Genomic DNA, 144,179 nt, shown 5'->3' on the forward strand with positions numbered 1-144,179 from the left:
CGCATTTTTTTTATTAGTTCTCTTGATATTCAGGACATTTTGTTCTTCTAGATGAATTTTGTTATTTTCTCTAGCTCTATAAAATATTTTTTGTTAGTTTTATTGTTATGGAATGGAATAAATAAAGTAATTTAGATAGATTTGCCATTTTCATTATATTATCTTGACCTATCCATGAGCAATTGATATTTTTTCAGTTGTTTAGATCTGAATTTATTTGTGTGAGAAGTGTTTTGTAGGGGGCAGCTAGATGGTTGAATAGAGCATCAGCCCTGGAGTCAGGAGGATCTGAGTTCAAACTGGCCACAGACACATGATACTCAATATCTGTGTGACCCTGGGCAAATCACTTAACCCTAATTTCCTCACACAAAAAAGAAAAGAAATCTAAATAAAGGATAGAAAGAAATTTAAAAAAAATAAAAGTATTTTGTAATTGTGTTTATATAGTTTCTGGGTTTTTCTTGGCAAGTAGACTCCCAAATATTTTATGTTGTCTAAATTCATTTTAAATAGAATTTATCTATCTCTTCCTGTTGGTCCAGTGATTTATGTGATTTCATTTTATATCCTGAAACTTTACAAAAGTTGTTAATTTAGGTTTTTTTAGTTGATTTTCTAGGATTCTCTAGATATAGCATGACATCATATGCAACCAGTGACAGTTCTGTTTTCTCATTGCTTATTCTAATTTCTTCAATTTCTTTTTTCTTCTTTTATTGTTAAACCTAGCATTAGTAATACAATATTGACTTATAGTTGTGATAATGGGCATCTTTGTTTCACCCCTGATCTTACTGGGAATGCTTCTAACTCATCCCCATTACATATAAAGCTTGCTGATGGTTTTTAGATAGCTACTGCTTATTCTTTTAAGGAACATGCCATTTCTTCTTATTCTCTCTAATGTTTCTAATGGGAATTGGTATTGCATTTTATCAAAGTTTTTTCCCCCCTGAATCTATTAAGACAATAATATGTTTTTTGTTAGTTTTGTCATTGATATAGTCAATTATGCTGATTATTTTCCTGATAAAAAAAAACAACTTTGCATTCCTAGTATTGATCCCACCTGGTCATAATGTATTATCCTGGCAATAAACTGTTCTCATCTGTTTGCTAATATTTTACTTAAAATTCTTACATCAATATTCCTTAAATAAATTGTTCTATAATTTTCTTTCTCTATTTTGGCTGTTCCTTGCTTAGGTATCAGTGCCATATTTGTGCCATAAATGTAATTGGCTAGGGCTACTTTACCTATTTTCCAAATAGTTTTATAGTATTGGGATTAATTATTTTTTAAATGTTTGATAGAATTAAGTTGTAAATCCATCTAGCCCTAGAGATCTTTTCCTGGGAATTCAGTTGATGTCTTGATCAATTTCCTTTTCTGAAATGAGATTATGTAAATATTATATTTCCTTTTCTGTTAATCTGGGCAATTTATATTGTTTTGTAAATATTCATCCATTCCACTAAGATTGTCAGACTTATTGGCATACAGTTTGGTAAAACAGCATAGAATTTTTGCTTTAATTTCCTCTTAGTGATGAATTCACCCTTTTTATGTTTGATATGGGTAATTTGATTTTCTTCTTTTTTAAATCAAATTAGCCAAAGATTTACATTTTTTTTTCATAAAAACAGTTGCTGAATTTATTAGTTGAATGATTTTCTTACTTTCAATTTTATTAATCTCTCCTTTGATTTTCAGAATTTTTAATTTGGCATTTAATTGGAGATTTCCAAGTTCTTCTTTTCTAGCCTTTTTAGTTGTATGCTCAATTCATTGATGTATTTTTTCTATTTGTTTCATGTAAACATTTAGAGACATAAAATTTCCCTTAAGAATTGCTTTGGTGGCAGCTAGGTGGTGCAGTGGATAGAGCAGTGGACCTGAAGTAGGGAGGATCTGAGTTAAAATCCGGCCTCAGACCAAACACTTGACACTAGCTGTTGTGATCCTGGGGCAAGTCACTTAACCCAAATGGCCAAAAAACAAAAACAAAAACAAAAAAAAAGCCAGAATCGCTTTGGCTGTGTCCCATAAGTTTTTCCATGTTGTCTCATAATTGTCATTTGTCTATTGAAATTACTGATTGTTTGTACCATTCATTAGTTTACTAATTCATTCTTTAGGATTAGATTATTTATTTTCCAATTAATTTTTAGTCTATCTTTCCATGGCCCTTTATACCACACAATTTTTTTTACTGCATCATGATCTGAAAATGATGCGTTCAGTACTGCCTTTCTGCAATGGATTGTGATGTGGTTTTGCCCTAATATATGGTCAATTTTTGTGTAGATGTCATGCACTGCTGAGAAGAATGTATATTCCTTTCTATTCCCATGCAATTTTCTCCAAAAGTCTATCATATCTAACTTTTTCTAAAATTCTATTCACCTCTTTAACTTCTCTTATTTTATGATTAAATTTATCTAGTTTTGAAAAGGGTAGGTTTAGGTCCTCCACTAGAATAGTTTTGCTTTCCATTTCTTCCTATAATTCATTTAACTTGTCTAAGATCTAAGAATGCTGTAATACTTTGTGCATAAATGCTTAGCATTGATTTTACTTCATTGTCTATACTACCTTTTAGCAAGGTGTATTTTCCTTCCTTATCTCTATTTTTTTAATATAAATTTATTTATTTTTAGTTTTCAATATTCGCTTCCACAAGTTTTTGAGTTCCAAATATCTCACCCCTCCACCCACCCCAAGATGGCATGCATTCTGATTACCCCTTCCCCTGGTCTGTCTTCTCTTCTATCTCTCCCCCCTCCATTCTCTTATCCCCTTCCACTTCTATTTTCCGGTAGAGCAGGATAGATTTCTGTATCCCATTTCCTGTATTTCTTATTTCCCAGGTGCATGTGAAAACATTTTTTTTAAAACATGTGTTTTTAAAACTTTGAGATCCAAATTTTCTCCCTTCCTCCCTCCCCACCCACCCTCATTGAAAAGGCAAGCAACTCAATATAGGTTGTACATGTGCAGTTATGCAAAGCACTTCCATAGTAGACATGTTGTGAAAAACTAACTCTATTTCCCTTAATTCTATCCTGCCCTCCCATTTATTCTATTCTTTCTTTTGACCCTGTCTGTCCTCAGAAGTATTTGCTTCTGATTACCCTCTTTCCCAATCTGCCCTCCTCTCTATCACCCCCTGCTCTCTTGTCCCCTTCTCCCCCTATTTTCCTGTAGGGTAAGACAGATTTCCATACCCAATTGAATGTGTATGTTATTCTCTCCTTAAGCCAAATCCTATGAGAATAAGATTCCCTCATTCCCTCTCACCTTCCCCTGTTTCCCCTCCACTGTGAGAGACTTTTCTTTTCTGTTTTTTTTGTGAGATAATTTACCCCATTCTACCTCTCCCTTTCTTCTCCGAGTATCATCCTCTCTCATCCCTTAATTTTATTCTCCAGATATGACCCCTTAATCTTCAACTCACCCTGTGCCCTCTATCTATCTATCTATCTATACATACACATTTTTTTTCCTTCAACTACCCTAATACTGACAAAGTTCTCATGAGTTATAAATATCATCTTTCCATGCAGGAATGTAAACAGTTCAATCTTAATAAGTCTCTTATGATTTCTCTTTCCTGTTTACCTCTTCATGTTCCACTGGAGTCCTGTATTTGAAAGTCAAATTTTCTGTTCAGCTCTGGTCTTTTCATCAGGAATGCTTGAAAGTCCTCTATTTCACTGAATGACCATTTTTTCCCCTGAAGGATTATACTCAGTTTTGCTGGGTAGGTGATTCTTGGTTGTAATCCTATCTCCTTTGCCCTCCGGAATATTATATTCCATGCCCTGTGGTCCTTTAATGTAGAAGCTGCTAAATCTTGTGTTATCCTGATTGTGTTTCCACAGTACTTGAATTGTTTCCTTCTGGCAGCTTGTAATATTTTCTCCTTGACCTGGGAACTCTGGAATTTGGCTACAATATTCCTAGGAGTTTTCCTTTGGGGATCTCTTTCAGGAGGAGATCTGTGGATTCTTTCAATTTCTATTTTGCCCTCTGGTTCTAATATATCAGGGCAGTTTTCCTTGATAATTTCTTGAAAGATGATGTCTAGGCTCTTTTTTTGATCATGGCTTTCAGATAGTCCAATAATTTTTAAATTCTCTCTCCTGGATCTATTTTCCAGGTCAGTTGTTTTTCCAATGAGATATTTCACATTGTTTTCTAATTTTTCATTCTTTTGGATTTGTTTTACAGTGTCTTGATTTCTCATAAAGTCACTATCTTCCAATTGCTCTATTCTAATTTTTAAGGAAGTATTTTCTTCAGTAATCTTTTGGACTTCCTTTTCCATTTGGCCAATTTTTCTTTTTAGGGCATTTTTCTCCTCATTGGCTTTTTGGACCTCTTTTGCCATTTGGGTTAGGCTGTTTTTTAAGGTGTTATTTTCTTCAGTATTTTTTGGGTCTCCTTTAGCAAGCTGTTGACTTGTTTTTCATGATTTTCTTGCATCACTCTCATTTCTCTTCCCAGTTTTTCCTCTACTTCCCTTACTTGCTTCTCAAAATCCCTTTTGAGCTCTTCCAAGACCTGGGACTGATTCATATTTTTCTTGGAGGCTTTGGATGTAGGAGCTTTGATTTTGTTGTCTTCTTCTGGTTGTATATTTTGATCTTCTTTCACCAAAGTAAGATAATATAGTCTGACTCTTTTTGTGCTGCTTGCTCATGATCCGCCAATTACTTGAGTTTTAAACTCTTTGTTAAGGTAAGAGTCTGCTTCCAATGTGGAGAGTTACTGTCCCAAGCTTCAGGGGTTTGTGTAGCTGTTTTCAGAGATACATGTAGGGAGCTGTAAATTTTCAGTTCTACCAAGGTGGTATGATAAGGGGTGAGGTGTTTACTCCTTTCCTGGCCCGTGACCACAAGTATTCCTTTCTGTCCCGTAACTGTGAGGAAGGGTTCCTTTCCACATCCACTACAAGCTCCACCATGCCAGTGCTCCTCCTTACCTCAGCACTGCCCCAGAACTGTGACCCAGATCCACACGGCAAAGCAAGAGATTCCTGCCTCAGCACTGGCAAAGAGATCCCTGCAGTCCCTCTCTGATCAGCTACTGAATTCCCCCTCAGTCTGTGGTCTGGAAGCTCGGGAAGCAGCTTCCCCCCACCCAGGGCCACACTCTTGGGGAATGAAGCTGAAACCCCGCCTTCCTCTCTGACCACCAACAGAAACAGACTTTTCCCACTGACCTTCTAAGTTGTCTTTGGTATTTGTGGATTGAGGAGTCTGGAAACCTCCACAGCTGCCCATGATTCAGTCCTCTGAGGCCTGCTCCAGGTTTGCTGTGGCCTGCGTGCCCACACTGTGCTGCGCTGTGCTCCCAGCCCAGCGTGGTACACCTTTCTGATCAATCATCCAGGTTGTCTTGGGCTGGAAATTTGTTTCACTCTGTCTTTTTGTGGGTTCTGCTGTTTCAGAATTTGTTTAGAGCCATTTTTTATGAGTATTTGGAGGGGTTTGGGGGAGAGCTCAAGCAAGTCACTGCTTTCACTCCACCATCTTGGCTCTGCCCCCCCTTCCTTATCTCTTATAATTAGATCCATTTTTTCTTTTCCTTTGTCAGAGATCAGGATTGCTACCCCTGTTTTTTTTTTTGGGGGGGGTTTGTTACTTCAGTTGAACTATAATAGACTTTACTCCAGCCTTTTACCTTTACTCATTGTGTATCTCTCTGTTTCAAATGTGTTTCTTGTAAATACCATATTGTAGAATTCTGCTTTTTAATCCATTCTGCTATTCCTTTTTATGAGAGACTTCATCCCATTCACTTTCACAGTTAGGATTACTAACTGTATATTTCCCTCCATTCTATTTCCCCTCTTTTTTGACTTTTCTCTCCCTTTTCACTCTGTCCCTCCTCACAGGTGTTTTGTTTCTGACCACCAATTCCCTCAATCTGCCCACCCTTCTATCAGCCCCCTCCCTTTTCTTTCTCCTTTCCCTTCCTACTTCTGTATAGGGTTAGATAAATTTCTGTACCGGACTGAGTATGTGCATTATTCTCTCGTATAGCCAAATCTGATAAAAGTAAGGTTCAAACAATGTTCAACTCCCTCCCTTCTTTCCATCTCCTGTAATAGGGCTTTTGTATCTCTTCATGTACTGTAATTTACCCTATTGTCCCCCCTTTTTCCTCTTCTCACAGTACAATCCTTTTTTAACCCTTTAGTTTTTTTAATATCATCACATCAAAGTCCACTTACAGCCATACCCTCTCTGTGTATACTCCTTCTAACTGCCCTAATAGAGATACAAGTTTCAAGACTTACAAGAATCATCTTTTTATATAGGGATGTAAATATTTTAATCTTACTGAATAACATGTCTTTTTTTTTCCTTTACTGTTTACCCAGGGAGTATTGTATTGTGGATAGTGTTCTCAAACTTAGAATTACCTGCTTCAGACATGCATGGGCTAGGAATCTCTCAGAAAGTCAATTTAAGTCTCAATGACTCCAGTAATCCTTTAATACTATAAGTTTGAAAATAATCACCAATATGCAATTATAGAAATATTTTCATCAAGAGGATTTCCCTACTTCTTGGAATTCACATGTTGGGCCTCCCCCTCCCTTGTCCTTTGTCAAAAACAAACAAAAAACAAGAGTGTAAAAAATGCATTGCCTATGAGTACAATGTAATTTCCTCCTTACTATTTTTCAAAAATGACTTTTTTATTTTATTTTATTTTATTTTATGAAATGACTTTATTGAAAGCATAGTGAAGATTGTCTTTGGTTCCATTTGTTTGTGCAAGGAAAATATATCTGGAGTCTCCTCTTGATTCAGTGGTTTCTGTCATGGTAGCAGAGAGCAATTAGAGGAATTTATGAAAATAACCTTCCAATTCATACTCCCCCACCAGGAAATTATTTACTTCAATTGTTAAAATTATAAAAGAAAATTGAATATGTATTCATTATGACACCATTCACAGGATATGGCATTTTCTGTATGTATGAGATCTTATTCTAGATGTTTGAAATAAGAATAATATTAACTTGGCCCTTTTTTCAGAATATCTTAAGAAGAATATCAAAAGAAGGGCTTCTGTAACTAAGGTTAGACAAGTGACAGAAACTTTGTCAAACACTGTCCATTTCCCTTCCTATAAAAATTCCTTAGTAAGGGGGAAGGTATAACCTAAGCATAAACCCTTATGTAGAAGATAGTAGAACATAGATTTAATTATTCTCAAAGGCATATTATCATTTTTTTAATTCTAAGTTCTTTCAGTGTCTCCACAGCTCTTCCAGGACATTAAGAATGCTGCCTGTAATCAGGTCATTCTATCCCCCCAAACTCTTTCTTCTCACACCACATCCTGGACCCTGACTCGGGATTCTGGTCTGTGACAGGTGAACTCACTGCCTTATCTTACTTCCATGTCACCTCCTCACCATGTGTTATTATTATTATTATTATTATTATTATTATTATTACTATTAATTTAGTTTTCAACATTCACTTCCACAAGATTTTGCATTCCAAATTTTCTCCCAATCTTGTCCCTCCCCCACCCCAACAGGGCATGCATTCTGCATACCCCTTCCCCTAATATGTCCTCCCTTCTATCCCCTCTTCTCTTATCCCCTTCCCATTCTATTTTCCTGTAGTGAAGGATAGATTTCTATACCCCATTGCTGGTATATCTTATTTCCCAGTTACGCATGAAGACAATTTTTAATATTTGTTTTATTAAAACTTTGGGTTCCAAATTTTCACCTTTCCTTCCTCCCCACCCATCCACCATCATTGAGAAGGCAAGTAACTCAATACAGTTTATACATGTATAGTCATGCAAAGCACTTCCATGGTAGTCATATTGTAAAAAACTAACTATATTTCTCTTCATCCTATCCCACTGCCCATTTATTCTACTCTTTCTATTGATCCTGTTCCTCCTCAGAAGTTTGTTTCTGATAAACCCCTCCACAAACTTGCTCTCCCTTCTATCATCCCCTAGCTCTTATCACCATCCCCTCTATTTTCATGTAGGGTAAGATAGAATTCCAAACCCAATTGACTGTAAGCCAAATCCAAAGTGAATAAGATTCACTCATTCCCTCTCACCTTGCTCACTTCCCCTCCACTGTAAAAGACTTTTCTTGCCTGTTTTATGTGAGATAATTTACCCCATTTTACCTCTCCCTTTCTCTTTCTCCCAGTATAATCCTCTCTCACTCCTTCATTTTATCCTCCAGATATCCCCCTTCATCTTCAACTCACCCTGTGCCATCCATTTTTCTATCTATCTATCTATCTATCTATCTATCTATCTATCTATCTATCTACCTATCCATATAATTTTCCCCTCCAACTACCCTAATTTTAAAAAAAGTCTCATGAGTTACAAATTTCATCTTTCCATGCAGGAATGTAAACAGTTCAACCTTAGTACATCCCTTATGATTTTTCTTTCCTGTTTACCTCCTCATGTTTCTCTTGAGTGTTATAATTGAAAGTCAACTTTTCTATTCAGCTCTGGTATTTTCATCAGGAATGCTTGAAAATCCTCTATTTTGAGGGGCAGAGGCAAGATGGCAGAGTAAAAGCAGTGACTTGCTTGAACTCTCCCCAAAATCCCTCCAAATATTTGTAAAAAAAATGGCTCTAAACAAATTCTAAAGCAGCAGAACCCAGAAAAAGACAGAGTGAAACAAATTTTCAGTGCAAGACAACCTGGATGGTTGAACAGAAAGGTATATTGCCTGGCTGGGAGAGGAGTGTAGTTCCAAGTAGTTGTGAAGGCCTTAGTGAACCTGCAGCAGGCCTCAGACGACTGAATTGGGGGCAGTGGTGGCAGATTCCAGACTTCTCAACCCATGAATGCCAAAGACAACTGAGAAGGTCCTTAGGAAAAGTCTGAGTCTATGGTGAGAGAGAAGTTCAAGGTCCCAGACCTATTCCCAGAGCATGGTCCCAGGGTAGCAGCTGCCTCTTGAGCTCAGGCCCACAGACTGAGGGGGAATCAAGTGGCTGATCAGAGGGGGATTGCAGGGATCTCTTTGCTAGTGCAGGATTCTCTTGCTTTGCCCGTGGTTGGATCTGGGTCACATTTCTGAGTGGTGGTCCTGGGGCAAGGAGGAGTGCTGGTGTGGTGGAGCTTGTGGTGGCAGTGCAGGAAGAATCCTTCTCACAGTTCCAAGGCAGAAAAGAGTGCTTGTGGTCACTCACAGAACAGAGCACAGGCCAGGAAGGAGTAAACACCTCACCCTTCTTCATAGTACCTTGGAAGAACTAAAAATTTTCAGGTCCCTAGAAATATCTTTGAAAATAGCTGCACAAAACCCCCAAAGCTTGGAAGCTCCACACTCAAGCAGACCCCTACCTTAATAAAGCATTTATAACTCAAGTAATTGGCTGGAATCATGAGCAAGAAGCACAAAGAGAATCAGACCATAGAATATTTATTTGGTAACAAAGAAGGCCAAAACATACAACCAGAAGAAGACAACATAGTCAAAGCTCCTACATCTAAAGCCTCCAAGAAAAATACGAATTGGTCTCAGGCCATGGAAGAGCTCAAAAAGGATTTTAAGAAGCAAGTAAGAGAAGTAGAGGAAAAACTGAGTGACGTAAGAAAAGCATGGAAAACAAGTCAACAGGTTGTTAAAGGAGACTCAAAAAATACTGAAGAAAATAACACCTTAAAAAAATAGCCTAACCCAAATGGCAAAAGAGGTCCAAAAAGCCAATGAGGAGAAGAATGCCCTAAAAAGAAAAATTGGCCAAATGGAAAAGGAAGTCCAAAAGCTTACTGAAGAAAATGCTTACTTAAAAATTAGAATGGAGCAATTGGAAGCTAATGACTTTATGAGAAATCAAGACACTGTAAAACAAATTCAAAAAAATGAAAAAATAGAAAACAATGTGGAGTATCTCATTGGAAAAACAACTGACCTGGAAAATAGATGCAGGAGAGATAACTTAAAAAATTATTGGACTATCTGAAAGCCATGATCAAAAAAAAGAGCCTAGACATCAATCAAGGAAAACTGTCCTGACATTTTAGAACCAGAGGGCAAAATAGAAATGGTAAGAATCCACCAATCACCTCCTGAAAGAGATCCCCAAAGGACAACTCCTAGGAATATTCGAGAATTCCTAGGTCAAGGAGAAAAATATTGCAACCAGCCAGAAAGAAACAAACAAGTATTGTGGAAACACAATCAAGATAACACAAGATTTAGCAGCTTTTACATTAAGGAATCTCAGGGCTTGGAATATGACATTTTGGAAGGCAAAGGAGATAGAATTACCTTCCTAGCAAAACTGAGCATAATCCTTCTGGGAAAAAATGGACATTCAGTGAAATAGAGGACTTTCAAGCACTCTCACAGAAAAGAGCAGAGCTGAAGAGAAAATTTGGCTTTCAGATACAAGACTCAAGAGCAACATGAAAAGGTAAACAGGAAAGAGACTTATTAAGGTTGAAGTGTTTACACTCTGCATGGAAAGATATTTGTAACTCATGAGTCCTTTGTCAGTATTAGCATAGTTGGAGGGAAAAAATTATATGTGTGTAGATAGATAGGTAGATAGAAAGATATAGACAGACAGAAAAATATAGAGCACAGGGTGAGTTGAAGATGAAAGGGTGATATCTGGAGAATAAAATTAATGGATGAGAGAGGATTATGATGGGAAAAGGAGAAAGGGAGAGGTAAGAATGGGGCATATTATCTCACATAAAACACACAAAAAAAGACTTGCAGTGGAGGAGTAATGGGAGGGAGGTGAGAGGGAATAAGTGAATCTTATTCTCATCAGATTTGGCTTAAGGAGAGAATAACATAAACACTCATTTGGGTGTGGATATCTATCTTACCCTGCAAAAAAATAGGGGAAGAAGGAGACAAGAGATCAATAGGATGATTGAGGGGAGGCAGATTGGGGGAGGGGGTAATCAGAAGCAAACACTTCTAGAGAGGGACAGGGTCAAAAGAGACAATAGAATAAATGTGGAGCAGGGTAGGATGAAGGGAAATATACTTAGTTTTTCACAACGTGAGTACTATGGAAGTGTTTTGCAGGACTACACATGTATAACCTATATCAAGTTGCTTCCCTTCTCAATGAGGGTGGATGGGAAGGGAGGAAGAGAGAAAATTTGTAACCCAAAATTTTTAAAAACAAAAGATTAAAAAAAATTTGTTCTCATATGCAACTGGGAAATAAGATATACAGGAAATGGCATATAGAAATCTATCCTGCCCTACAGAAAAAAAAAAATTGTAGGGGGAGGGATAAGAGAAGGGAGGGAGAGATAGAAAAGTGGTCATATTTGGGGTATTCAGAATGCATGCCATTTTGGGGTGGGAGGAGGGACAAGATGAGGAGAAAATCTACAACTCAAAATCTTGTGGAATTGAATGCTGAAAACTAAAAATAAATAAATCAGTTTTTAAAAAGTCCTCTATTTCACCGAATATCCATTTTTTATCCTGAAGGATTATACTCAGTTTTGCGGGGTAGGTGATTCTTGTTTGTAATCCTATCTCCTTTGACCTCTGGAATGTTATATTCCAAGTCCTCAAGAGTGAGGTGTTTTCTCCTTTCCTGGCCTGTGCTCTGGTCTATGAGTGACCACAAGCACTCTTTTGTGCCTTAGAACACTGAGGAGGATTCACTCTTTATCTCCACTAGAAGCTCCACCACCCAACACTCCTGCTCACCCCAGGACCACCACCCAGAACTGTAACCCAGATCCAAGCATAGGCTAAGCAAGAGATTCCTTCCTCAGCACCAGCAAAGAGATCCCTGGAATCCCACTCTGATCAGCTGCTTGATCCCCCCCTCCATCTATGGTTTGAGAGTCCCAGAGGTAGTCACTGCCCCAGGGCTGTGCTGAAACTGGGACTGAGAACAAGCTTCTCCCTCACCATGGTCACAGACCTTTCCTACTGACTTTCTAAGTTGTCTTTCTTGGGTGTTTTTGGGTTAAGAAGTCTGGAAATCGCCACAGCTGCCAGTGATTCCATCCCCTGTGGTCTGCTCTAGCTTTGCTGAAGCCTGGTATTTGTCTGCAGGGCCCATGCTGTACCACACTCCTCTCCCAGTCTGGCACAATAGATCCTTCCAATCAACCATCCAAGTTGTCTTGGGCTGGAAATTTTTTCCCTCTGTTTTTTTTTTTGGGGGGGTGTTGTGGGTTCTGCTGCTCTAGAATTTATTTGGAGCCATTTTTACAGGTATTTGGAGGCTTTTGGGTGAGAGTTCAAGCAAGTCACTGCTTTTGCTCTGTCGTCGTGGCTCTGCTCCTCCCTCCTCACCATTTCTAAACTATGTTCACACACCTAACACACACACACACACACACACACACACACACACCCCTTCCTAGCTCTTTTTTGTGAATTATCTCTTCCCTTTAGAAAACAACCTCCTCCTAAAACATAGGAATTTTCTTTGGTGCTTAAATTTGTATACTGTAAACGGTGAAAGGATATGAACAGGCAGTTCTCTGATGAAAAAATTAAAGCTATCTATAATAATATGAAAAAATGCTCTAAATCACTATTGATTAGAGAAATGCAAATCAAAACAACTCTGAGGTACCACATCACACTATCAGATTGGTCAACATGACAAAACAGGAAAATGATAAATGTTGGAGATGATGTGGGAAAATTGGAACACTAATGCATTGTTGGTGGAGTTATGAAATGATCCAACAATTTGGAGCGCAATTTTGAACTGTGTCCAAAGGACTATAAAAATGTGCATACCCTTTGACCCAGCACTTCTAGGGCTATATCCCAGAGAGATCATACAAATGGCAAAAGGACTCACATGTACAAAAATATTTATAGTAGCTCTTTTTGTGGTGGCAAAGAATTGGAAATTGATAGGATGCCCATCAATTGAGGGATGGCTGAAGAAATTGTGGCATATGAATGTAATGGAATACTATTGTGCTATAAGAAATGATGAATAGGATGACTTCAGAAAAACCTGGAAAAAAACTTGTATGGACTGAAGCTGAGTGAAGTGAGCAGAACCAGAAGAACATTGTACACAGTAACAGTCACATTGTGTAATGACTAATGTTGATAGACTTAACCCTTCTTAGCAATATAAAGATTTAAGACATCTCCAAAGACCCCATGGTGGAAAATGCTATCCACATCCAAGGAAAGAACTATGGAGTTTGAACGCAGATCGAAGCATACCATTTGCTATTTTTTTTCTTCTGTTGTATTTTGTTTCTTCTTTCTGGTGGTTCTTCCTACTGGTTCTAATTCTTATTACAACATCATTAATGTGAAAATATGTTTAATAGGAATGTATACATATAGCCTATATCAGATTGCATGCTGTCTTGGGGAGGGTGGTAAGAAGGTAGGGGAGAAAAATTTGAAATTCAAAAGCTTACAGATGTGATTTTTGATAATTCAAGATAAATACATTTTAAAAAATAAATAAATTTGTAGCCTGAAACCAGATTGGCACATAAATGATTAATGAATGCATCTTTGTCTATTTATTTAAGTGCTCAACTCATTTTCATAACTACAATCTCCCATGAGCTACCTATGAATATTAATACCTTGTGGATGATACATACACTATAAAGCCACAGACAGCCACATCATATTCACAGAAAAGATGAAGGAGTAAAAGATCTATATTAAAGGAGTAGAAATTCTATTGTGTCTTAGCCATATTATGGGATGACAGAAGACTATATGTAGAAAACTCAGTTTTTGTTTCTGTTTGATTTTGTTTTTTAATGGTTACCAACAAATACAAGAAGAAATATAGCTGTAGAATGAATCAGTTATACAAATGGAAGAATTAGTCAATATCAGAGAATAATAATGGCAGGGTCATGTTGGTGCATTTAAGGGTGAGTGAAAAGCAGAATTAGCTACAGTCTTTAGATCCTAAAACTTTGTTGTTATTAAAGAGTTGGGGTTTATCAAATAAAGCAAGTTTTTAGCAGCCAGCAGTATATGAATTCTTCTAATTTTCCATTTAGCTTCTCAGTTTAAGTATTTGTCTTTTTAAAAGACCTGGCTCTTTGAATTGGGTTACCTACCAGCTCCACTAGGGCATTTTCTGGTAACAGTAATAGTTTATGTCTCTGTTTTCTGTGAGTCATGTTGCTGATGGGTGGCCAATTTTCCATTTATTTTTATGGTATGTCTTTTGTCCTCTTTTTTTTTTGCCCCAATTTATTGGCTTGCATTTTCTAGTTATTTACAATTAACCCTGACTTTTATGGGAAATTGAATATACCATTGTTTTGATTTTGATTTATAGTACTCAGCCTTTTGTATCTGAAATTTAACCCCAGAAGAAGGAATGTTTGGCAAATGTCTTAACTATTAAACAATAAAGTCATGTGTGCTTAACAGGAAGGCTAAGGGACAGTAATTTATATGAGTACAAACAAATCCTATAATTTTAAAATACATGTATATCTAACTATTCAAATTAAATATCATTTTTTTTCTTATAAATCAAGCTATTGTGTATCTCGTAAGGACTTTATTTCCTCATAAAACTATAATATTGTAATTTGAAGTGTTGTTAAAATCAAATAGTATGTCATCAGTTTAAAATAGAGATTTGTAACTTATGCTTGTCACGAACACTCATTAAGTTGTTTGGTGAATTCTAAAGACCCTCTCTCAAAATAACATTTTAAATGTGTAAAATAAAATGCACATCATTACAAATGAAAATAGTTACCATGAAGTACAATTTTCAATTTTTTAAAAATATTGACAAATGATAACAAGCAAATAATGACAAATTAATCAACCTTAGGTTAAGAAACCTGTATAATAAATGAATAGAGCACAAAATATAATTTATAATTCAAACACCAAACTGGATTTCAAGTCCTGTATAATCAACATACAATATGTATGTTATGACAAACAGTATACAAGAATGCTAATTTTTTCTAATTGTAAGAAAATGAGATAATCTTCTTGGGGTGGAAAGTCGTTCTTACTACACTTTGAGGTAGAATTTTTTATGTTAGGAGATGAGTTTTGTTACATTTTAAATGAAATTATGAAATCCTTGGTCAATGATAAATGGGAATTCATTCTAAGGATAAATGTCAGGTAATTAAAAGCATTCACCAACTGTCAAAACTCCATAACCAAGGGAATTATGAAGAAGATTAAATAAGAGAGAAGCCAACTAGTAGAAGAATGGACAATAGAGAAGTATAGGCTGGCAAAAATGCTGTGGTTAGGAGCAATTTGTTGACAATATGATCAGAAATTGAGGCATTTGATTTTTCCCTTAAATAAAAATATTGCATAAAATTGGGCTAAATTATTTGGCATTGTAACATAGAGTCACAGGATTTTCAAGTTGAAAGGGACTTTAAAGATCATCTAGTCTGCTCCTTGTATTTTTTAGATGACAACATTTTGCCTGAGACTTGTTATTTTTCCAAGGTGACAGAAGTAGCAGGAAACAGACGTAAGATTTTGTTTTCTTTTATTTTCTTTTATTTTTTAATATAAATTTATTTACTTTCAGTTTTCAATATTTACTTACACAAGATTTTGAGTTCCAAATTTTTACCCCATATCACCCCTCCCCCCACCCCAAGATGGCATGCATTCTGAATATACCTTCCCCTAGTCTGTCCTCTCTTCTATCTCTTATCCCCTTTCCCTTCTATTTTATTGTAGGGAAGAAACGATTTCTGTACCCCATTTCCTCTATTTCTTATTTGGAAGTAGCATATGAAAACTTTTCTTTAACATATGTTTTTAAAACTTTAGGTTTAAAATTTTCTCCCTTCCTCCCTCCCCACCCATCCTCATTGAAAAGGCAAGCATCTCAATATAGGTTATACATGTGCAGTTATGCAAAACACTTCCATAGTAGACATGTTGCGAAAAACTAACTCTGTTTCCCTTAATCCTATCCTGCTCTCCAATTTATTCTCTTCTTTCTTTTGACCCTGTCTGTCCTCAGAAGTATTTACTTCTGATTACCCCCCTTTCCCAATCTGCCCTTCTCTCTATCATCCCCTGCTCTCTTTTCCCCTTCTCCCCCTATTTTCCCATAGGATAAGATAGATTTCCTTACCCAATTGAATGTGTATGTTATTCCCTCCTTAAGCCAAATCCTATGAGAATAAGATTCACTCATTCCCTCTCACCTTCCCCCATTTCCCCTCCACTGTAAGAGCATTTTCTTTTCTGTTTTTTTTTGTGAGATAATTCACTCCATCCTACCTCTGCCTTTCTCCTTCTCCAAATATAATCCTCTCTCATCCCTTAATTTTATTCTCCAGATATGACCCATTAATCTTCAACTCATCCTGTGCCCCCTATCTCTCTATCTATCTATACATAAACACATATAATTTTTTTTCCTCCAACTACCCTAATACTGACAATGGTCTCATGAGTTATAAATATCATCTTTACATGCAGGAATGTGAACAGTTCAACCTTAATAAGTCTCTTATATTTTCTCTTTCCTGTTTACCTCTTCATGTTCCACTTGAGTCTCATACTTGAAAGTCAAATTTTCTATCCATCTCTGGTCTTTTCATCAGGAATGCTTGAAAGTCCTCTATTTCACTGAATGACCATTTTTCCCCCTGAAGGATTATACTCAGTTTTTCTGGGTAGGTGATTCTTGGATGTAATCCTATATCCTTTGCCCTCTGGAACATTATATTCTGTGCCCTGTGGTCCTTTAATATAGAAGCTGCTAAATCTTGTGTTATCCTGATTGTGTTTCCACAGTACTTGAATTGTTTCCTTCTGGCAGCTTGTAATATTTTCTCCTTGACCTGGGAACCCTGGAACTCCTAGGAGTTTTCATTTGGGGATCTCTTTCAGGACAAGATTGATGGAGTCTTTCAAGTTCTAGTTTTCTCTCTGGTTCCAAAATATCAAGGCAGTTTTCCTTGATAATTTCTTGAAAGATGATGTCTAGGCTTGTTTTTTGATCATGGCTTTCAGATAGTCCAATAATTTTTAAATTCTCTCTCCTGGATCTATTTTCCAGGTCAGTTGTTTTTCCAATGAGATATTTCACATCTGTTTTCTAATTTTCAATTCTTTTGGATTTGTTTTACAATGTCTTGATTTCTCATAAAGTCATTAGCTTACAATTGCTCTATTCTAATTTTTAAGGAAGTATTTTCTTCAGTAATTTTTTGGACTTCCTTTTCCATTTGGCCAATTTTTCTTTTTAGGGCATTTTTCTCCTCATTGGCTTTTTGGACCTCTTTTGCCATTTCAGTTAGGCTATTTTTTAAGGTGTTATTTTCTTCAGTATTTTTTGAGTCTCCTTTAGCAAGCTGTTGACTTGTCTTTCATGATTTTCTTGCATCACTCTCATTTATTTTCCAAGTTTTTCCTCTACTTCCCTTACTTGCTTATCTAAATCACTTTTGAGCTCTTCCAAGGCCTGGGACTGATTCCTATTTTTCTTGGAGGTTTTAGGTGTAGGAGCTTTGACTTTGTTGTCTTCTTCTGGTTGTATATTTTGATCTTCTTTGTCACCAAAGTAAGATAATATAGTCTGACTCTTTTTGTGGTGCTTACTCATGATCCTGGCCAGTTACTTGAGTTTTCATATCTTTGTTAAAATTTACAGCTCCCTACATGTATCTCTGAAAACAGCTACACAAACCCCTGAAGCTTGGGACAGTATATTTTCCACATTGGAAGCAGACTCTCACCTTCAGTTCTACTAAGGTGGTATGATAAGGGGTGAGGTGTTTATTCCTTTCCTGGCCTGTGCTGTTGTCTGTTAGTGATCACAAGCACTCCTTTCTGTCCTGGAACTGTGAGGAAGGTTTCCTTTAAACAGCCACTACAAGCTCCACCATTCCAGCACTCTTCCTCACCCCAGGACCTCCGTCCAGAACTGTGACCCACATCCAAGCACGGGCAAAGCAAGAGATTGCTGTCTCAGCACCAGCAGAGAGATCCCTGCAATCTCCCTCTGATCAGCCACTTGATTCCCTCTCAGTCTGTGGGATAAAAGCTCAGGAAGCAGCTGCCACACCCAGGGCCATGCTGTTGGGGAATGCAGCTGAGACCCCGCCTTCCTGTCTCAGCACTGCAGAAACAGACATTTCCCACCGACCTTCTAAATTGTCTTTGGCTCTCCTGGATTGAGGACTCTGGAAACCTCCACAGCTGCCCACGATTCAGTCCTCTGAGGCCTGCTCCAGGTTCCCTGCGGCATGGGCACCCATGCTGCACTGCGCTCCTCTGTCAGCCTGTCATGAAAGACCTTTCTGATCAGTCATCCAAGTTGTCTTGGGCTGGAAATTTGTTTCACTCTGTCTTTTTATGGGTTCTGCTGCCTTAGAATTTGTATAAAGCCATTTTTATAGGTTTAAAGTTGCTGCTTTCACTCTGTCATCTTGGCGCCACCCCACCCAATTTAGGATTTTCACTCAGAGTTCATAATCCTAATTTATCATTTTTTTCATAGCCAAGCTAAATGTTAGGTTAATGTTCAATTACTTCTATTATGTTTGTTTATCATCCTGTAGAAAATAACTATAAATTTGTTGGTGTCCTGATTCTAAAATATAAGTAATTTTGTCTATATGGTGTCATTAACAAAAAAAATGATTTTCAACATTACACACACGTAAAGTCCATGCCACACACAAGACACTGCACTAAATGCTGCTAATAAAAATAAATTTTAAAAATGGCAATGTACCTGCTTATGCAACTCATCATCTGTTAGTTTTCAACCAAAATGGGTTTTGAAAGTCTATTAAAGTTATTAAAATTCCAACATATTCATAGATTAGAAAATAGTTTGTGATGTATGCCATCTATACAGATAAAAAAAAATAATGGTGAGTGGTGATATCTTGTTTGTTTCTATTATGAAATGTAAAAGAGGGGAAGGAAAGAAGAAAAATGGTGGTTGTAAACAACAGATGGTAGAACTAAAGAGAGAAGCTGACAGATTGATTAATCCCTTGGATCTTCCAAAGGATAGGTGATGACAGAAGATCAGACTAGAATGAGAAATGTTTCCTAGTGTTTGTATGTGCAAGAGGTTGTTGTTGTTGTTGCTGCTGTTAACATAGTTTAGGAAGGCACGAATAAAGAAAACAGAAGGAAATAAATATTTACCAAGGACCTACTATGTATCAGGCACAATACTAAGCATTTTACAGATAGTATATCCTTTGATACTCAAAACAATTCTGGGAGGTAGGTGCTATTGGTATATTTATTTTACAGTTCAGGGGAAAAGCAGACAGATTAAATTACCTGACCAGAGTCATACAGTAAGTATCTATTTGAGACTGGATTTAAACTCAGTACTTCTTGCCTCTATACCTAGTACTCTGACAACTTTGTCGGGGGTGTGTTGCTTAGCTTGTTATTTCTTTGTTACAGAGGAATATTTACTCAATGAGGAAATTCTCTGTATTTGTGTAGACAGTCACATTTTCTGAAAGCTGAAGACATATCAGAAAACAATAAGAACTAGAATTTGGTTGTACTGGAGTTGATAGATCTGAGTTAGATTCATAGATCTAAACCCCACCAGACATGATTTTGTATATTGGTGAATATGTTTCTCAGCTGTCAAATGGGGAAATTAGTATTTGTGACTTAGTTCAATGGGTTGTTGTGAAGAAAGGACTCTCTGAACTTTAAAGCACCATGCAGTTACATGTCTCTTTTTTATAGCACACACATTCTACCACAGCAATTTGAGTATATGTGTGTTTGTGCATTTCTGTGAAAAACACTATGGTACAATAAAATATTATGCTATATAATATAAAAATTACACTATGCTCTCTAACTAAACATAATTGCATATAATATAAATAAATAATACATTGTATGAATATATCATACAAGCTCTTATGTTATATACATCATCTAAATAATTGCATGCATAGACATACAAATAGCATGTGTGTGCATAGGCATGCATATATGATGTTTATTTAAAGGAGAATCGACATATACTGTATAGGGAGTCACTCTAAAGAGCAAAGAGAGGAGGGAGGGAATAAGCATTTATTAACACCTACCATGTGCTAGGCACTGTGCTGAGCATTTTACAAATGTTTCTTGTTTGAGAACTTAGTTACAGGAGGCACCTCTGAAAGTAGTTTCATGACCCTCGAAAAATACTTCAACTTTTCAGTAAGACAGTTAAATTGAAAGTCCATTGGCTAAATCATTATTGTGAAAATATGTATTTATTTTCTTACAGAAATATCATACGTGATGATACTCATAATAGTCAATAACCATCTATTATACTCCTACTGTGTGATAGGCACTGTGTTAAGCCCTAGGGATATGAAGAAGAGCAAAGAAAAGAAAAACAGGCTGTTGCCAAGTTCACTGCCCACAAATCCTGCACCATCCATAATATATCTTAAGTGATGTCTTGCATAAACAGTGCTATAAAACCCAACCAAATTGTTTAGCAATATTTCATTGAGGAAAAACTCATTCTGAGTTCCAGCTTTGATTGACTGGAATACATTTTTCACTGATATGGGAAATTCTGTAATGTTATTACCCAGGACAAGCTGAACCACCCCCAAAGACAAAGAGAAAATGCTTTTTTAAAACACCAGTATTCTCCCAGTAAGAATATATTGCTCAAATTATGGAGCATATCAATCACCAAAGAGTAAAAAGGGAACGAAGATTGTACATTCTACTCTGTCATTTCCTTCAGTCACCACTCCTACCCTTCCTGTCCTCTCGATCTTTTCTGTTTGCCATGCATTGAATGCAGGACTCTCCTAGCTATGAGAAACTCATTTTTGTTCAATGACATGGGGTGGGGATTTCAGTACAATGAGAACAGGCAAGGAACAAAATGGGATGATTAATAATGACGAAGGGAACACTAGAGAATTCCACTGAATAACTATAGAGGCTGTCAATACATAGCTTCCCTTTTGGGTATTTCTCTAAATATACAGCCCATGAGAAACAAAAAAGTTTTCCCAATCCAGACTTTTTAAAAATGGAGTCATAGTACAGTTATTGCTACACTGGGAATCACTTTTTCCAAAATTATGTCAGCTAATGGATGTTTTCAGTATGTAATGCTTAGAAAACTATCTTGCTGATGTGAAAACTAGAGTTATACATGTGTGTTTTTTTCAAGTACACACATGTGCACACATCTATACACACAGAAGCATACATATATACATGCATAAATGTATATATACATAAACTGATTCATGAAATTGATCACACTAGGAAATTTCATCAAGGCTTGGAAAAATTGAGGGGATATATTATTCAGGTAAATTTAAACATTTCTTTGAATTATTTTATTTCAGAATAATTAAACATATCTACAATTTCATCAATGTTGATACTTAACTGTAGTGAAAAAAATCATGATTTATTCAAATCTTCTCAGCCTATGAGATTCTTGGCCATATTCTTCCAACTACCACAGAGTATCTGCCCAATAAGTGAAGGAATTCCTCTAAGTCCTTTAACATTATCCATGCCTACCAGTGCCAAACTTTTACAAACCATCTTTTAGATTCCCAAATTGATATAAACTCAAGCTAAAATTAAATAAATAACAGTTTATAATAACATTATATAACCATATAATACTATTGAGCATCCATTTGAAAAAATTGTTTTCTACATCTACCTTTCCACTAATTTTACCACCAACTGAATGCGTTGATTTATCACTACAAAAGCCTGCCCAGTGGAGCTGTCTGACTCCAGTCTATTTTATTGTGTGTCTGTTGTCAGACTGATATGCTATCTGTTTTCAGTCAATAGTCTTCAAAATTTCCTAATGTAATCCCAAATACTTTCAACACTATTTCAGTACCATGTTTAATCTGACTCTAACATGTATACATGTATGTGTGTATGTATATGTGTGTGTATATGTGTATATATATATATATATATATATACATATACACATAAACACACATAGCTTTTCTCTAGTATGCAACCTTCACTCACATCATATGTGAGCCTTGAGAAATGTATACTGTTGCTAATTTTATTTTCCCCCTTCTAACTGTAAGACTCCTACTTCTCTTCAGCCTATTTAAATATTATATATTTTAAAGTTGAAGTCCTACTTCCTCTTTAAAACCTTCTTTCCCTACCCCAATCCAACTTGTTCTCTTCCTTCTATTATAATTTAAGAGTATGTACAGCACAAAAGGGCTCTTATTTACTCTTTTATATTCATTTAAGTAGGTTAGCTTTTTTTGAACTTCAACTAGTAAATTATAGATTCTTTAAGCCAGAAATATTAGATACCATCTCCAATGTTTACTATCATTTTGCATTTCAGTGTATCTACTCTGGCCATCCTACATGCTTGGAATTTCCCCCATGCATAACTTTGCTTCATAGTGGCCTTAATTTTATTTAATACGAAAGTCAAGCACCATATTCTGACTTATGTCTTTGCTAGTCTCAGCTGTGAATGCCCTGCCTACCTCCCAAATTATGTCTTGTTTAATTTGAATATATACAATATATATTATATATAAATATATTATATTACATATTGTTAATATATAATCATTATAAAATAAATATATAACATTTATTTACTTTAAATTTATGCAATTTGTATGTTTGAACTTGTTTTTTTCCAAAATATATAGCAGGCTGTTTGAGAATAGTGATAGTTTTATGAGCACAATTGGTAGATTGCTGATTACTCAATACTTGTTGGTTGATTGGTTGACCTTAATGACCTTGGGCAATGGATCCTTGAGACCTAGAATCACAAAAGGATTTAGGACTTCCTGGAGGACAGAGAATAGTTGCCTGAATTTGTAACTGCCATACTGAGGAAAGCTAATGTGTTAGGATCATAAATATAGAGTAGGAAGCAATCTCAAATGCCAACTAGTCCAGCTTCCTCATTTTAAAGATGTGGAAGCAATTAATTACAACAACTCTAAATAACAACTGAATTCTTCCTTTGATGATCTATTTCATCATGACATGAAGACTGACCCTAGGTATTTGAAAACTATATCAGTGGAGGTCAATCTGTGCTAAACCCTAACCAATCTAGAGGAACATTAAAAAAGAATAATTCATTAATGTCTCTGAAATGGGGACCAGTTGGACTAAGTTTAAGAGGATCATAACCAAGTTGTCCAGAGGGTAATGGATTTAACCAAAACAACTATAAGGGGTTTCCCATGCTTCTGTCACAGATTCTGAAAATGTAACAGTATGAATATATCACAGAAATTAAATGAAACATTATGATGCAATGGAAAGAGTACTCTCTTTGGTGTCAAAGGATATGGTTCTCTGTGACCTTGGCCAAAGTGTTCACGTTTCCTAAGTCTCAGGTTTCTCATCTCTAAAACCAGAAGGTTCATGCTAAATGACTCAGAAGTTCCCTTGTAGCTCCAAAAATATGATTCTAAGTGCCATCACCTATAATTATTACTATCTATCTGCTCATCTTAGTCATTTTCTCTCAATAGGAAACAGAGAAATGGAGAAATAACTCGTGATTGATATTTTATACACAACTTCAAGATACCCAAAGGAAAAGTGTTCACATTAATAATAAATGTGTCAAAATCAATAAGCAAGCATGCACTTCCTATGATCAAGGATGTGGATTTTGAAATCCACACGTTGTGTGGACATAGTATGCATGCCAAAGCATTAATTGACAGATTTACGTAAGAGGCTAGACAAAAAATTAATAACCTTACTGAAATACTGAATGACTTTATGTTATAAATGCCAATGTCCATTTCAAACACATATATATCAATAAGTAATGTATTTTTGTTTGTAAATATAACTGAATTTACTTTCCTGAGAATTCTAATTTAACTAATAAATTCAGTTTGTTATATAACTCTGACTATACTTCAAGGAACTTTCAGTTTAATAGGAGCAAAAATAGAAAAGGATTAAAAATAACTATTATATAAATTAAAATATGAGCAGTGTAAAAATTGCCTTAAATACTTCTAGAATAGAGCAATCACTTCAAGTTGGGAGGAAAAGAGAAGACTTCATGGAGGCTGTGGCTTTTGAAACTTGACAAGAATGGGAAGGATTTCAGCAGTGGAAGTGAACGTGGGAATAAAGGAGGGAAAGTGCTGTGTTTCAAACACTGAAGATGAACAGAAAATGAGGAAAATGTTATCATTATAAATTTTTTTTTTTGCTGAAATGGAAAACATGAAGTGGAATGAAGATAAATACTTGTCAAAAGGAATATTTGTCAAAATCAACGCATGCTTAATGTTAATAACAGTTAAATTTTGTATGACATATTTAAGTCTTATGTAGTGGATTATGTATAGCATTTCACTTATTCTTTACAAAATGTCTTTGAGGAAAATCCTAAAAATATTATTTCTATTAAATTTTTAAAGAAACAGACTGAGAGAATTTGACAATTGTGAATGATCAGAGACCTAGACAGTGCCAGGGGAAAGATTCAAAATCTGTGTTTGTATGATTCTTATTTTAACACTTTTCCCACTGCACCATTATGTTGGACTAGTCCGTGCTTATGTACGTATGAGGATTGTAGAGCTCATAAAGCATGTGATTTCATTAATCTGATGTGAGATGATATATTTAGAAGATAAAATCATGTAAAAACTGAAAGAACTTGAAGTATCAATCTTCCATCATACTGCAACATGAAAATTTTATTGTGAATTTTTATTCTTAGTCAGTGATGTCCTCTGTTGACATCTCTTTCTGCTTGGTAAAGTAACCAAGTATTTGCCAAGTGAGTCTGTCTCTGAGCTATTTTTGCTTCTTTGTTGTGGTAATTATTTAAATATCTTACACTTCTCTAGGATATTATTAGTGTCCATATTGGTATCTTTCCCTTGAATGATTTTTCAGCATCAATAGCGTGTTTGAATAAGTCAAGTTGGGGCTATTACAAATACACACACAAACATACACACACACACAATCTTAATACCTTCTCCTAATTTTGGTTCATTTTTTAAAAGACAATGGTCAGATTACACTCGACTGATTTTCAACCATTCACATTTCTAATCAAATAATTATTCAAGTTACAATCAATTTCAATTGTTACCATGTTTATATTTTTCATACGTAGCACATATTCCCTTATTGAAAGCATTTGTGATATATAGGCAAGATGCTTCAGTTCACAGTGGCCATTTAGCTATACATACACTTACGTGAACATACACATATTTGCATATTGCAAATATGTGTGTGTTGTATGTGTGTATGTGTGGTTAAAAGGCCACTGTGAACAGAATATATATGCATGTATTGTGTATGCATGTATACATATACATGCACATATGTATACATACATGTATGTATATATTACATGTACATATATGTATATACAAAATATGTGTATATGTTATATAGATACAACACAGTGTATATATCTGTGTGGCACAAAATATATGCGAACGTGTATGTATGGGTACAATGATAAACATGCTAATTTTAAAATGTCTGTGTATACGTATATGTGCACATATTTCAGGATTAAGGAACAAATGTGACCAAAGACAGTACTTTTTCTATTGTATGATAATGTTTCATTTAATTTATGTGATATATTTATATTGACTTCAATGTTTTCAGAATCTGTGGAAGAAGAACAGCAAAACCCTTCATAGTTGTTATTGTTAAATCCATTATACATGTGGTAATTGCTGAGGGCAATATTCAAAATCAAGTCTTGTCTGACTCTTAAATTTAGCACTTTTCCCATATCCCATAACATTGAATTAGTCTGTGTTTAAGGGTAAAATTCATGTAAATCTCATAAATTCTGTGATAAAATGGTAAAATGGGTCTGACTTTATAGTATATTAACAAGATACACTCATAGAGAAATAGAGGCACTAAAAGTTAGGAACAACTCGCAATTAAATATAAAAAATATTTCAGAGACTCTACTTGGAGTGGATATTGAAGGTGCCAGCAGACTGGTTTCATCATAAACTATTAATTTAATTAAAGCCACCAAATATTAAGATTTTTAATTTAGTTCAGAGGGTGATTTGGGGTACTTTGCAAATCATGGCCATGAATTTCACATGCAAGGTGCTAACAGTTAAATTAATGTTTGGCAATTTTCTTAAACGTGTTATTCCTACCACCTTCTCTATTTTCTTCAATTCCGTTAATGTAGAAGCCATTTTTAAAATGCATTTATCTTATAGGTTACATTCCAGCCTTCTGTTGATGAGTTGTTCATATTTAGCTAGATATAATCTCAGAAAGCAGACATAATCCTTAACTCAGACCCTACTCAAATCCTTTTCAACAGAATAGAAATTCTGGCAACTGTGTGCCCAGTAAAGTCTTAGAGACTGGTATATGTTTTTACTATGATGAAGAATTAGAATGTAAATTTTTTGTATTAGTGCAGATTGAATAATTGAAGAAAAAAGTGAAATAGGCCAACTCAAAGTTAAATGGGCTGCACTATATTGCAGGCTTCTTTCAAAAGGAGGCAGCATGACCACACAGAAATGATGAAGGTGTAACAGGGTTTTGACAATGTAATGGCCTGCTGAGATTTGTAGCTCAGAGGACACCCATTTCCTCTAGGCTTAGGGAGCATTTTGAACTCTCATAATCTTTGAATTTGGGAGTTCTTAAAGAGATTCAATTCATGAGAGAGACAAAGGAAAGATTGTGTATATCCAGAATATAACAGCAGCAATAGTAGCGAACCCCAATAGAGTAAAATGAGCCTGTTGTTGCTGCTTAATTCTTGTAATGAATGTCCCTTCTTTTAGTCTCTCTCTCACAGACTGCCAATGTCTCTTTAAGACTTCTTAAGCTAAAATTGGCCTTCTCCTTTAAATATCCTCATACTCTAAAATTGCTCTAAGAGTTGGGTAAGAATCCTTCTAAACTATAATTCCCACAGTGCCAGGACACTGTCAAATCTCTATTACACTCTAAAGGATTCCTTAGAGGTTTGATTTTACTAGATGATGCCTGAGGCTTCTTCTAACTTTAAAATTCTGTGATTTTTCTGCACCTATGTTCTTTTATTGATAACAAGAAATTGTTAGCTTTGATGGTGTAAAGGTGATGCTCAGGTTTGACATTCTTTGATTCAATTCTTTAAATGTATTGTTTTTTATTCATTTGTGAATTTTCTGAGCTTAAAAATATTTTCAAAACTTTATTAGTAGCTATTTACTTTCCATACGAATATAGAATTGAAGTAACATGGCGGAGTGCATAGAATGCTGGCTCTGAAATGAGAACAGTCTAGAATCATTTCTTATTTTTCATACAAGCTAGCTATGTGACCACGGGAAGTCACAGTGCTGTATAACACTCTAAAAGTGCTAACGGAAGGCAAATCTTTGACCTACCCAAGTACATACAGTTTCAGTTTTCATACTGTCACAGATCTCTTCTTGCCAAAATGAAATAATGAAGAAATTTGTCAGAGAGAAAAAAGTGATTTCAATGGCAGTCTTTTCAAAACTAGAAAATAGCATTGTCAAAAGTATGATCTTCAAACAGAAAAAATAATTTTGTCAGTGAAGAATACAATATGAAAATGAAATAAACATAAATAAGCATTTGGTTTGGGGTATAATTTATATTTTATGACTTCTTGTTAAACTATACTTATGCAACCTGAAACCTATCAGATTAGTTGAGAGAAACAGTAAATAAGGGCTTGTGGAAAAAATTGGGACACTAATGAAGTATTGATCAAGTTCTGAAATGATACAATCATTCTGGACAGCAATTTGGAACTATGTCCAAAAAGCTATAAAACTGTGCATATCATTTGACCTCACAAAACCACTGCTACTAGTTCTGTATCCCAAAGAGATCAAAGAAATAGGAAAAGGACGTATATATATATATACATATATATATATATATATATATATATATGATTATTTATAGCAGCTCTTTTTGTGATGGTAAAGAATTAGACCTTGAGGGGATGCCCATCAATTGGGGAATGGCTGAACAAGTTGTGGTTTGTGATTTTGATGGAATACTATTGTGCTGTAAGAAATGAGCAGAAGGATATTTTAAGAAAAAATAACTTGGGAAGACTTACATGAATGTAAACTGGTGCAAAGTGAAGTGGGAAGAACAGTAGAACAATGTAGACAGTAACAATATTGTACAATGTTCAACTCTAACTTGGCTATTCTGATAAAAGAAATCATACAAGGCAATTCTCAAAAACTTTTAATCAAAAATTCTGTCCCTCTCCAGAAAGAACTGATGGAGTCTGAATACATACAGCAATATACTTTTTATTTTACTGTTTTATTTCTTTAATTTTTGTTTTGCTTTGTTTTTCTTTTTTGGGCATCTGTGTCTTCTTTTAAAACATGGTTAATAGGGAAATATGTTTTACATGATTTCTCATGTATAATCTGGATCAAATTGCTTTCCTTCTGAAGGAAGGGTGATGGGAAGAAGGGAAGGAAACAATTTGGAACTCATTTTTTAAATGAATGTTAAAATTTTAACATGTAGTTGAGAAAAATAAAATAAGTGAGAGATATATGCTTTTGTTAATTATTTGTGATTTCTCATGTGAAGGTATTCTTTCCATTTTTACATATTCTGTGTTCTGTATGAATATTTGTAGACAGTTTTATAGGTCTTGGTAGTAAAAAAAAAAGCTCATCATTTGATGCCTAAATAAATAAATATGTAAATAAAATATTTGCTGGTATAGAATAGTTTATTGTATTTTCACTATAAACATTTTCACCTCAGAAATCAACAAACTCTGCCAATCAGGCTTTAATTTATTGGGTTTTTTTGTGTTGTTGTTTATGCTTAAAGTGATGGAGGATATCTTAATTAAGTGTCATCACATAGCAAGCAGGTTGTATATTGAAAGTTGGATTTGGCAGAATTTGCCAGTTTCTGATCTGTTAGCAGAGTCTTTAAGAATTCAGGGTCACTTTAATACCATGATGAGACATTTTAGTAAGGTTTATTGTTTTGGTTGTTGAATCATTTCAGATATCTAACTCTTCATGACTCCATTCGGGATTTTTTTTTTTTGTTGTTAAAGATATTGGAGCAGTTTGCCATTTCCTTCTCCAGCTTATTTCACAGATGAGACAATTGAGGCTAATAGAATTAAGTGACATGGCCAGGGTCACATAGCAAGTGAGTAACTGCCTGAGGCCAGATTTGAACTAGGGAAATCTTACTGATTCCAGGCCAGGCACTCTATCCACTGTGCCAACTAGATTCTCATATAATCATCTGCAATCATTTGGATCAATTTGGAAGAAGGGAATATTAAAATATCATTCTACATTTTGGATGTTGGGATTTAAATATCATTCTACTTATATGTATATACGTATGCATTGCTATGCCTATGTCATCTATATGTAAATGTGACTCATGTATATGAGGTCTGTTTATTCGTAATGATTCTGTACTTGGAAGGATAGTTATAAAATAGCTCATTCTTTAATGATGGCTTGGGATGTTACCAGTCTTTTGCCATTAAAGTCCCTATCTCTTTCATCTCTCCCATTGCACTTTCATGCCACAAAGATACCCAGGAACATAAAGACCATCACAGTCCACAACATCAGAGTCCACCAAAGCAAATATTTATGAGAATAATATTAAATCTGCAAAATGCATTATATAATAAAATACATCTAAGAAAACTCAAACAGAAGTATGGTTGGGACAGGTCAGGACCCATTCTTTGCACACAGTTACATGTGCCTCCTATCTTGTCTATTAGGCAGAGGTCATCTCTCATGGTCTTACAAGAAGTATTTGCAGATTTGACAGACATCAGCTTCTGCCCAGACACTGCTGCCATAGGATGACCAATACCTCTCCCTTTCCTCTAAGTCATCCTGAAGAGACTCCTTGCATGGAAAATAGCAGCAACAACAACAATAACAAAAAACAATAACAACTATTCTTATTCCCACCTTCACCTCTATCTGATAACTCATTTCATTTTAGTTTCTTCTTTTCCCAAACTGGAAAATTTAAAAATGCTAGAGGGTTTTGTGGTCAGTCAGGCCTGAAGTGAGGGTTATTATATATGTCTGTATCTATATCTATTTATATACATTTCTTCCTTTGTAGGATAGTTACTCATATCATGGTTTTATAAGGTTTTATATTTGCTTCACAGAATAATGAAAGGAAGCTCATTTATTATATCTAAAGGTATGAAATTATATAACTCATAGTAAGTCTATAGAAACATTACAGAAACAGTTGGTGACCAAGAAAGAAAAGAGGCACTTTTGACCATAAATAACATGAATTAATATGTATGTATATGTATAGTGTGTGTGTTGTGTATGTTTTAAATGGATAGCTTAGTTTAAAAAAAATAAAACAACATCATTTCAAATTTGCTTTTTCTTATTTTATATGCTTTTTTAACCGAAATTCAGCAAAACTTTCAATAGGGACAAGATTCATAATTTACATTTTTCCTAGGATGTGATGTTTCCCAAACATCTCTTTTTGATGAGTCATGAGTATTTAGAATGTAATTAGTGACTGGCAATCATCCACAACCTCATGGTACAATTATTTTCTTTTAAACCACCTGTTATTTTAGTAATTACAAAGATACCTCTGAGACTGCAAGTGAGATTTTATTTTATTTATGTGGTGAATGAGAGAAATAGTATGTTCACTTGGCTTCCTAGGAGAGTTAATTTACCTCACATGGCAAATTGGCTTGCTGGAGAGTGGCACCACCCTGAGATTACCTTCTCCACTTTTTCCTTTCACCCACCCCAGGCATCATCCTGGGATTTATTTATATAGTGACTTTACTTCAATTTGTTCAAGACACTTTTTTGAACAAAATTTTATTTAACCCTCTACATCTCACTGCCACAGGGAAACAGATGTAAGAATAATTTGCTTACTTTTAAAAGTTTTCAAAATATATTTGTAAAAGTTCTGATGAATAATAGCAGCTATTTCACACCAAAAGTTCAACCAGTGGTAAATGGCCAGAGTTTTTCAATAAGACCATAAACTGTAAATTATACATTTTTAGTCCATTTAAAACCAATGGTAAAACCCCCAAACCTTTAAGACAATTAAAGATACTTTCTCTTGCAAAGTAATAACTGGGAATATGTTGGGTAGAGGAACCTGAAGAAATAATTGCTGCTTCTGCTCCCAGTCGTCCAAAGCCCCGTAACATTCATCAGTATGTAAAAAGTTTTTCATTACACCTCTATGTATTTTTAAACTTTTCCTTGTATTCAGTGTTTATCAAAAAACAGCATGGCTTGGGACAGCTAGGTGGTGCAGTGAATAGAGCTCTTGTCTTGAAATCAGAAGGACCTGAATTCAAATCCAGCCTCAGACACTTGATACAAACTTTGTGACCCTGGGCAAGTCACTTAACCCCCCCCAAACAAACAAACAAACAAACAAACAAACAAACAAACAAACAAACATGGTGAGGAAGATAGTGGTGGACTTAGAGTCTAGAAGACCTATTTTGACCTATTTTGAACTCCCCTCCCCCCAATGCTGTCAGAGCAGTTTCTGGTGTCAATATTGTCTTTGGGTTCAGTGTTGGAGCAAAATAAAGCACTTGTAACTCATTGAACATTTGAGGCAAAATAACACTTTTGTTTGTGCTTGGCAGATAATGCAGCACTTTCCGGTTGACTTGCTTGATTTTCCAACTTCTTCAAATTGGGAATATTCAGGAAAATTCAGCAGAGTAGGTAGAAAACTAATGTGTCAGGAACAACTGGGGATCAAATTGTGTATTTGTAGGATTTCAGATTAACTGTATAATTCTGGGTGAGAATTTAACTTTTCTGTGGCATGGTAGCTCCCTAAGACTATCATTGATAGAGGGAAGTTCCTCAATGTTGGTCTTCCCTATAGCTATGAAATTACAGGACCTGATATCAAGGAAATTATAATAAGTACAACCTATGATATATGAAGTTATGATTATATATGCATAATATATATTATGTTATGTAAAACATATGCCACATACTCAGGTACATTGAAAACAATGTTAGAGTCTTAACACATTGAAGTTTATAGCATGTGCAAAATATTTTAGATGATATAACATAATGTTCAGACCAGAGTCCTCATTTATGACATTAACTTCAATTGTAATGATTCAAATGATCTTGCTTATTAAAAGTTATTTCAAAGAAACATGACAAATATTCAGTCCATAACATTTTTTTGCTGGAAGGTCTTATAAACATTGTTTGGGGGAAGTGCCTACAGCTGCCAGGGGCATTATTATGTGAAATGAAAGTTGAGGAAAGTCATTAAAGTGTGCACTTTTATGGATACCATACATAATAGTGACAACTAATCTGTGACTAAAATTATATATTCAGTTCTGGTATTATAAAGATGAAGCTCTGTAATTGTATTTATGCAGATGTTCATGGCTGTGCATTTTTCTGAAGAAAAAGAGTTCCAGCAAAGAGACTTGTAAGACTGAGAATAAAATGGGGACACAGAAGGCTCATTGCTGTCTTCCTGGAGCTGTGTGCATAATTAAGGTTACATTTAACTCCCAGCTGGAAGCCCTTACGCACAGGTAGTCTATCTGTTGTGTGTTGTCAGGGCTGTCAGGGGTCACGACTACTTCCACTCTTTTACCCTGCCCCGCTGTTTCTTGGCTATTCAAAAGTAAGAAAAGAAAAATGTCCTGGTAAGAAGTTTCTCCCCATGACCTCAATTACTCATACTTTTTCTCCATTCATTCTAAAAAGGTGACTAAGACCAAAACAATATACACAAAGAATACACTGTCACCAAAAACATTTCTTACTAGTCAGCTCTGAAAACATAATAAGAGTACACAGTCAAGAGTTGGTGACATAAATTATTTTAGTAATCAGAAAACAGTGTTCAAAATGTGCAGAAGTGGAAGTAGACTTGAGAGTATGAATTATTTTGTTTCTATCCCTGTAACTCCAGCACCTCATGCAATGCTTTTCACTGAGTAGTTGTTTGATAAATAATTACATTTCCCTAACACAGTAAGGATATGCAACAAGCATACAGTGGCATTTAGTTTTTTCCAACATACCCCCCATATGAAAATGTATCTTTTCAGTGCAGTAGGATATGACAAAATCAATAAAAGTCCACTGGTCTTCAGAAAGCCACAGTGGTAGTAATAGTAGTAGTAGTAGTAGTAGTAGTAGTAGTAGTAGTAGTAGTAGTAGTAGTAGTAGTAGTAGTGGTGGTGGTGGTGGTGGTGATGGTGGTGGTGGTAGTGGTAGTGGTGGTAGTGGTGGTAGCAGCAGCAGCAGCAGCAGCAGTAGTAGCAGTAGTAGTAGTAGTAGTAATGGCAGTGGTGGCAGTGACAGCAGCAGTGGTGGTCATGATAGTATAATAAGGAGGAGGAGGAAGAGGCCATTAAGACATTGATGCCATTATTACCTAGGCATCTGGGTGGCACAGTGGATAGAGCATTGAGCTTAGAATCAGGAAGACTCAGCTTCTGGGAGCCAAGACGGCAGAATGAAAAGGCAGTCACTCTCTCTCTCTCCTATCAACCTCTGAAAATCCAGAAACTATCACCCTAGAAAAAAACCCTAGAACAGCTGAACTAGATAAAACCTGGAGCAGCAGTGCAGCAGCCCAGCAAATGGGTCTCCCAGTGCCTCAGTAAAAATAAGGGAGGCAGAACTACAAGGGGCCCCAGGCTGATAAGTATCCTGTGGCATTCATATGAAAGGCAGTGAAGAAAGCAACCTAAAGGCTTCCTAAAGCCCTGGCTTTGCTGGTTCCAACCCAGCACCAGGTGAGCTGTCAGAGTCCTGCAGCCTCCAGTTGTAAAGAAATCCTGAATCCCAGGTGGGAGATGGGCAAAGACCAATACATGGACCTCTGAGTGCTTCAGTGAGTGCGGGGTGAACCAGTGGAAACCAGCTCAGAAAACCACCAGGTGCCTAGGCACTCTACTGCAAAGGAATCTCCCAGTACATTAGCAGAACTGAGGGAGACAACACTGCAGGGGGCCCCAGGCAGATAAACACCCTGCAGCACCCATCTAAAAGGAGCTGAAGAAAGCTAAAGGAAAGGAAAAGCAGGCAACCTAGAATTGCCTGAAAGTTCCAGCCTTGCTGATTCCAGTCCAACACGAGGTAAGCTGCCAGAAACCTACAGGCTCCAATTGCCAATGTAAGAGGCCCCAGCACACAAAGCCAGTGACCAAGACCTAGGCTCCCAACACAAAAAGCTTGGGTCAGTGCTCTCTGTTACCCAGCAGGAGAGCTCAATCTCTTTAAAGGCCAGGGAATAAAGAAACACCATGAGCAAAAAGAAACATACCATAGATTCATATTATGAGAAGAGTGAAGATCAAGACAGAAATTCTGAAGAGGACAACATTGTCAACAAACCCACATCTGCAACAACAAAAGGGAATATGAACTGGTCTGAAGCCCAAAAAGCCTTCTTAGAAGAGCTCAAGAAGGATTTTAATAGTCAAATGAGAGAGGTAGAAGAGTCCTTCAAAAATACAATTGGCCAATTGGAAAAAAAATACACTGAAGAAAACAAGTCCCTAAAAAACACAATTGGCCAATTGAAGAAGGAAGTACAAAAACTAACAGAAGAAAACAATCTGTTAAAAACTAGAATTGGACAAATGGAAACTAATGTCTCTATGAGAGAGCAAGAATCAGTCAAACAGAAACAAAAAAATGAAAAAATAGATGAAAATAAAATACCTCATCGGTAAAACAACCGACCTGGAAAATCGATTCAGGAGAGACAATTTAAAAATTATTGGACTACCTGAAAATCATGATGAAAAAAAGAGCCTGGACAGTATCTTTCAGGAAATCATAAAGGAAAACTGCCTGAAGTCCTAGAACCAGAAGGGAAAATAACCATAGAAAGAATCCACCATCACCACCTGAAAGAGATCCCAAATGTGACAACGCCAAGGAATATAATAGCAAAATTCCAAAATTACCAGATGAAAGAGAAGGTGCTGCAAGCAGCCAGAAAGAAACAATTTAAATATCATGGAACCACAGTCAGGATTACACAGGACCTTGCAGCTTCTACATTAAAAGACCAGGGCATGGAACATGATATTCCATAAGGCAAAGGAGCTTGGAATGCAGCCAAGGATCAATTACCCAGCAAAAATGAGCATCATTTTTCAAGGGAGGAGATGGATATTCAATGAAATAGGAGACTTCCAAACTTTCCTGATAAAAAGACCAGAGCTCAACAAAAAATTTGATCTTCAAGTACAGGACTCAAGAAGGACTAAAAAGGTAAATGGGACAGAAAGATACAATATGTTGTTAATAAGGGGGGGTGTTTAAACCCCTACAAGGGAATATGACACTTGCAACCCTTGAGAACTGTATTGTTATTACACCATGTTAAAGGAGTATACATAAAGAGGGTGGATATTAGTTGACTTTGATGTAATGATAAAAAAAATCTAATCAAGTGGGTTAAATGGATCCAAATAAGTGGATCAATCTGATCTTAGAAAATGTACTGAGAAAGGAGGAGGCAGACAAGGGTAAATTACATTACAGGAAAAGACACAAAATCCTATTACAGCAGAGGGAAAGAAGGGAGGGGGGAGCATTGTTTGAACCTTACTCTCATCAGATTTGGCTCAAGAAGGGCATAACATAATCAGTTAGGTATAGAAATCTAACTTGCCCTATAGGCAGCAGGAGGGAAAAGGGAACAGAAAAGGAGGGGGGAAATAAAAGGGAGGGGGAGAGAGAAGGGAAGGAAGAAGCAGTAAGAGTGAAGAGGAAGAAAAGGGAAAGGGATAATAAAAGGGTGGAAGGACTGAAGGAGGCCATGGTCAAAAGCAAAACACCAGTGAAGAGGGGAAAGGAAAAAGGAGAAAGACAGGCATAAATAGGGGGGGAAAAGGATGGAGAAAAAGACACAGATAGTAATCATAACTATGAATGTGAATGGGATGAACTGTCCCATAAAACAGAAACGGATTGCAGAATGGATTAAAAAACAGAATCCTGCAATATGTTGTTTACAGGAAACACATTTGAAAAAGAGTGACACATACAGGGTAAATGTAAAAGGCTGGAGCAGAATATATTGTTTGTCAGCTGAAGTTAAAAAAAAGCAGGGGTAGCAATCCTGATCTCAAAGAAAGCAAAAGCAAAAATAGATCTAATCAAAAGAGATAAGGAAGGAAACTACATCCTGCTAAAAGGCACAATAGACAATGAAATAATATCATTACTAAACATATACGCACCAAATGGTATAGCATCCAAATTCTTAGAGGAGAAGTTCAGGGAGTTAGAGGAAGAAACAGACAGCAAAACTATACTAGTGGGGGACCTGAACCACCCCCTCTCAGCACTAGATAAGTCTAACCACAAAATAAACAAGAAAGAAGTTAAGGAGGTGAATAGAACATTAGAAAAGTTAGGTATGATAGACCTCTGGAGAAAACTGAATGGGGATAGAAAGGAATATGCTTTTTTTTCTCCAGGGTATATGGCACATACACAAAAAATTGACCATGCACTAGGGCATAAGAACCTCACAATCCAATGAAGAAAGGCAGAAATATTAAATGCATCCTTTTCAGATCATGATGCAATAAAAATTATATGTAATAAAGGGCCATGGAAAGATAGACTAAAAAATAATTAGAAACTAAATAATCTAATCCTAAAAAATGATTGGGTCAAACAACAAATCATGGAAACAATCAATAATTTCATTCAAGAGAATGACAATAATGAGACAACATACCAAAACCTATGGGATGCAGGGAAAGCAGTTCTTAGGGTATAAATGGAGTGTTCCTTAAAATAATAAATACCATATATATAAAACCTTCAGCAAGCATCGTATGTAATGGGGACAGGCCAGAAGTATTTCCAATAAGATCAGGGGTAAAACAAGGATGTCCATTATCACCACTGTTATTCAATATTGTACTGGAAATGTTAGCTTTAGGAATAAGAGGAGAAAAAGAAATTGAAGGCATTAGAGTAGGCAAAGAAGAAACTAAACTATCACTCTTTGCAGATGACATGATGATATACTCAGAGAATCCTAGAGAATCAAGTAAAAAACTACTTGAAATAATAAACAACTTTAGCAAAGTTGCAGGCCATAAAATAAACCACATAAACCATTAGGATTTCTGTATATTCCCAACAAAGCCCAACATCAAGAGATAGAAAGAGAAATCCCATTTAAACTTACTGTAGACATTATAAAATATTTAGGAGTCTACCTCCTGAAACAAACCCAGGAACTCTATGAACACAATTACAAAACACTTTTCACACAAATAAAATCAGATCTAAATAATTGGAAAAACATCAGTTGCTCATGGGTAGGCCGAGCTAATATAATAAAAATGACAATCCTACCTAAGCTAATTTACTTATTCAGTGCCATACCAAACTACCAAAAAAAATTATTTTATAGAGTTAGAAAAAATAATAACAAGATTCATTTGGAAAAACAAAAGGTCCAGAATATCAAAGGAACTAATGAAAAGAAATGCAGGGGAAGGTGGCCTAGCAATTCCAGATCTTAAATTGTATTATAAAGCAGCAATCATCAAAACTGCTTGGTACTGGCTAAGAAATAGGGAGGTGGATCAGTGGAATAGGTTAAATATGCAAGACACAGTAGTCAATGACTATAGTAATCTATTATTTGATAAACCCAAAGACCCCAGCTTCTGGATAAGAACCCACTCTTTGAAAAAAACTGCTGGGAAAACTGGAAAAGAGTATGGCAGAAACTAGGCATAGACCCAAATCTCACACCATATACCAAAATAAAGTCAAAATGGGTTCATGACTTAGATATAAAGGCTGATACCATAAGTAAACTGGGAGAACAAGGAATAGTTTACCTATCAGATCTATGGAGAACAGAAGAATTCATGACCAAACAGGAGATAGAGAACATTATGAAAAGCAAAATGGATAATTTTGATTACATTAAATTGAAAAGTTTTTGCACAAACAAAGCCAATGCAACTAAGATTAGAAGGAAGGTAGAAAATTGGGAAAGAATTTTTACAACCAGTCTCTCTGATAAAGGCCTCATTTCTAAAATATATAGAGAATTAAGACAAATTTATAAGAACACAAGCCATTCCCCAATTGATAAATGGTCAAAGGATATGAACAGACAGTTCTCAGATGAAGAAATTAAAGCCATCTAGTCATATGAAAAAATGCTCTAAATCATTGATTAGAGAAATGCAAATCAAAACAACTCTGAGGTACCACATCACACATATCAGATTGGCCAACATGACAAAACAGGAAAATGATAAATGTTGGAGAAAATGTGGGAAAATTGGAACACTAATACATTGTTGGTGGAGTTGTGAAATGATCCAACCATTTTGGAGAACAATTTGGAAGTATGCCGAAAGGGCTACAAAAATGTGCATACCCTTTGATGCAGCAGTAGCACTTCTAGGGCTATATCCCAAAGAGATCAAACAAATGGGAAAAGGACCCACATGTACAAAAATATTCATAGCAGCTCTTTTTGTGGTGGCAAAGAACTGGAAATTGAGAGCACTGGGGAATAGCTGAGCAAGTTGTGGTATATGAATGTAATGGAATACTATTGTGCTATAAGAAATGATGAACAGGCTGACTTCAGATAAACCTGGAAAGACTTATATGGTCTGATGCTGAGTGAAGTGAGCAGAACCAAGAGGACTCTTTAAACAATAACAGCCATGTTATGGGATGACTAATACTGTTAAACTGAACCCTTCTTGGCATTACAAGAATCTAAGACATCTCCAGAGGCCTCAGGATGAAAAATGCTGTTCAAATCCAAAGAAAGAACTATGGAAGTCAAATTGCTATCACTTATTTTTACCTTCTGTTGAGCTCTGTTTCATCTTTCTGATGGTTCCTCCTATTGGTTTTAATCTTTACTTACAATTTTACTAATGTGAAAATGTGTTTAATAGGAATATAAATATAGAGCCTATATCAGATTGTGCACCATCTTGGTGAGGGGGGGAGGAAGGGGGAGAAAAATTTTCAACTCAAAAGCATATGGAAGTGATTGTTGATAAATCAAAATAAATTAATAAAATTTAAAAAAGAAAAAAAGAAAAAAAGAAAAAGGAAGATATTATCTAAAAAAAGAATCAAGAAGACTCATCTTCATGAGTTCAAATCTGACTTCAGACACTCACTAGCACAGTTACCCTGGGCAAGTTACTTAACTCTGTTTGCCTCAATTCCTCATTAGTAAAATGAATTGTAAAAGAAAATGGAACACTTTAGTATGTTTGCTAAGAAAACACTAAAATGGGGTCACTAAGAGTTGACCATGACTGAAATGACTGAACAATCTTTAGAAAGAGCAGTTTCATTGGAATAATGAGGTCATAAGACAGATGACAGATGAAGAAGTAAAGACACTATGTCAACTTTTTCAAAGAATATGGCTGCAAAGGGGAGGAGAAATATAGGATGATAGTTGGGATCATGGGACATAGTAAAGGTTGTTTTTCTTTTTTAAAAATGGAGGACAGTTAAACGTATTTGTAGGCAACATGGAAGGAACCAATAGATAGGGGAAAAATTCAAAGTTAGGAGAGAACAGTCATAAATTAACAGTTGGAAACTTCAGAGCCTATCTAGCTTAAACCATGATGAAACTATACCCATAGTGTGTGGACCTGATTAATGACTGTCCAGTCTGTGCCTAAAGATTTACAAGTAGGGAAGCCCTTCACCTTTCAATACAAGACATTCTTAATTTGGACAGCTCTAATTGTTAAGAAGTTTAGTTTTGTTTTAATAGTTTTCTTGACATTGAGTCTATATTTCCTTCTTTATGATTTTTCTCATTGTTCCTTGTTGTCCTCCTTATGGGGCCAAACAGCACAAGGCTAATCCTTCATTTAGATGATTGCCTTGTCAAGAAGAAAATATCCTCGAACATAGGAAGGAATGGGAATGAAGTTACATATAAAAGAATTTTCCTTGGTCAAAAGAAACATTACCTCTTTATTGTTAAAGTCCAGAATCCATAGTATAACATACCTGAAAAATGGTATCCTGAATTAAATTCAATTGAATGTATAGGTAAATCTTCTCTGGCATTCAGTTTCCTCATATGTACAATGAGGGACTTTGGTTAGTTGATTTCTAAGGTGCTTTTTATTTATAATATTACATTGTTCTATTTGTTAGGTATTCTGTCAGACAAAGGAATAAGGGAAACATCATAAAGAGTATTATGTATTATACCACAGGGGCTGCTGAGGGAATATAGTAAAAATAAATTAATAAACCAGAAAGACACAGACTTTCCCTACACTATTTAAGGCATAGCCAGTCTTACTTAAAATGTAGAGATATTGTGGAAGATACATGGCCTCAGCCTGAAAACTTACTGATTAGACCAGAATGTTGGGTAAGAAAGCAGTAAATCAGCTACATTTTAGTAAAAGTTTAAGTTTTACCAGAGCCCTAACTAGGACAGAGTGATTGGAGGTTTATTTTAGAGTACTGAAATTTATGGAATGTTACCTGCATTCCGTGAGGTACATTGTGTATACCCTGAATTATGTTACCTTCTCCCAGCACGTTCATACTTTCCCAGAAGCAACTAGCTGTTCAGTAGCTTAAAAGACTTGGCATGTTCCAGGGTGTGCTTCCAGGACAGCTCCTGACCCATCATTAAGTTTTGGCCTTTCAGACACTCCTACCCTCCTTTCCTTTCCATGCAAATTTCAAATGTGCCTATTCATAGCTCAAATTTTAATGTCAGAGAAGAAAACAAGCAATATTTTTTTTCTTCAATTCCAGAGAAGATATAGATAGCTTTATTTGCAGAGTATGTCCTTAATGCCAAGTCTATGTTTCAGTCTAGGAATCCCTAAGCAATACTTTAAATGAAAGACTGGAAGCAAATAGAACAAATATGAAGGAGGAAACATTGTACACCTATGGTGGATTAGATTTTTTGACATTAAAATAGTAACTAAGAAATCTAGGAAACATGACTCTAGTGTGTGTGTATATATGTAATATATACGTGTATATATTATGTATGTATACATATGTATATATACACACATGCATACACATACATGCATACATGCATGCATACATACATACATGTATAGCAGCAGATTGGTGAAACATAATTTTGGACCCTAGGATAAAGGATATATTTATTGCTGAATCAAATAGATTATTCTCCGATGTCATTCTCATTAATATTTTCCTAGACTTTGGCACTTGGAACCAGTCTTTCCTTCTAACTAAACCTCCTTGCTGGCTTATTTTGACACAGCCCTATAATATTTCTCCTCCTGCTTTTCTCAATTATCTTTCCCAGTATATTTTACATGATTATCATCCTTGCTCTGTCCTCTATGCATGAGTATACTGAAGAACAATATCTCAGGCTCTCTTCTTTCCTCTAGTCTGATTTCATCTCTTTTCCTCTCCTCTTTTCTCTTCTCCTGTCCTCTTCTCCCTTCTTTTCTCTTTCAGTGACGGCATCAAATCTCAGGGATTCAGAGACAATTTTCTCAGTCAATCACTAATCATATATTAAGGGCTTGCTATCTGTTAGGCATTGTGGCAACTGCTACGGTTATAAAGAAAGACAAAAGACAGCCCCTGCCTTTGATGAGCTCACACTCTAGTGGGCATATAACAAACAAACAAATATGCACAAACAAGGTATATGAAGGTTAAGTAGGTAATAGCTAACAGAAGGAAGGCCCTGGAATTCCCTCTAGGTTCCCTCTAGAAGTTGGGATTTTATTTGGAACTGGAAATTGGTCTTAGATTTCTGAGAAGACTGGCAGAATATAAAATCTGTCAGCTCTATGCATCTCCAATGATCTTCTAGAAATCTTTATTTTAAGGCATAGCATAGGTATCTCAAATTCAACATGTGCAAAATGACTTTCTATCTTTTCCTCTAAACTCACCATTCCTATTTTTTATGCCACTCAATGACACTATCTTTCTTCTAGTAGCCCTAGTTCTCAAACTAAGAGTCATCCTTAACTATTTTCACCTGAGTTTCCTCCCCCATATTCATTTGGTTGCAAGTCGCTTTTATTCTACCTTGCAACAAGTCGAGAATCCACTCCCTTTTCTCCACTAATGGGCCTCTCCTCACCTCTGGCCTGCATTATTATACATCCTAATTATGCTTCTCTGCATCTACCTTCTCTCTTAATCCATCCATCTTCCATACAATTGCCAAATTGATATTCCAAAGATACAGGTCTGACCATGGCTCTCAAGAAGATTCATTATTATTAAGATCAAACATAAGATCTTTCATTTTCCATTTTAAACCTTTCCACAATCTGCACCCAACTTATCTTTCCAAGCTAATTATTTCCCTTTACGATTCCCTTCATTCTTTCCCTCAACACATAAAACTTGCTTACTTGTATTTGCATGATGACATTTGAGCTCTTCTGCCTTTCCTTAGGCTGTTGCCAGTGCCTGAAATTTTCTCCCTCCTCACCTGAGAAATTACCAAGGCTCAATCCAACAGCAGCTTGCTTCAAAAGAAACTTTTGTGTTCAAAGCATATCTAAATAATTTACTGACCATCTGGGCTTAAAAGAATATGAGAACAAAAAGTCAATTTTTCAAAAAGTTTATTATGAGACAGGCACTGTGCTAAGTGGTCAGGGTACAAAAAAGGCAAAGACATGATTTCTGTCCTCAAGGAAATCCCATTCTAATGGGAAACAACATGTAAGAAACTAAGAAACTATGAACAAAGAAGACAATGCAGTAGGAATGGAAGGCAATCTCAGAAGGAAGAAACTAGCCCAGGGAATGAGGAAAAGTTCTTTTGGAAATACAGTATTTAAGCTGGAGTGTAATGTTTAAAATAAAAGCAGAAAACCAGTGTAGCTAGAAAGTAGAGAATATGATGGGGAGAGAAGTGAAAGATAAGTGGAAAAATAAGAAGAGTCCAGATTCTAAAGCGATTTTAATTCCAAACAGTGAACTTTATATTTGTTCCTATAAGTAATAGGGAGCTAAAAGACTTTATTGAATAGGGAAGCGTAATGATTAGACCACACTTTGGGAAAATCACTTGGGCAGCTGAGTCAAAGATGAATCACAGTAGGGGGTGGCTTGAGGCAAGTAGATCAACCAGCCTGCCTAGTAGTTGCTTTAATGTAAATATTTTATTAATTTAATTTTTAAAAATTTTTCTTCTAAAATTATGGGTAAAGGCTGATTGGAGTTAACTACACTTGTGTGAACAATGCTACTACCTTGTTTCCATAATTAGGTCCGCTGAAGCTCCACACAAAGGGAGGTAGATAGTATTCTTAATGAATAGGGAGTAAGTAACAAGACTAGTAGGATCAATCCACAAAAATGACATTTCTAAGCCAATGGGGCAAACTGTGCCACCTACAAAAGGAAAGGGTTAAAGATCAAAGGTGGTCTGCTCTCTGAAAAACACACGGAATTTATTCATCACCTAACTTCAAGGCTGAGCATGAAACTATCAGAACCTGGCTCTTATTATGGAACAGGCTGAAAGAGGTGGTCATCAGTGCCCCTTGGTAGATAAACATAAAGGACGTTTAATATGATCACTTGTAATTGCCTTTCATGTGATTTTGTGAAAATGTTTCAAATTAATAATAGATTTTTAATATAGTAGAGGCATATATCTTCAAACTTCTCTAAACTCTCACTTAGAAAAGCTAGATAATAAACTTACCTTAGATAACAAACTACCAAAACTCACCATCCAGTGTCAAGATAAATAAATTATATATATTTTTTTATTTCTTGAAGCTTGCCAAGAAATAGAATATGTTTTTGACACATCACAGAATTCATGGCAGTTTATAGTATTCTCTTCACAGTAGCGCTTTGCCCTTGGGTAGAAAATGCTGAGTTTGACACATGGTAAGATGGATAGGGGGCAGGAAAAACAAAAACAAATATTAGGGTTATGGAAGCAGGAATCATCTAAGGAAAGGGGAGGGGAGAAGATGCCTATAAGAAGTTACAGTTCATTTAGAAAAGATACTTTGCATTGAAATGAAAAAGAATCCCAAGTATTTTTTTAGTCTCATTATTAATGACTTATACCTGATTGCTTTTAGTAAGGAGATGGTGATCTAAAAAACATATTAATATCCTTTTAACTTTGTGTTTGTTTGTTTGCCTTTGTTGTTATATTGCAATGCCTTGAGTCATTTAGCAAATAATGTATTTTTAAAAAATTTTCCTGTTGTCTTAATAGATCTACTTTCATTGGAGGTTATTTTGTGAAATTCTCTAATGCCTCCTACTGTTTGATGTGGCAACAAAGCAAGTGCAAGCATTTACTTAAAGTAAATTCATGTATTCTTGGTGAGGTTCTAAGAATATGAATTTAAGGAATATTGGTTTCTACTAGAGTTCAAAAATAACTCCGAGGCCATTTAGTTTAGATCTCTCAAACTAAGGATCGCCAAAGAAGCTAATTCACTTGCCCAAAGTTGTACAAGTAGTTAACTGTCAGAAAGAGGAATTGAACCTATTTATTTTGTTTACTCCAGATCCAGTGTTCTTTATGTTGCACAATGATAACTAAGGGGAAATAATGCTTCTAGAGCATGATCTTTTCTTACCTATCATTTATTTATACTGAACTTATTTCATGAAGTCTATAAGTGGGAGGACAACGATTAATTTCATGGCCTTGTTTTCCAATAGGCATTTAGTCAATGTTTTAATATACTGAATTTCTACCTTGTTAGGATACTAAAGCATGCCAAAGCCATTTTAGTCCCTTTTCTTATTTTATTTTCAGCATGGTGGAGAGAATCAGGTGAGTTATAGCAAAAGGATGAGAAATTGAATTTCCTTTTATATGGAATAATTATGAAGCAAAGCAATAAAACCACCAACCATTCATTTTTAAAATAAAATTATTTCAAAAATGTTAGTTCATTTAGCTTCTTAAAAATACAAGCTATGCAATCCTATAAGAAGCAAATAAAAGAAAAAAAATTCTAAAATCATGCTGTCACTGGATACACATGCTATATGTAAAGCACTGTGGTTACAAACAGAAAAGAACATTCTGTGATTCAAAGGATTTCACATTCCAAAAAAAAAAGAAAGAAAAAAAGAAAAGGAGACCAGAGAAGTAGGAAGAACCAGCTACAAGCCTAATGGAAAGATCTCATTGTCCTTAGAGTGCAGCGGCTGGGTAGATTCTAAAGTATCTTCTTTGGGATCATTTTCATTGATAAAACTACATTAATTTCTCATATTGAATTATGAAAATATCAAGTCTTCTGGGGCTAAGGACTTTCTTTTTCTGTTTTTAGTATTGTTGGCTGTTGAGCTTGATTCCATTGCAAAGAGTTGTTATCCAGGATTATGGGGACATGTTGGGAGCAGCACTGAGTTGGGGAAGTAGCTTTGCTGACTCCACTAGGGCCAGAGAGGGAGTTTGAATGTCTTGCTGCTTCATCTAGGCTGACTTACCCATTATTACTTTGGCAGTTGAATGAAGGTCGTAAAGGAGGGATATAACAGTCCTTTTCTTCACAAGGATTGCTCCCAGTGACTAAATCTTTATCTTAGAGACAGAGAAGGAAGATGTGGTATGTGATGTAATTGCAGTTTATGTGGAATCAAAATGAAAAAAAAATACACCATTAGTAAAGTAAATTAGTAAAGTAAACTTGTTACTCTTTTTGTTTAATGAAATAGCCATAGAATGTAAAAAGAACCATATGAATTATGTATTTAGAAGTAGAATGGAAATTTGAGATCATCTAATTTGAATCCATCATGTTTGTTTTTGTTTTCAGTGACAAAATTTCTTCCTAGAGAAATAAAATGACTTGGTCAAGGTCACATAGCTTTTAGGTGGCAGAACTTGCCGGTGAATTCAGATCTCTTGATTCCCATGTTAATTCTCACTTCCTTACACTATAAATTTAAAAAGTCATTAACATCAATGGCAACTTAACAGTTTATATTCTATAAATGGTAACTTTATATTGTATATATACACCCTATATCAATATTTCTATTTTATTCCAGTAAGGTTTTTTTTATTTCAAATAAAATTTTCCAAATTTAATAATTCCTAATAGATACTTAAAATAGAGAAATCACTTAAAACAAGAAATCTGGCAAAAAGACATCACTTAAAACAAGAATGCATGGAAATAAGTATAAAGATCTACGTTCAAAACAACATGCTTTTCTCACTAAACCTCTGGTATACTTGCAGCCTTATTAAAAAGTCACCCAAAAAGTCACCCTGCACACTATTCTTTCAGAGTCAGAAACATATGGTATATGAAATATGCCAAAATGGAAGAAAAAAAAGGATATTGTGGTTTGAAGAGGCCCCTCACTTCCTCAAAGCTTTATTGGCCTTAAGTTCTTTTAGCTCTGTAGCCTTGGATGTTTTGGTACTTCTGTGTTCTGGGATTGCTGCAACTGTCTCTCCAGATGGATTTTTTTTAAGTTAGACGCTTACATCATTGGTTGGCAAACACTGTTATCTATGACTGCCTTCTACTACTCACAGCAGTCTATTACTTACTGTGTCTATATTACTTGTAGCATCATCCTTACAATTATTTCTCTTCTTTCCTTCATTTAAGTCAGAACAGAAAAGAGATACAAAATCTCCTCACCCAATGCCAATAGTTTATTTGAGCCTGGACCCACACACCTCCTATATTTCCATCTCTGTTGAGACTGGAATATTTTTGTAATAACACAAAACCATTTTTTCAATAAAATTATGTCTTTAATTTAAAAAAAAGTTTTGTCAATCATAAAGCACTAAGTAAATGTGAAGAATGATCATTTTATTATTTATCAAATCCAAAGTTTAACATCTATCTTGCTATATTTAGATGTTTGCTTTTCATTTTTTATATTTTATATTTTATATTCCCCAATGATATTTTATTTTTTTTTAACTTTTAAAAAATTGAGTTCCTAAATTCTATCCCTTCTTTCCTCCCTTCCCTTCCCCCAAAGACAATAAGCAATCCAATATAGGGTATAGGTTATACATGTGCAATCACGTAAAACATTTCCATATTAGTCATTTTGTACAAGAAGACTCAAATAAAAAAGGATGTAAGAAAGTGGAAAAAAGCATGTTTCAGTTTGTATTCAGACAGTACCAGTTCATTTTCTGGATATGGATAGCATGCTTCATCATAAGTCCTTTGGCATTGTCTCAAATCATTGTATGCTGAACATAGCTATGTCATTCACAGTTCATCATACAATGTTACTGCCACTGTGTACAATTTTTCTCCTGATTTTGCTCACTTCACTTTACATCAGTTCGTGTGAGTCTTTCCAGGTTATTTTTTTTTCTGAAATATGTTTCCTTATAATTTCTTATAGCACAATAATATCCTATCACAATCACACCATAGCTTTTTAGCCATTCTCCAATTCAAGGACATCCTCTTGATTTCCAGTTCTTAGTCATCACAAAAAGGGTTGGTATACATATTTTTGTATGAATGGGTCCTTTTTGTTTGTTTGTTTGTTTTTTCTTTGGGATAGAGACCTAGCAGTAGTATTGCTAGATCACAGAGTATGCATAGTTTGATCGCCCTTTGGGTGTAGTTCCAAATTGTTCTCTGGAATAGTTGGATCAGTTCACAACTCCATCAACAATTCATCCCAGCATCCCAGTATTCCCACATCCACTCAAACATTATGTGTGTGTGTGTGTGTGTGTATATAAGTAATTTTATGAACTTACCTTTACATGACAAAGGCATATTGTTTATTGCACTTGAGTGAACATACACTCAAATTACTTCAAAAACACCAATATTAATATCACCTTATCAATAATGTTCTCTAAATCCTCCTTGAACTTTTTAAAATTTTAAGTCATATTTGAGTTATATAAGTTCTACCATTGCATATTTCTCACCAATGTGAATATTCTTTTATTTCTGTTTTTTTTTACTTTGAATTATTTTATATTTGTGTACATTTCTTCAGAGTATTCATCATTACCATCTTAATGGCAATATATTTCTTTTTATTGGTTTGCTACAGTTTTTAAGCTTCTTCAAAAATATTGAATATATGTTCTTTTTTTTCTCCCCCAACTACAGGTAACAATTCTATAGACATCTTTGGGCAAAGAGTATTTTTTTTTTAAATTTAAACTAATTTCCTAGGGATGTAATAATTGGAGTACTGTTCCTGGCACATAGTAAATCCTTAATAAATACTTATTTATTGATTGCTGAGTTAAAATAGATGATCAATATTATGTAGTTTATTGTACACTGCCAGATTTCTTCCAGAGACTGCATTAATTTTCCATGACACAAGGAATGTATCAGTGTATCCAGTTATCATTGAATTTTGCTCAGTGTAAATGTTTCTAGAACATGTCTAGTTAATGTCAACATGTCTAGAACAACTAAATCTCACTTGGAAAATTTTAATTTGAACAAGTAAATAACTAATTTTAAAACATTTTTTAAAATTTATTTATTTTTAATTTTCAACATTTACTTCCACAAGATTTTGAGTTCCAAATTCTCAACCCATCTCGCCCATCCCCACACCCCAAGATGACATGCATTCTAAATACCCTTTCCTCTAGTCCACCCTCCCTTCTATCTCTTTACCCCATCTCTTATCCCCTTCCCCTTCTATTTTCCTATTGGTCAGGATAGATTTCTGTACCCCATTCCCTGTATTTCTTATTTCCCAGTTGCAAGTGAGAACAATTTTTTTTTATCTTTTGTTTTTAAAATTTTGGGTTCCAAATTTTATCCCTTCCTCCCTCCCCACCCATCTTCATTGAAAAGGCAAGCAGCTCAATACAGGTGAAGTTATGCAAAACACTTCCATAGTAGGCATGTTATGAAAAATTAACTCTAATTCCCTTAATCTTATTCTGCCCCCTATTTATTCTATTCTTTCTTTTGACCCTGTCCCTCCTCAAAAGTGTTTGCTTCTGATTACCCCCTCTCCCAGTCTGCCCTCTCCTCTTTCATCCCCTTGCTTTCTTTTTCCCTTCCTGCCCCCCCCCCATTCTCCTGTAGGTTAAGATAGATTTCCATACCCAATTGAGTGTATATGTTATTCCTTCCTTAAGCCAAATCCTATGAGAATAAGATTCACTCATTCCCTCTCACTTTCCCCCATAACCCCTACTCTAAGAGCCTTTTCTTTTCTGTTTTTTTTGTGAGATAATTTACATGTTCTACCTCTCCCTTTTTCTTTCTCCCAGTATAATCCTCTCTAGACCCTTAATTTTATTCTCCAGATATGACTATTTCATCTTAAACTCACCCTGTGCCATCATCCATCTATCTATCTATCTATCTATCTATCTATCTATCTATCTATCTATCTATCTATTTATCTATGTATCTATCTATTCTATCGACCTATTTATCTATCTACCTGTCTATTTACACACGCACACACACATACACACACACACACACACACACACACACACATAATTTTTTTTTTCCCTCCAACCTTCTTAATACTGACAAAGGTCTCATGAGTTACAAATATCATCCTTCCATGCAGGACTGTAAACAGTTCAATATCAATAAGTCTCTTTAGGATTTCTCTTTCCTATTTACCTCTTCATGTTCCACTTGAGTCTGGTATTTGAAAGTCAAATTTTCTATTCAGCTCTGGTCTTTTCATCAAGAATGCATGAAAGTCCTCTATTTCACTGAATGACAATTCTTTACCCTGAAGGATTATATTCAGTTTTGCTGGGTAGGTGATTCTTGGTTGTAATCTTATCTTCTTTGTCTCCAGAATATTATATTCCATGCCTTCCAGTCCCTTAATGTAGAAGCTGCTAAACCTTGTGTTATCGTGAATGTGTTTCCACAATACTTGAATTGTTTCTTTCTGGGTGCTTGTAATATTTTCTCCTTCACCTGGGAATTCTGGAATTTGGCTACCATATTCCTAGAAGTTTTGCTTTGGGAATCTCTTTCAGGAGGTGATAGGTGCATTCTTTCCACTTCTATTTTGCCCTCTGGTTCTAAACATTGGCCAGTTTCCTTGATAATTTCTTGAAAGATGATGTTTAGGCTCTTTTTGTGATCATGGCTTTCAGATAGTTCAATAATTTTTAAATTCTCTCTCCTGGATCTATTTTCCAGGTCAGTTGTTTTCCCAATTGAGATATTTCACATTGTTTTCTAATTTTTCATTTTTTTGCATTTGTTTTACGGTGTCTTGATTTCTCATAAAGTCTTTAGCTTCCAATTGCTCCATTCTAAGTTTTAAGGAAGTATTTTCTTCAGTAATCTTTTGGACTTCCTTTTCCATTTGGCCAATTTTTCTTTTTGGGACATTCTTCTCCTCATTGACTTTTTTGGACCTCTTTTGCCATTTGGGTTAGGCTATTTTTTAAGGTGTTATTTTCTTCAGTATTTTTTGGGCCTTCTTTAGCTAGCTATTGACTTGTTTTTCATGATTTTCTTGTATCACTCTCAGTTTTTCCTCTACTTCTCTTACTTGCTTCTCAAAATCTTTTTTGAGCTCTTCCAAGCCCAGAGACTGATTCATATTTTTCTTGGAGTCTTTGGATGTAGGAGCTTTGACTTTGTTGTCTTCTTCTGGTTGTATTTTTTGATCTTCTTTGTTACCAAAAAGAGATTCTATGGTCTGACTCTTTTTTAAGTTTTGCTCATGATCCCAGCCAATTCCTTGAGTTTTAAACTCTTTGTTAAGGTAGAGGTCTGCTTCCAACGTGCAGAATGTATTGTCCCAAGCTTTGGGGTTTTGTAAAGCTGTTTTCAGAGATACTTCTATGGACATGCAAATTTTCATTTCTTCCAAGGTGGCATGATCAAGGGGTAGGTGTTTATTCCTTTGCTGGCCTGTGCTCTGGTCTATGAGTGACCACAAGCACTCTTTTCTGTCTTGGAACTGTGAGGAGGATTTTATCTACACTACCACTGCAAGTTCACCATGCCAGCACTCCTCCTTGCCCCAGGACTGCCACTCAGAACTGTGACCCCGATCCATGCACAGGCAAAGCAAGACATTCCTGCCTCAGCACCAGCAAAGAGATCTCTGCAATCCCCCCCAATCAACCACTTAATTCCCCCTCAGTCTGTGGGCCAGAATCTCAGGAAGTAACCACCACCTCGGGGCCTGCTTGGGAACCATGGCTGGGACCCCACCATTCTCCTCCCTCTCACTGCAGAAACAGATGTTTCCCACTGACCTTCTAAGTTGTCATGGGTTGAGAGGTCTGGAAACTGCCACAGCTGCCTGTGATTCAGTACTCTGACACCTGATCCAGGTTTGCTGAGGCCTGCCTTGCCTCTGTGTCTATGCCAAATTGTGCGCTTCTCCCTGCCCAGCACAATATACCTTTCTGATCAACCATCCAGGTTGTTTTGGGCTGGAAATTTGTTTCACTCTGTCTTTTTGTGCATTCTGCTGCTTTAGAATTTGTTTAGACTCATCTTTTTACAGGTATTTGGAGGGGTTTGGGGGAGAGCTCAAGCAAGTCACTCCTTTCACTCCATGATCTTAGCTCTGACCCCAGTTTTAAAGCATTTTAAAAAATCGAGTTGAATAGCACAGTTATCTGCTTAAGAATAAATGTGGGAGTTTTTCCATGCATGTTGCACTGGGGCAAAGCTAAATTTTGAATGATTTGTTGCATTTATCCTCTTCCTATTTACTGGATCCTGTACACCCTTTCACTGCTTTAATTTAACTTCATTTGTCCTCAATAATAGATTAGTATTAAGTTTTTTTCTCACATATTCTAGAAACACATACACTTTGCCCATTTCTCTCTGCCTTTCTTTCACTGCCATTCACATGCTCTTCTTACCAGAGTGATCCTAAGTATTGGATACATGTAACATCTCCACCATCTTTCTACTACTTATATATTTTTTTTCCATAGGCACACACTTTCTGAGTGAAAAACATATATTAAATTAACATTTTCATAACTAACTTCTTAAAATAATTAAACCATTAAGAAACAAGAATATGTTAAATAAATACTTGAGTGGTGATAATTATGGTGGTAACAGTGAAGGTAACTATTATGATGGTGAACAGAAAAGAAAATTTAAGAAATAAAACATCAGAGTATGAGGGTGGAATTATTATTATTATTAAAGAATATCCTTATTAAAGAATATTTTTTCTATACATACCTATCAAATAAATGAGCTTTTGAAAAATTGCATCACTTCAAAAATAATCATACAATTATTAATAAAAAAGATTGAAAGCTCAATCTTCTTTAAACACTGATGTAAAATAATCAAAGATGGCATTTGCAGGAGTAGGGGGGTTGAACTTTCTCATATGTGGGGAAGGGATAGTTTTCTACTTCTAACTTCTACCCTTTGCAATTTCAGCACTTGTCAATAGATTTACAGACAGAATCTTAGCATCTTGCTTTGGCTGTAATGAAAAATGTCACCATTGTGCTATACCCCAAATCAGCTTTAAAACAGTTGCTTTATTAATTTTGTTTTTTTCTTTGTTTGCCTATCTATCCATTCATTTATTTGTCTATAATTATTTCTTTTGTCAGAAAGTATTTTATCTGGGATTATTTAGAGAGTAGGAAATGATTATATGTGTCACTTCTATTAAGACCTTTCTATTGACAAAAAATGCTGACTGTGTGATATATTTTCAGTACTGGCTTTGGAGTTAAAGGATCAGGATTCAAATTTCTTTTTCAACATTTACCCAAATTGCTCATCATTTCTGGGTCTTTATTTCTGCATTTGTTAAATAATGAATTTGGACTAGATGACCTCCAAGGTTCCTTCCAACTCTAAATTTATTATTCTATGATGCTAATTGCTAAGTGTCAAACTTTCTTTGTTGTTATATGGATAAAAAATTGTGAGGAAGGAAAGACAAAAATAGCAAAATTTAGGTGGTGACCACACCTTTGGGATATTATACTTCATTCTTTGAATATAAAGAACTGGAACTGATTCACATGCTACAATTAATAGCAAGAGATGGTGGCAGAATAAAGCAAACATTTCATATTTCCATTTCAAATCTTCTTTCTCTCTTGCTAAAGGTTCTCTTCTAAACCAAACTAGATTTAGTAATCATATGCTGATGAAACATAAGACAAATAGGTTCATGAAACCAATTTTAAAAGCTAAGAAGTAAAACTTGTGCTGGTTATTTTTGTGGGGTTTTTTTGGTTTGTTTTTGCTTTTTTTGTTTAATAGAAAGTAGTTAGGTTCATATCTTTTCAGACCCACAAAATAACATTTTAAAAAATGGAGCTGCTTGAGCTATAGAACCAAAATAAAAGCAGTAAAGCTGTAATGTGTTTGCATTTATGAAACACCCAAAACCAATGTTTATAATGGAAATACTGACAGACTATAAACTATGGCACAGCTAGTGCGATATAGCAAGGGAGGCCTTTAAAAAAATGGAACCTGAAAAACTGGTTGGTGAAATTTATTGTTATCTAACAAAGTTTGGTAAACAATAAGTTTTAACTGAATCCTATAGCTTTTGTTTCTGGATAAACATCAACAGGGAAAAACTTTACTACTTCTGTTTGTCATAAACCCCCAAACTTCAAAAGAGTTGCTGTATTCATTTTTATTTCATTTATTTCTTTTTCTGTGAACATTTGTACCTTTGCTCATTTGAAGAAAAGGCAAATATAAAGACCTCTATGTGTAGCATTGCCTAATTTATCTGACTTTCCTAGGGAATTAGGCATAAAAATGGACAAATTCTCCAATATATAAATTCTCCAAATTACTGAAACATCCCATCAAACACCAAAACTTTTAAAATAGTCATTTACACCATTTTTATTGGAATCTAAAATGAATTAAATAATTTCCTCCTTTTTTCTTTTTGTTGTTGTTTAGGTTTTTGTTGTTGTTGTTGTTGTTCTTTACAGAAGGTACTGATAATAGTGGTGATCATTGGTGGTGATTGTTGATGGTGATTTACAGTTCTTTAGCTTATTCCTTCATTTCTTCTGCTCTTTAGTTTCAATGTATATATACTAGATTTTCATAAAAATCAAAAGTTCATTACTCATGACTCATTATCCCTTCTTCTAGGTGGCACAGTGGATAGAGCACGGCATCAGGAGTCAAGAAAATCTGAGTTCACATCTGACCTCACATCCTTTTTAGCTTTGTGATATGACAAGTCACTTTAGTTCTGTTTGCTTCAATTTTCTGTACTGTAAATGTGAGTTATAATAATACCTATTTCCCAGGTTGGTTGTGAGGATTAAATAAGATGGAATTTGTAAACCACCTGCTTATTCCTTTCCTTTACCCCCTCCCATATTTCCCTTCTGAAATACAATGCCCAGATCTAAACAATGTTCTCCAAAAGGAATTAATTGTCTGATATATTCCCCTGATCTATAATTTTAGGAGCCATCTTTTTTTTTTAAATAAATTATATTTATATTGTATGACATTCTTGAAGCCTTTCTTCCTCTTTTCCTTTCAATATATTCACAAATCATCCCTTTACTCACGTTTCAGGATTTTGCCAAAAATCAGAGAAAAGCCATCCAGCCTGTTGGTTCCTACTATACTCTTCTTATTTTATTTTTTTTCTAGTCATAGGATTAGAAACAAATACATTAAAAAAAAACACACACACTTTGAAATTTAGCTAGCCCAATCATTTTATTTTACAGACAAATAAAATAAGGCCTAAGAGAGATATTATTCAAATCCAGAGAGGAATGAGTATCCAAGAGTAATAAGTGGTACACAGAATCAAGTGTTATAGTAAGGTCAAAAAATGGATTGTTTTTGTTTGTTTGTTTTAAAGATCATTGGATCACATTAAGTGTCCATTTGATAATTCAGGGAATTACTTTTAATCCCTTTTGACCTCCACTGGGACCTAACTGTTATATTGCTAAGGTTAGGGACCTGCAGGTCAGATTGCCCATCTATGCTCTGGGAATATGAAATAATTTAAAAACTAAAAGACACAAAGCCAGAAACTCTTGTAGAGCAATGCATGTGTTTTATGTACTATACGCATGCAGTAGCCAGTGGTAGTCATATTTATCAAGCACTAGGAGAGTGCCTAGAACCTGTGTTCTTGATTTTTGTCTTGCTGTTGGACTTTGATGACTCTGGAGGAGAGAGTGAGGGTGATGACTTTGCATAGCTCTGCCTCACTTAAATCCAATCCACTTGAAGCACCCTCATGATGTCATTGTGCTCTTTGAGAATGAAGGATGAACAAAAGCAAAAGATGCACCACTAGAAGCACTGAGGCCACTCAGGATTCTTCATTTTATTGTCTATCTCCCCTTATTTCTTAAAGTTCTTAAAATCATTTTTACTATACTCAAGTTTAACGATCTGGACTTAACTCAGGTTAAGTCTCCTGGTAGTTCAGGTCTGACACTGATTGAAATGAGATAGTGATAATCCATCTGACAAAATTTTAACTTTTTTGGGGTGGGGCAAGGCAAACAGGGTTAAGTGACTTGCCCAGGGCACACAGCTGGTAAGTGTCAAGTGTCTGAGGCTGATTTGAACTCAGGTCCTTCTGACTTCAGGACCAGTGCTCTATCCACTGTGCCACCTAGCTTCCCTTAAATTTTTTTTAAATGTTTATTTAATTATATTACTTAAAGGATATTGAGAGAAGGGAATGGCTTCTCATTCAGGAGAAAGCATGAATGCAGCTTCCAAGTGTGTTCCCATGGCTGGTTTACAGTATAAAGCACAAGAAGTGGTTCCAATCCCTTCTTTCTTAAATGTTTTATACTCAAATGACCAGGAATTTTACATTAATGGTCTGAGATTCAGTCTTCTAAGAAAATCAGATCTCAAGGACTGTTACTATGTCTTCCAGAAAAAAAAAGTAGTAAACTTCCAGGAGTGTGGGAATAGGGTAGAAAGTTATACTGTTATTCCCATCTCAAAACCAAAGGATTTCAATGAGAAGGTGATTGTTTTTGGTCACGCCTTTAGTGTTGTTTAAACAGTTTAACAAAATGGAGCGTGAAAGCAGAACAAAGTGGAGAGAGCTGTCAATAGTAAGTAGCTCTACTTCTCTTCTCACTCTCCCCTTAATTCTCTACAGTCTGGCGGCTAACCTCATGATCCAACTGTTCTCTCCAAAGTTACTAACAGTCTTTTTACTGACAACATTAAATTTTTCTCATTACTTGTTCTTCTTGACCTCAATGTATCCTTTAAAACTGAAAATCATCTTCTTTACCTTAATTCTCTCTTTTTTCTAGGTTTTCATTCTCCCCTGGTTATCCTATATATGAGAGTAATTTGTCTTAGGCTCATTTGCCTGATCTTCATCCAGGTCACAATTTCAAATCCTGGTATTCAACTGGTTACTTCCCAGGTCTTCTTCCATTCTCCCTCTATAGCATTTCACTAGGTAATCTTATCAGCTTTCTTCCTCTGGAATTCTACATTGGTTGGGGTATATTTTTTCCTTTCTCCTTTACCTTTTACTTCAGTTCTTTCCTTACATATTTGCAAAAGCTCATCAGACAGCCATTTTGCTTTTTGCTCTTCTGTTCCTTTAGGGTGTGTTTTGTTGCTGCTTCCTGTATAATATTTTTGAACACTTGTAGTTTTTCAGGCATTCTACCAAATCCAATGTTTTAAATCTATTCATCAGTTCTATTTCATATTCCTAAGTTATGTTATTTAGGTCATATCTACACGGTCTGATGGTTTTCCCTACTTTCTCCAAAATGGATCACCTGAATTAAATTCACCCATTCCCAAACATTTAAATTCACTGACAGGCAAGTTGTTAATGTTTAATCTTTCCATCTCCTGTTTGAATACATCCAGTTTTCCTTGGTTCATAGATCTTACATGCAGAGTTCCTATGCAATACCAGTCTTCACAACATCAGATTTTGCTTTCATCACCATACATATCCACACTCAGCTTCCCTTTGCCTTTGGCATGGTTGCTTCATCAGCTATTTGTTGTCCTCCACTCTTCCCCCTTAGTTTGTTATATACCTTTATACACCTTCAGATGTCTTATCTTTTGTCATTTTAATACTATTAATGTGGTTTTCTTGGCAAAGATACTGGAGTGGTTTGCCATTTCCTTCTCTAGTGGATAACATTTTGTCATAACTCTCTACTACGACCAATCTATCTTGGGTTACCCTGAACAGCATAGTTCATAGTTTCATTGAGTTATGCAAGCCCTTGCCACAGCAAGGCAATTATTCAGAAAAGAAAATATTAAATAATTACACCTATTTTAAAAAATGTTTTACATTTTCATTGCTTATTCTCCCTTGACACTTTGTTTTATTAGTTTCAATAGTAATACATTCTGAGCACATGCATATATGCACACATACACATACCAGATATAACTGTTATTTTTCTACTATAAAGATGATTTTTCCCCCTTTTTTTCCTTGTAAATTTTTCTTATGTGCCATCCTAATTGGGATTCTGTAGATTCACAAGAAACATTACCAACATGAGAGATCAAAGGAATATGATTACCTGTCTTAACAGATGATTACATACTTAAACTTTTCTTATCCAACTGTTTCTATTATATATTAAAATATCACATCATACATTATATATACATACATGTTATCCATGATTATATTTTACATATGAAAAATAATGTGGTACATGAAACTCTCAACAAAAGGAGGAATTCATACAACATGCCATATTGATAGTTTTATATTTATTGCACTAATGCTGTATATGAGATGATAAGACTTACTTCTTCTAAGACCTAGCTTAGAGAGCAAACATGAGTATAGTAACTATTTTTGTCTAAATAATGGACTTTCATGATTTTGTTCAGAAATGTTATTCCTATCACCCTTGTTCACTTTTGGAAACTCTAGTTTTTCTTTCATATTATAGGATTCATTGTTTAGAGCAATTTAAAAACTTTGAAAAGAGAAAATAATTTAGCTTCTTTCAAACATTTACTTTTCAAGTTATTTCCAAAAGCCTGCCCCCTGCCAAGAAATTTTATATTATCTTTCTCTGGGTATTATCACTTTGAAATTATATTTAGTATAAACACTTACAGAACATTATTGAGTACTTTACAAAGTTAATTCCTCAAATAATGTATACACAGGTGGAACAGAGATCCCCACCCCCACTATTTTACAATAAAATGACAAAATCCTAATATTTGAGGGGAAGCAGCATTCATATCAAATCCACATCAGAGCAGCAATATTTCAAATGACCTTCCTGGCTGGTCATCTAGCTTTAATTTTGCATCTCCAGCATGATAACTAATTCATTTTTTAACACCTTAAATCTTTAGGAAAAGCTTCTTTTTATTGAACTAACAATTTCCTCTTTATTTTTTTTTTTTACCAATTGATACTTATTCTACAATTTATGGCCCTGAAGGATAAATTAAATTCCTCTTTGACACGATTAATTTCTAAATATTAAAGACAACTATGTTTCCACCAAGTTTTTATTTGTGAAATCAAAAGACTTTTTCTCAATCCTCATCGTTTGTTATCTTGCTGCAGTTTTTGATATTGTCAATCACCCTCTTCTCCTCAATACTATCTTTTCTCTAGTTATTTTGTGATTTTTTTCACTGCTTCTCCCACTACCTATCTGATGGCTTCATTTTGATTTTTTTTTTTACTGGATCTTCACTGAGATCATACCTATTAACCATAGATGACCTCTAAGGATATGCTATAATCTCTTCTCTCCTATATCTTTATAATTTTACTTGGTAATCTTACCAGCTCCCATGGATTAAATTACCTTTATACAGGTTATTTTCAGATCTACTTATCCAGCCATAACCATTCAGCTAACTTCAAGTCTCATATCTCCAACTGCCTATTGGACATATTGAACTTGATATCCTATAGACCCAAGTCAACATGTCTGAAACTGAAGTTATTATCTTCCTCCCAAAACCCTTCCTTATTCCTATCTTCTCGATTCCTGGAGAAGACACCATCATCCTTATATTCACTCAGGCTCTCAACAGAAATTTCATTCATAACTACTCTTTCTGTCTTACCACTCATATATCCAATCACTTGCCAAATATTTTTGTCTCTAGCTTTGCAATTTATGTCACATATGCCCCCTTCATTCCACTGACACTCTGACTTTCCTGGCACTGACTCTTATTACCTACAACTAGAATACTGCAAGGCCTTTTTTATTTTTTGTCAGTGTGCCTGCCTTAAGTCTATACCTACTCAAGCCCATGCTTCATCCAATTATCAGAGTGATTTTCCTAAAATTCAGGCCTGACTCTGTCACCTCATTACTCTTTAAACTCCAATGGCTCCTTATTTCCAGAATGAAATACAATAGACTCTGGCCTCTATAGGTCTTCATAACCCAACCCCTTTTATTTACAGCATCTCCCCACTATATCCTCTGTAATCCAGTGACACTAGCTTTTTTAGTGTACCTCACACATAACATGAATTTATAGAAGCCACTCTCCTTCCTTTTTTGAACATGCATGACTTTTACTCTTCATATGGCACTTCTCTCATTCTCCACAATTTTTCAAATATGCCTGAAGGTGCCTCATCCACCATACGTATTATGTCATCTAGGTTGTATTTGCTTAAACCTTATGTTTTGTATGGGCCAAAAACACCTAAGCTCTCTAGCTGCTCATACTGAGCTTCAATTCCTTATTCGAAATTTTTGTTTTGCTTTTTTATAGTCCAAAGATCATTCTCCTTGGCAAAGAAAGTGGAAGCAAATTATTTCCTTCTTCTCTCTACCATCTGTTAGAATACTTTTATCCACCACCAACCAGTAATCTTATCCTCTATTTTATCTTTTTTTTTTTTTTTTATGGCAAAATAAAATCACCTTTTGAAGCTTTCTTTGACAGACATTGCTCATAATATGGTTTTGTGCTTCTGGTATTGTAATGAAAGAAAACTGCCAAAATCTTGCATTCAATCCCTGTTACCTCCCTTTGCTTCTAGTTTAAAAAAATACACACATATAATCACATTTATTTCTCTATATATATATCTCTCCTACAAAGAGAACAATACTCTGTTACAAAGAATAAAGATTAATTTTACTGGTTATTATGATGATCAAGTGATACAATGTATATCAATGAACTTAATAAAGGGTAATACATTAAATGAATGTTACTATAATTTCCTCTAGGTGAAATAGGATGAAAAGAATTCTTTAAAATTGTGACAAAATTTTCATAATTAAAATATTTTATTTATCTAAACTATGCAGTTATAAATTAATTTTTAATTTGTTTATCCACCAAAAATTCTACCAGTCAGAAGAATATTTTTCAGCACAGATTTTAATAGCATGTATTTCTAGCACACATAACTATAATAGAGATGTAACATTTTATATTACAGAACAATAGACATATGTAAAACTTTAATTTTTTTATTTTTAAACTATTCACCTATTTTTAGTTTACAACATTATCTTCCATAAGATTTTGAGTTTTAATTTTTTTATACTCCTTTACTCCCCCTCCCAAAGATGCTGTGCAATCAGATATAGGCTCTACAAATACATTCATATTAAGCATATTTTCACATTAGTCGTGATGTAAAGAATTAGAATCAATAAGAGGAACCACAAGAAAGAAGAAATATAACAAAACCACAAAAGAAAAGGTGAGTAAATAGTATACTTCCATCTGCATTAAGACTCCATAGTTCTTTCTATGGAAGTAGATACCTTTTTCCATCATGGGTCTTTTGGAGTTGCATTAGACCCTTGGATTACTGAGAAGAGCTAAGTCTACCGAAATTAGTCATCACGCAACTTGGCTGTTACTATGTACAATTTTCTCCTGATTCTGCTCACTTCACTCATCATCAATCCATATAAGTCTTTCCAGGTTTTTCTAAAGTCTGCCTGCTCATCATTTCTTATAGCACAATAGTATTCAATTACATTCATGTACCAATTGGTGTGCATCCCCTTAATTTCCAATTCTTTGCCACCACAGAAAGAGCTGCTGTAAATATTTTTGTACATGTGGGTCATTTTCCTATTTTTGTGATCTTTTTGGTATACAAATCTAGAAGTGATATTGCTGGATCAAAGGGTATGCCCAATTTTATGACCCCGGGGCATCATTCTAAATCTCTCTCCAAAATGTTTGAATAAGTTCTCAACTCCACCAACAATGCATTAGTGTCCCGATTTTCCCACAGCCTCTCCAATATTTATCATTGTCCTGTTTTGTTATTTTAACCAACTTGACAGGAGTGATGTGGTACCTCAGAGTCATATTGATTTGCATTTCTGTGATCAATAGTGATTTAGAACACATTTTTTCATATGACTAAAGATAGCCTTAATATCTTCCTCTGAAAACTGCATATTCATATCTTTTCACCATTTACCAATTGAGGAATGACTTGTGTTCTTATAAATTTGACTCAGTTCTCTACATATTTTAGAAATGAGCCCTTTATCAGAGATAAGGGCTGTAAAATTGTATCCCAACTTTCTGCTGCCCTTCTAAGCTATGTTGCATTGTTTTTGTGCAAAAGATGTCAATTTAATGTAATCAAAGTCATCCATTTTGCATTTCATGATGCTCTACATTTCTTGTTTCGTCATAAATTCTTCACTTCTCCATAGATCTTATCTGTAGGCTATTCCTTGCACTCCTAGTTTGCTTAAAGTATCAGTCTTTATATCTAAATCATGTACCCATTTTGATTTTATCTTACAGAAGGGTATAAGATGTTGGTCTATGCCTAGGTTCTGCCATACTATTTTCTAGCTTTCCCAGCAGTTTTTGTTAAATAGTGAGTTCTTCTCCCAGAAGCTGGAGTCCTTCAGTTGATCAAACAGTAGTTTATTATAATCATGGATTGTTGTGTCTTTAAAGCATACCTAACCTATTCCTCTGGTCCACCATTCTATTGCCAGTACCAAGTAGTTTTGATGATTTCTGCTTTATAGTAACAATTTAAGATTTGGTAAAGCTAGGCTACCTTCCTTTGCATTTCTTTTCATTAGTTCCATTGCTATTCTGGACACTTTTTTTCTTCCAGATGAATGTTGTTATTGTTTCTTTTCTAGCTCTATAAAATATTTTTTGGTAGTTTGATTTGTATAGCAATGAATAAGTACATTAATTTAATTAGAATTATCATTTTTATTATATTATCTCAGCCTACTTATGAGCAATTATTATTTTTTCCAATTATTTAGATCTGACTATTTCTGTGAAAAGTGTTTTGTAATTTTGTTCATATAGTTCCTGGGTTTGTTTTGGCAAGTAGACTCCCAGATATTTTATAATGTCTACTGTAACTTTAAATGGAATTTCTCTTTCTTTTCCTGTTTGGCTTTGTTAGTAATATAAAGAAATGCTGATGATTTATGTGGGTTTATTTTATATCCTGCAACTTTGCTAAATTTGTTTAATATTTCAAGCAATTTTGTGATTGATTCTCTAGGATTCTCTAATTCATATCATGTGCAAAGAGCGATAGATTTGTTTCTTCTTGACCTATTCTAATTCCTTCAACATCTTTTTTCTTCTCTTATTGCTAAAGCTAACATTTCTAGCACAATATTGAATAACAGTGGTGATAATGTACATCCTTGTTTCACCCCTGATCTTATTGGAAATGTTTCTAACTTATCCCCATCACATATAATGCTTCTTGATCGTTTAAGGTAGGTACTACCTATTATTTTAAGGAAGACTCCATTTATTCCTATGCTCTCTAGAGTTTTTAGTAGGAATGGGCGTTGTATTTTGTCAAATGCTTTTTCTGCATCTCTTGGGATAATTATATGATCTTTTTTAGTTTTGTTGTTGATATCATCAATTATACTGGTATTTTTCCTAATATTGAATCAGCCCACCCATTTTATGGGAGAGTTAATCCCATTCACATTCACAGCTATGATTATTATCTGTGTCTTCCTTTCCATCCTATTCTCCTGCCCCCATTTATGCTTTCCTTTGTCCTTTCTCCCTTCTCCTCACTAGAGTTTTGCTTTTGACCACTGCCTCTCTGTCTCCCCTCCCTTCTATTAGCTCTCTCCTTTTTCTTCCTCTTTACACCTACTACTTCTTTCCTCCCTTCTATTCACCACCTTTCTTTTCTTTTCCCTTTCCCCTCATAATTCCTATAGGGTAAGTTAGATTTCTAATTCTAACTGATTCCATTATTCCCTTTTTGAACCAAATCTGATGAGGGTAAGGTTCAAACAGTTCTCTTCTCTCTCCCTTTTTTTACCTCTACTGTATTAGGTTTCTGTGACTTCACATGTAATACAATTTACCTTGTCTGCCTCCTCCTTTCCTCTTCTCCCAGTACAATTCCATTTCACTACATCATTAGATTTTTCATTATCATATCAAAGTCAAGTTATACCTAATCCCTCTGTCTATGTATACCCCTTTTAAATGGCTTAATACCAATACAGTTCTCAAGAGTTACAACAATCATCTTCCCTTGTAGGGAGGTAAACAGTTTGCCCTTATTAACAATATGTTGGGACGTTTTTTCTGTCATGTTTATTTATTGTTTATATCTCTCTTGAGTCTTTTATTTGAAGATCAAATTTTCTGTTGAGTTCTGAACTTTTCATTAAGAAGGTTTGGAAGTTCCTTATTTCATTCTGTGTCCATCTCCTCCCAACTATGCTCAATTTCTTTTTTTCTTTTTTAATTAATTATTTCCAGTTTTCAATATTCACTTCCAAAATATTTTGTGTATTAAATATTCTCCCCCTATCATTTTCCCCCCACCCTGAAACAGCATGAAATCTGATGTAAACTCTACACATGCAATCAGGTTAAGCATATTTCCCCATTAGTCATGATGTAAAAACAATTAGAACTAATGGGATGATCAACAAAAATGAAGCAAAACAAAACGATAAAGGAAATGCCAAGCAAATAGTATACTTCCATCCACATTCAGACTCCATATTTATTTCTTTGGGTTTGGATAGCAATTTTCATCATGAGTCTTTTGGAGGTGTCTTAGATTCTTGTGTTGCTGCAACTGGCCAAATCTATCAAAGTCAGCCATCCCATGATGGCTTTTTCTGTGTAAAACATTCTTCTAGTTCTGCTTATTTCACTTTGTATCATTTCATATAAGTCTTTCCAAGTTTTTTTTTTTACAGTCTGCCTGCTCATCATTTCTTATAGCACAATAGCATTTCATTACATTCACATACCACAACTTGTTCAGCTATTCCCCAATTAATGGGCATCCCCTCAATTTCCAATTCATTGCCACCACACAAAGAGCTGCTATAAATATTTGTGAGCATGTGGGTCCTTTTCCCATTTTTATGATGTCTTTGGGATACAGCCCTAGAAGTGTTATTGCTGGATCAAAGGGTATGAAAAATTTTATTGCTTTTTAGGTATAGTTGTAAATTGCTCTCCAAAATGGTTGGATCATTTCCCAACTTCACAAACAACGTATCAGTGTTCCAATTTTCCTACAGCTTTACCAACATTAACAATCTTGTTTTGTCATGTTAGCCAATCTGACAGGTGTCATGTGGTACCTCAGAGTTGTTTTGATTTGCATTTCTAATCAATATGGATTTATAGCATTTCTTCATATGACTACAGATAGCTTCAGTTTCTTCGTCTGAGAACTGCCTGTTCATATCCTTTGACTATTTATCGATTGGGGAGATTATGCTCAATTTCTCTGGGTAGTTGATCTTTGGTTGTAAACCAAGCTTCTTTTCCTTACAAAATATTGTATTCCAGCCCTCCAATCTTTAAATGTAGAAGCTGTAAGACCCTGCATAATCCTGACTGTGGGGTTCCATGATATTTTTTGTTTTCTAGCTGCTTGTACTATTTTCTCTTTTACTTGGTAATTTTTTGGAATTTGGCTACAATATTCCTTGGGATCTCTTTCAGGAGGGGATTAGTGGATTCTATTGATGAGTATTTTACCCTCTTCTTCTAGGATCACAGGGCAGTTTTCCTTGATGATTTCCTGAAAGATGCTGTCCAGGCTCTATTTTTTCATCTTACAAAAGAATTGTTTATAGAGAATATTTAAGAAGAACAGAAATACAAACACCCTCCTCAACTGAGGACACACTCTTCCACCATATTACCTCCATCCCATTGTAGAGCAGACTCAAACTTAAGATGGCTGCTTCAAAGCTTTCATCCCATCAAGTTCACTTAAAAATACATCATATTTGTTTGAATAGTCACTCTTTTGTTTCAAGACAATTCTAGAAGACAATTTTAATGGAAATAATGGAAGAAAACAAAGCCAGAATGAAAGACTTCAAATTATAGAGTAAAGGAATACTCATAAAAATGTTTGATACAAGTTAAAAAATATAAAAATATATTAATATGAGAGATTAGATTGTTCATGACTACATATTTACCTCTAAGGTTGTGATTTATAATTATCCCAACTCACCTTTTATGGCTTCATTCTCCAGGGAAAAGTCAATTAGAAAAAATAACACATTAATTATATGAGTTAAAATCAGAAGTTCTATCTTATGTAACCAGTAATTTAATCCAAAGTAAAAAAAAATTAATAAAGAAAATAAGATTTCTTTTTGAAATAGTTCCTTTTAAGCTCATCATTATATATAGCTCATATGATGCTTATTTCTAAAGTATTCACTCATGTCAAGGAACATAAGACATTTTTTTCTATTAATATTCTTCCTTTATTCATGTGACATTATTAAGTGTCATTTGGCTGCTGTACTATTCTTTTTTCCCAGTATTCCTTCTTGAATGTATTCATTGTTTCTTCATAAATTCTCATCTATTTGTTGACTTCATGATATACTGAGATGAAAACTAGAGTATGTAATTTACATGAAACATTTCTTAGCCATTTCTGCTCTTGATTTTGCTTCCAATGCATGTGTATGAGCTTCAAATACACATTCCATTCCTTTCAGCATAGATTAAATACATATTCATTTTCATACTGAAACATGAAAGCATTTATATGAAAACAATATGCACACATACATTTATATGTATATATGTATGTGTGTATATGTTTGGACATCTGTGTATATATGTTTGTGTATATGTGTGTGTGTATACATATATATGTGTGTGTGTGTGTTTACATATATATATGTGTATGTATATACATTCTTTTTTTTTTCTTGTCTGCATCATGGAGAAAGAAATTGGTCAAAGAGCTAGCCTGAGAAGCCAGGAAGTCCTGGTTTCTGAAACTGTCTCTGACACATAGTTCCTGGGTGATCTTTTCCCCTTGACCAGAGGAATATCTTATCAAGTTCAGATATTTGAGGATTTTTTCACTTTCCACCAGCATTTTAGTCTGAGTGCCTCTGAAACATCTGTCTGCATCAAAGGTTAAGGGCACAGTAGAAACACTGGAAAAGACAACTTCAAAGTCTCTGACTACAATAAGCAGGTCTGAAATGAGGGAGATTTCATAGGAACTACAAAAGATAGAAAAGAACTTCAAATAACTAATCAATATGAGTTACAACTATGTCTCATGTGTTCTTTGATCTTGAATTCCTTTTTCTATGGACTCTGTATACACAAGTGTGACAGTGTGCCAAAGACTTAAACAAAAACAGGTGTGCTTTTCTACCAACTGTTCTCACTATTTCACATTAAGAATTATCCCTTTCTAAAAGCTAATTAAGTCAGGCAGATTAATTTATATCAACTTATAATAATGTAGAGAAACACATAAGAAAGGACTCATGAGCTGTAGCATTAGAAAAATGTCTTCTCCCCTCTTATGGTTAAACTTAGTGAGTTTGAGGGAATCTAATAGCTGCCTTTGATGACTAAGTCATCCAGTATGAGTATGAGTTTGGAGAGTAGCAACAGAGCTCCACTAGGAAATACATGGAACCTTTTTAGAAAAATCAAACAGCACCATATTTTCTTTAATAAATATTTTCCTTCAATTGCAGTAGACATTCACAGTCGACAAGGTAAAGAAGGAAATTGGTCAAAAGTGACAAGATCAAATTTTGAGGCCAATAAAAATTTAGACACTCTCCAATGTTATACTTCTGCTTAATTATCTTATAAATAGACAGATATTATCAGTAATTAGAAATATTATTATTTATAAATAAAAATAAAATAAAAATTTCAGCATAAATAATTATGAATATCAATATGGATTATAATTATAATATCAACATGAATATTGTTTATAATGATTAAGTTAAATGAAAATTGATTTCTCTTTAGCATAGTCAACATAAATATTCATTGAAATATTAACACATAAAAACAATGTACTTAACTATCAAGGCATAGGAGAGGAAAAGAGCAGTTTGATGTGTATTTTCTTTCCTTATTTTCAATCAGGAAGACAGTACTTAAAATATCCCATATCAGATATGTGAAATTACATATGTGCATATATTTATGTGTGTGAATATATATACAGTATAGATGTATGGTATACATATATTATATGTATACACATATGTATGGTTATACATGTATGTGTATATACATGCATGCATACATACATACATCTAAACACTTTTTTTCCAAAAGATTTGAAGACATGTATTTCTAAATAAGTATACCTTAGAAATCAACAGATAGATTTCTAAGTTATTTTTCCAACACTTTGATATTTTTAATTCTTTTGTTTTCTATTTCAAGGCTGATTTTTCCTAACTAGTAATATGTTATTCCAACTTTATTTGAACAAAATAACGTGAATTTAAAAAAAAATGTCCCAAATTTCTATTATAATCTTGATTACCCAATTTATTTTAATATTATTCAATATTTTCATATGTAAAAAGAATAAAAGAAAACAGAACTTTCATATGATTATTTAAGACATAGTTTATGTTGACCCCAATAAATGAATTTGGAAATGAAACTTTCTAAATTCAATAAAACTATTTGTTATTGACTAGATTTAGTCTTTTTTGTTCAAATAAAATCTCTTTGTTACTGAACTTTATGTATATGTATGCAGAGTAGACATGATCAAATCTAAGAAAGGAAAAGTGATCTAGGCAAATTTTTAACTGATTGATACACCAGTCCAGGACAATGAAATACACAGTTATGAAACAAGTATTTTAGTGATACCTGTTAAACATTAAGGAATAATATAAGAAAGTAGACAAGGAATTTGGATTTGCAATTCCCTGAATGAAGTAATATTCTAGGTGGCACAGTGGATAGAGCACCAGCGCTGAAGTCAGGAGTAGCTGAGCTCAAATCCGGTCTCAGACCAAACACTTGACACGTACTAGCTGTGTGACCCTGGGCAAGTCACTTAACCCCAACTGCCTTAAAAAAAAAAGTAATATTATCATAATTGTGCACCTTACAAAACACATTGCCTTGGACTATTTTGAGCACATAGCATATGTTATTTTACTAATGGGAGAATCTTTATGCTTTGTCATTCCAGAGTCAAAGGCCATAAAGGGAATAAGCTGTCTTTTTGGAAACGTTATACTAGCTCTGAATACTTGTCCATAGATGTGCTTTCCAATGAGTTACCTATAATCTTAGGTATTCCATAACAAATCCTGAGACCATATTCTTTGACATTTTCATCAGAGACTATTTATAATTTTTTTCTCCCAGTCCAAAATAAGGATTTTTTTCTTTGATAGAACTGTATAACATAAATATTATTATCTATCTTGGCATTGTCTTATCTTCCTCTATTATGAATTCTAGAAAATGAGTGTTAACTTTTTCCCAAAGTTCTCGACATTTGTATTTCAGAAACCAGTTTGTCTTTATTTGGTTATAATAACATCTAGAATAACTATAATAACAAAAAAGTAAACAACTACCATTTGTGTAGCATTTTTGCAGTTTACAAAGTTCTTAAAAATATTAACCCATTTTATTCTCATAATAAGACTGGGGGGTTAGATACTATAATTTTCATTTTATAGATGAGGAAACTGAGACAGGGAGAGATGAAGTGGCTTTCCTAGGGACATGTTGCTGAGGTTCAATGCTATAGTAAAATAAATGTAATTGTCTTTGTCTTGTTTTCTTAGTGTCTCATTTGCAGACAATAATATCAGAACTAATATTATAGCCATGCTTTACTTTATTCCCTGACTTTCTTCTTACCAACTACCTTGAAGCCAAATGCACATCCCTACTGTTTTATACAGTGATAAAGTGTTAGACACACTGTAATAATTTAATGTAATAATTCATTCATTATGGATGAGAGTATAAACTAGGGATAAAACAAAACCATGCTGATAATAGCCACTTAGAGGTAGAAATGAAATCTGTTGTCATTTAGTCAAACTGATCACTGAAGTGCAAGCTCAAACTTCCCCACTCTTCAACCCCAGCACATCCTAGAAAATTGAATAATCAGCTGCCTCCAGTTATTTGGATTCTACTTACCACCCATTTGGTAGAGCTTAAATAAAAGAACACCTTTCTTCATAGCAAGTAAAAATCTTTTTTTAACTGTGTAACCAAACTGAAAAAGTCTAACTAATTTCCTCTCATAGGACAGCCTATTAGATATTTAAAGCCAACTCTTATATGACCCTTAAAGGATTAGAGATTAGATATGTAGGTAAGTAAACAGACAGATAGATAGACAGACAGACAGACAGATAATATATGGATTGATGGATAGATAGATGGAGATAGATGTGTAACAGATAATTTATTAAACTTTGTTACATGCCAGGCAACATGCCAAATATTCTGAAAACAAAATCATGAAAAATAGATTTACTCTTCAAGGAGATTAGATTCTAATGAAGGAAAAATAAATGGTAAGACCAACTGGAAAGGAAAAAGACAAGGGGGATCCTTCAAATCCAAAGACATGACTAAACATATCCATAACCAAAAATGATCAAAATAAGGTAGTAGTTGGCCTATTCAAACCAAGGGTAGGCTCAGGGATAAAATCTAATTTATTGGGAGAGAAGGAAATGTTTAAAACAGTTTACTCTTTTGTTAGGATAACAGTATGGATGGAACATGGGCCAAAAGCAAAATAAACAAACAAACAAACAAACAAACAAATAAATGAATGAATGAATGAAGAGATAAATAAATAAATGAATGAATGACATAGTTTGCTGATAATAAAAGTCATTTCAGACATTTTCAATTCTTTAATGCTTTCTATGAAGAACTGTGTACTAAAAATAAAAATAAAGAATCCTATCTCTAATCTTCTCTCTAGAAATGAAAAGTCATTGATAATCCAGCAGGCAAGGTAAGGAATGATATACAGAGATGCTTTCTTTTTTTAATCTAAAGACATCACAAAGAATCATATAGATGGCCAGGTTCACTGTGTACATTGGAAGTTACTTGCCTTCCAAAGAGATTTTTTACAAGGCACCTAGCAAAGATGATCAACAATAAAATTTTAAAATCCTACTTTGAGTTTAGATTTCTTGAGACCATAAATGGATGACCATGGGGTAAAAACTCAGTGGAGTGAGGAAAGGAGGCATTGATTCAATTGTTCAGATAGATGTAAAAATGGTGAGCAGATCATCAATTTCACTATTCAGTGAATTTTTAGACTTGTCACATTGACTATTGATGGATCTAATGTGATAATATTGGACCATGTAGAAAAGGTTTTGATATCATGCAAATTGGAAAAGTAGCCTTTTAATAAGCTTTGAAATGTGGAATCTCATCTATGCTTGAATATTTTTTTTTTCCTGGCTATTAGTACATTCTAGTAGAAAGTGACAACTTGTGGGGGTGAGGGAGATCATTTTTAGCTGTTACAAAATATGCCTGTTTAATTTTTAACCACATATTTTTCCATCTAATTTTAATTACATGTCATGTAAGGCACCTAAGTCTTCTCTTCAACAGGATAAATAACCCCACCCAATTTCTGAAATGGATCTCTGTATAGCATAGTCTCTACCTCCTCATAATCTCCAATTTTTCTTTTCCTTTCTCTTCCTTTCTTGATGGTTTAATATTTGCTAAGTACCAACTATGTTCCATCACTAGACTAAAGGCTGTGCAGTTATTACAAATGTTACTACTTTTGATTCACACAACATCTGTGGGAGGTTGGTACTCATATAATCATAATCATCATCATCATAATCACTAAAATTTATATGTGCTTAGTATGTGCCAGATACTCTGCTAAATACTTTACAATTATTATCTTATTTAATATTCACATTAAGTCTGAAAAGCAGATGCTATTATTATCTCCATTTTACAGATGAATCAACTGAGACAAATAGATATTAAATGACTTGCCCAGGTTCATACTTCGAGTAAGTGCTGAGGCAGAATTTGGACTCAGATCATCCTGACTCCAACCCCACAGCTCTATCTATGGTGCTAACTAACCAGGTGATCCAAAAATATTTTTGCTGCTTTCTAATAGAAATTCAAACATTTATAATTATGGAATATGTAAAATAATACCTTGTAATACATATCAAAACAATGGCAAACAGATACTATTAAGTTCTCAGGGCTATTATAGTCATTGCCTAAAGCTGAAATAGAGAGACAGTAAATTTGGGCATTCATGTCATAATAATTCAAATTAGATACCAGTGCCGCTTTTCTAAGGGGCCTATTCATGGGGAAAAAACACTGATTCCTTCTATTTGCAGTACCAAAAAAATATGATAGAATTTCTACCTTGCAGAATTACAGGCCATGCACATGAGAATTATATGGAGTGTAAATTACTTCATCATGAACGAGAAACTAGTTCCCACCCATGTTGCATACCCTCACCCTAGCTATTGATATTGATACTTTTTGAGTACTTGGTAATCTAAACACAATTGTCTAATTCTAAATTTCTAAGTGTCAAAAATCTGATGTCATCAACTGTACTCAATTCCTTTACCTTTCTGCTATCCCCCTCTACCAAGAATGAGATGTCCCAAAACCCATCAGGATGGGCTAGGAGTATAAAAAAAATAACCCTTCTCCCCTCAAACACACATACTCAAGAGGCAAAAGCCCTGACAACTTTAGGAAAAACTTCCCTGCACTTACCTTTTTCACTCCCCTAAAGCGGTTAGATGAAAAGAATCAATTACTCATTCTTTTTTTTAGTTTTTTTTTAATATAAATTTATTTTTAGTTTTCAATATTTACTTCCACAGGATTTTGAGTTCCAAATTTTCACCCCGTCTTGCCCCTCCCGCACCCCAAGATGGCATGTATTCTGAATATTCCTTTCCCTAGTCTGCCCTCTCTTCTATCTCTCCCTCCCTTCTCTTATCCCTTTCCCCTTCTATTTTCCTACAGGGCAGTATAGACTTCTGTATCCGATTTCCTGTATTTCTTATTTCCCAGTTCTTGTGAAAACATTTTTTTAAACATATATTTTTAAAACTTTGGGTTCCAAATTTTCTCCCTTCCTCCCTCCCATCCACCCTCATTGAAAAGGCAAGCAACTCAATATAGGTTATACATGTGCAGTTATGGAAAACACTTCCATAGTACACATGTTGTGAAAAACTAACTCTATTTCTCTTAATCCTATCTTGCCCTCCCATTTATTCTATTTTTTCTTTTGACCCTGTCCCTCCTCAGAAGTATTTGCTTCTGATGACCACCTTTCTGAACCTGCTCTCCTTTCTAACATCCCCCTGTTCTCTTGTCCCCTTCTCCCCCTGGTTTCCTGTAGGGTAAGACAGATTTCCATACCCAATTAAATGTGTATGTTATTCTCTCCTTAAGCCAAATCCTATGAGAATAAGATTCCATCATTCCCTCTCACCTTCCCCTGTTTCCCTTCCACTGTGAGAGACTTTTTTTTCTGTTTTTTTTGTGACATAATTTACCCCATTCTACCTCTACCTTTCTTCTTCTCCTAGTATAATCTCCTCTCATCGCTTAATTTTTTTCTCCAGATATCCCTTCATCTTCACCTCACCTGTGCTGTCTTTCTTTCTTTCTTTCTTTCTTTCTATCTATCTATCTATCTATCTATCTATCTATCTATCTCTATCTATCTATCATCCTCTATCTATCTATCTATCATATCTACCTATCCTATCTATCTATCTATCTATCTATCTATCTATCTATCTATCCATCTATCTATTGACATACATATAATTTTTTCCCTTTAACTACCCTAATACAGACAAAGGTCTCATGAGGTATAAATATCATCTTTCCATGCAGGAATGTAAACAGTTCAACCTCAATAAGTCTCTTATGATTTCTCTTTCATGTTTACTTCTTCATGTTGCACTTGAGTCTTACATTTGAAAGACAAATTTTCTATTTAGCTCTGGTATTTTCATCAAGAATGCTTGAAAGTCCACTATTTCACTGAATGACCATTTTTTTCCCAAAGGATTATACTCGTTTGCTGGGTAGGTGCGATTCTTGTTTGTAATCTTATCTCCTTTGCCCTCCTGAATATTATATTCTATGCCCTGTGGTCCTTAATGTAGAAGCTGCTAAATCTTGTGTTATCCTGATTGTGTTTCCATCATACTTGAATTCTTTGTTTCTGGTGTCTTGTAATATTTTCTCCTTGACCTGGAAACTCTGGAATTTGGCTACAATATTCCTAGGAGTTTTACTTCGGGGATCTCTTTCAGCAGGTGATCAGTGGATTCTTTAAATTTCTAGTTTGCCATCTGGTTCCAAAATATCAGTGATCTTTTCTTTGATAATTTCTTGAAAGATGATGTCTAGGCTCTTTTTGTGGTCATGGCTTTTAGATAGTTCAATAATTTTTAATTCTCTTTCCTGGATCTATTTTCCAGGTCAGTTGTTTTTCCAATGAGGTATTTCACATTGTCTTCTAATTTTTCATTCTTTTGGATTTGCTTTACAGTGGCTTGATTTCTTATAAAGTCACTAGCTTCCAATTACTCTATTCTAATTTTTAAGGAAGTATTTTCTTCAGTAATCTTTGGACTTCCTTTTCCATTTGACAGATTTTGCTTTTAAGGACATTCTTCTCCCCATTGGCTTTTTGGACCTCCTTCGCCATTTGGGGTTAGGCTATTTTTTAAGCTGTTATTTTCTTCAGTATTTTTTTTGGGTCTCCTTTAGCAAGTTGTTGACTTGTTTTTCATGATTTTCTTGCATCACTCTCATTTCTCTTCCCAGTTTTTCCTCTACTTCTTTTGCTTGCTTCTCAAAATCCCTTTTGAGCTCTTCCAAAGCCTGGGACTGATTCATATTTTTCTTGGAGGCTTTGGATGTAGGAGCTTTGACTTTGTTGTCTTCTGGTTGTATATTTTGATCTTTGTCACCAAAGTAAGATAATATAGTCTGACTCTTTTTGCCCTGCTTGCTCATGATCCTGGCTAATTACTTGAGTTGTCAACTCTTTGTTAAGGTGAGAGTCTGCTTCCAATGTTGAGAATGTGCTGTCCCAAGCTTCAAGGGTTTGTACAGCTGTTTTCAGAGATACTTATGGAGACCTGTACATCTTCAGTTCTTCCAAGGTGGTATGATAAGGGGTGAGGTGTTTATTCCTTTCCTGGCCTGTGACCGCAAGTACTCCTGTCTGTCCTGGAACTGTGAGGAGGGTTTTCTTTCCACAGCCACTACAAGTTCCACCATGCCAGTGCCCCTCCTTACCCCAGGACCACTGCCCAGGACTGTGACCCAGATCCAAGCACAGGCAAAGCAGGAGATTCCTGCCTTAGCAATGGCAAAGAGATCCCTACATTCCCCCCTCTGATCAGCCTCTCAATTCCCCCTCAGTCTGTGGACCAGAAACTCAGGAGGCAGCTGTGCCCCCCAAGGGCTGCACTTTTGGGGAACTGGAGCTGCGATTCTCGCTCCTCTCTCAGCACTCAGAAACAGACTTTTTCCACTGATCTTCTAAGTTGTCTTTGGCGTTCCTGGGTTGAAAGGTCTGGAAGCCACCACAGGTTCCTGTTATTCAATCCTCTAAGGACTGCTCCAGGTTTGCTGTGGCCTGTGTGCCCACACAGCACTGCGCTCCTCTACCAGTTTTCGAAATACACCTTTCTGACTAACCATCCAGGTTGTCTTGGGCTGGAAATTTGTTTCACTCTGTCTTTTTGTGGGTCCTGCTGCTTTAGAATTTGTTTAGATCCATTTTTTATAGGTATTTGGAGGGGTTTGGGGGGAGAGCTGAAGCAAGTCACTGCTTTCACTCTGCCATCTTGGCTCTGCCCCTCTCCTTTTTTTAAAGGCAATTGGGGTTAAGTGACTGGTCCAGGGTCACACAGCTAGTAAGTGTCAAGTGTTTGGTCAGAGGCTGGATTTGAACTGAGGTCCTTCTGACTTCAGGGTCAGTGCTCTATCCACTGCACCATCTAGCTGCCCAAATTATTTTCAAAGACATGGAGAACCACCAGGCTTTACCATCTGCCTGCAACTGTTGCTAACATCCTCTAGGCCTTACCATCTACCCTGATCCTATGCCTTGAAATCCCCCCAAATTATCATCCGATCAATTGCTATACTCTCTATTTCATCTACCCTTAGGATTCCAAGGTCTTTCCATCTGATGTACATCTAAACTTTGTGTGTCTATGTGTTATCTCTGTAAATTAGAGGGTCAGCTATGTGACAGTAGGAACTATGTATAGAGGACTGGACCTAAAGAAGACCTGAATTCAAATCTATCCTCAGAAATTTACTAGCTATGAAACTTTTGGTTACTCATTTGACCTTTGCCTCAATTTCTTCAAGTGTAAAATGGGAATAATGATAGCACTTACTTCCCAACATTGTTGTAAATATCAAATGAGATATTTTTAAAGTGCTTAACACATTGCCTAGTACAGAGTAAGTGCTATATAAATGATATCTGCTGCTTCTACTGCTATTACTACTACTGCTGCTGGGGTATATGAAATATTCATGGAGGATTAGCACCTCTAGTATAAAGATTTGGCAAGTCCTTTTCAGAGCTGCTCATCTGCCTTTGGCATCCACCTCTCACACAACTTTCACCTGTAGCTCCAAGAAGCTGTAGCATGTGCAGATGCCATCTTTGCAAAAGGGCTTAACTAGACTGAGGGTAACCAACAGACCTCAAACTTTTCAGTGAGTTTTCCCAACAATGAATGAGAGAATAGGAGCATTGTTTTTTCCAATGGCCATGAAGTCAACTAAAGCAGGTTCTGTAGGGTGGTTAGAGCTTTCATTAGACATGGAAGATGTCAAGGAAGGTCCACTGCATCCCAGGACATTTCCAGTCATCTTGACTCATATCTTGCCATTGAACTTTGATGATTCTGGAAGAGAGCATGAGGCTGATGACTTGTGCAGTTCTGCCTCACTTAAATCCAATTCACAGGCAAATCAAGGCATCACCCATGAAATCATTTGTTGTAAATCAAGCAGTAAAATTTCTAACCTATACCCTTTCTACTCATTATATAATATGAAATGTCTGGAGGTCTTCTCACCAAGGAGAAATTTGTCCAGAAGTCTAAACGAACTCTCAAGGACAAAATATCCTTCTGTTCTCTGTTTGTTAATCATCATACCTACATATATAAGGAACCTTAATTTACAAGTACACAACTTCAGAATGTTTCTAAGCACTTTAAACATATAATACAGTGAATTTTCCCAGTGTTAGGCTATAATTCTAGTACAATGTAATTATATATTATGCTTGTCTTTTCAATATAGCCAATATAATTTGTCAACACTGTCTTGTACCCAGAAATCACTCCTTTCTCCATTTTATTTTCATAAATATCAAGGTAACAACTAAATGAATTTGTAGATGCATTATACCTGAAAATGATAGAAATAGGCTTAGAAGGGAAACATGCTGCTTGACATTTAAATCCTCCACAATACAGATTCTACCTCCCTTCCCAAGCTTATTTCATCCTATTCCTCCTTACTTATTCTCTATTCTAGTCAAACTGACTTTTCAGATGTTGTTCCCATATGTGAGGTCCCATCTATTATATTTGTGTCTTTCTCCAGATGTGTCCCACAGTGTGGAACCTACTCCTTCCCCAGCTCTACTTACAATATCTTTTTTCTTTCAAAGCACAGGTCAGGTGCTACCTCCTAAATGTATCCTTTCTCATCCCAGTCTCCAACCCTTAGTGCTAGCTACGACTTATAAAATTAATTTATATTGTTTTGTATATAATTTTCTGTGAATATATGATACCTGCACATCTCACATTTCATAGTCTCACATCACTTCTGCTCATAATGTTAAAGAGGGATTATTAGACCAGTGTTATTATCTACTGTATTATATGGTATACTGTATCCGCACGTACTGTATTATCTTTCACAGAATGCTAGCAACTTGCCTCTCTCATACTCAATCTGAATACCAACATTTGAAAAATGATCATTTCTGTAATGAATTTTTATTTAATGAAATAGAATTTTAATGAAATACTATATCCAAAGATAAAGTTAACAATGCTATTATCTCAGGTTGAAAGACAGCAAATTACAAGAATAGCATACTGGGTTTATATCTAGGAAAAGATCAGTCAGGTTCTGACCTGGAAACTTATTAGCTATGTGACCATGAGCACATTTTTTTTACCCCTATGAATTTCAGACAACTCCATTGTTCATACAAAGACAAAATTACAGATGATTAACTTATATAGTTCCAGAATAGAAATGAATATATCAGGGATAAAGAATCAGGTGAGATCATGTATATACTTTATTAATTCTCCTTCTGTCTCTTGCTCCAATACAGTGTAGAAAATAATTTTCTCATACTTGAAATTCCATGATTACTATAATTATTATCACCATCAATTTGTAAATATATATGTCTGTCTCATCAACAACTTAAGAAAATACTCACTATGTCAACTGGAAACTTTATTATGATTCCTGTTGCCACAATAAGATAAGACCACTCAGCTCTGATTCAATATTCTACTTTTTGTGTGCAATAGTAAGTCCAACACGTGAATCATGGGTACTGCCTTTTGGATTACTATGTGTCATTACTTCCCTTCTTTTAATTGGGCGTCCTAATCTCAGCTTTCTGTATAGGAAGGTGGTACAGTGGATAGAGTGCTGTGCCTGGAGTCAGGAAGTCCTGAGTTAAAATCTAGCCTCAGACCCTTACTAGCAATGTGACCCTGGGCAAGTCACTTAACCTTGTTTGCCTCAGTTTCCTCATCTGTCAAATGAACTAGAGAAGGAAATAGCAAACCACGCCACTATCTTTCTCAAGGAAACCCCAAAATGGGGTCACAAAAGTCAAATTGTGACTGAACGATAACAAAACAATGCCCTTCTCCTCTTTTCTCTCCAAATCTAACTCCTGAAACACCAAATCATTCATCCTTTTAAATTCTTTTGTTTTATTCTAAGGATAGCTAAAAACACTAAGGGGGGGACAGTTAGTGCAATGAATAGAGCTCTGGCCTAGGAGTCAGGAGGACCTGAAATTCAAATCTGACCTCAGATACTTGATACTTACTAGCTGTTGTCTCACACACAAAAAAAGCATAAAACAAAAAAACAACACTATAAGGGAATAGGCAGAGAGCATGAATGACAAGAAGGAGCAGAACTTCTCTTACTATCTGCAGCCCTGACTGTTTTTTTTTCCTATGACAGAGAACAAAATGCCACACTCCAGTTAAATCATATTGTAATATCATCAAAATGCTGCTAACCATAGTCTTGACTGACACCACTTCCCTGAACCTCCTCTCCCTTCTGATTGGTGGGCTAGAAGGTGGAGTATTAAACTCCTCCCTATGCCTTCCTTTATAGCAGGAACTGGAATTTTGGGCTAACACCTTTTTGCATCTGCTGCCATTCCTGCATTTTTCAACTCCACATAACAAAATGCTTTTTGACAGGTACCACTCGCTCTATTCTCTTTTGTGTGTTGTCTCCATCCATTACACTGCAAGATTTTTGAGGACAGAGACTGTCTTTTTTTATTAATTGTATCCCCATTGCTTAGCACAGCATCAGGCATTTTTAATTAAGATAGGAATTTAATATATGTTTCATAGATTATATTGGATTGGAATAGATAGAAGATGTCTTTTTTTTTTTTGCAAATTTCTCTCACAAAGCTTGTATATGCAACATACATCAGATTTTCCCAATAGACAAATAGGTAAATTATATGAACAGTTTCTAAAACAAGAAAGGCAAATTAATGAAAATTGAAGAAATTCTGATATTCTGCTTAATACCCACAAGATGTATTGGCAAAAATGATGAAAAATGTAAATGATAAGTATTCCAGAATCCATGAGATGGCAGCCATACAAACTGATGAAGTTGTGAACTGATAACAATATTTCTAGAAAATAATTTGTAATCACACCCCCAAAGTCAGTAAATTGTACATATATTTTGATATAGTTATAGTCTTACTGGGTATATATTACCAAAGGTATTAAAATATAGGGAAAAGACTCAAATGTTTAGAAACATTTATAACATTTTTACCTTTAGCAAAACTATTGGAAACAAAGTGCATGCCTAGCAATCAAAGAACAACTGAATACATTATGCCATGTGAAAGAAATTTAATAATGTTGTACTACAAGAAATTATTAAAATAATCTATTTAAAGGAACTTGAGAAGTCTTATGTGAGCTCACATAGATTAAAGTGAGTTAGTCAAGAAAACAATTAATATAACTAAAATACTATAAAGGAAAATAACTTTGAATTTCTAAAAACTCTGATCAATGAAATTTCAAATCACGGTTTTACGAGATACAGCAGATTTCTCACCTCCTGGCAGAGAAGTTTGATTAGAGGAGTAGAATAAGATGATAACATGTTGATTTATTTTCAATCAGCCACTTAATTAAAGTAATAATTTCTTAAGCACTTAAATTTAGAACAAAGACACTAGCAAAGAAGAAGTGAGCATGAAAGGTAAGCCTAGAGGCCATGCAGTTCAGAGGTACAGAGTTAAAGTGTTGACTACTATGTACAAGGAGCATCAAGTAGTCTGGCATTGTCAGGTCACAGATTTCATGGAAGGAATAATACGCAAAAAAAAAAAAAAAAACTTGGAAAGTGTCCGGGTTATGAAAAGCTTTAAATGTCAAGTAGGTAAGGATTTAGATTTAAAGGGTAAGCAAAAGGAGTGAGAAGTGCTGTGGTAGATAATGATGGTGATGTAAAATAAAGAAGAAAAAAAAGAAAAATTGATGAGAAAACATTAAAAAACCAAACAGAAGAGAAAAGAAGGTTGAGAGAGAGAAAGAGAAAGAGAGAGAGAAGGGAAGCTTCATCACTTTCATGTTAAATTCAATAGACATATAAAAATAATAATACCTTTAAGTTAAGTCACCAGATTAAGATTAACCAGAAGTCCATGGACGTATATGCATATGTATGTGTGTAAGTACATCTGTATGTTTATGTGTATGTGTATATATAGTGTGTGTATATGCCCAAATTATATATATATACACACACACACACACATATATATACATATACACACATATATACATATATATACATATATACATATATATATACATGTGTGTACACACACATATGTATGTGCGTATGTATGTATGTATGTAATCTTATGTGCCTAAATATTTTATATATATATATATATATATATATATATATATATATATATATATATATATATATATATATATATATATATATATATATATATATATATATATAATGTATGCTGGGAAGTACCACGTGGACTTCATGAGACTGAGACTGTGTTAGTGACAGGAAAAGGTTAAGAATTCCTGCATGAGATGTTATCTGACATCTGCTTCAAACAAGGTGATTATAAATTTTCTGCCACAGATGTCTATCTCAAAATTTTTAATGAAATTTGGTTGAACTTTATTTATTGCAGCCCTCTTAGAATTCATTTGTCTATTAAATTTATCTGGATCCAGATCTTTGATCTGCAGACTACATAAATGTCCATATTGCTATTATGTTTCCAAGTGAGTACTTTTTCCCCTTGGTTATAAACAATTTGACCTATGTTTATTTTGGATTCCTAGTTAGGAGAAAGGCTTCCTCCTATTTTTTTTTCCCTCATAGATGATATTTGGCTCCTTTGGTATATTTCTACCAAAATATTTCCTGGAAAACTGTTCTTTCATCCCACCAATTTTAGATTCCATCTAGTCAATAATAACTATTCATCTAACCATCGTCCTTGGATAGAATTGGCTATTTTGTGCTAATTTTCTCAACTGACCTCAGGATTCCATTTCTCTAAAAAGATCCTTGGGCTTATGAATGGAATTAGAGGATCATTCAAATCTGTGTTTTCCTTACTTTATACTTATTTTATGGTTCTCCTCTTCACTTGACTTTTTCTTTTTAAAGAATATTTGTCCTCTTAGTAGCTATGACTAATTGTTTTTCAATTACTTATACCTGATTGCTTTTCCTAAAGTTGATGAACAGTGCTTATATCCCTTGGCCTCTTTTATTTTTTTTTAGTAGTGGGAAATTTTTCTGCATTGGCTCTGACCCTTAGGAAACTTTACCATTTTTCTCATAAACATACACTTTATACTCCAATTTGTACCTTTTTGTCATGTTATTAACAGCGAAATATTTGAACACAGTTGGTACCTACTTAAATTCCCAGCTTGAAAAGCAATGTGTAAGGCAAGCTTCTAGATATAGGTTAAGATCTCTAATTTTGTCCTCTTGATGTTATAATGTGAAGGGGCTTCAAAAGATATCTATTATGAGGTAGTTTAGAACCAGATAATAGTTTCAGCTAAATATAAAATACCTATTTTTCTGTTCAGCAGAAGGTGAATTAATACAACCATTAGTGATAACTGCTTTCTGTACTTATCTATAGTAATTTAATGGAAATATATGCTAAATATAAGTAATTATTCATTGGTCTTCATTAATACAGATTGAATGCTCAAGTTCAAGAGAGTACCACAAAAAAAAGGAGAAACTCTTCCTATATTCTGTTTTTCATTCTATGAATATTATCTTTCCTTGATTTGTTTCCCTGGGAATCAATGTTTAGGGCTTCAGCACAGATATTGAGGTAAAATTAATACAGTGATTTCTTGTTGACCTTCTCCTTTGTATCAGTTAGTTACTTTGGGGAACCCTCCTTAAATCCAACAATTCAGTTCAAAAACAACCATTTATTAAGTTCCTTTGTCTTCCATACACCGAGCACTTTATGTGAGGCATTAATATTCAAAGGCAATGATGAAACATTCCCTGCCCTTGATTACCTTATATTAATCAGTATACACAAAAGTAAATTAATAATTCATAATAAAGCAATATAAATCAATTTCATGAAAGGGGCTGGGCACCAGTGATGATATGTATAAGGAAAGACTTTTTGATGAAGGTAGCACTTTGGCTATGCCTTGAAGAAAGCTAAAAATACTACAATGTAGAATAGGGAAGGGAGGACATTTCAGGCATGGAGGAGAAATGGTATGCCAGAAGATCATTCAATCATCCAGTTTGGTTGGTTTGTATTTGAAAAGAAGAAATTGGAAAGACCCCAGAAAGGTAGGCTGGAAACAGATTGAGAAGATTTCAAACATCTGAGGAGTTTGTATTTTATACCAGGCAGAAAAAAGAGAGATCTAGGAACTGCTTGAGTTGGGGAGGGAGAAACCTGTGATTTCAGTTTTCAAAAAGTATTAAGAGATCAATCATAAGACTTTTGCAGTAGCTCAGGTAAGAAGTATTGAGGGTCAAATCTAGTTGGGTAACCTACTGACTGAATGAGAAAAGGTAAAGATAAAAAATAAAGCTGCCAATCATGGTGGCTGGATCTACCAGTCTGGAGGGGGGAGTATTAATACAGTGATAACATAGATAGCATGTTAATGCACAAAGGTCATCCAGGAATTGTAAGAAATAAAAAAAATATATCAGGAAAATATTTTCTCCATGAATTTATAACACCTTGTTTCTTCAAAGTAGTCAGAGCTTCCAGTTGCCCACACTGAAGCAGTCAACAGCATATTTTGGTGGAAAGAGTATTGGGCTTGGATTCTGAAAGACCTGAGTTAAAATCTCACATCACTCCATTCTTTGCTATGTGACCTTGGGCAAGTTACTCCACCTTTCTTTCTGGGCCTCAATTTTCTCATCTCTAAAATGAGAGGCTTTGACCTGTTGGCCTTTAATTTCTACAATTCTCTGTCTACATAATGTCACACTGTTAGCTGAGGTATTTTCAGGTCTTCCCTTTATTCTACTCCAACACTATAGAGTAACTTGACCTCTGTAAAGATTGTAAAAGTATAATCAAAGGACTATGCTAGTTATATATCCAAATTGAAATCAACTCTTCTTATCTAAATTGTGTCTTATAATGCCTACATTTTCCCCCTTCATCAAGCTAACATCCATTGTCCCATCCATGTACGTAGTACTGGATTTTTAAAAAATGTGCATATCATCTACTATATATGCATGACACAATCTAATAATTTCCCTAAGTTTTAACAGTTAAGTGGCCACAAAGAAGTTTGTACGTATTTTAGGTATGATTAACTCCTCTGGTAGTTTCAACTGGCACTTCATGGTTAATTTAGGTTGCTTCTGTTTTCTTCAAGATAGCTCCCTCTCTGCCATTAATCATGCATTTTACTTCTCTTGAGATGAATTTTCCCTACAGTCACACACTTTTTCCATCAATTAATGTACACAAATTTACTGCATTGGATATACTTCCCATTTAAAACTTTCTGTGTTCTTAATTGGGCCCTTGACTCATGCCAATAGGTCAAGTTGATCAAATCAATCCTGATGTATGTTAATTTAGTGTACTAACCAATCAGTTTTATTTACTTATTGTTTTGGTGAGGAAAGTATCACATAAGGTAAGTCTGGTAATCTCTCAAAGACAAACTATAATAGGATACTAAATTGGTATTTATTACTCTCTTAAAAGAAAGAGAAGGATGTATTGAAAGTGGCTGTCCAAAAAGATCTTAGGGATTCATTTAAGAGGCACAGATTTGTTCAATCAAACTTCAGGTTTCAAATTTTAAAGAAGATAGACATGTCAGTTAATATATTAATCAAATATCCCTACCACCAGGTCTAAGGACAGTCCCACAAATACTCAGGTCTCCATCACCTATTATTCTGCCACTATACAATCAGTTTCATCAGACATATTGAAGTTATATCAACATAAGAGCTTCCTTCAAAGAGAGGCAGTGTAGTATAGTGGAAAGTGCTAAGTTCTGAATTTGAAACTCAGTTCTAATACCAATTTTTTGAACCTGGGTAAGTCATTTAGCATCATTGTACCTCAAAGTCTTCATATAAAAAGTTGCAGGGTTGAACTAGATGGCCTCTGATGTACATTCTAGATCTAAGTCTGATTCTTTGGTCATGTCTAGCTCTAAAATTTAGAAGTTCTTAAATTTTGTGTTTATGTCGTGGAACCCTTTGGCAGTATGGTGAAACCTATGGATTATTCCTCAGAATAATATTTTAAATGCATTCAACAAATACAAATAATTACAGAAGAAACTAGTTATGTTGAAATATGGTCAAAATATATATTTTAATCCATGGACCCCAGCTTAAAAACTACTGCCAATTATATGAATACATAAACCTTAGTGAGATCCCCACTCTTGTGCAACCATCCTTCTACTCTAATACTATTTATTCCCCAGATGATTCATTAATATTTTTTCCACTCTTCTGAAATCTTCAGTGATTACATTTCATGCATTCTTCAAATCTAAAAGACTAAAAACATATTGGTAAAAACAGATCATAATGGTATTGTAAGAATAACACTCATACTATCCTTTACAGGTTACAAAGTGCTTTATAAGTATCTCATTTTATTTTTGTGATAACTCTGGGAAATAGGTATTATTATTATTCACATTTTAGAGATAAGGAAATTGAGGCAGAAAGACGTTGAGTGAATTACCTAGGTTCACACAGCTATTAAGTGTTGGAGGCTGAATTTGAACTTAGGTCATCCTAAATTCTGGTCCAGTGCTCTACCTACTGTGCCATCTAGCTGTAATATTATCCCATTTTAGAGAGAAGGGATAAGAAACAATAGAATATCCTGTATATAAGATTCTAAAGTTGTGCCTGAAAATCACTTAAGTGGTAGTCTATGGGATGAATATTAAAGATGGACCCTTAATCCCCATACTTTCAAAGGGTAACTCAATCTTTTTAGGAATTATAAGGAGGTACCAGTTAGAAGTTCCTCCAACTCAAACCTATACTATAATTCAATATAATTCCATTCTCATTAGTCTTCTGAGATTGCTTTCACCAAGGTTACAGTTCACTTTCTAATTACCAAATCTAATTATCAAATACATATATATGTATGTGTGTGTGTGTGTGTGTGTGTGTGTGTGTGTGTGTATATATACACACACACACACATGTTTATATATATATACACACACATGTTTTATATATATGTATACACATATATATTATATACATATATATGTAATATATTCAGGTAGTTTTCACATATTAAAAGAAATGCAGAGTATATCACAGAAATTAACAAAGTAACTATGACCCTCAATTCCGATTTATTAATAAAATCAAACAAACCTCTTTTCACATAAACATTCTCTAGATATCAACTCTGCTAGCTTCATAGACTTCAATAAATGTCTGTCACTGGCTATACAATTTGTTAATAGCATAAATTGCAAATGGCTATGAATAACAAATAGGAAAAATATAAAGACTTTTTTCCTTAGTATTCCAACATTGTGCCACAATGAACAAGAAATAGATTCACCTCTAATCATTAATTGTAACTTCAGACTTCTTGTGAGCTCTGGAATTCAGTCCTACCTGTCAGCTCTCTTAGGATGATAGTCAACGCACCTTCTTAAGAATTCACTTTTGTTTGTTTTGCTGTTGTTGTTGTTATTTTAATTTAACAGCGTTTTTTTCTCAATGACATGTCAAAAAAATTTTAGAATTAAATTTTACAAGATTTTGAATTCTAAATTTCCCCCTCCCTCCCCTTTCCTCTTCTGAAAATGCTAGATAGTTAATATAGTTTATACTTGTGCTATCATGTAAAAAAAGAAATCTGTATTATCCATAGTTGTGAAAGAAGAAAAAGATTTTAAAAAAAACATGAGAAGGAATAAAGAAAGTGAAAAAAATATGCATCAATCTGCATTCGGAGTGCATCACTTCTTTATCTCAATATGGATAGAATTTTCCTTTGTGAGTCCTTTGGGTCTTGAATCATTGTGTAGCTGAGAGGAGATGATGCATTCATTCATAGGCTGATCATCACACAATGTTGCTGATTCTGTGTACAATGTTTTCTTGGTTCTGCTCATTTCACTTTGCATCAGTTTTTACAGGTCTTTCCAGGATTTTCTGAAATCTGCCCATGCATTACCTCTTATTAGAAAATAGCATTCCATTTTATTCATGTGTTACCCCTTGTTCAGCCATTCCTCAATTGATAGACATTCTCTCAATTTCCAACATTTCACCATGGTAAATAAGGCTGTTATAAATATTTTTGCACATGTAGGTCCTTTTTCCTTTTTTATGATCTGTGTGGGATACAGACCTAGCAGTGATATTGCTGATCAAAGAGTATGCACAGTTTGTTTGCCCATTGGGCATAGTTCCAAATTACTCTCCAGAATGGTTGGATCAGTTCACAACTCCAGCAACACTGCATCAATGTCTCAATTTTCCCATATCCTCTCCAACATTTATCATTTTTATTTTTTGCCATATACCAATCTGATAGGTGGGAAGTGGTATCTCAGAGTTGTTTTAATTTGCATTTCTCTAATCAAAAGTGATTTGAAGCATATCTTCATATGCCTTTAGATAGTTTTGATTTCTTCATCAGAAAACTCCCAGTTCATATCTTTGACCTTTTATCAATTGGGGAATGGCTTATATTCTTATTAATTTGACTCAGTTTTCTATATATTTGAGAAATTAAGCCTTTATTAGAGACACACTGTAAAAATTGTTTCCCAACATTCTGCTTTCCTTTTAATCTTGGTTAAAGTGATTTTGTCTGTGTAAAAGCTTTTTAATTTAATAGAATCAAAATTGTCTATTTTACACTTTGTAATGCTCTCTATTTTTGTTTTGTTTGATCATGAATTGCTCTCTTCCCCATTGATCAAACAGGTAGATTATTCCCTGCTTTTCTAATTTTCTTATGGTGTCACCTTTTGTGTCTAAATCATGCACCCCTTTTTTACCTTATCTTGGTATGCAGTGTGAAATGTTGGTCTATATTTAGTTTGTGTCCTACTGCTTTCCAGTTTTCCCAACATTTTTGGTCAAGTAGGAAGTTCTTATCCCCAAAGCTGGGGTCTTTGGGTTTAACTAGGTTACTGTGGCCATAGACTACTGTGTCTAGTGTACCTAATCCATTCCACTGATCCACTACTCTATTTCTTATTCACTACCAAATAGTTTTGATGATGACTCATTTATAATAAAGTTTGGGATTTGGTATTGCTAGATTACCTTCCTTTGTGTTTTTTTGTTGTTGTTGTTATTAATTGCCTTGCTATTCTTGACCTTTTGTTATTCTAGATGAGTTTTGTTGTTATTTTTTCTAGCACTATAAAATAGAGTAGTTTAATGGCAGTTTATTTGGTATGGCATGGAATAGGTCAGGGGTGGGGAACCTGCAATGGTAAGTCCACATGTGGTCTTCTAGGTCCTTAAGTACAGCCTTTTGACTGAATCCAAATTCTGCAGAACAAATCCTTTTATTTTTATTTGTACACTTCTGTTCATCTTAATATTCTTTATTTTATTTTTAAAAGGTATATATTTAAAATACCAAAGAATAAAATAAGCTTCAACAAAATAATCCTCCCAGACTGACTGGCACAATTAGATCATTAGTAAGCCATAAAGGCTAAATTGATAGTTGCTATGTTCATTATTTCATTCTAATTTTCCCCACCTGTCTGGTACCACTACTGCATGAGGCTGGTTGGCAAGAGTTCATGGGTTTTGAGTACACCAGTCTGTTATCAACTTTTGACAATGGTTCCTTGTGTTTCTGTTTGAAGTGGAATGTATTAATAGTTACACAGCTTGACAGTATTTATTAATTCCCTCTGCTTAACAGCCCATCATATCAAAGAGGACCAAGAGAACACTGAAGGAAGAAAACCGATTTTTAATGAGGATTGGGAATTGCAGTATTATGTTGTTTCTGCTAAAGATAAGATGATTTGCTTGTTTCGTGATACTGCAATATCAACATTAAAGAAATCCATGCTCATCAGCATTATAACACTCATAAGGACCACAAATAATTTAAATTAAACTGAGAGGCATGAATGGTTGTATTACAGAAATTAAAAAATAGAAAGCAAAAGTAGACAGTTCTTTTAAGCAGCAATAGACCTGGAAATAATGCCATTGAACAATTTATAAAGTAATTTACTTACTCAGGAAAAAAGGGAAGTTGTTCAATGATGTAGAAATTGTGAAGGAATGCATTGTCAAAGATGTTGGATGCTTAGACCCTGATAATGTTTCAAAGTACAAACAACTGCCTCCTTCAGGGAAAACTATAACTAATCAGCAGCATGAATTAGCCTTAAACTTGACAGAACAACTTCATGCAATACTTCAAAAGTATGAAACAACAAATACTAGTGACTTGGCACAGGTTTTAAACTTCATTCAAGTAATGACAGAAGATTTTCTTTACTATGAAAAGTTACTTGCTGTGGGCACTCTTGTGAACAGCTCAGCCTATCCAAGAACAACTGATATTTAAATCTGACTTTATTTGCATGAAAAGTGTTTTGTAGTTCTGTTCATGTAGTTACTGGGTTTGTCTTGGTATGTAGACTCCTAAGTATTATATATTGTTTATAACTATTTAAAATGGAATTTCTCTTTCTATCTCTTGCTGCTGGGCTTTATTGCTCATATAAAGAAATACCAATGATTTATGTGCATTTATCTTATATTTTACAACTTTGCTAAATTTGTCAATTATTTCAAGTAGTTTTTTTTTTTTAATTCATACTCTAGGGTTTTCTAAGTATACCATCATATTATCTGAAAGGGATAGTTTTGTTTCCTTATTGTATATTATAATTCCTCAATTTATTTTTCTTTTCTTATTGCTATAGCTAACATTTCTAGTACAATATTGAATAAAATTGGTGATAATGGGCATTTTTGCTTCACTCCCGATCTTATTGGGAAGGCTTCTAGCTGATCTCCATTATAAATAATGCTTTCTGATAATTTTAGATAGAGGTTGCTTATTGTTTTAAGGAATGCTTCTTTTATTCCTATGATCTCTAGTGTTTTTTTGAATAGGAGTATGCAATATGTTTTGTCAAAAGCTTTTTCAGCATCTATTGAGATAATCATATGATTTCTATTGGTTTTGTTATTGATATGGTTAATTATACTTAGAGTTTTTCTAATATTGAACCAGCCATACATTCCTTTCATAAATCCCACCTGGTCATAATATATAATCCTTGTGATATATTGCTGTAATCACCTTGTTAGTATTTTGTTCAAAATTGTTGCATCAATATTCATTAGGGAAATTGATTCATAATTATTTTCTCCATTTTGGCTCTTCCTGGTTTAGGTATCAGCACCATGTTTTTGGACTCTTTTGCCTATTTTTTTCAAATATTTTATATAGTACTGGAATTAATGGTTCTTTTAGTGTTTGGTAGAATTGACTTTTGAACCCATCTGTCCTTCAGGATTTTTCTTAGGGAGTTCATTAATGGCTTGTTCAATTTCTTTTTCTAAAATGGGGTTATTTAGGCATTCTATTTCCTGATACTTTAATCTAGATAATTTATATTTTTGTAAATATTGTTCCATTTCACTCAGATTGTCAAATTATTTTGCACAAAATTGAGCAAAATATTTCCTAATAATTGCAAAAATTTCTTCTTCATTGGTGGTGATTTCATTTTCTTTTTTTAATTTTTTGATAATGGATATTTGGTTTTCCTCTTTGTAATCAAATTAACCATTGGCTTATCTATCTTATATTTTTGTGTTTTTTTTCTTCACATAAAACCAGCTTCTAGATTTACTTATAAGCACAATAGTTGTTGTTGTTGTTGTTGTTTTGTTTTGTTTTTCAGTCTTATTAATCTCATCTTTGATTTTCAGATTTCCAATTGGGTGCTCAACTGAGGGTTTATATTTTTTATTTCCTAGTTGTTGTTGTTTTGTTGTTTGTTTGTTTTAGTTGCATGTTCAATACACTGAATTGTTCTTTTTTTCCCATTTTGTTGATGTAACAATGCAGAGAAATAATTTTTTTCCTAAGTACTGCTTTGGCTATATCCCACAAATTTTGATATACTGCCTCATTGTTGTAATTTTCTATGATGAAACTATAGATTTTTTTTCTATGATTTATTCTTTGACATTCCTATTTTTTGGATTAGGTTATTTAGTTTCCAATTATTTTTTACTAGATTTGCACTGCCCTTTCTTGAATGTAATTGTTATTGCATTATGACCTGAAATAAATACATTTCATATTTCTGCCTTTTTACATTTCATTTTGAGGCTTTTTTGCCCTGTTATGTGTCAATGTCTGTATATAGGTGTTGTATGCTGCTGAGGAAAAAGTTATATATATTTTTTGTTCCCATTCAGTTATCTCCAAAGGTCTGTCATATCTAACATTTCTAGTATTCTATTTACCTCCTTAGCTTCTTTCTTGTTTATTTTTTGTTTTATTTATCAAATTCTGAGAGCAGACAGTTGATATCCCTTACTAGTAAGATTTTGCTGTCTATTTCTTCCTGCAACTCGCTTAATTTTTGCTTTAACAATTTAGATGCAAGTTCAGCTTCTGGGAGCCAAGATGGTGGAGTAAGAAGTAAGGTACTCTCATTTTCCCTTGTTAATCTCTGAAAGTGCGGGAAAATATAACCCCAGGAAAAACCCTGAAACAGCTGAACCAGAAGAAAGATGGTGTGCAGCAGTCCAGTAGTCTAGGTAGCTTGAGGGATTAATGGGAGAGAAACCTCTTTCCCTGGGTAAAGAGAGTAGTACAGAACTGAAGGTGTCCCAGCAAGCTAGTGGAAAGCCTCATCTCAGCACATCAAGGGAAGATCCTGAACTCCAATTGATGGAGCAGGCAAAAGCCAACACCAGGACCCCAGAGTGCCTCAATAAGGGCAGGGGAATGAGTGGAAACTGGCAAAAAAACCAAAACAAACAAACAGAAAAAAACACCATGTTCTACTGCAACCAAGTCTCCCAGTGCCTCAACAAAACTATGAGAAGTGCTCCAAGGCTTCCCCCCAGGCAGAGAAACATCCTGCAGCAGCAAAACAACTACCCTAAAGGAGCAAAAGAAAGCAAAAAGCAGGAAAGGCCCCAGGTGATCAGACAACCTTCGGGTAACAGACTACCCAATCCTACCCCTAGAATTCCGGTGTTGCTGATTGCAGTCAAATACCAGGTAAGCTATGAGAACCCTACATCCTCCCACTGCCAGCATCAGAGTTCCCATCACACAAAGCCAGTGACCAGGCCCCAGGCTCCCAACACAAGAAGCTTTGGTCAGAGACTCCTGCTCCCCAGCAGGAGAGATCACTCTTTTGAAAGGCCAGGAAACAAGCAAACACCATGAGCAAAAAAAAAAAATGTACAATAGATTCTTATTATGGGAAGAGTGAAGATCAAGGCAGAAATTCTGAAGAGTACAGCACTGTCATAAACCCACATCTGGAACCTCAAAAGGGAATATGAGCTGGTCTGAAGTCCAAAAAGCCTTCTTGGAAGAGCTCAAGAAGGATTTTAAAAGCCAAATAAGAGAGGTAGAAGAAAAATTGGGAAAAGAAATGAGAGGTATTCAAGAGAGAATCAATAACTTGGAAAAAGAAGGTCAAAAATTAACTATGGAAAACAAGTCCTTAAAAAATTCAGTTGGCCAACTGGAAAAAAGTAAACTGAAGAAAATAAGTCCCTAAAATGTACAATTTGCCAACTGGAAAAAAAGTACACTGAAGAAAAAAGTGCATAAAAAATAAAATTGGTCAAATGGGGAAGGAGGTAAAAAATCTAATAGAAGAAAACAATTTATTAAAAATTAGAATTGCGCAAGTGGAAGTTAATGACTCTATGAGAGTGTGAGAATCAGTCAAACAAAAACACACGAATGAAAAAAAAAGTAGATGAAAATGTAAAATACCTCACTGGTAGAACAACTGACTTGGAAAATAGTTATAGGACAGACAATTTAAAAAGTGTTGTTCTACCTGAAAACCATGATGAACAAAAGAGCCTTGACAGTGTCTTTCAGGAAATCATCAAGGAAAACTTCCCTGAGATCCTAAAACCAGAGAGTAAAATAGCCATGGAGAGAATCCACTGATAACCTCTTGAAAGAAAATGGCAGGGAATATAGTAGCCAACTGCAAAAATTACCAGGTCAAAGAGAAAATACTGCGAGCAGCCAGAATGAAACAATTTAAATATCATGGAACCACAGTAAGGATTATGCAGGACCTATCAACTTCTGCATTAAAAGATCATAGGGCATGGAATATGATATTCCAGAAGATAAAGGAGCTTGGATTACAACCAAGGATCAACTACCCAGCAAAAATGAGCATAATCTCTCAAGGGGAAGAGATGGATATTCAATTAAATAAGGGACTTCTAAACCTTCCTGATAAAAAGACCAGAGCTCAAAAGAAAATTTGATCTTCACATACAAGACTCAAGAGAAACATAAAAAGGTAAAGAGGACAGAAAAAATAAAAACACGTTATTAATAAGGGCAAACTGTTTACATCCCTACAAGAAAAGATGACACCTGCAACTCTTGAGAACTGTATTGTGATTACATGATGTTAAAGGAGTATACATAGAGGGAGTAGATATAAATCGACTGTTGTAATGATAAAAAAAATCAAGTGGGTTAAATGCATCTAAGTAAGTGGATTAAACTGATCTAAGGGAATGCACTGGGAGAAAAGGAAAAGAGGAGGCAGACAAGGGTATATTATATTACAGGAAAAGGCACAAAAAATTACAATAGAGGGAAGGAAGGAAGGGAGATGAGCATTGTTTGAACCTTACTCTCATCAGATTTGGCTCAGGTAAGAATAGCATAATCAGTTAGGTATAGAAATCTAACTTGTCCTATAGGTAGTGGGAGGGAAAAGGGGAAAGAAAAGCGACAGGAGAAAGAAGGGAGGAAAGAGGTAGTAAGGGTAAGGGGGAAGAAAAGGGAGGGGGCTAATATAAGGGAGGTGGCACTGAGAGGGGCTATGGTTAAAAGCAAAACACCAGAGAGGAGGGAAAGGGAGAAAGGAGAAAGAAACATATACATGAGGGGAAATAGAATGGAGAAAAAGACACAGATAATAATCATAACTGTGAATGTGAATGGGATGAACTCTTCCATAAAACAAGACAGATTGAAGAATGGATTAAAAACCATAATCCTACAATACATTGTTTACAGGAAGTGCATTTGAAAAAGAATGACATATACAAGATAAAGGTAAAAAGCTGGAGTAGAATATGTTATGCTTCAGCTGAATTAAAAAAAAAAAGCAGAGGTAGCAATCCTGATCTCAGACAAAGCAAAAGCAAAAAATAGATCTTATCAAAAGAGACAAGGAAGGAAACTACATCCTGCTTAAAGGCACCACAGACAATGAAGTAATATCATCACTAAACACATATGCACCAAATGGTGTAGCATCCAAATTCTTAGAGGAGAAGTTCAGGGAGTTACAGGAAGAAATAGACAGCAAAACTATATTAGTGGTGGACCTCAACCTCCCCCTCTCTGAGCTCGATAAATCTAACCATAAAATAAAAAAGAAAGAAGTTAAGGAGGTGAACAGAATATTAGAAAATTAGGTATGGTAGACCTCTGGAGAAAATTGAATGGGAATAGAAAGGAATATAGTTCTTTCTCAGTGGTATGTGGTACATACACAAAAACTGACCATGTGCCAGGGCATAAAAACCTCACAATTCAATGCAGAAAGGCAGAAATATCAAATGCATCCTTTTGAGATAATGATGCCATAAAAATTATACGTAGTTAAGTGCCATGGAAAGATAGATTAAAAATTAATTGGAAATTAAACAATCTAATCCTAAAAAATGATTGGGTCAAACAACAAATCACAGAAACAATAAATAACTTCACTGAAGAGAATGACAATAATGAGACATCATACCAAAACTTATGGGATACAGAGAAAGTAGTTTTTAGGGGAAATTTTATGTCTCTAAATGCTTACATGAATAAAATAAAGAAAGAAGAAATCAATGATTTGGGCATACAATAAAAAAAAAACCTAAAAAAAGAACAAATTAAAAATCCTGAATTAAACACCAAATTGGAAATACTGAAAACCAAAGGAGAAATTAATAAAATTGAGCATTTTGATGCTATCCACCACATCCCTTGATCTTCCCTTCCTTCTGTCAGTCTCCCCCACCCCCCTTTCTTTTTCTCCTCTCTTCCTACTTCCCTGTTAGGTAAGATAGATTTCTATACTCAACTGATTGTGTGTATTATTTCATCCTTGAACAAATACTGATGAGAGTAAGGTTCAAGCAATGCTCACAACCCACCTTCCAATTATTCCCTCCCCTGTAATAAGTCCTTAATACCTCTTCATGTGAAATAATTTATTCCATTCATCTTCTCCTTTCTGTCAGCATCTAGTGTACTCCTCTTTCTCAACCCTTAATTTTTTTTATGTCATTCCTTCCAATTCATCTTATACCCATACCATCTATCATGTGTATTTCTTTCAGCTGTAGTATTAATGATACAATTTTCAAGAATTACAACTCTCATCTTCCTATGTAAGGATGCAAATAGTCCAACTTCATTTAATCCCTTATGCTTTTTCCCCCTTTCATTTATTTATGCTTCCCTTTTGTCTTGATATTGGAGGTCAAATTTTTGGTTCAGATTTGTTCTTCCACTTCTGAAAGGGAAATCCCTCTATTTTGTGGAATGACTATTTTTTCCTCTTGACGTATTATGTCTAATTTTTACCAGTTACACAATTCTTGATTGTAGTCCTCACTCCTTTGCCTTCCCAGAACATCACACTCCATGACTTCCAGACCTTTAATATTGCAGCAGCCAAGTCCTGTGTAATCCTGACTGTGACTCCTCAATATTTGAATTTCTTTCTGGCCACTTGTAGCATTTTTTTCCTTGACATGATAGTTCTGATATTTGGCTATAATATTCCTTTCAGTTTTTATTTTAGGATCTCTTTCCTGAGGTGATTGGTGAATTCTCTCAGTGCCTATTTTCCCATCTGCTTCCAGCACATTAGGATAGTTTTCCTTGATAATTACTTAAAAGATGCTGTCCAGGTCTACCTTTCAATTACAGTTTTCAGGTAGTCCAATGATTCTGATATTATCTCTCGTGGATATATTTGCCAGATTAGTTGTTTTTCTCATGAAGTATTTTATATTTTCTTCCATTTCTTTATTATTTTCATTTTGTTTGATTCTTGTTGTCCAATAAAGTCATTTGCTTTCACATGCCCAATTCTAATTATTATGGTTTTGTTTTGCTCAATTAGCTTTTGTACTTTCTTTTCCATTTGGCCAATTGTACATTTTAAGGAGTTGTTTTCTTCAGTATAATTTTTGTATCTCCTTTTCCATGCAAATTGCATCTTTAAGCAATTGTTTTCTTTTTTTAGCTGTTTACTCTTTTTTCATAATTCTCTTGCATCACTCTCATTTCTTCTCCCAATGTTTCTTCTACCTCTCTTATATGATTTTTAAGTTCCTTTCCTGAGTTCTTCAGTAAGTTATTTCTGAGCTTGAAACCACTTCCCATTTTCTTTTGGTTTTTGCCCACAGGCATTTTGACACTGTTGTCCTCTTTTTGTGTCTTGGTCTTCCCTGTCACCATAATAACTTTCTATGGTCAGATTCTTTTTTGCTGTTTTTATTGTTGTTTTTTTACTTTTGGCTCAACCATTTTTGGCCTTTTTCCTTTCTTTTAAATTTGATCTCTGCTCTAGGGTTGATGTGGCTCAGTCTTAGGCTTCTTGTGGCAGTGGCTATAGGCCCTGGCTGTTTACATGGTACTATACTAATATTGTCCTGAGGCCCACAGAGAAACCTCAGGTCTGGTGCTGTGTTGAGGAGATGGGGTTGGGGTTTGCTGGCACTGCTGGAGGCCTTAGGGTTCTGGCAGCTTACCTGGTGCTGATCTAGAAACCTAGTAGTTGTTTCTGGCATGCGTTGAGACCTGGTGAGGTTTTTTTTCTGCCGTTCCCCAGGACTACACTGAAGCCCATGGAGGTCTGGCCGCTGAAGGGTACCTGTTTTCCCTGGGCTATGCTGAAGCATGTGGAGGTCTTGCTTCTTTTCTATGTGTACTGGAAGATGTCTGTTTGCCCTCAGATATGCTGAAGTATGTTAATTTCTAGTTGCTGGAGAATGCCTGTTTGCTTGGAGATATGCCAAAGCACATGGTGATTCTCTGAGCTGAAGTTAATGGTTCCTCTGGCTATGCTGAGGCACGTGGCGGGTCCTGGCATTGGCATTTCCTGCTCCACTGCACCATGGCTCAGGATCTCCCAATGGTTTCCTGAGGTGGGGCTTGCTGGGATGCTTCCTGTCCTGGAATATGCTTCCCTTTTAACCTGAGTGAGACATATCTTTTTTGCTGATCCTCCGAATCTCCTGGGCTAAAAGACCACTCCACCATGTCTTTCTGCTAGCTACAGTGCTCCAAGATATGTTCTGAGGCACTATTTGATGGTTATTTGCAAGTAAATATGGAAAGCTACCGCAATTTGCTTCTTACTAACCTATCTTGGCTCCTGGAATTCTAAGAATTCACTTCTTAATGTTGCTTTACAAGTGATAACAATCTCTCACACGCAAAAAAAAGTTCTATTTCTTTATATTTTTATTCACATAGCCTTTCTCCAGATATGAACTAAATACTAAATGTTCTATCCAAAATGACATTTAAACCCCCAGTCTCCTAATAGAATCCTCACAGATGACAACTAAGCTATGATTCCGCAATATTCCACTCTGTTTTAAAGACACAGTAACTATATAATTAGTCTCTGTTGAAGGGACTATAGAGGTAATTTTTACATTTTTATATCCCTATATTATCTGTATTGTTAGAATAGGAACTTATTGAAATCAGGGACAATTTCACTTTTATCTCTGTAACTCCAGCATTTACCACAACACCAGACACACACAAAAGGCTTATTAAGTAATTGATTGTCATAAGAAAGTAATGGCTTATCTATAGTCATATGAAAAAATGCTCTAAATCATTATTGATTAGAGAAATGCAAATCAAAACAACTCTGAGTTACCACATCACACCTACCAGACTGGACAACATGACAAAACAGGAATGTGATAAATGTTGGAGAAGATGCGGGAAAATTGGAACACTAATACGTTGTTGGTGGAGTGGTGAAATGATCCAACCATTTCGGAGAACAATTTGGAACTATGCCCAAAGGGCTACAAAAATGTGCATACCCTTTGATCCAGCAATAGCACTTCTAGGGCTATATCCCAAAGAGATCATAGAAATAAGAAAAGGACCCACATGTACAAAATTATTCATAGCAGCTCTTTTTGAGGAGGCAAAGAATTGGAAATTGAGAGGATGCCCATGAATTGGGGAATGGATGAGCAAGTTGTGGTATATGAATGTAATGGAATACTATTGTGCTATAAGAAATGATGAACAGGCTGACTTCAGAAAAACCTGGGAAGACTTATATGGTCTGATGCTAAGTGAAGTGAGCAGAACCAAGAGGACTTTGTGCACAATAACAGCCACATTATGTGATGACTAAGATTGTTAAACTGAACCCTTCTCAGCATTACAAGGATCTAAGACATCTCCAGAGACCTCAGGATGGAAAATGCTGTCCACATACAAAGAAAGAATTATGGAAGTTGAATCGCTATCACTTATTTTTACCTTCTGTTGAGTTTTGTTTCATCTTTCTGATGGTTCCTCCCATTGGTTTTATTTTTTACTTACAACTTCACTGATGTGAGAATATGTTTAATAGGAATGTAAATGTAAAGCCTATATCAGATTGTGTGCTGTCTTGGGAAGGGGGGGGAGGAAGGGGGAGAAAAATTTTCAACTGAAAAGCATATGGAAGTGATTGTTGATAAATCAAAATAAATTAATTAAAATTTTTTAAAAAAAGAAAGTAATAGCTTGCCTATTACATGTACTCTTGATCTGCCTATTCCACCTATCCTATGAATTGAGAGGCATGGGAGAAAGGGAGCCCTACATTGCAAAAGGTTGAATGTGATATGATGCTCTCAATTGATATTCATATTTCAGTGCCAGTGGGAACATAGAAAATGTAAGAAATGTTAGAAGACATGGAAATTTTAGGAAACTACTGAACAACTATGACAGAATGTGTAATGAGCTAGAAAAATAGGAAAGCATGTGATTAAAGCTAACATATATATGTGTAAATATATACATATATACATACACACACACAGACACACATATATATACACACACACACACACACACACACACACACCACACACACACATACCAGTTTAAGGTCTATAAAAACACTTAAAAGTTCACAAAATATTTTTCTCACACTAATTCTGTGAGATAGATTGGGCAAATCACATTATACCCACTTTAGAGATATGAAAACTGAACTCTGAAAGATGAAATTACTTGCATGGAGTCACCTAGCAAATGACTGAGGCATGATTCAAATCCTCTGCTTTTTCTATGAGTTTAAAGTTCTTTCCACTATATAATCCTATTTAGGTTAAGTATAATGGGCCTGGTATAAATAGTGGATGCTAAAAGAGAAGAGAGTTCAGAATAAGGTATCTGATGAGACTAGATGACTGTAATCAGGGAACTACTACAATGGGGGACAAATTGAAATAGCATATTTAATGTAGAGCAAGATGATTGTTCAGTCAAGGGAACTAGATAATATGGCAATTTCTAGAGTTAAATGACATCCAAGGTTCTAAACAGGAATTGGCAGATTCCTGCTTCAGAAAGCAGACCAGGTATTTCTTGGCCTTGATGAGAGTGGGCCCTGATAGAACCTTAGTTAGTGGTTAAGCACTTAAAAATGTTGTTCTATTTAGTATTTGTTAAAAGGGGAGAAGATTATTTTCATTGCATTTCTTTTATAAACTTGTATGATTAAAAGTATAAATTATTTACTGTGTGTACTGTATGCATTGTGTATGTGTATGTGACACAGAGAGAAAGAGAGAGAGAGAGAGAGAGAGAGAGAGAGAGAGAGAATGTAGCATCCCCTACTAGATTGCAGACTTCATAACAGCAGCTTTTCTTTTTTTCCACACAATATTGAACAGGTTGCTTTATTATTATTATTTATTTGAATCTTGTAATTTTATTTATTAATGAAGGTTCCATATTTTAAAATCTTGCCACAGGCAACTGATATCTAATTGCTTACAGCAATACAGAATTATATGGGGTCACTGAGAAGTTGATATTTTACCATGATGACAGAACTATTTATGTGTTAAGATACAGGATATGAATACATATTTTCCTAACCCCTTGGTCAGCCTGTCATCCACAATTTGATTGTTAACTGAGTGGCAAACGCTCTTTATGTAATAAATACTGAATAAAGTTTGAATTGAATTGAATTTTATTTTAATAATCAATTTTGGTGAAACTTTTGGCCAGAAGGATACTACATATTGTGAAGATTAATTCTCTCTATTAATTTTAAATTATATACTCATGATGAATATTGGTAGTTTATAAACATGAAATCCACAGGAAAAATGACAAAGGAATGGCAGCTAGGAAGAAAAAATAGGAGTAAGAGTAAGAGATAATTGATAGATAATGAATTCAAGGGTCATTTTTTTATGTATAGAAAAATAAGAAAAGGACTTAGTGTTATGGGTGGAACCTCAGTTACAAAATAATAGGAAGGCATGGAAAAGAGTTACACGGCATGGGTAGGCATAAAGGGATTGTAGTTACATTATTGTTTCATAGATTAGTTAGTTTATTTTATTATGCTTCTTTGAACATTTCCCTCTTTATTGCTGGCTCCTGCTATGCCAATTTGTGGGGGTAGGATGAGTGTTATATATAATTTTGGAGTCAGGCATGAGAAAATGAATACTTTGAAGAAATTGTTGGCCATTTTTCATGTACCATTCTCATGTTATTGTTGACAAATTACAGTTTTAGGATACATACATGATTACTGTATTTGAAAACCATCATTTTGAGATGAAAACCTGATATATCTGACTTAGTTGGATATAAGTGAATTTTGGTTTTATATAGGATGAAAAAATACCAGCACTACCACTGTTCAAACATCTGGATCTCTGAAAAAGAATTTATCCATGAATAGAGACAGCATTTATGTTTTTAGTCATGGAAATTTTTATTGATTGGTTTTTGAACAATGGAAACTAATTGTTGCTTTTAATGGCTCTGTCTAGTTTGATAGGTACATTATTCCTTCTATTTGATTTCTGATCCACATAGTGAGCCACAGTATTTCAACAGACTTAGTTATAATTTTCACATTATATTTTAATACATTTAATACATTTCACATTATATTTTAATAATTTTAATTTAACAAATTGGGCATAAAATCTATAGACAATCCTTTGCAATGTGCCAGTGATGCTTAACACAATCTTACATAGCTATTGCCAAGGAATAATAACAAATAACACAATTGTGCAGAAAGGTCCAAATTCTATTTTACTTTCTCCTTTTCATGTGATGGGCCATGAAACCTGACTTTTAAGCATGTTAGGCACTTTTAGGAGAATTATATGTAGTTCACTGAGATCAATGTAACAGTACCCCAGACCCTGACCAGGCATTGAAGTTTCTGATGCATTTAGACCTGCTATGGAAGCATTGGCCAAGTTCTCAGTAGATTTTGGGGACTGGACTAATGAGATACTCTCTGATGCCAGGATAGCTCTCTAACTGAAAATCTGCAAGTGGGATAAATATTTCCAGGCTCCTCTTGAGGATTCTGGTGTCTTCCCAAAGTTTATAATACTGAAAATCTCAGACATGACCTAGAAGTTTCTCCTTCTTCCTCTATTCTTTTCCCGAAACACATATTTTCTTGCCACTTCTGTCTCACACTCACTATAGACAGCAGAGGACTCATAAATTTCAACAGATGGATTACAGTTCAGGTCTCCCCAACCCCTACTTTCAGTTTCCTGATGTCTACTCCAAAATAGCTAAATAGCTATAAATGATAATGGGTAATAGCCTGTGTTTGAAGTTAACATTTAGGTTTTTACTCAAAAATTACATATTCAAATAACCTCTAATTTTAAAAGGAGGTACAAAAGAACATAAGAATATATTTGACAGTAAATATCATGAGCTTGTATCATCTGAACTAATTTTAAAAATGTAAAAGACTGGGGTAGCTAGGTGGCATAGAGGATAGAGCACTGACCCTGGAGTCAGAAGGACCTGAGTTCAAATCTGGCCTCAGATACAAAACACTCACTGTGTGACTTCCAGAAAGTCACTTAACCTCAGTTGCCTCACTAAAACTAAATAAACAAAATAAAAGACTGAGATATATTTAAAGTTATATTACTGTGCTGAATGAAGTTAATGGAATTTCTAAAAAAAATTGTAAATATACAGGTTGTAGCATGTTGCAATAGAAATTAGTACAAATTAGGTTGCAGCTTGAGAGGACATCTCTGTTAGAAATCAGTATTGATATAAACATCAGTATGAGTTTAAACAAACATATTATGTTATATCAATGTAGCAATGATGAAAACAGAATAAGAAGAAAAATACAAAAAAAAATGCCTTCCTAGGTTTCATGAAAAAAAATATGGCTTACATTCTTTTTTAAATGTTAGGAAAATATTTTTTAAACATTATAATCAATAAATAGTATATTAAGATCAATTGGTATAAAATATCTCCCCTAAAACTCCATCTACACAAGATGCCTTCACTTCCTTTCTTCTCATTATCTCATAAAACGTTCTTTAATCTAGTTCCCAACCTCATCATTCATCTGAAACTGCTCTCTTTAAAGTTGTCAGTGACCTCTTAGCTTCCCAACTGAATGGCCATTTTGTGATTTCCCATCCTTGATGTCTTTGTAACATTCAACAGTGTTGACCACTTTCTCCTATTGGATACGTTTTTTCCTCTCTGGATTTTCAGGACTTTTCTCTCTTCTTTTGCATACCTGTCCAATTGATCTTTCTCAGTCAGTTTTGCTGAATCATTATCCATGTTACATCATTGACTGTGATTCTCACAGAGACATTGGGAATGCTTATCTTTTTTATCTTCTTCCACTTGGTGATTTCATCAACTCCTGTCTTTAATTATGATCTCTATGCATATAATCCAAGATCTATTTATCCAGCCCCAGTTGCACATCACCAATTGTCTGCTGGACATTTTGAGTTCTGTGTCCTGGAGACATCACAAAATTCAACATGTCTAAAGCAGAACTCATTATCTTTTTCTTATAGATGTTCACTTCTTCTCAATTTCCTTTTCTTTTTTTCTTCTACTTTAAACAGTATTTTATTTTCCCACAATTATGTACTAAGAAAAAAAAATTTAACATTAAGTTTTACAAGATTTTGAGCTCCAAATTTTTCTCCCTCCCTCCCCTCCTGTCTTCCGAATATATACACACACACATTATCATGTAAAACATATTTCCATATTCATCACAGTTGTAGAAGAAACGGATCAAAAGAAAAAATGATAATAAATAAAGCAAGTAAAAACACAAGCTTTAATCTTCATTCTGACTCCATTTTTATCTGGACATGGATAGCATTTTCCTTCATTAGTTCTTTGTACTTGTCTTGCATCACTGTGTTGCTGAGAAAATCTGAGTCTTTCACAACGTTGTTGATACTCTGTACAGTATTTTCTTGGTTCTGTTCATTTTACTTTGCATTTTGTGCAAGTCTTTCCAGGTTTTTTTTTCCTGATATCTTCTTGTTCATCATTTCTTATTGGATAATAGTATTCCATTATGTTCATATACTGTACCTTGTTCAGCCATTCCTGAATTGATATGCATCCCCTCAATTTCCAATAGATTGACAACACAAATGGGGCTGCTATAAATATTTTCACACATATAGGTCCTTTTTTATGATCTCTTTTGGATACAGACCTTGAAGTAGTATTGCTAGGTCAAAGGGTATGCACAATTTTATAGCCCTTTGGGCATAGTTCTAAATCGCTCTCCAAAATGATTTCTTAAGTTCTCAACTCCATCAACAATGTATTAGTGTCCCGATTTTCCCACAGCCTCTCCAATATTTATCATTTTCCTTCCTAGTCATATTAGCCAATCTGAGTGGTATGTAGTAGTAGTATTTCACAGTTGTTTTAATTTGCATTTCTCTAATCAAAAGTGATTTAGAGAACTTCTTCATATACCTATAGATGGCTTTGATTTCTTCATCTGAAAACTGACTGTTCATATACTTCGACCATTTATTGAGTGGGAAATGGCTGGTACTCTCATAAATTTGATTCAGTTCTCTACATATTTGAGAAATGAGGCCTTTATTGGAGACATTTGCTACAAGGATTGTTTCCCAGCTTTTGGTTTCCTTCCTATTTTGGTTGCATTGGTTTTGTTTGTACAAAAAGTATTTCAATTAAATATGATCAAAATTAGCTATTTTACATTTCATAATGTTCTCTATCTCTTGTTTAGTCTTGTATTCTTTCCTTCCCCATAGATCTGGTAGGTAGACTACTCCTTGCTCTTCTAATCTGATTGCTTAATTGTCTGTGATACCTTTAGCAAGATGTATTTTTCTTCCTCATCTCTTTTAGTTAGGTCTATTTTTGTTTTTACTTTGTCTAAGATCAAAATTTAAACCCTTGCTTTTTTTTCTTTTTCTTAATTTCAGTTGAAGCCTAATAGATTCTGTTCCAACCCCTTACCTTTACTTTGTGTTTGTCTCTCTGCTGCACGTGTGTTTGTTATAATCACTACTTTGTGTTGACATTGTTGTCTTCTTGTGAGTTTGTGTCTTGGTGGTCAGATTCTTTTTTTGTTTATTTGTTTCCTCATCTTTTTCTGGCCTCTCTCTTTTTTTTTTTTTAATTTGATCTCTGCTCCTAGGGTTGAAAGCGCTCTGTTTGAGGCTTCTTGTGCCAGGGGCTGCAGGCTGTAGCTGTTTACCTGGTGTTGCACTGATGTTCCTTCTGGCCTATGAGGGACCCTTGTGTCTAGTGCTGTGTTGAGTGAGTGAGGTGGAGGGTGGCTGGCACTGCTGAAGACTATAGAGATGTGGTAGATTGCATGGTACTAATGGTCTGAAACATGAAAGAAATTTATGTAAGTCTAAAGTCAGTCTATGGTTAAGTAGATATGTGGTCTTTTTATTATTTTTCTCAGATCTGTGATTTCATTAATGATATATTGATGCTGTTGATCAATACAGGGATAGAGTCAGTTCATATAGTCTTTCTGAGAATTGATTGTTAAATTTGCAGTGTGAATATTTTCACCTTGGAGATCCATAAATGCTATAAATCAGTACTTGATTTATTTGGTTTTTTATTGTTTATATTTAAGAAAATGATAGAAAAAAATCTTAAGAATGAAAATGCAATTTAAAAGTGTGTTGTGTATACAATACTTTTGGAGATCAGTTGTTAAATATTCAAAATCACAACCCTGGTCATATTCGAATAAAAATAGGGAAAATCATCCATTTCATGAATATAATACTTCAGTAAACAGATATTCTACTCTAACTAATCCATTATTGCCCTGAGAATGTATCTACAGGCTGGGAAATATTTTATAGCTTCATGAAAATATATATTGTATGTGGCTCATATATTTTGCTGATACAAATGTTCTCAACATTAATAAGTTTCAATGAAAATAGAAAATGCAAAATCTGGGTCATAGTTATAATTTTGTTCTCAAAACTTTATTTCACATACTTTGCCTTAATTAACAGTATCTGTAGACATAAGTAAATTTAAACCTTTACTGTTTTCTGTCAGCACTCACTCCTACTCTTTCCCTAATATTATCAGCACATGAATTGAATATCTTTTTCCAAAAACTTGAAACATAAATGTCTACATCTTTCCTATCCATTTCAATATAACAATTTAAATATATATGATTTACATCTAAATATAGATAAATATATGAAGCTAGAAAAAAGAAACATATAGATATTTTTTTTCTTTTCTCCCTAACCTATGGGAAGTAGTCCTTCATTATAATCTAAGTGTCATACCTGAGTACCTGTGCTTGGAAACTTATTCCCCCTTAATCCAAATTGCTCCTTAAATTGATCTTTCTCTAGCATTTTTTCTATCTTTTTGATAAATTTATCTTTTTACCTGTGGGGGGAAAAACACAGTTCTCTTCTATTCTCAAAAAGAACAAAACCCTCTTTGATGATAATTCTCCCTTATTGTGTAACCCTCTTTCATTTTTTATCATCATGGTGCAACTCAAATAGCCATCTACTCTCTATCTTCACTTGCTTGTACTTACTGTATTCCACTGAAGCAGTTTTCACAAGGCTGTTCACTAACTCCTTAATCTCAAGTACAATGGAGCCTTTCCTAATACACCCAGGTGTTAGAGTGTCTCCCTTCAAAATGAACTAACTCTCTCTCTCTCTCTGTATATATATATATATATATATATATATATACACAGATACACATATATACATATATGTATGTGTATGTGTATATGTATATATGTATATGTGTTTGTGTATATTTATAAATGCGTATGTGTATATGTATGTGTATGTGTATATATACATATATAATATATACACACATGTATACTTATATGCATACTTTGTGTGTGTATTATATATGCATATATATGTATATATACCTTGTGTGTGTATATGTACACACATAAACCTTGTTTATGAATTATATGCATACATATATATCTATACACATATATACTTATGCGCACATATATACATATCCCTACATAAATATACACATGTGTATATGTGCATGCATGCATGCATATTATACACATAGATGTATGCATACATGCATGCATATATGAATACGCATATACATATATACTTATGCACATATATACATATCCTACATAAATATACACATGTGTATATGTGCATACATGCATGCATATTATACACATATATGTATGCATACACGCATGCATATATGAATGCGCATATACATATAATATATGCATGTGTGTGTGTGTGTGTTTGTGTGTATATAGATTTAATCAATACCATACTCACCATACCCTAATAAATATGAGTACATGAGCAAACTTCTGATCACAACCAAGGACAAATTTGTTCAATGCTTTGGTACAAGACAGAAATATACTGGTCTTTATTCTGGAACTAGGGGCTGTGCTCCTCACAGTGTACTGTAACTGAGTCAGTTAATATCGTCCAATTAGTACATCTTAAAATGCTCCAAATTGCTCTTCTTTTTCCCTCTGAATAGGGCAAGAGCATTTTGTGGAGGTTGTTGCTGTGGGAAGTCTTGGGAGGGGAGTAAATCATCATCATCCAAACCACTCATCCCCCACACTTGCCCAGCAGTTCAGGTGGCTGGTTTCTCACAGGAGTAGGCAGAGGTTTCAACTAGGCAGTCAAGAATTCCAATATTAGATTTCTAGATGCTGCTTCTACTTGTATTTCTTTCCCTGAGCATCAGTGTCAAGTTATCCTAGAAAAGAACTTTTGGGAAATGGTTGCTTTGGATTTTAAGAACTCCTGAGTTCTTCTGTCAGAAATGAATGGCACCAAGGGAGAATTTTCTAGAATACCCTTATCAGAAATGATGAATGCTAACAGTAGATCAGGACTGCCTGAACAGGACAATAAACATCAACTTTGAGGGACTTGCTAAGAAAGGATATAGCCAAAGTAAAGGCTAAAAGACTATCTTGTAGTTTATCGAAGTGTTTCATGTTTTAATATTCTAAGCACCTGGAAGAATATAATGGGACTCATGTATTAATGTTTTGGGGTTTAAGTATTTGTCAATGAGAATTTTATGAGTGTTCATAGTTCTTGCATATCCTCACCAGGCACCTCCATTGACTAAAATTTTATCCCTATGACTCCATCACCTAATTTGTGATTTCTTTTCCCAAACCAAAAACAGCCCAGCCATGATTCACTTCACTCCAGACTCTGAGTATCTTCTCCCTAGCTTAGGTAGTTGCCTTGCTCCCTCAGGGTAACTTTTTCTCCCTACTTGTCTAACTCTAGATTTAGAACCAAAAATCAAATCACCTCAGCCATTGTTCCTTGAAAGAGCATATTAGTCCAATCCTCTCTGCTATCACTCATCATCCCAGTAACCTTCCAGACCAAAGTGTCACTCAAGAGACACTACTTCCCTTTGTATTATCTCCTCCATTACCTATTTGTAAATAACCACATTGAAGTCAGAGCATGATTTTGCTTTTTATACACATATCTGCAGAACTTAGTAAAGTGCCACAATGCAAGAACTTAATAAATTATTTTTTTAAAAAATCATTAAACCATTATTTACTGTGCCATACAAACACACATACACACATATACACATACATATTCATGAAGATATGTTTCATACAAAGTATAATGGGTTGAAGCAAAAGAAGAGACTCAGAGTGCTTTTGGAATATATGGAGAATGAGAGATATCATAGCAAGTTCAACCACATATCCCTCAGTATTTTGGACATTGGTCAGTGTGTACCTTTTATCCTTCATTTTATTTGTTATAATATGTACATCCACATAGCTAAACATTAATATGCAATAAGAATTTATCATCATGAGGTTCAAAATTTTATAAAATCTAATTTAAGATTAGTCCATAAATTAGCATTCCACTAGTAATCAATTTCCAAAGTAATAGAAATGTTACCATTGTAAATAAATGAAATTCAATCACTAAGTGTGTAAATTGCATTTATTTCTGTTGACACAGTGTTTTCAAATGGTTTATCCTTCAGATTTTCTCTAGCTTCCATAGTACCATTTAAAACCAACATGGGATATAATCCATTAGTTTGTACCAACACCTAACTCTTTTCTTGTTTACTTAGTCAGCAGGATGCCAATAAAATGTCAGTTTGACCCATAAAGGTTTCTGTAGGAGAATGGCTTCCTAAATAAAGATGGGGCTTAGCTAATAATGAAAGGAAAGCATATCATTTTCAGGTAATTTGTGGCAGGGATCAAGTAGTGGTTTAAGTTAAGAACTTAAATTAAGTCTAGTTCTTTTTTTTATTATATCTCTTTAACCTTCAGGAATGTTACTGCTTGTCCACATCTACAGTTTCACTTATATTTCAGATACTGAGAACAGCTCTGTTTCTCTGAAGGGTGAACTTAGATTTCTTGGGCTTATTCTCATCTTCCTACCTAAGTTTCCTGTCACCCTGACTTTTTCCTTTGGGCTTATGCTGTTGTCTAGCAATTTTGGAATTGGAAGGGAGCTCAGAGGCCATTTTGTCCAATCTTTACCTGAATTATAAACCCTACCTAAAAATGTCCATCAGTGGCTGTGCTGCCTCTCTTTTAATATTCCCAGTGATAGGTTACCTTTCTCCATTTTCCAATCCATTATTTTTGTCTGGATCATCTAAAAAATAGTTCTATTCATAGTATTCAGCATAGTGCTGGGTATGTAGTTTTTATTACTGTAATTGTTTGTCTTTCTTATTTGAAGAAGACCAGTGACATCAATATGTTGGCATCAAGGTACAGTGTGTTCAGCTATGGCTCATCAGTCCAACATGAGCTCAGAAGGCCCTGCTACAAGTCAGGGACAAATAGGCCATTTGAACATTTGAAACAGAGATTTTTTGAGATTTGTGAATCACAAGTTTTCTTTGTGCTACTGCAATTCTGCTTTGTTCATGGAGCACGATGGTTTCTTTGATGCAGGCAAGCCATGCTGGGCAGTCCCATTCCAGCATCTCCCATGTCTTATAATCAATACTGAAGTTCTTCAGAGAGACCTTAGTAGTGTTTTTGTACCATTCTTCTGAATTCCCTGTGAGTGTGTACTTGTCTTGTATGAGATTTCTGTAAAAGTCTTTTGAGGTAAATGTGAATTTGACATTTAGGCTATGTGGCCAGCCCATCAGAGGTGCATTCTTTGAAGTAGAGTTTGAATGCTTGGCAGTTGAACTCAAGAAAGGTCCTGTGTCTGGCACATTATCTTGGTGTATAATATATTAGAAGTAAATAAATCCTTTTTCATTCATTCATTCATTCATTCATTCATTCATTCACTCACTCTGTACATCTTGTGTATCATCATTTTGTCATACCTCTTCCTTATTACCACTGCCTTCTATTCATCATTCTTTCTCCATTACTAGCTTAATACCTGATTCATGCCAACACTGTCCATGCATATTAAACTTAATTAGTTTTTTTCCTTAAAGACCAAGAGCACCTAAAGACCCTGTTGTCCTATAGTTATTCTAGAATATTTCTTCTGAATTTTTAAAATTGTCTATATTTCTCCCACCGCAGTTTTAGGATGGTTGCTCATTGTTTTAAAAAGTGTTTTCCCCCACAATTCACTTTAAGATCTTCACATTTACCATACTTTTAGAACATTCTCTGTGTTCTACATTTATTCATCTCTTCATTGCTTTCTTCATCTGATTAAGTTTTCTTTTCCTCTCTGTACTTTAGTGCCTCTTTCATTTATGTGTCTAAATAAGGAAAACTTCCTTGTTTTGCTCACCTCTAGGAATGAAAAAAAACACCAAGTATGGATGCCTAGTATTCTTAACAGTTTTCAATTCTTTTGAGAATGTTTAATCCATATGCTATCCATTACATAATGATTCTTGTGTAGTGTTTGGTTTAATTCCATATATATCTTTAGATTTCAGACTTGAATGAACCAAAAAAAAAAAATCACAAAGCACTATGTGCAAATCCCTGCATTAAGTGTGGGGATACAAATAGAAAAGCAAGACAGATTCTTGTCTGAAAGAGTTCACATTCTAATAGGATGTACCAAAATGTATAAAATGTTTCAGCTACATGTCAGATGGAAATACTCCATGATTCTTGAGTCATGGTAACAAAACAGATAGTAATGTACCTTATTTAATGTTGTTCCCATTGATAAAATCATACTTATTTGTGATATTGAGCTATAGAGTTTGAGATTTAGGTGGTAAAAATTTCTTTTTCATATTTCAGCAGCTATGATTGCTGAGGAAGCAGGAGTTGTAGTTCCCTCAAAAACAGTTGTGAGATCACACCTCCACAAATTTTTATTTCTGGCACTTCATTTTGGAATCCTGGACTGTTCAAGTGGCATAAAAGACAGTGCTATTCAGGGTCTTGGCTTTTCCCCATTTTTCTTGAAGGAAGGTGGTGATCTAGATATTAATAAAGCTTGATTTGTTAGGCACATTACCCTTCCTCATTCTTCCTTAAGGTGACTTAATGTTTCAGCTAAGCTGGGTCAATCAGTTTTTAGTTGGTGGGGATAACTGGCCCCTTCTCCATAGGAATTATTTTCCTACATGAAGGCTATTAGGTGTGGGACAAAAACTGTGCCAGTGATATGGGAGATACTGCTAAAACAAGGACATTTGCTCCTACTTGCCCATTAATTGCAGTTTATCAGTGGTTGATATTAGTGGTAGCAAGGATGGCATTGCTCTCATTTTTGACAGTACTGATATTCCTATTTCTTACTCAAAATCTTTTATTGTTTCAGCCAGTCTAGTTTGTCTTCCCTCTCAGTGGCAGCTTATTTATAGTTACTGGAGAAGACAGTTCCCTTCTCTAGATGAACTGCTACCTTATTCCCTTAGATATATTTTATGCAAATAACCCAGCCCCAATAAACACTTTCCATTCATCTCCTAGCTTCATTGATTTTTCTAGTGCAAAATCTTTTCAATTTCATGTAATCAAAAGAGACAGTTTTATTTTTTTGTTATTAATGTCCTTTATCCTTTAAAAATTCTCTCCCAACCAAACTTGTGAAAGGTTCCTATTTCCATTATCCTTTCTAAATCATTGAATTAAAAAAAATAAATTCATTATTCTGTTCTATTTAGTGTTATGAAATGGAATTATCTTCAATTCATTATATGAATTTGCTTTTTACAACCTATGTCACTAAAGCACTGTATAGTAGTTATAGTTTACTAAAAGCACAGCTGGCAGAGAAGCATCATATTTTGATTTTAAAAAACTCTGTTCAATAAGCTTCATATAAAAAGTAAAAGAGGAGACTTCCACTTCTGGAAGCCAAGAAGGGGGAGTAAAAGGTAAGTCTCTCTTACCCTCCTTTATTAATCCTGAAAGCCCAGAAAATATCACCCAAGGCAAAACCTTGGAACAGCTGAACCAGAACAAAGATGGGATGCAGCAGTCCAGTAGCTTGAGGAATTAACAGGAAAGACCACTCTTACCTTGGGAGAAAGGGAGCAGTAAAGAACGGGAGGCATCCCAGCAAGTTCGTAGAAAGTCCCACTCAGCATACAAGGAGGAAATCCCGAAACCCAGGTGGTAGAGTAGGCAAACACCAACACCTGGATCCCTGAGTGCCTCATTGAAGATAGAGAACTGGTGGAAACCAGCTCAGAAAACCACCGGGAGCCTCGGCATTCTGCAGCAACCAGCTCTCCCAGTGCCTCAGCAAAACTAAGGGAAGCAGTGCTTCAAGGGCCCCAGGTGGATAATCACCCTACATCATCCATCTGAAAGGAACTGAAGAAAACAAAAGAAGGAAAGGCCTAGGTGAGCAGGAAATATCCAGCAGCCACACTACCCAATCCTACCCCTAGAATTCCAGTGTTGCTGATTCCAGCCTAACACCAGGTAGCTGCCAGAATCCTATAGCCTCCAACTGCCAACATTGGAAGCCCCAGCACACAAAGCCATCAGCCAGGTCTTAGGGTCCCAACACAAGAAGCTTGGGTCAGTGCACTCTGCTCCCCATCAGGAGAACCCAATCTCTTTAAAGGCCAGGAAATAAGCAAACACCATGAGCAAAAAGAAACATATGATAGATTCTTATTATGGGTAGAAGAAAGATCAAGGCAGAAATTCTGAAGAGGACAACATTGTCAACAAACACACATCTGGAGCCTCAAAAGTGACTATGAACTGGTCTGAAGCCCAAAAAACCTTCTTAGAAGATCTCAAGAAGGATTTTAAAAGTCAAATGAGAGAGGTAGAAGAAAAAATGGGAAAATAAATTAGAGGTATGCAAAAGGGGGTCAATAGCTTGGAAAAGGAAGGACAAAAATTAACTGTAGAAAACAAGTCCTTAAAAAATACAGTTGGCCAACTGGAAAAAAAAAGTACACTGAAGAAAACAAGCTCATAAAAAATAAGATTGGCAAAAAGGGGAAGGAGGTACAACATCTAATAGAAGAAAATAATTTGTTAAAAATTAGAATTGAGCAAATGGAAGCTAATGACTCTATGAGAGAGCAAGAATCAGTCAAACAAAAGCAAAAGAATCAAAAAATAGGTGAAAACATAAAACACCTCATTGGTAAAACAGCTGACCTGGAAAATCACTCCAAGAGAGACAATTTAAAAAGTATTGGTCTACCTGAAAATCGTGATGAAAAAAAGAACCTGGACAATATCTGTCAGGAAATCATAAAGGAAAACTGTCCTGAGGTCCTAGAGCCAGATGGTAAAATGCCAAAGAAAGAATCCACTGATCACCTCCTGAAAGAGATCCCACATTGAAAACACCAAGGAATATAGTAACTGAATTCCAAAATTACCAGGTCAAAGAGAAAATACTGCAAGCATCCAGAATGAAACAATTTAAATGTCATGAAACCATAGTCAGGATTACACACGATCTTGCAGCTTCTACATTATAAGACCACAGGGTGTGGAATATGATATTCCGTAAGGCAAAGGAGCTTGAATTAAAACCAAGAATCAACTGCCCAGTGAAAATGAGCATGATCTTTCAGGGGAAGAGATGGATATTCAGCAAAACAGATAACTTCCATACCTTCCTGATAAAAAGACCAGAGCTCAACAAAAAATCTGATCTTCAAATACAAGACTCAAGAGAGGCATAAAAAGGTAAACAGGACAGAAAAATTAAAAACACTTTATTAATAAGGGCAAACTGTTTACATCCCTACAAAGGAAGATGACACTTGTAACTCTTGAGAACTGTGTTGTTATTACACCATGTTAAAGGGGTATACATAAAGGGGGTGAGTATAAATTGACTTTGATGTAATGATGAAAAAAATCTAATCAAGTGGGTTAAATGTATCCAGGTAAGTGAATTAATCTGATCTGACTAAGAAAATGTACTGAGAGAAAAGGAAAGGAGGAGGCAGAGAAGGGTAAATTCCATCACTAGAAAAGGCACAAAAACCTTTTACAGCAGTGAGAAAGAAGGGAGGGAGATGAGCATTGTTTGAACCTTACTCTCATCAGATTTGGCTTAAGAAGGGAATAACATAATCAATTATGTATAGAAATTTAACATGCCCTATAGGCAGTAGGAGGGAAAAGGGGAAGGAAAAGGGAGGGGATTAATAGAAGGGAGGTGGGACTGAAGGAGGCAGTGGTCAAAAGCAAAACATTAATGAGGAGGGAAAAGGAGAAAGGAGAAAGAAAAGCATTAATGGGGGAGGGAATGGATGGAGAGAGAAAGACACAGATAGTAATCATAATTGTGAATGTGATATATAAATATAATGGAATACTATGTGCTATAAACAATGATGAACAGGCAGACTTTAGATAAACCTGGAAAGACTAGCATGGTTTGATGCTAAGTGAAGTGAGCAGAACCAGGAGAAGGTTGTACACAGTAATAGCCACATTGAGTGATGACTGACTTTGATAGACTTAACCCCTCTCAGCAATACAAGGATCTAAGCAATCTCCAAAATCCTCAAGATAGAAAATGCTATCCACATCCAAGAAAGAACTATGGAGTTTGAGTGCAGATCAAAGCATACTATTTATTATTTTTTTTTCCTTCTGTTGTGTTTTGTTTCCTCTCTCTGGTAGTTCCTCCTGTTACTTCCAATTCTTACTTACCACATCACTAATATGAGAATATGTTTAATAAGAATGTATATGTATAGCTTATATTAGACTGTGTACCGTCTTGGGGAGGCAGGTAGGGAGAGAGGAGGAGAAAAATTTAAAACTCAAAAGCTTGTGGAAGTGATTGTTGATAAATTAAAATAAATTAATAAAAAAAAGTAAAACCATTAGACCTTCCTAACTTTCTTCTGTGTTCTCTTCTGTCTCACATTGACTACCCAATGCAGGTTCTCACAATTCATCCTTCACATAATAAACTACAAGGCCTCGCTATTTCTCTAGGAATAAATACAAATCCCTATTTTGCCTTTAAAGCAATACACAACTTGGTTTCAACTTGCTTTTCTAGTCTTTTAATATATTATTCCTCTTAGCAAACTTACAGTCCATTCAAACAGATTTGATTACTAATTCTTATATGTCACATTCTATCGACTTTTGGTAGGTATTTTCTTATGCCTGGAATACATTCCTTCCCCAACTTTGGCTCTTTTAGTTTCTAATATTCTTAAGAACTCAGTCCAAACCTTGCCTCCTACAAAAGATATTTTCTGATCACTCAGTTGCTAGTGCCTCCCCAAATACCATTATACTGTATTCCTTCTGTATATATTGTTTACATTTAGATGTGTACATATTGTATCCTCTAATAGAATATAAACTCAATGATGTCAATGCTTATTTCATTTTCTTCAATGTATCACTACTTCCTACTACAATGCCTGGCACAAAATAAATCCTCAAGTGTTGATTGGTTGACTATTGAGGATTAGACAGAATATTCATGGGAATTTTAAGGCTTTCAGGGATGTAACTGACACCATGTTTTTCAATATCTGATTTCTTCCTCCCTTCCAACAACTTACCCGTTTTCTTTTCCTCCCCCCTTTCATTCTTTCCTTCTTTTCTTCCTCCTTCCCTCTTTGTCTTCTTTCCTACTTTCCTTTCTTCCTTCCTTTCTTCCATCTCTTCCTTTACTGGGTAGAAAAAGAGAGTGTAATTAAAATCAAAGGAAACTATTCTACAACTTCCTGGAGCCGGTGGGGAACCTGCTACCTTGAGGCCAAATGTGGCCTTTTAGGTCCTTGGGTGAAGTCTTTTGACTGAGTCCAAGTTTTACAGAACAAATGTTCTATTAAGGGGATTTAGTCTGTGAAGATTGGTTTCAGTCAAAGGGTTGCATTTTAGGACCTAGAGGGCCTCATGTGGCCTTTAGGCCATAGGTTCCCCACCCCTGTCCTAGAATATAGGGAAGTAAAAAAGTAAAATATTTCTAGCTTTTAATTTCTAATCAACTTGAAAAGCTTAAGAAAAGGAATCGGGCATCTCCCTCACACACACTTTAGAGATTATTCTGAGAATAATCTGATCTTCCTCAGGTAAAATTATAAGCTGGTTACTCTTCTACTCGAAAAGACTTAAATGCTCCCCCATTGCATAATAAATAAAATCCAGATTCCACGACTTGTCATTCATAATATTAATAAACCTATACTATTTTTTTTTCAAAATATCCTCCAACCTACCTCTGATGGGTCTGCTGTCTCATTGTGACTTTAAAACCTTAAAAGATCTTAAAGCTATGCCTCTGGGATATCTGGAAAGCCTTATCAAGCTGGAAAGTATCTGAATACAGACCTCATGACAGACAACCTTCTCTTGTCCAAGGATCAATCTAGCTAATTTCAGAGATACTAACACTAAACTGAATGGAGCAGGATGTATGTTTTTTGGTCACAGCATTTCTTGAAAACCATGCATTTAGTCAAAAATAGTTTATGGCCAGTGGCCTCAAACTCAAAAAGAAATGAGGGCCACTAATCTGTATGTGAGGATCCTTTTGGGCCACATAGTAACTTGGTTTTAGAATGTAATATTACCTATGTTTTATCATATTTTAATGTATTTATTAAGTATTTCAAATTTGGAATATTTCAGGCTATACTTTTAGGCTGCAATTAAGAGCATTGCAGGCTGCATTCTGCATTGGGGTATATATTTGAAAAATCTCTTCAACATGAACCTGAGACAAATGGGACTTCTCACTGTTTCCTGAATGAATAACTCTTTTCTCATTAGGTTCCTTAACTGAAAACCCTCCCCTTCATTCCACCACTGCCTCCCATCCATCTCTGCTTGGAATATAGCTTGCTCAGAAGATCCATATCAAATTCTTCTAGGAGTTCATATATGATGTATACAGATATAGTGTCATAGACTATTATGCCTGCTCACTCTTTTCATTAAATAAATATTTATTGAGTTCCTATATATGTCATGCTCTGTACTAACTTTGGGGATACAAAGAAAGAGTACAAAAAGCCCTAAAGGAGCTTATAAATTTGAGGCAGCAGACAACAGATAAAAGGAAGCCAAAAAGAATTGTGCATGTCGGGGGAAGGGGTTAGAAAGTAGCCAGTGGGAAATAAAGAGGTTGCTGTTCAAGGAGACCTCCTTAAATAGAGGTTCTCAGAAGAGGTCCAATAAGAGGGAGGTTGAAAGGAGGCCCAAGGGCAGAGGATACTGAGCATGTGTGAATTCCAAGGCTGATGGGATCTTGCTAGATGAAAAATATCCTGTGGCATAGGAAGTGAAGAGGATGAAGGAAATAAAATTACTTTCCATTCTAGAATATGAAAGTTTCTTCACCAGAAAATGTAATTCTGTGTCAGGTCAGTAGAAATATTTGTTCAAAAGAAAATACATTAATGGAAGTAATTGTCTTTTATGTGAGAGTCTGTATTGCACAGTGGATAAAGTGTTGGTCATAAAGGCATGAAGACAAGGTTTGAGTTTAATTTCCATTTCTAGCGAATCTCGAGTATGTGTCCCTGGATAATTCATTTGCCTTCTCATCACTCTAGACACTTCTCCAAACTTTAGTTCAGCAGTTACAGTAGCTACTGACTTACAGGGATGGAGAGAGTCCTCTAATCTTGGTGTTCCCTATATGAATTAAATTACAGGTTTGGTCCCTCTTCTTTACTGATCCTTTATATAAAACCATATCAATCAGAACCAGAACATAACATTAAATTTAATTTCAAATCTATGAAATTAAGGGCATAATGATTAGTAAAAATGGCAGGAAATGTTTTCAATTCATGTGCAGAAAGAATATTCTAGTGTGTATGTGTGTGTGTGTGTGTGTATCTGTGTACACATATACACACATATATATTTGCTTTGTTCATTAAATCCAATTACATGTAAATTTTTAATTTTTTTTTTTTGAATTCCAAATTCTCTCCCTCTCTCCTTCTTGTCTCCCTTCCTTGAGAAGGCAAGAAATTTTATATCAATTCTACATGTGAAGTCATGCAAAACATTTCCATATTAGCCAAGTTGCAAAGAAAAACACAGATGAAAAGGAAAACAAGAAAAATAAAGAAAGTTTAAAAAGTATGCTTCTATCTTCATTCAGAGTTCGTCAATTTTCTCTCTGGAGGTGGGTAGCATTTTTTTTTTCATCATAAGCCCTTTGGAATTTTCTTGGATCATTTTCTTGATCAGAGTAGCTAAGTCTTTCACAGTTGATCATCTTTACAATATTGTTTGTTTGATATTAATTTATTTATTTAGTTTCAGTTTTCAACATTCATTTGCATAAGATTTTAAATTCCAAATTTTCTCTCTCTCCCTCCCCTCCCTCTACCTCAAGACAGCATGCAATCTGATATAGACTTTGCGTATACATTCATATTAAACATGTTTTTACATTGGTCGTTTTGCAAAGAAGAATTAGAACCAATGGGAAGAATCACAAGAAAGAAGAAATAAAGAGAGAGAGAGAGAGAGAGAGAGAGAGAGAGAGAGAGAGAGAGAGAGAGCGCAAATAGTATGATCTGATCTGCATTCACTCTGTAGTTCTTTTTTTATGGATGTGGATAGCATTCTCCATCATCAGTTTTGTAGTTGTCTTAGATCCTTGCCTTGCTAAGAAGAGGTAATTCTATCAGTTAGTCATCACACAATGTTGCTATAACTGTTTATAATGTTCTCCTGGTTCTGTTCACTTCACTCAGCATCAGTTCATGTAAGTCTTTCCTGGTTTTTCTGAAGTCTGCCAGCTCATCATTTCTTATGGAACAATAGCATTCCGTTACATTTATATACTACAACGTTTTCAGCCATTCCCCAATTGATGGGCATCCTAATGCTTGCTGACTTGATTTGATTTGACTACATGGTGATTCTGATATAAATTATCAACAAACATTTTGAAGATAACAGAATATGGGCAGAATAATGTAAGACTTTAGCTAGAACAAGGACTTGAAATCTAATCTTATTTCTTTCTTAACTGGATATAGCTACAGAACAGATAATACATAATCTATCTTGATTTGGAAGAATTTTATTTTGTTCTGCCTGCCATAAACTCCAATGAAGTGGGAAAAATTTTGGCTAAAATAATTGCGAAATAATATATGATAAATGGATATTAAAAGATAACTGAATAATTGGATGGACATATGAAGTAGCAAAATCTGTAACAAATGCAGGAAATCTCATCAATGTCCTAGATGATAGATTAGGCAAAAAATATATAAAACTGATGACAGCAATATGATGATTTCTCTAATAAGTAACTAATCTGAGTGGGTTGCATAGAGCAAAGGTGTTAAGACACAGCTACAAAATATATTAAAATGTAATAAGGAGACATGTAACAAAACAAATAAAAATGTAATAAGATATATATAATATTAATTTAAAAACTAAGACAATATGTAGCCTGCAGGGATCCTTGTGTATGGATTAACGACCCTGGTTTCTGGTGTTGAGTAAGATTGGTGTTCTAGATTGAGAAAGATAATTAAAAATTGATTCTTATTTTTTCTTTCCTGTTTTTCCTTCCTTCCTTCCATTCTCCACCTACCAGCCTCTTTCTCCTCCTTCTTAATATTATTATCATTGTTGTTACTGTTGGTATTTTTATATAGCCTGTCATTTCATTCTTTTAGAAAATTACTTGTGAGGAAACTCCTTTGAATATACTTTATCTGCACATAAAAGTCTTAGAGGATTGCTTGACAGGTTAAATAACTTGACCATAATTTTAAAAAATTAAGTGTGTTGGGCACAAGTTTCACTAAGGCCTTCCTCATTCTCTCCACTATATCATGTTACCTCTCATACACTGAATGAAAACCATAAAGTTAATACTTGGAGTTGACAGAAGTCGCATATGGCAAAAAAAAAAGTACTTTTACATAATTAATTTCCTGATCCTGTATTCCATTATAGAACATTGTGCGGCCCAAGGGAGAATGCAATAAGCATTTCTATTTAACCTATGTTCCAAGCACTCAGCTAAACACTTTTTATAAATATTACCTCATTCAATTCTTACAATAATCCTGGGAATCAGATGCTATTATTATTCGCACTTTTCAGTTGAGGAAGCTGAAGTCAACAAAGGTTAAGTGACTTGCCTGTGGCCATACTCCTACTACGTGTCTGAGGTCAGATTTGAACTGTTTTTCTTGACTATATGCCTACACTCTACCACGCTGGCAGTTTCCTCAACAATGCTACTGTTTAGTAGCAATGATAAAAGTGGAAAATGTGGGACAATCTCATCCATAGAGGAATACTAGTAAAAGTAAGCTATTTACTTGGTATGATACTGGGGGCAAGAGTCTACTTTCCAGGAAAATCAGGTCAAATTTTAAGTAACTGTCTTTTTTTAAAATGGGTGAGTGATAAAACATTCAAACAATTAAAACAACAAAGTCCACTAAGTACAACTCTGTTGTTAGAAAAAAGTTAAATTATGTAGATATGAGATCGATTATAAAATATTAATGTGAAAAATTCACTCACATAGCACTAATACAAAGTACCAGATAGAATATTAGAATCACATAATCCTAGTTGTAAAGCTGGAAGGAACTTTAGTGCTTATTTATTCCAATCACTTAATTTTCCAAATGAGCAAACTGGGGTTTGGAAATGTTTAGTGGTTTTCCCAAGATAATGGAGGTGATAAATAGCAGGGCCGAGATTCAAAATCATATCCAATCATAATCACACTGAGATTTGTAAAATGTTTTCCCTAGTACCTTGCTTCTTAAGCTGTTTAGTCTCTAAATCTGGAAAGAAATGTGAAATTTTTAAATTGTTCAAAAGAGATATACCCCCCAAAAAAAAAGAAGGTTCAGGGCAGGGGTGGTGGTAGTATGAAACTGCAATTATTAAGACTGGAAAAAAAAGAAGCTTGAAGCAGAATTCAATGATAGTGTTTGTGTATAAAGAGCCCTTACATAGATGGTGGTAAAAAAGGTGTTCTCCATCTTCACTGAGCAAAATACAAGAAACAGGTTTAAACAGCAATATTGGGAATTTATCTTATAGATGTAAAGAATTTCCTGCAGTAAAGATTATTCAGTGTTGGTATGCTACTAAAAAAAGACTGGGATTTCCTTCTCTATCACAATTTTTTTTACAAAATATATTTTGTCATTTGCCTGGGATAATTTAAGTATGATAACATTTGATATCCAAGTGATAAATTTGATGATTTTTCAAGGTCACTTCTAGCTCTAAACTTCTATGCATACTCCCGTCTCATAGGAGGCAACTAATTTGAGAGCAGATTTTCTTAGGATAAATGGGCTTTGTCCTTGTTCTTCTTGACTCTACTCTGCCTTCTCAGCACCTATACAAGAGGGGCACTTGGTGGTAGTAGTGAGATTGCTTACTAGCTATAGATCCCTTACTATGCAGACCTGTAAGTGCCAGATATTGATCCATCCGTCCACTGGCTCAAATCCACTTTAATTTGCTTTTTCCATTTTACCTTCCTGTGGGGGCTAGATTTCTGCCTAGTGTGCTAGAAAATAAACCCGTTGCTAATTATAATGCTTGTAATTCTCACTGCAACCAGCAAGGCCAGAGTTGAATTTGCATTTCTTATATGAAGTAGCATTTATCTATTAAATTAATATGACTGGATTTTGTATCATTGAGCAGCATACTTGTCACTTATCTCTTCTCATGAGGGATGGAAAAAATATTCACAATCTGTGGTTTAGTACATAGTAGTTCCAGATAATCATGGACAGCTGGGCTCCTTACAACATCACACAAAGAATATAAGTACCCTTTTTACAAAGACACAGGGGATGGAGATTAAGCTGGGAAAAAAAAATTACTTTCTCCACCTATAAAAACAATTGCAGAGCTTATTTTGTGTCTGTGGAATATTTACACAACTTTAACAGCCAATGAAGTTCATAAGCTTAAAATGGTAGATTCCTAGTCTGTAATTTAGTGATTAACCAACTGCTTTACAGTATATTAAGGATAGATGGGAGCAGTGACATTTCAAATCAAGAGTACCAGGGAAATATTAGTTACTTTGTATTGTGACATATTTTCAACTTTTATGATTAAATAAATACTGTTTACTGAGTTCCAGTCATAGTTAAAAGTTAATGAACACTATTACTGGGCACCAACTATGGCTAGTCTGATCACCTTCTGAAAGCCACTATGAAAATCTGGTCAACTGATAGAATAATAAAGTATAGGCCAAAAAGTGAAGTTTTCAACAACAACAGCAACAACTATATACATTATATATATATATATATATATATATATATATATATATATATTACATCATTTCAAATACAATCTTATTCAATTTTATTTGTTGTGTCATTTCACTCATGTCCAAATTTCATGACCTTATTTGGGGTTTTCTTGGCAAAGATTCTGGAGTGGTTTGTCATTCTCTTCTTCAGTTCATTTATAGATAAGGAAACTGAGGCAACCATGGTTAAATGACTTGGCCAGGGTTGCACAACTAATAAGGTTCAGAGGCCAGATTTGAATTCACAAAGATGAGTCTTCCTGACTTGAAGCCCTGTCCACTGAGCCACCTAACTGCCCTCAATTAGAGTTAAATATATCATATCATACGTGAGATAGAACAGTACATGGTACATTGACTATGAGATTGACCTTGGAGTCAAAAGCATCTATATTCAAGCTCTATTACTGATATATTAGTAACTTCATGACTACTGGCAAGTCTCTTAAACTTTCAGTACTCCTGGAAGCTCTTAAAATTGGCAAATAATAAGAGAGGACTCATTGTATGCAATATACTCAATGTAGGGGGTCAAATTTATGATAACAGTAAAGAAAAGATACTCACAAAACCCATAAGTTGTTCCCAGAACTCTGTGTGGCAGATGTAGTCAGCTTGCCTCTGAGACATTAAGCAATAGTGTACTCACTACATACGCAAAATGCATTTATAATTAAACGAGACTTTTCAGGTAACATGCTTTCACATCCAAATAAGTGCTAATTTTGAAAGTATTAATTACAAAGATACTCCATTTGTTCCAAAAATTAGAAGCTTTCATTTTTCTTTAGAGATCTCATGGATTTTTAAAAAAAATGTTTAAATTCTTTGTTTATAAGTAAAGTTGTATTATACAACTAAATTGCTCAAATTATGTTAGCTCTAACTAAGTGGGTTATTTCTGAAAATCACATCTCTTATAAGAGGATGTTCTAGCAGATTTATCACCATTTGTAATACACTAATGAATGTGCAGGATCTGAAAGTAACTGGAAAATAACAAGTTCCAAAGACATTTTTGGAAAGGTCATAATTGTTATAATTAAATTGTGCTTTCCTTCCCCTCCCCAAGTTGACCACTTTGAAGAATACAACATTTGTTTGTATATGTAATAGTATATTAATCCAAGAATCAATAACATATTTTTAAGATCATACCTTGACTCTTGAAGAAAAACAGCATGGTGTAATGGATAAAGAGAAGACCTCTGGCACACACTGACTTGATTGTGTGACCCTGGGCACTTCATTTAATCTTTAAGCATGCCAGGAAACTCTAAGACTATAAGTTGCAGAGAAGGTGTTAATCTGCATTGCTCCCCTGTCTTCATCTGGGTATTCTCTATGCTTATGAAATCATAGATTGAATCCCTATCCCCTTGTGTATATGAAACAAAGAATATTTAAAGAAACTCCTTAGACTATATAAATAATTTAAGCAACAAACATTTATTCAGCACTTACTATGTGCCAGATAATGTGCTAAGCTCTGAGAATACAAAGAGGAGAAAAAAAGATCAATCCCTGACCTCATGAGCTCACTTTCTTTCTTTCCTTTCATTGTTTTAAGTTATACATGTACAATCACGTTAAGTGTATTTCCATATTGGCCATGTTGTGAAAGAAGAATCAGAACAAAAGGAAAACAAAAACACAAGAAAGAAAAAAGGAAAAAATGGAAAAAAGTAAAAATAGTATGCATTGTTCTATATTCAGACTCCATCAATTCTTTGTCTGGATGTTGATAATATTTTCCATCATAAGCCTTTTGGAATTCTCTGGGATCATTGTATTGCCAAGAAGCACAAAATTTATCATAGTTGATCATCACACAATGTTGGTCTTACTGTGTACAATGTTCTGGTTCTGATCACTTCACTCTGCATCAGTTCATGTAAGTCATTCCAGGTTTTTTCTGAAATTTGTTTGCTCATCATTTCTTATAGAACAATGTTATTCCAATACTTTCATATATCACAATTTGTTCAGCCATTCCCTAACTGATGGGTATCCCTTCAATTTCAAATTCTTCCCCACCAGAAAAAGAGTTGTTGTAAATATTTTTCTATATGTGGGTACTTTTACCTTTTTTATGATGTCTTTTTTATGATCTATAAGTGGTATTGCTCGGTCAGAGAGCATGCACAGTTTTGTATACTTTGGTCATAGTTCCAAATTGCTCTACAGAATGTTTAGATCAGTTCAAAACTCTACCAACAATGCATTAGTGTTCCAATGTTCCCACATTTTCTCCAACATTTACTGTTTTTCTTTTCTCTCATATTAGGTATCTGACAGCTGAGGTGGCACCTCAAAATTGCTTTAATTTGCATTTCTTATCCAATAGTTATTTAGAAAATTTCTTTGTATGCCTATAGATAGCTTTGATTTCTTCATCTGAATACTGCCTGTTCATATAATTTGACCATTTATCTATTGGAGAAAGACTTGTAGTCTTATAAATTTGATTCAGTTCTCTATATATTCAATAAAAGAGGCCTTTATCAGAGATACTTACTGTAAAGATTGATTCCCAGCTTTCTGCTTCCTTTCTAATCTTGCTTGCACTGGTTTTGTTTGTGCAAGAACTTTAATTTAATTTATCTAGTTTGTATTTCATAATGCTTTCTACATCTTGTTGGGTCATAAATTCTTCCCTTCTCTATAGATCTGACAGATAAACTATTCCTTGCTTTTCTAGTTCATTTTTGGTTTCACCTTTTATGTCTAAATTATGTACCCATTTTGACCTTATCTTGGTATGCAAGGAACTTACTTTCTAATGGGAGAAGACAATACATTAAAAAAAGGAGAGCGGAAAGGGAGGGGGGAGATGTTGGACATAGTAGAGAAAGTCCTGTGGAAATGAAGACATCTTTGGACTGTGCATCCTCCTTAAATTAGAGGTTGTAAGAAGAACCAGCACATCAGAAGATGAAGCCCCAGGAATGAAGAGTACTTGCAGTGTAAGAAGTAGTCCAGGAGTAGAGTGGGATTCCATGGTGAAGAGGTTCCTATGGTGTGGTAGAGAAAGCCCTTTGGAGTTGAGACCCAGCATGCAACTTATTGTTGGGACGACACTTTAGAATTTGGATGACAACCATGGATCCTTTTCTTAAAGCCTTATGTATTTAGGGGTAGCTAGGTGACTCAGCGGATACAGCTCCAGCCCTGAAGTCAGGAGTACCTCAGTTCAAATCTGGCCTCGGATCAAAACACTTGACTCTTACTAGCTGTGTGACCCTGGACAAGCCACTTAACCCCAATTGCCTTTAAAAAATGAAAACCTTATGTATTTGGCAAAACATCTATATCTGATAATAATTTTTATGGCCCTTAACACATGTGATGTCAGGGAGACTAAGCATGTATACATACATAATGCAGAGCTTCATATATTCTGATTATGCTAGTGTTTGACACATAAAAAATATGTAACGAAGACCAGCTCTGCTTTGCATAAATGAGGCCATTTATTTGTTTCTCCTTTATTTTACCACTGAGTTCCATGCAGAATCACTTTTAGAAGTGCTAACACACTACTGATTGTAGAATTCATAGGAAGAGTTGGTAATCATGAATGGCTCAGCTTGAGATGGAGATAAGGAGAAATAATAGTTATTTCTGAAATTGCTATGGAAATAATTTCTCCTTTTGCTTCCTCATGCTGTTTCCCTGAAATAGCAGTTCACTATACTTTGGGACCCATAATAACTCAGGAGACCAAAACAACCTCTTTCTTCCTTACTTGTTACTATTCTCAAACTGAGATGAATATCCCTTTAATTAACAGGTATCATACAGAGAAGTTCTCAGGCTGATTTCATTTACTATTGCACATGTAGCATTAGCACCAAGAGAGTAAGGGAGTAAAAAAGAAATTAAATAAAATCATCTCTCTTTTCTTTCCCCTCACATTTTGTCTGGCTATATTAGGTTCTATTAGTAATGCTTATACAAATCCTTTGTAGCAGTCACTAGACTATGTCAGTCAACAAATAAGACATCATAGAAAGACATAAAAAGAAATAATGATGGACTACAATGACTACATCATGTTTATGGGCCTGATATAAATGCCAAGTTATTCCAATCTTGCAAATGTTTCAGTAAGTTGTTGAGTTCCCTATGATTTTATTCAACCTCTTAGCTTGTGAACTATTCCTACACAAATCTATTCAACAACTCAGAGGCATAAAAGGAACTGAAAATACTTCTGTTTGTTGCTGTTGTTTTCCAAAACACCAAGATGTAGAAAGGCAATTGTAGAATGTATAATTCCTTGGTAGGTATTTAGGTGGAATAGTGTATAGATCACTGGACCTGGAGTCAGGAAGACTTATCTGCTTGAGTTCAAATCTGGCCTCAGACACTTGTTAGTTGTGGGACTTTGGGCAAGTCATTTAATCCTGTATGCCTTAATTCCTCATCTGTTAAATGAGCTGGAGAGCCCTTTCCCTCTCCTGATGCTTGAGGAGCCATCTGCCACCATGAATGACCAGGAAGTTCATGACAAACAGATTTCTTCAGTGTAAACAGGTGGTTATAGATGTCCTTCATCCTGGAAAGGCCACAGTGGCCAAGACTGAAATTAAAAAAAAGCTGGCCAAGATGTACAAGACAACTCCAGATGTCATTTTTGTCTTTGGATTCAGAACCCATTTTGGTAGTGGCAAAACAACAGGCTTTGGCATGATTTATGATTCCCTTGATTATGCAGAGAAAAATGAGCCAAAGCACAGACTTGCAAGGCATGGCCTGTATGAGAAGAAAAGGACATCAAGAAAACAGCCAAGGAAAGGAAAGAACAGAATGAAGAAAGTCAGGGGTACTGCAAAGGCAAATGTCAGTGCTGGCAAAAAGTGAGCTGGAGATTTCAGAACAGAAGGAATAAAAGGCACTATGGAAGATGTTTATCCGTGAAGAAAAGTTTTCATCAGAGCATAAATAAACTATGTAAAAACTTAAAAAAATGAGCAGGAGAAGGAAATGACAAACACTTCCGTATCTTTGACAAGAGAACCCCAAATGGTGTCATAAGGAATCAGACGTGACTGAAAACATCTGGACACAAATAATTCCTTAGCAGATAGATTTGATTTAACTTTGCACTTTGCAAGTAAAATTATTATTTAACAATAATTGTTTAAAATATTACAGTTACACAACAGTACGTTTACTGTACTCCAGATGAATCTCATCCCACCCCTACCAGTAAAGTTTCTCACTTGAATTCCTACCCCAGAAGTCTCTGGTTATCCTATACTTCAGAGGTCAATGTCCCAGGGTGTCTCTTTCACCCATTCTGAGACTCATAACCTGAGTTCTAAGGTGTCATGACTCCACTGCCCCACAACTAAGTTGTTTTTGTTTGTTAATGTTGAGTATTCTTTTCATAATATTTGTCTTAGATATATCTCTTCATAATATTCAAAATATTTGCCCTTTCATAATATTTGTCAATTTTGTGTGCTTACCTTATGCACCAAAAATACAACTGTTAATCACCCCCACACCCCCATTCACTTACATGAAACTGTATTCATATTTCTCAACCTCAGTCAGATGTACATATTCACAAGGTTAAATTCAGACACAGTAAATAAATTTGTATGACTAGTATTGATAGACTTAACCCTTCCCAGCAATACAGGGATGTAAGACATCTCCAAAGACCTCGTTATGGAAAATGCTATACACATCCAAAGAAAGAACTGTGGAATTTGAATGCAAATTGAAGCATGATATTTGCTATTTTTTTTCTCTTCTATTGAGTTTTGTTTCCTCTTTCTGGTGGTTCCTCCTATTGGGTTCTACTTACTTACAACATTACTAAAGTGAAAATATTTTTAATAGAAATGTCTGTGTATAGCGTATATAAGATTGTATGCCATCTTGGGGAGGATAGTGGGGAGGAAGGGGGAGAAAAATTTTAAACTCAAAAGCATATGGAAGTTTGTTGATAAATCAAAATAAATTATATATATATATATGTGTGTGTGTGTGTGTGTGTGTGTGTGTGTGTGTGTGTGTGTGTGTAGTTCATTATATTGCATGCTCTACAATTTCCTTATCCTATCCATTCCGGTATTCAGGTGCTCCAGTTTGTCAATCCTTAAAATGTGGTTTTCACAATTTGGCAAAATACCTTAGATACATTTTAAGGAAGTCAGAGTATAGACTACCACCTACTTCACTCTGAACAATATGCCTTTACTAATGCATTCTGTATTCATATCAACTTTTTTGGTCAGCTTAGTAGATAGAGAATTGGGCCTGGAATCAGTTAAGACCTGAGTTCAAATCTGGACATAGACACTTCCTAGATCTGTGATGCTGGGCAAGTCATTCAGCCTTTCCCAGTCTTGGTATCCTCAACTATAAAATAGGGTTAACAGTAACACCTACCTCCCTGGTTGTTGTGAGGATCACATGATATAATATTTGCAAAGTGCTTAGCACTGTGCCTGGCACATAGTGGGTAATTACTAAATGATAAATAAACACTAAAATATGTGACCCATAAGGAATTCTAGGACTATTTCCAGTCTTTCTGGGGCACATTTAGATTAGAACGAAATTGGTCCTAGTTAAATGCATATCTGTAATTGAATCAACTTCCAGAACTATTCAGAGCCTTTCTGATCCAGCATATTCATATGCCTACAAAATAGGATTCAAAGTTTCTTGGGGTTTTCCAAAATCATGACTTATTATAGGATACAATAAAGTTCAATTTTATTAGCCTTTTTGGGAGGAAATATACTGTGAAAGTTTATTTTGACATCGAAAAAAAAAGAAACCCCCTTAATCTTGTTCTTCAGTGTTAGAGCTTACGAGAATGTTACAAAACATATTTTTATTCCTACTTTGAAACAACAAAAGCAATTTTGTAGCAAACTTCAGGAGGTATAGAGAGTGTTCAGGACTTTTACATTATAATCCATAGGTGATTTGAGTTGACAGGCCAAGGGAGGATTTGAAAGGGATCTTGGGGAAAATTACAAAAGAAAACTATGTGGGTGCCAAACACACAATGAAAAATAACTTGAAATCCCTAAGATCTATAGTCAGTGGACCTAGAGATGTGTGAGGGACAGAGGGTGGTGAAAGATCATACTTTGCTCACTTTCAATATAAGTGAATTGAAATAAACTAAGAATTTTTCAAACCTATATGAGATATCTATTTGCTTGCAAATGTATAGGTATCTATGTATAGGCGACAAGAGCTAAGAAAAGCTTTATGCTGTGGGAAAGTAGTCATATCACCTTGGTGGGGAATATGTGGGGAGAATAAAGAATGAGAAGGGATAAATTTCATTAGATGCATATTTTGTAAAATGAATCCATTAGAAAAGGTATTGTTTCTCCAGAGAAAGAAACTAAGAAAATGGACAGAGGTAAGCTATTGAAAACTAGTCCAAGGATATTTCTCACTAAATGCTGCTACTTGTGTCCTCACCTCTTATCTTACTGAAAAGCTATGTATTATTGTACCCTGCTCATAAATATTCAGAGAACAAACAGAAATGGATTTAAAATGGACTATTTCAGTAAAAGCATTTGAAAATCTCAAATAGAGTAGAATCCTATGACTGAATTTTTTTGACCTTCACTCAAAGATGTTTGTGAAGGTGCAAAATTTATAAGAATATATTTAGTCTCAATCTACTACTCTTATTTTGTGTTGCTCTTTATTTCAGACTAGATAACTTGCATACACTCTCTCACACAACCCTATTTCTCATGTACTTTTGACATGTATTTTTCCTCACATGGCTTATCCTTTTTGGTTCTCCCTACCAATCTGTGCCCTCCTCTCTTTTGAAACTTTGTCCTATGTTTATCTCTTATATGAAGATTTCCTGATGGATTTTAGACAACTTCTAATATTTTCCATCCATCCAAACACGAAAATATCATTTTTGCTATACATGTAACAAACTCCTGTCTACCGATAGGTAGGCAAAAAGGGGAGGGGGAAGGGTGGAATGATACATTCAGTGCTTGACTATCCTATCTCAGACATTTAAAAACTGTGATTCAGAAATGCACAACTTCTCTGAGCCTCAGTTTCCTCATCTGTACATGACCTTTAAGATCTGACTGAGTCCCAAATCTATGAACCAATGATCCTATGACTCTTTGAGATAGACTGTCTTATCTTGCAATTCTAACAGCTATCTTGATTTTCTCCTCTTCTTTCTATTTTCTTTGGTTTTCTACCCATCCATTCATTTAGCCAAGGCTATTTATGATTGCTTCTCTTTTTTTAATCCTCTCTGAAATGGTGAAATTGGTAATTGCATTCATAACTCTAATTTTTCACTCTAAAATGTATTTTCTATAGATTTCTTTATATACAAGTATGTATGTGTGTATATATACACACATACATGTATACATACATACATACATACATACATACACACATACATACATACATGTGTTATGCATGTATGCCAGAAAGCAAAAGGTAGAACAGGTATCTGCTATTTAATTTTTCTTTCTGTATCTCTTTTGTATGATTATTATCCATGTCCTGCCTTTCCTTCCCAAAAGTAAGTCTATTCAACGTATTTGGAAGGCTTTGATATTACCTTTCTTGTCTTCTATCTTGACATTTCTTTCCTGGGAAACTGAATCAGCTACCATATGTTTAATTGCCATCTCTCTGCATATGTTTCCTGAATCTGTATAGCTAGCTTCTGTCTCCTTCCTGAATTTCAATACTATATTACTGATTATTTGATGGACAACTCTATCTGAATGTCCCAGAGGTATCTCAAAATCAACTTATGCAAAATAGAAAGCATTATCTTCTCAGCATTTAATTCTATGTTTAAAGTGTTATTGTAGGTTATTATATTATAGGGAAACTGGTCTAACTTTTCACTCTATATTAGCAGCTTAACTTGGTTTAGACTCCACAGAATAAGATGTTCCCATGTGGGTTACTCTCTAGTGGTTGCTCTGTCCCCATTTTTCACCTGCCTTTTGTAAGTTGTTTTTCTCACTAAATTGTTAGCTCCTTCAGGGCAGGAACTTACTTTATTTTTTTTTTATTTGTATCTGCAGTGCTTAGCACAGTGCCTGTCAGATAGTAGGTGCTTAATAAATGTTAATTAAATTCAACTGCATTGACCTATTTGCTGTTGCTAAACTTGCCATTGCATCTGTCATCTCCATATATTTGCATAGACTCCTAGAAACCTTAGATGTGACTTTTTTTCCTCCTTTCTAGCTCTTATAACCACAAAAGTCTCAATCAATAGCAGATCCTATGACAAATATTTCCTGATTTGTCCTACTTATTAGCATTCTCTTCTTCTTCATGTTTGCTTTTATTCATTAATCTGCTAAAAAAAATGTATCCCTCATATATTGTAAACTCCTAAAAATATAAAAAATTAAAATACTGTAAACTCTTTATAGGTAAAACCTATATTGGTGCTTTCTCTTTGTGTTTCCAGTGCTTAACATAATGCCTTATAGCATATGCTAGATAATTTAATGCTTATTAAGTGGCTTAAACTGAAATGAATTGAATTAACCAATGCTATATACTTGGAGTAAGGTGAAGAATTGTAAATAGCAAAGTTGAATAAGAGCAAGGACTAGTCTTTGTCATTTTTTTTCTCATAATGATCTAGAAAATTGTACTATGTAATCTGTAAGTTTGTAGATGACACTGAGCATTTTGGATGGTGAAATGTCAAGTGATAGTTATAAATGGAAAGAAGAAAGTATGACACTACAATTCGTCAAGAAAATGAATGGGTAATTAGTCTACAATATATCTAGTTGAATATCTGAAATATTTTAAGTTTCATAACATAGATTTCATCCATGATATCTTGGACTTAAACCCAAAAATATAACAGTGATTTACATGGAGTAAGAAATTGGCCCTGTATAGCAATTCTCATTTTTGGAAATATTGCAACATTAAGTTTAGTAGTTTAGTTTATTTCTTTGTATAATATACTCTGTGGACAGGGGGCCAATATGTTTCAGTGATTTATGCTGTAATTAGTAGGGAGTGAAAATGTCCTTGCCCTAGGAAAGAGAATGAGAATCCAAATTTGTGATCCAAGTTCATATAAACAAAAGTCCTGGACACACATGGAAGCAGAACTTTTCAAAAGTGCTGAAATAAAAACATCTGAGAGAGAAACAGGGATTCAAGTGCCAAGTAGAGATTTAAAGCCAGGACAGTATTCATATAATCTAAAATACACTGTGAACTTCATGGATGGAAAGACTGTTTGACACAATCTGCCAACACAAGGCTTCAGAAATTGAGTTGTAGTTTCTACTTCTTAACTCTATCTATCCTGCTCTCATAAGTCATTATGGTGAAGATTAAGATGATGACTCATAGGTCCAGAGATGACTTGCCCAAAGTCACCTAGCTAACTAGTGGCAGAGCTAATATTTAAAATAGTACCATACGGAAGGTGAATTTAGCATGTTCTGCTTGGCCCCAAATGGCAGAACAGTCTAAGTAAGAAGGAAGATTCTGTCTTGATGAAGTGAAAAATCTCTTCAAAATTAGAGGTATTCAAAAGGGGAATGAAGTGCATTGGGAAACAATAATTTCCTCTCAGTGCAAGTCTTTAAGTAAATAAATGAATGACCACTTCTTGAGAAAGTTTTAGGAAGAATATCAAGAATAGGATAGGTTGGAGAAGAAGATCTTTAAAATCCATTTTTAATTAAGAATACTTTAGATTCTATGATTTTGTGATAGAGATCACAAATCATCAGACTGCTATGATTTTTTGAGTGATAAGCAATGCAGATAAACTAAAGGGCAATGGAGAAAATTGGTGAGCACAGGTAGGGTGAAACACATTATTGACACTGACTTTCATGCAAGGAGTGATAGAAAACAGATTATGTAGAAACTCTGGGATGAGAAAAGGATATGTATCAGAGATGGAATGATAGAACAGTCAAAAGTTTGTACTCTTCTGTGTTTTTATGAAGGATTCATGAAAAGATAAAAACAAGAAGCACAAAATCTGAATACACTTCAAGGGAAGATCAGTATTAAAGAAATCACAGATGGTAAAACAAATTATTAAAGTAATTCAGATTTCAATAATCAGAAAGACCCACACTGACATGTTTTCTTCATGGTCTTTAACAAGTTATTGTAGAGATATATAAGTTAACTAAGTTAGTGGCTATATCTAATCCCGGTTGTCTTATGTCATCTAGACACAAACAAAGAAGTGAAAAAGAATGTGAAAGAAGAATTGAAAATATTTAATCAGAATTACCAAAATTTTAATATGTTTTTATCCAGTGAACTGACAGCTATCTATCTATCTATCTATCTATCTATCTATCTATCTATCTATCTATCTATCTATCTACCTATCCATGTACCTATCTACCATCTATCTTACTACAAGGTTATCAGTGACAGAAAAAAGAGCCTCATGTTAAAAAGAAATGTGCACAGCAATACTGTTTGTGTTACGTAGTGGAAAGAAGCTGTATATAAACTGTATTATCTTCCCATCTAATGAAGAATGTTTGAGGATCAAGGCTTGGTCTTGGTTTCATGAAGACCTGAGTTCAGATCCAGCCACAGATGCTTACCAGCTATGTCACCCTGGGCAAATCACGTCACTGCTGTCTGCGTCAGTTCCATTAATTATAAAATGAGGTTCATAATATCCATCTAACTCCTAGGATTTTTGTGAGGATTCAATGAGACAATATGTACATTGTCCTTACAATAGTGTCTAGCACATAAAGAATGATAATAAATATTTATTTCTATTATTGTAATGTGCTGAATGATAATTATAAAGAATTAGGAGAAACATGGGAAGACTTGTATGAACAGATGTACAGAAAAGAAAACAGAAGGAAAAGAACAATTAGTAAGAAAATTTGAATAAAGACAAATATTAAAGGCAAAATAATTTAGGACTGCTTAAGTGCATAATGTTGGTTCTAGATTCCTGAGGATAAAAGAAGTATTTTTTTAAAATATAAATTTATTTATTTTTAGTTTTCAACATTCACTTCCACAAGTTTTTGAGTTCCAAATTTTCACCCCATCTAACCCCCCCACCCCACGATAGCATGCATTTTGAATATCCCTTCCTCTAGTCTATCCTCTCTTCTACCTCTCCCCCCTTCTGTTATCCCCTTCCCCTTCTATTTTCCTGAAGGGCAGGCTAGACTTCCGTACACCGTTTCCTGTATTTCTTATTTCCCAGTACATGTGAAAACATTTTTTTAAACGTATGTTTTTAAAATTTTAGGTTTCAAATTTTCTGTTTCTCCTCCCTTCACACCCACCCTCATTGAAAAGGCAAGCAACTCAGTATAGGTTGTATGTGCAGTTATGCAAAACACTTCCATAGTAGACATGTTGTGAAAAACTAACTCTATTTCCCTTAATCCTATCCTGCCCTCCCATTTATTCTATTCTTTCTTTTAACCCTGTCCCTCCTCAGAAGTATTTACTTCTGATTACCCCCTTTCCCAATCTGCCCTCCTCTTTGCCATCCCCCTGCTCTCTTGTCCCCTTCTCCCCTATTTTCCTGCAGGGTAAGACAGATTTCCATACCCAATTAAATGTCTATGTTATTCCCTCCTTAAGCCAAATCCTACGAGAATAAGAGTCCCTCATTCCCTCTCACCTTCCCCTGTTTCCCCTCGACCATAAGAGACGTTTCTGTTTTTTTTTTTGAGATAATTTACCCCATTCTACCTCTCCCTTTCTTCTTCTCCGAGTATAATCCTTTCTCATCCCTTAATTTTATTCTCCAGATATGACCCCTTAATCTTCAACTCACCCTGTGCACTCTATCTATCTATCTATCTATACATACATATTTTTTTTTTCCCCTCCAACTACCCTAATACTGACAAAGGTCTCATGAGTTATAAATATCATCTTTCCATGCAGGAATGTAAACAGTTCAATCTTAATAAGTCTCTTATGATTTCTCTTTCCTGTTTACCTCTTCATGTTCCTTGAGTCCTGTATTTGAAAGTCAAATTTTCTATTCAGCTCTGGTCTTTTCATCAAGAATGCTTGAAAGTCCTCTATTTCACTGAATGACCATTTTTTCCCCTGAAGGATTATACTCAGTTTTGCTGGGTAGGTGATTCTTGGTTGTAATCCTATCTCCTTTGCCCTCCGGAATATTATAATCCATACCCTGTGGTCCTTTAATATAGAAGCTGCTAAATCTTATGTTATCCTGATTGTGTTTCCACAGTACTTGAATTTTTCCTTCTGGCAGCTTGTAATATTTTCTTCTTCACCTGCAAACTCTGGAATTTGGCTATAATATTCCTAGGAGTTTTCCTTTGGGGATCTCTTTCAGGAGGAGATCTGTGGATTCTTTCAATTTCTATTTTGCCCTCTGGTTCTAATATATCAGGGCAGTTTTCCTTGATAATTTCTTGAAAGATGATGTCTAGGCTCTTTTTTTGATCATGGCTTTCAGATAGTCCAATAATTTTTAAATTCTCTCTCCTGGATCTATTTTCCAGGTCAGTTGTTTTTCCAATGAGATATTTCACATTGTTTTCTAATTTTTCATTCTTTTGGATTTGTTTTACAGTGTCTTGATTTCTCATAAAGTCACTAGTTTCCAATTTCTCTATTCTAATTTTTAAGGAAGTATCTTCTTCAGCAATCTTTTGGACTTCCTTTTCCATTTGGCCAATTTTTCTTTTTAGGGCATTTTTCTCCTCATTGGCTTTTTGGACCTCTTTTGCCATTTGGGTTAGGCTATTTTTTAAGGTGTTATTTTTTCAGTACTTTTGGGGGTCTCCTTTAGCAAGTTGTTGACTTGTTTTTCATGATTTTCTTGCATCACTCTCATTTCTCTTCCCAGTTTTTCCTCTACTTCCCTTACTTGCTTCTCAAAATCCCTTTTGAGCTCTTCCAAGGCCTGGGACTGATTCATATTTTTCTTGGAGGCTTTGGATGTAGGAGCTTTGACTTTGTTGTCTTCTGGTTGTATATTTTGATCTTTTTCACAAAAGTAAGACAATATAGTCTGACTCTTTTTGCTCTGCTTGCTCATGATCCCAGCCAATTACTTGAGTTTTAAACTCCTTGTTAAGGTAAGAGTCTGCTTCCAATGTGGAGAATATACTGTCCCAAGCTTCTGGGGTTTGTACAGCTGTTTTCAGAGATACTTGTAAAGACCTGCAAATTTTCAGTTCTTCCAAGGTGGTATGATAAGGGGCTAGGTGTTTACTCCTTTCCTGCCCTGTGGCCACAAGTACTCCTTTGTGTCCTGTAACTGTGAGTAAGGCTTCCTCTGCACAACCACTACAAGTTCCACCTTGCCATAGCTCCTCCTCACAGCAGCATCATCATGCAGAACTGTGACCCAGATCCAAACATGTGCAAAGCAAGAGATTCCTGCCTCAACACTGGCAAAGAGATCCCTGCAATCCCTCTCTGATCAGCCACTGGATTCTCCCTCAGTCTATGTGCTGAAAGCTCAGGAAGCAGCTGACCCCCCAGGGCCATGCTCTTGGGGAATGGAGACCCCGTCTTCCTGTCTTTGCACCACAGAGACAGACTTTTCCCACTGATCTTCTAAGTTGTCTTTGGCATTCGTGGATTGAGGAGTCTGGAAACCTCCACAGCTGCCAGAGATTCAGTCCTCTGAGGCCTGCTCCAGGTTCCCTGAGGCCTGCATGCCCACACCTCGCTTTGCTGCACTCCCAGCCCGGCATAATATACCTTTCTGATCAACCATCCAGGTTTTCTTGGGCTGGAAATTTGTTTCACTCTGTCTTTTTGTGGGTTCTGCTGCTTCAGAATTTGTTTAGAGCCATTTTTTATGAGTATTTGGAAGGCTTTGGGGGAGGGCTGAAGCAAGTCACTCCTTTCACTGTGCCATCTTGGCTCTGCCCCCCCATGTATTTTATTTTGAAAGAGAAATTATACAATGTAGTTATATTAAGTTGCAATCATTATATTTGATTGGTATTGATAGTATTGCTTCTTCTGAAATGACTGATGTGTAAAAAACAGAATTTAACAATGAACATAAATTTAAATAAATATGTTACAACTGAAACAGGAAAAAGAAGTCAATGGATTTTTAAATATATATATATATATATATATATATATATATATATATATAAAACTTATTCTACAAAGCAATTTAACATCAATTATACATATGAAATTATGCAAAACACATTTCCATATAGATATGTTGTCAAAAGCAGGAGGAAAAAGAAGAAATTAAAAAAAACATGCTTCAATTTGCATTCAGACTTTAGAAGTTGTTTTTCTCTAGAGGTGGATAGCTTTTTCATAAGTGCTTTGAATTCATCCTGGAATATTATGTTTATCAGAATAGATAAGTTATTCACAGTTGATCATTATAACATATTGCTTTTACTTTTTACAGTGTTCTCCTCTGCTCACTTCATTTTGCATCAGTTCATTGTCATATAAATCTTTCCAGGTTTTTCTGAAACCATTGAGCTCATCATTTCTTTTAGCACAATACTATTCCATTGCAATCATTTACCACAACTTATTCAGCCATTCCCCAAATGATGTGCATGCCCTTGATTTCCAATTCTTTGCCACCACAAAAAGAGCTATTATAAATACTTTTGTACATATAGGTTGCTTTTCTTTCCTTTTTTTTCCTTTTCTTTTCTAACTTTTTTTGGGATACATACCTAGTAGTATATTACTGGGTCAAAGGATATGCAGTTTTATAGCCTTTTGGATACAGTTCCAAAATACTCTTCAGAGTGACTGGATCAGTTCAGAACTCCACCAACAGTTCATATGTCCTAGTTTTTCCACATTCCTTACAATATTTGTCATTTTCCTTTTCTGTCATATTAGCCAATCTGAAAGGTGTCAGGTGATACCCCAGAGCTGTTTTAATTTGCTTTCCCCTATTAAATAGTGAGTTACAGAATTCTTTTATATGATTGTAGATAGCTTTGATTTCTTTGTCTGTAAACTGCCTGTTCATATTCTTTGATCATTTATCAATTGGGTAATGACTTGTAATGCTATAAATTTCACTATGTTCTCTATATACTTGAGAAATAATGCCTTTGTCAGAGAAATTTGCTGTAAAATGCTTTTTCAGTCTTCTGCTTTCCTCCTAATCTTGGCTGAATTGCTTTTTTTGTGCAAAAGCAAAATTAATTAAATATAATTAAAATTGTCCATTTTATGTCCCCAAATGTTCTCTATATCTTGTTTGGTCATAAGTTCTTTGCTTGTCCATAAATATGACAGGTAAAATATTCCATGTTCCACACTCCACTACTTTGCTTGCATTACCTTTTATGTCTAAATCATGTACCCTTTATGACTATGGTGTGAGATGTTGGTCTATACCTAGTTTCTTCAAGACTGCTTTTTTGTCTTCCCAGAAATTGCTTGTCAAATAGTGAGTTAATGTCCCAAAAGCTTGGATATATCAGTTTATCAGAAACTGGAGGCTATGGTAATTTATTATTGTGTGTTGTGTACCTGCTCTGTTCCTCTGATTCATCATTCTATTTCTTAATCAGCACTGGGTTATTTTTATTACTATTGCACTATAATACATTTTGACAACTAGTGCTCCATGGTCACCTTCCTACACTTTTAAAAAATTATCTTGATGTTATTGATATTTTGTTCTTACAGATCAATTTTATTATTTTTTCAACCAGCATAAAATATTTTTGGTAGTTTAATTGGAATGATACTGAATAAATACATTAATTTAGATAGAATTGTCATTTTTATTATGTTGCTTGACCTAGCCATGAGCAATTACTTTTTTTCCATTTTTTTTAAAGCCTTGCCTTTATTTTTTGCAAAGTGTTTTGTAATTGAGTTCTTTTAGTTTCCTGAGATTGTCTTGGCAGGTAGATTCCCATGTATTTTATATTGCTGGCAGTTATTTGAAATGGAATTTCTTTTTGTATCTTTTCCTGCTGAATTGGTGGGTAATATATGGAAATGCAGATGATTTATGTGGGTTTATTTTATATAGTAGAAACTTATAAAATTGTTAATTGTTTCACCTAGTTTTTGGTTGACTTGTTAGGAGGGTCTAAGTATATCATAATATCATCTGCGAAGAATGATCTTGGTTTGTAGTAGTGATTTCAATTCCTTATTGCCCATTTTTATTTCTTCAGTTACTTCTCTTATTGCAAAAATCTAGCATTGATAGTATAATATAGACTAATAGTGGCAATTATGCATATCCTTACTTCACCCCTGATTTTATCGGAAAAGCTTCTAGCTTATTCCCATTACCAAAAATGCCTGTTGATTATTTTAGATAGATACCACTTTGTCATTTTAAAGAAATCTTCATTTATTCCGATGCTTTCTGGCGTTTTAATAGGAATGAATTTTGTATTTTGCCGAACGCTTTTATTTCATCTATTGAGATGATCATAGGGTTTTTTTTTATTGATATGGTCAATTATTTTGATGGCTTTTCTAATATTGCATTAGTCCTACATACCTGGTATAAATCCCACCTGTTCATAATATCTAATCTGTGTGCTATATTGCTTTCAATGTCCTTACTAATACTTTATTTATTATTTTGCATCAATATTCATTTGGGAACTAACCTCTCTCTCTCTCTCTCTCTCTCTCTCTCTCTCTCTGTGTGTGTGTGTGTGTGTGTGTGTGTGTGTGTGTTGTGTGTCTTCTCTCTCCCTCTCATTTAGGTATCAGCACTATATTTGTGTCACAAAAAGAATGTGATAAGACTCCTTTATTTACTTTTCCAAGTAGTTTATATAATACTGGAACTGGTAATTCTTTAAATGTTTTCTTGAATTTAATTCTGAATCAATCTGGTCCCGGGAATTTTTTTCTTGGGGAGCTCATTTAGGGCTTATTGAATTTATTTTTCAAAGGTAAGGTTATTTTAGTATTCTTTTTCCTCTCCTGATAATCTGAGCAATTTATATTTTTGTAAATATTCATACATTTCACTTAGATTGCCAGATTTATTTGCATATAATTGCACAAAACAGCTCTTAATAAATCCTTTAATTTCATCTTCACTGGTAGTGAATTAACCTTCTTCATTTTTGATACTGGCAATTTGTTTTCTTCTTACTTCTTTTTAAATAAGATTAACTAATAGTTTATCTATTTCCTTGGTTTTTTTTTTCCCACAAAAACAGCTCCTAATTTATTTATTACTTAAATGTTTTTCCTACTTTTAGTAATATTAATCTTTCCTTTGATTTTCAGGATTAGGATTTTGGTGTTTAATTAGTGATTTTCAATTTGATTATTTTTCTAATTTTTTAATTGCTTGCCCAATTCATTAATCTGCTCTTCCTCTATTTTATTGATGTAAGTTTCTAGACATATAAATTTTCCTTTAAGTACTATATTGGCTTTATCCCATAAATTTTGGTATGTTGCCTCATCATTCTCTTTAATGAAATCATTATTCTATGATTTGTTCTTTGACCCAGTCACACTTTAGGATTAGATTATTTAGTTTCAAATTCATTTTTGATCTGTATTTCAAAGGCCCCTTACTGAATATATGGTTTTTTTTTGTATTATGGTCTGAAAAGATGTATTTATTATTTCTGGGTTTTTTTTTTTACATTCCTTTATTAGGTATGTCATACCTTCATACATCAATACTTTTTTGTGAAGATGCCATATACAGATGAGAAAAAGATGTACTCCATTCTATTTCTATTCAATTTTATCCAGAGATTTATCTTACCTATCTTTTCCTAAATGTTATTCATCTCCTTAACTTCTTTCTTGTTTAATTTTGACTACCTTTATCTAGTTCTGGGAGGCAAAAGGAGAAGTCTCCCAATATAGTTTTACTGTGTATGTCCTCCTGTAACTTATTTAAATTTTCCTTTGAGAATTTGGAGGGTATGCTAATAGTTACATATATGTTTAATATTTATATTACTCTAAATCTATGACACCTTTTAACAAAATATAATTTTCCTTTATCTGTTTAATTTTTTTTCTGAGATCATAATTTCTACTTCTGCTATTTTTTTCCTCTCAGCTAAAACATAATAGATACTAATTCAATAAGATTTTTTGTTGTGTGCCTCTCAGTTTTTCAAGTGTGTTTCTTGTGAACAAAATATTTTTGGATCCTGGTTTTTAATGCATTCTGCTATCCACTACTATATTATGGATGGGCTCATCCCACTCATATTCACAATTGTGATTACTAACTGTATTTTCCTTCATTCTCATTTTCATTGTCATTTTAATTCTCATTTTATTCTCTCTCCTCCCAACCCTACTCAAAAGTCTATTTTGGTTTTGACCAATAATTTCCTTAACCTGCTCTTCGTTCTATAAGGCCCCACCCTTCTCTCAGTACCTTCCCTGTTGAGTAAGATAGATTTCTATATCCTAATGATTGTGCATACTACTCCCTCTTTGAGAGGTATATCAGGGTAATTTCCTTAGTATTTTCTTGAAATATAATGTCTAGATATAATTTCTGTTTTGTTTTGTTTTTATCCATATCTTTAGGTAGTCCAATAATTATTAAATTATCTCTTCTGCTTCTATTTTCCAGGCCAGTTGTGGTTTTTTTTTCATTTGTTTGTTTATTTTTTGTTTTCCAGTTAGATATCTCACATTTTTTTTCATTCTTTTGACTTTGTTGTATTGTTTCTTGATATCTCATGGAGTCCTTAGTTTCCACTTGCTCAATTCTAATTTTTAAGGAATTATTTTCTTGGGGGGGAGCCAAGATGGTAGAGTGAAAGCAGTGACTTGCTTGAGCTCTCCCCCAAAGCCCTCCAAATACTCATAAAAAATGGTTCTAAACAAATTCTGAAGCAGCAGAACCCACAAAAAGACAGAGTGAAACAAATTTCCAGCCCAAGAAAACCTGGATGGTTGATCAGAAAGGTATATCATGCCGGGCTGGGAGCACAGCACAGCGAGGTATGGGCATGCAGGCCTCAGGGAACCTGGAGCAGGCCTCAGAGGACTGAATCTCTGGCAGCTGTGGAGGTTTCCAGACTCCTCAATCCACAAATGCCTAAGACAACTTAGAAGGTCAGTGGGAAAAGTCTGTTTCTGTGGTGCTAAGACAGGAAGGAGGGGTCTCAGCTCCATTCCCCAAGAACATGGCCCTGGGCCAGGCAGCTGCTTCCCCAACTTCTAGCCCATAGACTGAGGGGGAATCCAGTGGCTGATCAGAGAGGGATTGCAGGGATCTCTTTGCCAGTGTTGAGGCAGGAATCAATTACTTTGCAAGTGTTTGGATCTGGGTCAAAGTTTGTCATGGTGGTGCTGGTGTGAGAGGAGCACTGGCAAGGTGGAACTTGTAGTGGTTGTGCAGAGGAAGCCTTACTCACAGTTACAGGACACAAAGGAGTACTTGTGGCCACAGGGCAGGAAAGGAGTAAACACCTGGCCCCTTAATATACCACCTTGGAAGAACTGAAAATTTATAGGTCCCTACAAGTATCTCTGAAAACAGCTGTACAAACCCCAGAAGCTTGGGACAGTAAATTCTCCACATTGGAAGCAGATTCTTACCTTAACAAAGAGTTTAAAACTCAAGTAATTGGCCAGGATCATGAGCAAGCAGAGCAAAAAGAGTCAGACTATATTATCTTACTTTGGTGAAAAAGAAGATCAAAATATACAAACAGAAGAAGACAACAAAGTCAAAGCTACTACATCCAAAGCCTCCAAGAAAAACATGAATCCATCCCAGGCCTTGGAGGAGCTCAACAGGGATTTTGAGAAGCAAGTAAGGGAAGTAGAGGAAAAACTGGGAAGAGAAATGAGAGTGATGCAAGAAAATCATGAAAAACAAGTCAACAGCTTGCTAAAGGAGACCCAAAAAAATACTGAAGAAAATAACACCTTAAAAAATAGCCTAACCCAAATGGCAAAAAGGTCCAAAAAGCCAATGAGGAGAAAATGCCCTAAAAAGAAAAATTGGCCAAATGGAAAAGGAAGTCCAAAAGATTACTGAAGAAAATACTTCCTTAAAAATTAGAATAGAGCAATTGGAAACTAGTGACTTTATGAGAAATCAAGACACTGTAAAACAAATCCAAAAGAATGAAAAATTAGAAAACAATGTGAAATATCTCATTGGAAAAACAACTGACCTGGAAAATAAATGCAGGAGAGAGAATTTTAAAAGTATTGGACTATCTGAAAGCCATGATCAAAAGAAGAGCCTAGACATCATCTTTCAAGAAATTATCAAGGAAAACTGCCCTGATATATTAGAACCAGAGGGCAAAATAGAAATTGAAAGAATCCACAGATCTCCTCCTGAAAGCGATCCCCAAAGGAAAACTCCTAGGAATATTATAGCCAAATTCCAGAGTTTGCAGGTGAAGAAGAAAATATTACAAGCTGCCAGAAGGAAAAATTCAAGTACTGTGGAAACACGATCAGGAAAACAAAAGATTTAGCAGCTTCTATACTAAAGGACCACAGGGTATGGATTATAATATTCCGGAGGGCAAAGGAGATAGGATTACAACCAAGAATCACCTACCCAGCAAAACTGAGTAAAATGCTTCAGGGGAAAAAATGGTCATTCAGTGCAATAGATAACTTTCAAGCATTCCTGATGAAAAGACCAGAGCTGAATAGAAAATTTGACTTTCAAATATAAGACTCAAGAGAAACATGAAGAGTTAAACAGGAAAGAAAAATTATAAGGGACTTATTAAGGTTGAATTGTTAACATTCCTACATGGAAATATGATATTTGTAACTCATGAGACCTTTGTTAGTGTTAGGGTAGGTGGAGGGGAAAAAAATTACATGCATTTATGTAGATGGGGAGAGAGAGAGAGAGAGAGAGAGAGAGATGGCACAGGGTAAGTTGAAGATGAAGGAGTGATATCTAGAGAATTAAGTTGAGGAATGAGAGAGGACTATACTGGGAGAAGAAGAAAGGGAGAAGTAGAATAGGGTAAATTATCTAATATAAAACAGACAAGAAAGGGCTTTTTACAGTGGAGGAGAAATGGGAGAGGTAAGAGGGAATGAGTGAATCTTATTCTCATTGGTTTTGGCTTGAAGAGGAAATAACATACACACTCAATTGGGTATGGAAATCCATCTTATCCTACAGGAAAATGGTGGGGGGTGGGGGGAGATGTAAGACAGCAGGGATATGATAATGGAGAAAACATACTGGGGGAGGGTGTAATCAGAAGCAAACACTTCTGAGGAGGGCCAGGGTCAAAAGAGAGAAGAGAATAAATGGGGGTGAGATAGGTACAAAAACTAACTGAAGAAAATAATTCCATAAAAATTACAATTGCGCAAGTGGAAGGTAATGACTCTATAAGACATCAAGAACCAGTCAAACAAAATAAAAAGGGTGAAAAAGTAGAAGAATATGTAAAATACTTCAATAGAAAAACAAGTCACCTGGAAAATAGATCCAGAAGAGA

The sequence above is a fragment of the Phascolarctos cinereus genome, unplaced genomic scaffold (assembly GCF_003287225.1).
Source record: "Phascolarctos cinereus isolate Bilbo 61053 unplaced genomic scaffold, phaCin_HiC Scaffold_7;HRSCAF=346, whole genome shotgun sequence".
In the NCBI taxonomy this organism is placed as follows: Eukaryota; Metazoa; Chordata; class Mammalia; order Diprotodontia; family Phascolarctidae; genus Phascolarctos; species Phascolarctos cinereus.